Source organism: Eubalaena glacialis, chromosome 1, assembly GCF_028564815.1.
Source record: "Eubalaena glacialis isolate mEubGla1 chromosome 1, mEubGla1.1.hap2.+ XY, whole genome shotgun sequence".
In the NCBI taxonomy this organism is placed as follows: domain Eukaryota; kingdom Metazoa; phylum Chordata; class Mammalia; order Artiodactyla; family Balaenidae; genus Eubalaena; species Eubalaena glacialis.
Window position 1 is genome coordinate 240533338 of NC_083716.1, and position 138205 is coordinate 240671542.

The 138205-nt window shown below is 54.5% G+C and overlaps 6 protein-coding genes across 12 annotated transcripts in view; 4 read left to right on the plus strand and 2 right to left on the minus strand.

Moving 5' to 3' along the window:
• Positions 1 to 225: 225 nt before the first annotated feature.
• BOK (BCL2 family apoptosis regulator BOK) lies at positions 226 to 12066 on the plus strand. Its single transcript, XM_061206534.1, has 5 exons — positions 226 to 503; positions 1044 to 1295; positions 4074 to 4202; positions 10144 to 10307; positions 11290 to 12066. The coding sequence occupies exons 2-5, from the start codon at positions 1073 to 1075 to the stop codon at positions 11413 to 11415; spliced, it is 642 nt and encodes a 213-aa protein (XP_061062517.1). The 5' UTR covers positions 226 to 503; positions 1044 to 1072; the 3' UTR covers positions 11416 to 12066.
• Positions 12067 to 19425: 7359 nt separating this feature from the next.
• On the minus strand, positions 19426 to 59846 carry THAP4 (THAP domain containing 4). 3 transcript variants are annotated; one of them, XM_061189491.1, is made up of 6 exons: positions 59644 to 59846; positions 56367 to 57550; positions 32559 to 32718; positions 31064 to 31173; positions 30174 to 30277; positions 19426 to 19737 (listed from the first exon to the last, which is right to left on the minus strand). In XM_061189491.1, the coding sequence occupies exons 1-6, from the start codon at positions 59718 to 59720 to the stop codon at positions 19618 to 19620; spliced, it is 1755 nt and encodes a 584-aa protein (XP_061045474.1). In that variant the 5' UTR covers positions 59721 to 59846; the 3' UTR covers positions 19426 to 19617. The 3 variants fall into 3 exon arrangements, with proteins under 3 accessions (XP_061045474.1, XP_061045483.1, XP_061045492.1); XM_061189500.1 differs by lacking the exon at positions 59644 to 59846 and adding an exon at positions 59015 to 59069; XM_061189509.1 differs by lacking the exons at positions 56367 to 57550; positions 59644 to 59846 and adding an exon at positions 40354 to 40426.
• A 23-nt stretch (positions 59847 to 59869) lies between these two features.
• On the plus strand, positions 59870 to 80648 carry ATG4B (autophagy related 4B cysteine peptidase). The gene is made up of 14 exons (XM_061191520.1): positions 59870 to 59942; positions 60047 to 60391; positions 69251 to 69352; positions 69504 to 69575; positions 71175 to 71273; positions 71665 to 71766; positions 72272 to 72344; positions 74487 to 74566; positions 76903 to 77096; positions 77609 to 77687; positions 77881 to 78026; positions 79220 to 79276; positions 79546 to 79639; positions 80561 to 80648. Exons 1-14 carry the CDS (start codon positions 59870 to 59872, stop codon positions 80632 to 80634), a joined length of 1590 nt encoding a protein of 529 aa, XP_061047503.1. The 3' UTR covers positions 80635 to 80648.
• A 3378-nt stretch (positions 80649 to 84026) lies between these two features.
• Positions 84027 to 94130, minus strand: DTYMK (deoxythymidylate kinase). 3 transcript variants are annotated; one of them, XM_061206544.1, is made up of 5 exons: positions 93982 to 94130; positions 92718 to 92826; positions 89142 to 89232; positions 87397 to 87594; positions 84027 to 84295 (listed from the first exon to the last, which is right to left on the minus strand). In XM_061206544.1, the coding sequence occupies exons 1-5, from the start codon at positions 94127 to 94129 to the stop codon at positions 84134 to 84136; spliced, it is 708 nt and encodes a 235-aa protein (XP_061062527.1). In that variant the 5' UTR covers position 94130; the 3' UTR covers positions 84027 to 84133. The 3 variants fall into 3 exon arrangements, with proteins under 3 accessions (XP_061062527.1, XP_061062537.1, XP_061062547.1); XM_061206554.1 differs by having other exon boundaries at positions 84027 to 84299; XM_061206564.1 differs by lacking the exon at positions 84027 to 84295 and adding an exon at positions 85459 to 85668.
• A 6932-nt stretch (positions 94131 to 101062) lies between these two features.
• Positions 101063 to 123567, plus strand: ING5 (inhibitor of growth family member 5). The gene is made up of 8 exons (XM_061189521.1): positions 101063 to 101131; positions 103527 to 103598; positions 106123 to 106289; positions 107416 to 107527; positions 107693 to 107786; positions 118506 to 118641; positions 118734 to 118795; positions 120320 to 123567. Exons 1-8 carry the CDS (start codon positions 101095 to 101097, stop codon positions 120360 to 120362), a joined length of 723 nt encoding a protein of 240 aa, XP_061045504.1. The 5' UTR covers positions 101063 to 101094; the 3' UTR covers positions 120363 to 123567.
• Positions 123568 to 126024: 2457 nt separating this feature from the next.
• D2HGDH (D-2-hydroxyglutarate dehydrogenase) overlaps positions 126025 to 138205 on the plus strand; it is a 21765-nt gene continuing 9584 nt past the window's right edge. The window contains exons 1-7 of one of the 3 annotated variants that reach the window (XM_061206577.1): positions 126025 to 126066; positions 127240 to 127607; positions 132515 to 132572; positions 133804 to 133943; positions 134702 to 134895; positions 136049 to 136217; positions 138169 to 138205. The exon at positions 138169 to 138205 is cut by the window's right edge and continues 107 nt beyond it. In XM_061206577.1, the coding sequence (XP_061062560.1) occupies positions 127250 to 127607; positions 132515 to 132572; positions 133804 to 133943; positions 134702 to 134895; positions 136049 to 136217; positions 138169 to 138205 (956 nt within the window). In that variant the 5' untranslated portion in view covers positions 126025 to 126066; positions 127240 to 127249. Of the gene's footprint in view, positions 126067 to 127239; positions 127608 to 132514; positions 132573 to 133402; positions 133442 to 133803; positions 133944 to 134701; positions 134896 to 136048; positions 136218 to 138168 lie in introns of those variants that run through there. The other 2 variants (XM_061206586.1, XM_061206593.1) reach the window with 2 other exon arrangements.

Below are 138205 nucleotides of genomic sequence, written 5' to 3' on the forward strand. Positions count from 1 at the left end.
ATATATAAAGAACCTCTAGGAATCAATACGATAATGAAGCCGGGTGTGAATCCAGGAGGCTGGTGCCAGAGCTAGGTTCTAATCACTGGGACAGTGGGGGACAGCTCCTGCCCCGTGGACCTCCTTGAGCGCATACCGGGAACTCGCTCGGTCCTCCTTAAGCGGGGAGGCGGTGGGGAAGCTCTGGCCGTGGCTCCGCCCCGGGGTTGCCTTTCCCTTAGAAGGCAAAGCGCCAAGCCTCGCCTCTCGCCGGCGGAAAGTTGCGCTGTGCTGCCCGCACTCCCCTCGCCCCCGACGACGCCGCCGGAGCCCCCGGAGGGCCCGAGACCCCGCGCCCTCAGCGCTCCAGCCCGGCTCGGGCGTGGACAGGGCGGGCGCCGGGGCGGGGCGCGCGTCCTCGCCAGTTTGAATGGAAGGATCCAGATCTGCGGAGACGTCGGCCAGCAGATACTGAGGCCAGCACTCCTCCCCAGCCCCCGCGCCCGAGACATGCGGCGGGAGAGGTGAGCAGGGCGGGCCGCGCCATGGGAACGGCGAGGCCGGGGACAAACACCGAGGACGGCGAGGCGCGGAGGTGGGTGGTGGTCCCGGACGCTGGGCCGGGCCGGGGTCCCGGCTGCCGCCGGTTGGGAGCAGGTCGGGCCATGCCCCCCGCCCACGCCTCCGCCGCCCGCGCACTCGTCTTCGAGCGCGGGCACGGCGGCCCCAGAGCCAATCGCCATTTCCCCGAGGTCCTTCCTATCCCCGGCACCCGTGGGGATCTTTGTGATTGAGTTCGGCATCTAAAAGAAGGTGACACCGCGCTTTTAAAGATTTGGGGCACAAAAAGGAACGCTTACCCGTAGCTGGCCGAAGCCCTTCCCCGGAGCCGCGCCGGCCCGGCCTCCCTGTGCGCTTCGGCCCGGCGCACGCACGCGACCTAGGCGCACGCCGCGCCCCTTCCCCGCGCCCCGCTGCCCGCCCTCCTCGCGCGGCCGACCTTCCCCTCCGCCAGCCAGGCCGGGGCGGCGGGGCGGGCCCGTCTGAGCACCCTCTGCCCGCAGGTGCGGCGCCCCCCGCCCGCGTCCCCGCCATGGAGGTGCTGCGGCGCTCCTCGGTCTTCGCCGCCGAGATCATGGACGCCTTTGACCGCTCGCCCACCGACAAGGAGCTGGTGGCCCAGGCCAAGGCGCTCGGCCGGGAGTTCGTGCACGCGCGGCTGCTGCGCGCCGGCCTCGCCTGGAGCGCGCCGGAGCGCGCCGCGCCCGCCCCCGGCGGCCGCCTGGCCGAAGTGTGCACGGTGCTGCTGCGCCTGGGTGAGTGCGGGCCTCGGCGGGCGGGGGGATCTCAGGCTTCCCCTCCAAAGCCGGCCGGCGGGGCGGCCCCGCTGCGCCTCGGGGTACAGCTGTTCCTGCACTGGCCCGCCCGCCGGTGACCGCGCCGGCACCCGCCCCTGCTGGGCCTTGGTCTCCCCTCTGGGGCAGGGAGGCGGCTGGTCCGGGGTGCCCTGAGTAACCCGGCGCACAAGGCGGGCGCACCCAGACCGATGATCCCTCCAGCACCCCTACTCTTCCAGTTCCCCCCTCAGGCTCGCCTGTGCAACGCCAAAGATCTCCCCGCATTTGCCTGCTCAGCCCGGATTTCAGACACTCTGGCAATAAAGAATAGACAGCTCCGGGAAGAATGATGTTTTGGTGGCTAAACTTCCAGAGTGACCCTTGTACTCAGCTGGGCACAAAAATCCTTTGTCGGACCACGTGTCCTGATGTTTGTTTTGGAAAATAGGTCCTTGCAGTTACTGGCTCAAATCCTGCCTTGGGTTGCTCTTTTCTCTTGATTTGGAGGCCTCTTAGGGCTCCCTGTGAAATTTAGTGCCCCAGGAAAGCTGAGCCACCGTGAGGCTGGGTAGCCCAAGATCTCACCTGGACGGCTTGTTGAGTGGACATCTGGAGGTACTTGACTCTGGGGTCACACACAGCCCGGTAACTGTCTCCACCTTCTCCAAGGACCCCAGAGAGGGAGGGACCGGCCCAGCTGACTCAGTCAGTCCACCTCTCCATGGGGACTGAGGTTGCCCAGCCCTGCCCCATCCAGTGTGACAGTTCCACCCCAAGCGTGTGCACACGGGGAGGTGTGGCAGCGCAGATGGAGCCCTGACCAGGTGGCTCTCCAGGCAGAGTGCGGAGAGACTGGCCCAGGAGCCCTGGTCGGAGGGAGCACCCCGTGAAAGGGGATGCCCTTCCCTTCTCAGGCTGGCTCTCGTGTCTGCTTGCCCCTGTTTTGTGTGGACCCTGGGGGCAGGGTTGCGTAGACCTGGCCTGCACAGGAGTGTTGGGGTTCGGGGGGAGACACAGATGCCGAGGGGCCATTGCAAGAGGGCTGCCAGGGGGGCGGTGTCCCGCCTGGGTCTCAGGGGAGGGGAGCAAGTGGGGTTTGGGGGATCAGCCAAAGGCCCAGAGTGCCTGGACTCCCCTGAGGTCAGCGCCCAAGCCATTTCTTCCAGTTGGGCTGTGGGGACAACACTGGGGGAGCGTTCCAGAGGGTCCTGGTGAATATGGTGTCTTGACCTCCCAAGAGCCCCTGGAGTGGCCAGGAGAAGGTCCTGCCTCTGTCCCGGCCTCCTCTGCGACCCTGCCCGCCCCCAGCTCCATCTCCTTGCCTGCGAGCAGGGGCTCGGGGCTGCCTCTACCTTGGGCCCGGGGTCCCTACTGTTTGAACTTTCTGAAAAGCCCTGCTTTGGGCTCTGCTAATCAGACCGGGCCGGTATCTGTCCCTTCAGCACTGTGACCTCAGACCCGGAGAGCCTGGGATGCTTCCGGCCTGGGCTGGAGGAGCAGATCCAGCTAAGTGCCCTGCACTGGCCCTCTCAGGGGCCAGGCCTTCAGGCCCTTCTCCAGCATCCGGCCTCACCACGGCCAGTCCCTGGGGTTCAGTTCCTGCGAGATGGCTAAGGGGACCCTGGAAGGAGATGGCTTGGACCCCCAAAGCATCCGCCCTTGCAGCTGCTCAGCATGACCGCCCCTTCCCCACCCGTCATGGCCTGGAGCTGTCTCCCTGCCCCCAGCGTACCTCCAGCTCCTCCCGAGCACAGACGCCCAGCTCCTGGGGCAGCAGCAAACAGGAAGAGGCCCGGGTCGGGCTGGGGTCAGTCCCCGGTAGACCCCGGGGTCTGTACGTGGGAACAGCCAGGCCAGCCCTGGGAGTTTCCACGCTCCCTTCCCCATCGTCTGCCAGCCTCACCTCAGTCCTGCTCTGGTTCCAGATCTTAATTAATTAGATCGAGTGCATCTGCCCCATGGCTGACTCGGAGCCCTTATCGCCTGGACCTCCAGTCGGAAGCATTTTCCTGTTTGCTTTGGCGGAGAGGCGGCTGGGTTGGGGGACGCCCAGTCCGAGGGCTGTGTGGGATTCCCGGCACATCACTGCCAGGGGCGCTGCGGCGGGCACGTCACTGCCAGGGGCGCTGCAGCGGGCACACGTGCAGACAGCGCCCTTGAGAGGGCCTCCCACTGCCAAGTGCGGCCGCCCCATCCAGATACCCCCGCTTGGCCCCGGGAGCCCAGGTCTGACCCTGTGTGGTGCTGGTGGCCCCGGGTAGTGGCTCCTTTTCTTGGTTCACTGAATGGTGCTGGGGCCTGAGCGAGGACACCCCTCTGAGGCAGCAGCCGTGCTCCCCACCTGTGTGGGGTCGCTGGCACGGTCCACGCCCATGTTGGGCTCTGGTTGTTTGCCTGTCAGACTACTGCCCGCCCGCCCGCCCGCCCGTGCAGCTCGCTGTGGGCTGTGAGTCACTGATCAGGCACGGCTGGGATTCCCGCCCCACTGGCCCAGCCGGCTCTGCCCTGGGGGGAGGCGGGGCGTGGCTGGCTCGGCAGAGGGGACAGGCCCCAGAGGCAGGTCTGGGGGTGCCCACCGCACCTCCCTGGTCTTGTCCCCGGGGGCTCTGGAGGTGGTGTCTCGTGGGTCGGAATGTGACAGGTCGGGGGGTCAGGAATAGGGCTGGGATCAGGGTCCCCAGCTGTGGCCACAGGCTGAGGAGTGGGCTGGCCCCAGGCCCGTGTGACCACCTCTGACCCGCCTGTGTGACCGCGCAGCGGACGAGCTGGAGCTGATCCGGCCCAGCGTCTACCGCAATGTGGCCCGCCAGCTGAACATCTCCCTGCAGTCCGAGACCGTGGTGACCGACGCCTTCCTGGCTGTGGCAGCCCAGATCTTTTCTGCAGGTAGGCCTGTGTGTCCAGGGGGCCCACACTGCTGGCATGGCCCAGGGTCTGTGGGTCAGGGCCGGGGCTGCAGCGCTGGGTGGGCTCTCAGGGGACCCTCCCTGGGTCCAAGGACAGTGGGCCTGCTGGGCAGCTGGCACGGGCCTCTTGTGCGGTCCTGGGGCTGCAGTGACCAGAAGCCCTGGCTGGGCTGCATGTCCCAGGCTGCCAGTTGGTGCTGACTGTTGGCTGGAGTGGGGTGGGGCTGTTCTGCGTGTGGCCTGTACGTGTCCTGTGGGGCTTGGGCTTCTCACAGCGTGGCCCCAGGTCCCAAGCAGCCCAGGTGGGCACCGCCAGGCTCTTTTGCCGTAAGAAGTCACGGTGTCACTGAGCCTGAGTCTGTTGGTCAGAGGCAAGTCGCAGAACAGCCCCCATAGTGGGAGGGGTGCACTAGAGTGGGAGTCCCTGGTGGAGTGGCTCACCGGGACACGTTTGGAGAATGCTGACACACCTGTCCCACCTGGCTGGCCCACAGTCACCTGAGAATCTCCCGAGCCTCCATCTGGGCCCTGGGAGCAGGTGACATCTCCTGCTTCTCCTCCTTGTGCCCTCGCCCTGAGTTCAGCTCGTGCTGCCTCCTGTCTGCACACCTGCCTCCAGGCTCACAGGAAACTATAGGACTCATCCCCCAAAACCCCCTCTCGTTCCCACGCCCCGTCCTGGGAACGCTGCTGGGCTCCCTGTGGTCCACAGACCTTGTCTCCCCACCCGTGACCTCGTGCCCTGTTCTGGTGCCCCTGCTCTGCGTGTCCGCCCCGGTCCTGTGTCCTGGTACGTAGCAGGTGCCAGGCACTGCTGGCCATCCAGGTGACCAAAGCCCCCACCCCAGTGCAGCACCTGCTGCATCAGCCGACCCCACCGAGGTGTCCCCAGCACGGTCTGGCGCTGCCCTGGGCCTGGGGACCCTGTGATGGACGGGATGGCCAGTCCCAGCCCTCAGGGAGGAGGAGCTTGGGGGCCCCAGAGCCAGAGTGTTCCCGGGCTGCATCCCGGTGGAGTGGGGGTGTGAGTGGCCACGTGGCATCGAGGGTGGGAAGGGCTTTGGGGAGGACAGGCCCCTTCTGTGAGGTGGCTTTGGGTCTGTCGCTGACCAGCAGTGTGACCTCGGAGCACCCCTTGCCTTTCCTTAGCCGTCGGAGGGTTGGGACAGCAGCAGGGCTTTGGGGCGGAGGGCGCCGGGAGCCGCAGTCCCCGCCCCATGGGGGACCTCCGTCCACCGGCAGAAGAAAGGAGGCTGGTGGAGGGGCTGGGGCTGCCGCATCCCATCAGAGGGCCCCCAGCCCGCTGACCGCACCCTCTTGGTGTTGCCCTGCACTGTCCCCTCTCGAGGAGGCTCCTCCAACCCCTGGTGGGCAGGCCAGTGTGGCAGGGACACGGGACCACCGGCTGCAGGACCCAGCCTCCAGGGCGGCACTGGGTCGGCACTGACTTCCCAGCGGCGGCCACGGTGGCCAGGACTTCACGGGGGAGTGCCTGGGAGGGAGGGGGCTGGTGAGAGTCGTGGGATGCCCAGGAGCGTCTGGCAGTCCTGACCTGGGTGCCCTCGCGGTGACCTGGGCAGGCCGGGGAAGGAAGCTGACAGCCGCCCTGGGCCCTCCCTGGGCTCCCGTCCGGCCTGACGCTGGTGCATGGGTGGCCACCGGTGTCTGCCTCCGCTGTCGGGTGGGCGGGCGGCTGGCTTACGAGCCGAGGGCTGGCTTTAAAAGGAAGGGTCATCTCTGAGAATGCGGCTCCGGCCAGCTGGTGTTTGGGACTGAGGGGGTGGGGGACGGCTGGGCCCCGGGGAGGTGGCTGGTGTGTGGGCAGGGACAGAGGGCGGGCAGCCGGGACGAAGCACCCACCCCTGCCTGCCCAGCTTGCTCGGTGCGGGACAGGCCGGAGACGTGCCCAGAAGGGCTCTGGGTTCTGGAAGGACGAGGCGGGGTCTGGGGCAGGGGGGGGAGGGGGAGGGGCGGGGAGGAAGGTGTGGCCGTGATGAATGGGCACAGGGCACCGCGGCTTCTTTCACTTGGGGAGTTCAGTTTAAATCCCGTGATTTTTCGCTTGAAACCGGAGCAGGATGTACTTCTCTGCGATCAAGCCTCCCCGCCCCACCCAGCTGGCTCTACCTTTTTCTCGTGGCGGCCTCCACACCGCCACCTGCCCCTCTGGTGCTGTGGGGCGCCCACCCCCTCATGGGCTGTGTGACCTGCAAGTGGCTTCTTAACCTCCGTGGACCTCAGAGCCACCTGAAAGGGGTGCAGAAGCAGGCTCCATGGAGCATAGGGCTGCGGGTCCACCCCTTCTGCTGCCGACTGGCTCTCAGACCATCCCCCTGACCAGCTTGTGGCTGCCCCACGCACCCTCCCGCTTCCCGCCCACCCGAGGTCTCCCTTCACCCCTTGTTCACCCCAGCCTTCCCGGTCCTCAGGCCCTCTTGCCACCAGGCGAGCTCCAGCCATCAGATGCTTGCCGGCCCTGCCCGTCTCTGCCCGCAGCCTCTCCCAAGCAGCTGGATCTTGCACTCGCTGACCCCCCGGGCTGGCCCTTCCTCCCCCTCCTCCTCCCGGCCAGCCCCTCACCTGCTCTGGCTGTGGCCGGTGACGTGGACGGCTCGAGGACTGTAGGGCAGGGTTCCAGGTGGCCTCCCCACGTGGCTGAGCCCCCGCGAAGGCAGAGGCAGGGGGCGCTGTTCCCGGCTGCGTCTTGGCTGAAGGCGCTTCTCAGTTCCCTTCAGTGGAAAAACTGAAAGTTGGCAAGTGTTTTCATTTTTTTCTTCTCATTACGAGAGCAAAATATTTCACCATGGAAAGATCAGAAAATACATGAGATAAAGAACTCTCAGAAATCAGTACTAAAAAGACCACCTCACTCTAAAAAGAGCAAAGGGTCTGAGTAGACATCTCTTCAAGGAAGATGTATGAACAGCCAGTACGTGCATGAGAAGTTGCTCAGCATCATCAGTCACCAGGGAAACGCACATCAAACCACAACAAGATGCCACCTCGCGCCCACTGGGGCACTCAAGGCAAAACGTCAGAGAACCCAGCACGGGTGAGGCTGTGAAGAGTCAGGGCGTGAAGTGGTCCGGCAGCTTCTCCAATGGTAACTCTGACGGGGTCACCCCCTGACCCAGCAGTTCCGCTCCTCGGTTTTGACCCCTGAGAAAGGAAGCCACATGTTCACACAAGGGCTTGCACACGAGTGTTCAGAGCCGTGTACCCCCACAGCCGGAGGGGCCAATAGCCCACGTGTTTGTTTCCTGATGGGTGGTCCATCCACTCGATGGAACATTATTCGGCCGTAAAAAGGAATGAGGTGCCGACACCAGGACAGCACGGAGGAACCCTGAAAACATTTTGCTCGGTGAATGGAGTCAGACACAAAGTGGGACATATTGTGTAACTGCATTCACGTGAAATGTCCAGAACAGGTAATCCATAGAGACAAAGTAGATGAGAGGTTGCCAGGGCTGGGGTGACAGGGGCATGATGCTCCTGGGGACAGTGATTTGGAGTGAAAATGTCTGGAATTCGATAGTGGTGATGGTTGTACAACATTGTCGATATGCTAAAGACACTGGATCTCACACTTTAAAAGGATGAATTTACGCTAATGAGATTATATCTCCATAAAAAAGAACACAAAGAGCTCAAAGAAAATAGGACATACCTGAGCCCCACCTCCCAGAGACCACCCTGCCGGCACCTTCCGGACCAGGGCTTTCCTCTCCAGGTAAAACGTGGCCGTCATGTGGAGCTCACCTCTCCACACAGCACCACAGAACGCGTGTTCACTCTCTTGATCCCCGCCCTGCCACGCTGACCGTTCACCTGCCCCCGGTGGTGTTGGGTACCTGCTGGACGCCTAGCCTGGGGGTGCCAAGGGCACAGCTGTGAGCAGCACAGAGCCCGCCAGGGCTGACACCCACAAGCAGCTGGTAAATGGGGAGCGTGGTGTGACGGCAGCGTCACCAGGACCTGATGCCATCATGGCCTGAGTGGCCCTTAGAGGGGGGACCTTGAGCAGAGCCCTGGGGGTGAGGGAGCCCTGCAGGCAGCGGTGAGGCTGGAATAACGTGCATGAGGCCAGGTGGCAGGACAAGGGGGCCTCGGAGGGGCCAGCAGCCAGCTCAGGTGGGACTTCAGACTTGGATTTACTTCGAAGGAGATGGGAAGGGACAGTAACAGGAGGGTTAGGGGAGTGGCCTGGCCTGATTTACGGGGGTTTTAAATTTTCTTTTCATTGAGGTGAAATTCACATGACATACAATTAACCATTTCATTTATTTATTTTTTTAGTTAGTTAGTTAGTTAGTTATTGGCTACACCACGCGGCATGTGGGATCTTAGTTCCCCGACCAAGGATTGAACCCATGCCCCCTGCAGTGGAAGCACGGAGTCCTAACCACTAGACCGTCAGGGAAGTCCCAATTAACCATTTTATAGTGTACGATTCAGTGGCGTTGAATGCATCCACGATATCGTGCAACCACCACCTCTCCAGGTTCTTTGTCAGTGGGAAGAACACCCATTCCCATTAAGCTGTCACTGCCTGGCCCCCTCCTGCAGCCCCCAGTGACCACTGGTCTGCTTTCTGTCTCCACGGATCTGACAGTCCTGCACATTTCATAGGAATGGACTCATACGATACGTGTGGCCTTTCAAGTCTGCTTCTTTCACTGAGCGTGATGTTTTCAAGGTTCATCAGGTTGTGGCCCTGTCAGTGCTTCCTTCCACTTTGAGGCCAAATATCATTCCGTTGTGTGGCTGGACCACATTGTGCTTTTCCATTCACCGCTTATTTATGTTTTGTCATTTCCACCTTTTGGTGACTGTGAACAGGGATTTATTCGCACTGACTTGTGCTCTTATGACAGACTGTCCCAGTTGTGGTGTGAACATGGGTTGAGGGGCATGCTTCCTCCCTGCCTGTGCTGCTTCCTTCGAGGACTGAGGCGGGGCACCCATGTTTGTGTCCTTTCACAGGTGGTGCCGGGTGCCCTCCAGCTGTCTTCCTCATCACAGTTACCAGGCTGCAGAGTTACATGGATCCTCACATTGCCACTTGGAATTTTTAGTCTGATAGACTATGATTTACATCTCGTTTTAATTTACACTTCTTTGTTTATCAGTGAGGGTGAGCATTTTTCATATGTCTAGTGTACCGTTAATACTTTTTCTTTTGTGAATCAGCTGTTTGTATTCTGTGTTTGTATTTCTTTTGAAAGGTTTCTCTCTTTTTCTCATTGATTTATAAAATCTCTTTCTATATTAAGGAACCTTATACGACTGGCAAGCACTGTTCCCCAGATTGTCATTCGTCTGTTTTTCCTCCCAGGTGGGCTCCATCTCAGTTCGGCCCCCAGTAGCTTGGTGGTCTGGGGAAGGCCGTTCCTCCCGGGGCCTCAGCTTCTTTACATGGAAAACATCCTGCTGTCCTCGCAGGGCTGCGCTGGGGGCAGGTGCAGATGGAAGCTGCTTCCTGTTTATCACATCCAGTGCCAAGTCACTGAGCCCCCTTGACCTGCTCAGCCCCCTCTTTGCCGTTCTGCTCCATCACTTCCTCCAGCAGATACTGGGCTGTGCAGGGCCATCGCCAGGCCCTGGCCCAGGTGTGCAGGTGCAAGGTGTGCAGGTGTGTAACGCAGGCTCGAGACATCCCCGCCTGGGAGCGACCCGTGACGGTGGCAGGACTGACCTGCAGCAGACGGTGGCTAGGACTTGCACAGCAGCCAGCTGACCGAGCTCCCCGTCTGGTGGGAGCTGTGGGTTGAGGCTGCCCCGGGTGTCGACCCCAGTCACCAGCGGAATGGCAGGGGTGTGGCTCAGAAAGGCTCAGCCCCCCCACGTGACCCTGCGGGCTGGCCTCGAGCCAGGTCTTGGTGGCCTGTGGTGACCAGGACCCATCTCTCTCCCTGCAGGAATCACCTGGGGCAAGGTCGTGTCCCTGTACTCAGTGGCTGCGGGGCTGGCCGTGGACTGCGTGCGACAGGCCCAGCCCGCCCTGGTCCACGCCCTCGTGGACTGCCTCGGGGAGTTCGTGCGCAAGACCCTGGCGACCTGGCTGCGGAGACGCGGTGGATGGGTGAGGGAATGTGGCGGTGCCAGGAAGGGGGCGGTGGTCGAATGCTTGAGTGCCGGCAGTGGCAGGGGTGATGGGGCTGGAGGAGGGGCGAGGCCGGGGCTGCCCGGCCCAGGACGGCTCCTGCAGCCCAGCTCCAGTGTGGGCCCTCTGGGTCTGACCACCCCCGACTCCAGAGCTAAAACCTGCCACCCGCCCCCAGGGATGGTGTCAGAGTCTCCATGCCCCCGATCACCTGGTCAGGCCTCAGGGGCTGCGGGGCAGCCCCACTTGTAGGAGAGCTGTTTTCTCCTCTGTAAAATGGGTGGTGGGCAAAGGTGTGCAAAGTACACTGGCCAAGGGGACGGAGCTCAGCCCTCTGCTGGGATTGGAGCCACGGGGGGGTGGTGAGGGGCCACCAGGGCTGTGGTCTCATCTGAAGGCGGCACTGGGCGGGGAGGGCGTCACCTCCTGGATGATTCACGTGGCTCCGGGCCTCCCGCTGTCCCATCCTGCCGTCCTGTCCTGGAGCCCGGCTGAGGCTGGGCACCGGGGCAGCCAGGACGCTGATTGACACCACGGCCAAAGGTCAAGCTGTAGGGATAGTACTTCATTTCTTAGCAGAACTAGAAAGAAATAAGGAAGTAAGGAGTGGCCGTTCACTGGGCTTCTGGAAAGCTCAGTTCCTGCTCCTGTTCTAAGGGATTTGTCCTTCCCTGGCACCCCAGGCTCCATGGCATCTTCGGAAGGACACTGGGATGTCAGCAGGTGGCCGAGCTGGGAGCTGGTCCCATGGTTGGGGGCCCAGCAGGCTCCCCTCCCTCCCCTCTCACCGTCTGAATCCACCTGTTGGGTCGGGTCCCATGCTGGAGCCTTCCATCCAGCTGGACCACAAGCCTTCCCAAACGGCCTCAAGCATTCCCTCAGGAGACTTGGCTGACACCGGGCGGGGCACGGGCTGCACCCTCTCCACTCCACTCTCTAACTGCCCCCTCTTCCCTCCCAGACGGATGTGCTCAAGTGCGTGGTCAGCACCGACCCCGGCCTCCGCTCGCACTGGCTCGTGGCCGCGCTCTGTGGGTTTGGCCGCTTCCTGAAGGCTGCATTCTTCATGCTGCTGCCGGAGAGATGAGCTGCCAGCTTGGGCAGGGGCCGCAGCCCGGCCCCCGTACCCAGGAGGCCCTCGGCCCCCGAAAGCATCACCCTCCGCCCCACCCAAGCCGGGAAGACCCTCGGAGCCCCGTGTCGAAGCTGGAAGCCCTGCCCTGAGCCCCTCCTCCACAGACCCAGGCCCTCTGGACAGGGAAGTGGGGGGCTTCCTGGCCCTGGAGCTGGGCTTCAGGGCCGACAGGGGGCCCTTCCCCATCGTTCCCCCTCTCCCGGAACCCCCGCTGGTCCCCTTCTTTCTAGAGCCAGAAAGTCAGGGTCACGTCCCAGGCCCTGAAGGAAGGGAGCCGGGAGCACCAAGCTCTCATTCGACGCCGGGCCCCGTCCGTGTGGGCTTCCCACGTCAGGACGTGAGCTGGCCGCGGTGCTCCTGGGCAGGGGGCCTGGACTTGGGCCCGGAGGCGACTCCCGAGGCTGGAGGAGCTGTGGAGTGTTACTGGCTCCGCACGTGGGGCCTAAGGCTCGTGCAGTGGCTGCTGAATCCGTTTCTAGAGGGAGGGCGTGTCCCCCGTGCACCGGGGGTGGGTCTCTGCGTGGCAGGGTCCTGTGGACGCGGGAGCCCACGACCGAGAAGGATGGTGTGCTTGTCCGATCCCAATAAAGCTCCGCAGCCGTGGAGGGTGACCCCGTCTGCTCCTTGTGCCCGTCCTCCTGCGGCTGCCAGGGACCCGACAGATGGCAGGCTGGCCCGACGTGACGGAGCACAGGCGCACGTCGACTTGTGCTGCGCTGTGCCACACCGGGCCCGCGTGCATACACGCCTGCACGTGCTGCCACCGTGCGTGCACCAGCAGCTGCTCCCACGCTCCTCGGTCCCCCTCCCCCCCCCCGCCCCCCGCCTCTGGCCTGGCAGCAGGCACACAGTGCTGGACACGGCCTCTCTCAGCCCTGGTTCCCTTTCTGTACGACGCAGGGTGGACCAGACGGCCGCTAGGGTCTTCCCTTCCCCATCCAGCCTCCTGGGGAAGAGCCCAAAGGCGAGGTTGCTGTGCACAAGGGGGGCTGCCCCCCTCCCCCCATCGCCCACCTCCTGGCCCCAGGGCCCCCCACAGGACCCCTCTCCTCAGCTTCCTCCCGGGGGGCAGCCGCCCCTGCAAGCCCATCACCTCTGCAAGCTCTGCCTGCTCTGTCTGCACGGGACCCAGGGGCACTCGCAGTGAGAAGTCTGGCAGATGGCGAGAGGGAAGGAAGGGGGCGGGAGGAGAGGAAGGTCCCTTTGCCACCCTGCTTCCGTCACTAGGATCGATCCCTTGGTACGTTTCCAGCCTGGGAAAGTGATGTTACAGTCGCTGAGTCAGGGAAGCAGCAGATTTACGGTCACTCAGAGAGACCAGGCATCTGCATGGACATTGGGTTAGAGGCTGCAGTAGAGGAGACGCCCCATTTCCAACAACAACAGAAGATGACATTTCTGGGTATAAACGGAGTGAGAAATGCGAAACCCTATGTGAGGCAAACTCTGAAGGTACCTCAGAGACACCCTGGACTTGGAAGGACAGAAGAAATCCCATGTTCCAGAGGAAAACGATCTCATAAGACAGTTCTCTATAAGTAGCTTTGTAAATTTAACGTAATCCTTATGAAAGTACCAGAATGTTTTTCCCCCTCTGGATCTAAACAAGCTAATTATCAAGTTCATATGAGGTGGGGGGGTGGGGGGGAAGGGCAAAAACAGCCAGGAAAACCCTTCAAAGAAGAGAAACGAGGAGGGTCTAGGCCTCTGCCTCTGAGTCTGTTGTTGGACCACCAGGCCCCAGGCCAAATGCAGGCAGGCAGGCGCAGGGTCACGGGACCCCCAGAGACAGACCCGCGTGCCTGGAGAACCAAGTCCATGATGAGGTGGGAAGAGCTGGGCTTGTGAGCAAACGTGACAACCAGTTAACGCTCAGAAAGAGACCAAATCAAACGCGTATGTCACACTAGACACAAGACAAATTCCAAATGGAACCAAGAGCCAAGCATGAAAAATGAAACAAGTTCTAGAAACAATGGGTGAATTTCTTTGTAACTGGGGAGTGAGCAGAATCTTCCTCAACATGATTTAAAATCCAGGAGCAAGAAAAGACAAAATACTTGCTGGGAAAAAAAAAATGTAACATTTAACATTTTCAAAAGTATCTGCAACTTGAGACAGGAAGCAGAGCAGTGCCGTCAGGGGCCGGGGGTAGAGTGGGAGTGGCTTAATGGGTACGGGGTTTCTCCTTGGGGTGACAGAAGTGTCCTGGAAGTAGACAGAGTTGATGGTTGCACGACACCGAGAATGTACTAAATACCACTCAACTGTACCCCTGTGGACACTGTGGAATAGTGAAGTTCATGTTGTAACCGTGCATTTCACCTCCATGAAAGGTGGTCATTGAAAATCAGGAATACTAGGATTAATGTTTATAATTCGAAAGAACTTAAAAGCTTCGAAAGTCGAGAAGAAAAAGACAAAAAAAGAGAAATGCAGGGACTTCCCTGGTGGTCCGGTGGTTAACACTCCACGCTTCTTCCACTGCAGGGGGCACGGGTTCAATCCCTGGTTGGGAAACTAAGATCCCGCGTGCGGTGTGGCGCAACCAAAAAAAAGAAGTGCGTGCAGGATCTCATTTCTCACCGATCAGCTTGGCCCAGATCCAAATCTGACAACAGACTCTTGTTGGTGGAGGCAAGTCCCCTCACACAACACTGCTGGGAAGCAAAATGGCACAGTCCCTTGGGGGAGGGGCAACACTTGGACAAGTCATAGATGCATTTACCCTCGGACTGGCTACTTCTGGAAATCTATCCCAGAGCTACGCTGGCCAAAGTCCAAAATGCCATGTACATAAAGTTATTCATTGTGACATTATTTGATCAGCAAAAGACTGGAAACAACCCAGATGCCCAGCATCAGGGTGTCTGCTGGAAAAACCATGGCAGGGCTGCCTGGTGGGGCACTCAGCAGCTGGGCTATACACCCACATGGAGCAAAATTTATCTTGTTTTACACTTTTTAAAAAAAAATAAATTTATTTATTTATTTATGTTTATTCATTTATTTTTGGCTGCGTTGGGTCTTTGTTGCTGTGTGCGGGCTTTCTCTAGTTGTGAGGAGTGGGGGTTACTCTTTGTTGTGGTGTGCAGGCTTCTCATTGCGGTGGCTTCTCTTGTTGTGGAGCATGGGCTCTAGGCACATGGGCTTCAGTAGTTGTGGCACGTGGGCTCAGTAGTTGTGGCTCGCGGGCTCTAGAGCGCAGGCTCAGTAGTTGTGGCACACGGGCTTAGTTGCTCCACGGCATGTGGGATCTTCCCCGACCAGGGCTCGAACCTGTGTCCCCTGCATTGGCAGGCGGATTCTTAACCACTGCGCCACCAGGGAAGTCCCTTGTTTTACACTTTTGACAATAGGGTCACGTAGGATGTTTTGCATAAGCAAAGCTAACTTAAGAAAACAGTCAATTTTTAAAAATTAAACAAATGAGTTTCTCTATCAAGTTGGTGACATAAGCACCCAGAGGAATCAATTATTCCAACTATATTTTAACTTTACATCTTCAATGAGAAAGCTGTAAAAACAGCAAAAAAGTCAAACTTCAATCAGTAGTCTTATTGTTAATAACAATATTATTATTCTCAAATAATCATACGTATCCTGTAGGAGAAAGCAAATAATGATAAACAGGATTTTCATCTTAAAAGAGGTAAAATCAAAGAATTTATGTAAAAAATTTTATAATCTTAAAATTTGAATTGGAAACCTAAGTGTGGATGCACAATTTTTTTTCTTTCTTAAAAAATGCATGTATCCCATGCTAAAGTAGTTGAGAGTGAAGGGTTGTGATCTCTGCAATGAGATCTCAAATAGTAAAGTGGAAATAAGTGAGAAAATAATTCATAAAGGGATTTTCCAGTTCTGCCCGGGGCCTCTCAGTCCCACCCCCACTGGAGAGAAGAGAGGTTCTGAGGCAGGAAGCGGGCACAGAGGCCATCAGGGGCTTGAGGGGCTCCATCCAGCCAACTATCACATCATGTGGGCCCCTCCCATCTGTCAAAGAAAAGGACTGGACTTGCCTAGCTCACATCGAACATACAAAAAGTACTGGGTTCATAACAGAAGCAGGAGGGGCGGTGGGGGGGTGTGTGGTGTGAGAAGGCTGGTCGGGCGGCCAGCACCGTTGTCCCTGGAACACTTGTTCTAAAACCCGATGATCAAAGGGGAAGAGAGAAGCGTTTCCGCTGGCCTTCTGGTGTGAACTTATTTCAGAGGAACCAAACTGAGCCTAATTGGATGGATGGAAGATCTTCGGAGAATTCCGCCACTGAATGCAGAAGGACAGGCTTAGAAGACGGCCCTTCGGCAGCTCTGATGGGGGAGCTGGTTCAGGCGGGGGTCACCCACGGGCAGGCCGGTTGATAGACGCTGAGAATAAAGAGGGCAGGCTGCACTGTCTGAGCCTGTTAAGTTTAGCATCAGCCACGTGAGACAGGCAGATGCCGCGCAGGAAGACCCGGACAGCCCTTAGGAAGTGTGATCCAACCTCCAGACTACAGCAAACAGAGGGGTTAGAGGAACAATTCAGACACCGCGAGGAACCCAGAGGAACCCAGGATCCAGACTGGGGATGCCTTCCAGCTTCCCAACAATCAGTGGCATGGGGGGCGGGGGGAGGAAGAGGAGGACCAGGTAACCATGTCAGTTATTTGCTTTTCATCTCTCAGCTCTCAGCCCCACCCTTCCTGCTCCGCTCTGGGTGCTGCCCTCCTAGCCCCCTTCCAGCTGTGAGCAGGCAGCAGCCTGGGATGCAGGAGGGAGAGAGTGGGGCTTCCTTGATGCTCCCAGCTCCTCTCAGCATCATTCCAGCAGCAGAGACAGCTCTGGTCCCATCCTCCAGGCTCCCGTGGAGCTATGGTCTGAATGTGTTTTCCCTCAAATTTGTATGTTGAAATCCTAACCCCCAAAGTGATGGTAGGAGAAGGTGGGGCCTTTGGGAGGTGACTAGGTCATAAAGGCTCCACCCTCATGACTGGAACGAGTGCCTGCATAACGCAGACTCCAGAGAGCCTGCTCAGCCTTTCTGCATGTGAGGTCACAGTGGAGACGGCCGTCCATAAGCAAGTAGCCCTTGCCACCTAATCAGCCAGCAACCTGATCTTGGGCTTCCAGCCTCTAGAACCGGGACAAGTAAATTTCGGTTGTTTACAAGCCACCCAGTGGATGGTTATTTTTGTTATAGCAGCCTGAACGACTAAAAGTCAGAAAGTTGTTACCAAGAAGTAACAAGTATCTAAAAATGTGGAAGTGGCTTTGGAAATTAGAGGTTGGAAGAGTTTTAAGATGAATGTTAGAAAAAGCCTCCACTGCTGTGAATGGACTGTTCAGGGCAATTCTGGTGACCCAGGAAGAAAAGAGAGCTGTGGAGAAAGCCTCAGTGTTCTTAGAGAATACCTAAGTAATCCTGAACAGAATGTTGGTAGATATATGGGATGTGTTCATCTAAAACAATAAAACAGCCAGTTTTTACCAACAAAATGGGTTTATTAAGGAGCAGCAAAGATTTGTGTTTCAGGACAGGTAACTGTGGCACAAGTCCACAGGCAAGTCCAGTAGGACAAAGGAGAGGAAACTCTTTTACAGAGGCGAAGGTAAGGTGGGAGGGGCTGTTATAAGCAAAAAAGTCCATTGGAGGAAAATGGGGGTCTAAAGTGTGGTGGCTTTTCATTGGCTGGGCTGTTGCCAGGCAGGGAGAAAATCTTCCTTCCTCCTGATGGTGGTAAAGGGCTTCTGGCCTAAGAGGCCAGGTGGTCTCCTCCTGTTGGGATCTGTGCTGACATCCAGTGGAGCTGGTGAGCGCTCCCCCTTGTGGCCTCCCCACTCCATTATTTTTTGTTTTTTGTTTTTGGCCGTGCTGCATCGCTTGTGGGATCTTAGTTCCTCGACCAGGGATTGAACCCAGGCCCTTGGCAGTGAGACCTCAGAGTCCTAACCACTGGACCACCAGGGAATTCCCTCCCCACTCCAGTTTCGAGAGCTTTCCCTTTACTAATTTTCACAGGTGTAAAGGCCAGTCTGCTGAGATCTCAGATGGAAATGGAGGTCATTGGAAACTGGAGGAAAGGCAATCTTTGTTAAAAAGGGACAAAGAGCTTGGCTGAACTGTGTGTCCTAGTTTTGTGGAAGGTAGAACTTGTGAGCAATGAAATTGGTTATTTGCCTGGAAATTTCCAAGCAAAGTGAAAGTGTTGAAGCATGAGGGGCCTTGTTTCTCTTGAATACTTAAGAGTAAAATGCAAGAAGACTTAAGGACAGAATTGTTAACCAAAAAGGAAGCAGACCTTAAAAATGTGGAAAATCCTCCGTCTATTGATACTGAAAGTAGTAAGAAAGCTTGTTGAGACAGATCAGGACACGTGGGAGGACCTGACACAGAGGTTAGTACTGATCAGTCACGAGCTAGTTACCCACATAATGGGAGACCAGGCAGCCACCTAAACAGAAGCCTAAAGTCCACACGATGGAAAAATGTCTTCAAAGGCATTTCAGAGATTGTGGGGGTGACCCTTCCATCCAAGGCCCAGAGGATAAGGCTCTGCTCCCCACATTCCTGTGCCACAGCAGACGTGGCTGGCCCCCCTGGAGGGCACAGCTGCAAACTTGGCTGGAATCGGTGTTTGGCTTCCACAAGGTACCATCTCTGCCAGCATGCAGAATGCAAAAGCCCTGGAGGCCTTGCTACCTTCCCTCAATTTTGAAGGATGGAGCCACCTGGAGCCTCAGGCTCATGACCCAGGCAGAGACCCACACCCTGCAAGGGGTACAGAGCCCCCGCTAGGGCGACCCCGGGTGGGCAGAACCTGGGGAGAGCCGCAGGCACGTGACTCCAACCCCTGAGAACTGTGGTGACGGCTGCACCCGGCAAAGCTGGGGCCGGGGGGTGGGGCAGGACCGCCCCAGGGGGGCCCGGAGGACAGACACGGAGCCACAGAGGCTCATTCCTCTTAAGCCTTAAGGTTTTGGACTTGCTCAGGACCTGTCACGCCTTCTTCTTTCCTATTTCTCCCTTTTGGAAAGGGAGTGTCCATCCATTCCTCTCCTGTCGTTGACTTTCGGAGGCAAGTAACTTGTCTGGTTTCCCAGGTTCGCAGCTGGAGGGACGAACTGTGCCTGAGTCTCTGCTGACCTGACTCTCTCGGCGAGCCCAGCCTGGCCACCACGTCCGCCCTGCACGCAGGGGGCCGGCCGCCTTCCTCACACTCCGGCCACGCTCCTCTGAGGGCTCAGCCCCAGCCCCGGTCCCTCCTCTGCGCTCCCAGGTACTGACAACCCCGCGGTGGTGCCTTTTGTCCCCAGGGTGTGTGACAAGGGGATGTGTGGCTGCAGACACTGACCCCTGCTCTTGAGCGCGGCCTCCTTTCACCCCGTGTCTACGTTCCTGGTGAGGCTCCTGATACTGTGCTGTGCTCAGGAAAGGAGAAAGGCTCTGTTTTGGTTTTACACACATGCTGAAGTGTTCGAGAGAAGTGACAGTGTGTGTGGAATTCGCTTTAAAATGCTCCAGCCACAGAAAGGGGGGAAGAGCGGACGGAACCACCGGTGTGGGCGCATGCTGGCAGGCGCTGGCACTGGGCGAGGCCCAGGGGTCAGTGTATGTCTGGAAACTTCCATCGTAAACAAACAAATGAAGGTAACATTATATTGCCGAGAATAAATCAAATTTACAGAATGATGATAAATTCACTACTATCCTCTTGCCTTGGGAACACCCTTCGTCCATATGGAAATGGGGTCCTTATACTCTCAGCTCTTTAAAAATAAAGGAAAATTAACTGCAATCCTTTTTGTCCTACCTTTGTCTTCACCTTGTTACTGACTACTGTAGATTTATAAATATTTTCAGATCTTGTCAAAATTGCACGAAGGAAAGGAGAGTCACCCCTTTTTAATTTTTTAGGGAAACGACTCTGAAAACAAATAGTCACCAGCAGATGAAAGAAACGTAGTCTACGCAAGTGATAATATTCAAAATGCTCAGCCATAAAAATAGAGGCCTTTTATTTGGTTTTTCTGTGCCGTTACAGGAACACGTGCCAACACCCTTGAACCCACGGTGACCTGTGGCCACACCCACACCTGCCGCGGCGTCTACTGAGAAGCCGAAGTGTCACCGCGCAGGCCGGCCCCGCCGGGACTCAGCTCTACCTGGGGTCATGGGGTCACCTTCTTGTAGGTGACGTGCAGATGCTGAGTCATGGGCTGCGTAGTGGTTGCCATGGAGACCGTCTGTTCAAGTTTGCCTTCGGAATTCAGCCTGAATTTTCGGGTAATCTGAGCAGAACGAAACAAATACAAAACACCTTAATTTTACCTTCCAAAGATTCAACAACCGCTGAGGTGCCACCACAGGCCACACGCTCCCGCGGCAGCTGCAACGTTTCACCTCAGTGGTCAGGGGCTTGTGAGCCAGGCAGTGTCCCCGCCAGTGGGTGACAGACACTCGGCCGGCAGCCGTGATGGGCGTCCTGACCCCTGGCCCGCGCCCTCTCCCTGCCGCTCAGCTGTTCCCAAAAGACCGGAGGTGAGCACGCGCGTCAGTCTCGCCGTCTGACTAGGGGCCGACTGTCCAGCGCGTCCCTCTCCACACAGCTTGAACTGATGTCAAATGTGTTCTCAAAGGACTCGGTACCAGCACTTTTGGAACCCCCGATTCATCAGGGCCAATTACGGCAGCTGTTTCTAACAGGGAACACAGATCTGCAGCATCCGAGCCCCCGATGAGAAAACGGGTTTGCCTGGAATGTCTGTGAGCAGAGGGTGAAAGCCCGACGACTGTGGAAGCCGCCTCCAGGGGTGGCTACCTGGCGCCAGAACTGGCAGGGGTGGGGGCCCACGAGCGCCAGAACCCGTGCTGGCCAGGCCCCAGCGACCGTCGGGCAGAGAAGAGAGGAAAGCCAGATTCCAGAGCCTGTTTAAAGCAGCCAGGCTGCAAGGCCAAGGCCTCAGGGGGAAGGGCGTGCAGGGGAGAGACCCAGCTCAGAGCAGCCGTCCCCTCTCAGAGGCCACCCAGAGGCTGGGGAGCCGGGTGGGTGCGCCTGACCCACGGGGCTGCGCGGCACGGGCCACCCCCTGGAACCGCTGCCCGGCGTCTAGAAGGAGGGGCCGCGGAAAACCGCCCGGCTGTTGGTCAGGACCCCCTCACGGCCGCACCCCAGGAGGAAGAGTTCCCCAGCAACAGACTGGGAAGTCCAGTTTCAAAGTAGTGCTGTCTCTGTGGACAGGATCTGCCCTTCCTGGACAAACCAGCAGAAGCGCAAGAACTGCCCTTTGGTGAGAGACAACATCAAACAAGGCCTCAAGTCACCCACGGTTTTCACGCGCCATGTCTAGAATTCAAGAAATTCAACAGAAGGGACGGAAACTAGAAGACAATGGAAGGACATCTTCAAAGCAATGAAAATGACTGTCCCCCTGGCATTCTGGCTGCAGTGAAAATACCCTTCAAAAGTGAAGGCAAAATAGACATTTTTAGACAAAAAATCCACAGAGAATTCACCGCCAGCAGGACTCCCCCCTTCTTTACACAAAACACTAGAGGAAGTTCTTCAGGTTTTAAGGAAAAGGGTGGAAGCAGAGATGCAGGAACGAAGGAAGAGCAGGAGGGGTGAACGCATGGAAAACTGTGCGGAACACAGTGAGCTGTCATGTGTACAGCCTCGTGAGGGTCTCGTGTGCATGCGTAGCTACAACACGTGACGGCAGACGCAGAGGCGGGAGGAGGACACAGAGTCAGTGTCCTACGTCCCTGCTACTCGGTGGGCTCCAGGCACCAGCCCCACCTGGGCGGCTGGCTGCTGGAAATGCAGAGTCTCAGGCTCCGCCCCAGACCCGGTGCCTCAGAATTGCCACCCTGAGCCCCAGGGACCACCCCGCGTGGTGGTCTGAGCGGCCCTGTCCTAAGGTCCTTGCCACCGTCCACAGGTGTCAAAGGTCAACGTGCTGTCCTCGCCACGGTAACTGCTGAGGACGGGAGAGGGCTGCAGAGGGCAGGACGGGGGGGCACAGCCCCAGATGAGGAGGACAAACAGAAAGCAGACGGGTGGCGGGCCAACATTCTCACACTGGACTCGCTTCTTCAACTCCACAGCCTTTGTTCTGGAATTTAATTGAAAAACAAAGTCAAGGCTCTTACCCTTGAAACCACTCTGCAGAGGAAGCAGAAGTGCAGCGGAGAGAAACAAAGCCCGTGTTGCCCGCGCCACAGGCCACGCGCTCAGCTTCCGCAGGACAGCGGCCGCCTGGCCTCAGAGCCCGCGGCCCGCGGGGGGCCCGCTCCCCGGACGCCCCACCGCCGACGCGGGACGCGGGCTCTCGCCCTCACGCCGGACGCCCAGCGCCACACGTGCCGGCGGAGCGCAGGCGGGGGCAAAGGAAATGCCTCCCCGGGGACCCGAAGGTGGGCCCCCCGCCCCCCGTGAGCCTTTCCACGTTAAAGGGAAGACACTGCGTATCTCTCCCACGGAGCCCGTCCGACGGGCCGAGGCTGCGGTCACCCCCGAAAAGCAGCACCTGAGGACGACCTGGCTTCTGGTGCGGCCCTGCATCCCCCGTGCCGCCTCCGCGCTGCCGCACTGGCTGCCGGCCACGCCGCGAGGACACAGCCCATTTCACCGCGTGCTGACCCGAGGGCGGCCTCTCCCTCGGCCTTGGGCTCTGCTTCTTTCTGCCGAAGTCTGTGAACATTCGGTAACAGCCACCGGGCAGCAAGACGCAGGGCAGCAAAAGGCGGGAGACAGTCACGGGGGAGACCCCACGGCGGAGACGCTGGTCCCCCACGACCTCCCCAGGTCCCAGCGAGAGGGTGTGTGAGGGCTGCCCGGCCGCCGCAGCACACGCTCGGGGCTGTGTCCAGCGTGGTGCCCTCAGCGACGACACTGCTCCTGCAGCGTGTCCCCGTGCCCGGGAACCACCTGTTAGGTTCCTCTGGGCTTGGCGGCCTCTTGGATGAAATTTCTTGTGCTATTTTCCTCTTCAAATGAAAGTTATTTGGAAGAACTTAAAAGTTGAGGCAGGTCGTAGATGACATCGCTCAGGCTCAGAACCAGACCTCTTGCGGCGCCCACGGCCTCTGCTGGCAGTGATCCTGAGGTCACGCCAAGTCTACCCTCAGGATGAGAATCCACCTGAGCTGCAGACTGACCCTCGTTTAAACAGGTTTAAACAAGGTGGGGCCGGAAGCAACTGTTTGCCTTTAAACCGTCAAAGCAGAGCCTGTCGGGGCCACTGGGTAAGCGGAAGCTGCGGGGGGCCGCATTCTGGAGAGAAGCACAGCTGGGGCCCAACTCCGACGACGGCAAAGGCAGGTTAGGAGGCCAAGGAGCCTCTGAACACAGGGACAGAGGCCATCTTGACAACAACACGAGTTCTTACTTTAGCCAAGTGTGCTCACTTTTCCTCGACTGCACAGACCAAAGAGAAATATTACTGCAGAGAGAAGCTTGATGTGAGAACTTCTTGATGTTTTAATGATTTCTCAAACTGTTTTTTTTTTCTTGTTCCTGTTATGTCTTTTCCAGTAGGGAAAAGGTGGCGAAGGCAAGGCCAGGAGAGAGTAAGATGGATTTGACTTTGTTTTAGGTCCTAAAATAAAAAAACCGAGAAGCCACCCCATACAACACTTGAGGCATCAAGGAGGGGGCTGAGTCACGAAGAAAGGGGCTGAGTTTGATAAACAAGGACATCAGGACACTGTTGGAGAATTACAGACAGTGCAGGCCTCACGTTTCTCTCACTGACTTGCAAGAGGGAGGGGATGTATGTACATGTACAGCTGACTCACTTCACTGTACAGCAGAAACTAACACAACATGGTAAAGCAACTCTACTCCAATTAAAAAAAAAAGAATTAGAACAGATGCAGGCTGCTTGCTGCCAATACCGGCTCCTTTCCCCTCCTTTGCCCCCTGCTTTATTGAGATATAACTGACATGTAACAGAGTATAGGTTTAAGTTGAAACATGATGATTTGATACATGTGTATATGGCGAAATGTTCACCGCAATAAGGTCAGTTAATACATCCATCACCGCACAGTTGTGTCTTTTTCCTCTTAGCAAATTTCACTAATACAACAGAGCACTGTCAACTCTAGTGCCACGCTGTCCATCTTACACCTGGACGTTCACACCCACTGAGCAACACCTGCCCATTTCCCCCACCTGAGCCCCCGTAACCAGCATTCTACTGTTTCTGTGAGTTTTCTTTCTTTTTTTAAAATTTCACATATATTGGGCTGGCCAAAAAGTGCCTTCGGTGTTTAAGTAAAAATAAAAGACACATTTTTCATTTTTACCAAGAACTTTATTGAACGACGTTTTCAACTTTTGTTCCACTACCTTCTGCCATTTTTCAGGCACCTTCATAATCTCATCTTCCCAAAACTTTTTACCTTTTTGAGCAAAGAACTGTTCCAGGTGCCTTTTACAGTCTTCAAGGGAATTGAAATTTTTTCCATTAAGAGAATTTTGTGAAGACCTAAATAAATGGAAATCCGAAGGTACAATTGTCTGGTGAATACGATGGATGAATCAGAACTTCCCAGCCAAGCTGTAACAGTTTTTGCCTGGTCATCAAAGAAACATGCCGTCTTGCATAATCCTGATGGAAGATTATGCGTTTTCTGTTGACTAATTCTGGACACTTTTTGTTGAGTGCTGCTTTCAGTTGGTCTAATTGGCAGTAGTACTTGTTGGAATGAATCGTCTGGTTTTCCAGAAGGAGCTCATAATAGAGGACTCCCTTCCAATCCCACCATATACACAACGTCACCTTCAGACTGGACTTTGGTGTGGTTGGTGGTCGTTTATTTCCCTTGCCCCACGATCTCTTCCCTTCCACATTATTGTACAGTATCCACTTTTCATCACCTGTCACAATTTGTTTTAAAAACAGAACACTTTCATTACATTTAAGTAGAGAATCGCACGTGGAAACACGGTCAAGAAGGTTTTTTTTTGCTTAACTTATGTGGAACCCAAACATCAAAGTGATTAACATAACCAAGCTGGTGCAAATGATTTCCAATGCTTGATTTGGATATTTTGAGTATGTCGGCTATCTCCCACATGGTATAACGTTGATTGTTCTCAATTGATGTCTCAATTTGATGGCTATCAACTTCAACTGGTCTACCCGACCGTGGACCATCGTCCAGCGAGAAATCTCCAGCGTGAAACTTTGCAAACGACTTTTGACACGTTTGATCAGTCACAGCACCTTCTCCATATACGGCACAAATCCTTTTTTTGCATTTCGGTTGCATTTTTACCTTTCTTGAAATAATAAAGCATAATATGCTCAAAATGTTGCTTTTTTCTTCCATCTTCGATATTAAAATGGCTATACAAAAATTCACCAATTTTGATAAGTATTTACTTATTTATTTGGCTGCGCTGGGTCTTTGTTGCTGCGCTCGGGCTTTCCTCTAGGTGCGGCGAGCGGGGGCTACTCTTCGTTGCGGTGTGCGGGCTTCTCATTGCGGTGGCTTCTCTTGCTGCAGAGCACGGGCTCTAGGCACGCAGGCTTCAGTAGTTGTGGCATGCAGGCTCAGTAGTTGTGGCTCGCGGGCTCTAGAGGGCAGGCTCAGTAGTTGTGGTGCACAGGTTTAGTTGCTCCACAGCATGTGGGATCTTCCCAGGTCAGGGCTCGAACCCATGTACTCTGCATTGGCAGGCGGATTCTTAACCACTGTGCCACCAGGGAAGTCCCAATAAGTCTTTTTATAAATGCACGCTGGTATGACAGCTGTCACGCACAATCTAACAAAATTGTTTTGAATGAAGTTAAAGACAACTAAGTGCTAGTAGAGCCCTCTTAAGGAAAAAAATGAATGAACATTTTGGCCAACCCAATACAAAACATTCCAGAAAGAAATTAAAGAAGACATAAATAAATGGAAACACATCCCATGTTCATGGATTGGAAGACTTAATATCATTAAGAAACAAATACTACCCAAAGAGACCTACAGAATTAACAAAATTCAAATCAAAATGCCAATGATGCGTTTTGTAGAAATAGAAAAATCCATCCTAAAATTCATATGGAATCTCAAGGGACTCTCAACAGATTTCAAAACTTACTACAGAATGACAGTGACCAAAACAGTGTGACACTGGCATAAAAACAGACATATAGACCAATGGAACAGTTTTGAGAGCCCAGAAATAAATCCTTGCATATGTTATCAAATGATTTTCAACCAGGTTGCCAAGACCATTCAATGAGGAAAGGACAGCCTTTTCAATAAATGGTGCTGGGAACACTGGATATCCCCTCGCAAAAGAATGAAACCGTACCCTTACCTAACATTAGTACAAAAAACGAATGAACAAAAAAACCCCTCAAAACAAATCACAGCCTTGAAGGTAAGAGCTAAAACTATAAAAACTCTTAGAAGAAAACATAGGGCAAGTGTAATGACATCGGATTTGGCAATGCTTTCCTGGATACCAATTTATAGCCAATGAAGAAAAAGCAGACAAACTGTAATTCATGAAAATTAAAAACTTTTGTGCATCAAAAGATACTATTTACAGAGAAAAAATACAACCCACAAAATAAGAGAAATATTTGCCAATCATATATCTGATAAGGGATTCATAAACAGAATAACAGAGAACTCCTAAAATTCAACAACAGCAAAAACAAAAAACAAACAACCCAATTCAAAAATGGGCAAAGAATTTGAATAGACATTTTTACAAAAACGATATACAAATGGCCAAGAAGCACATGAAAAGTTGCTCAATATCGCTATCATTTAGGGAAATGCAAATCAAAACTACAGTGAGATGAGGATGAGTGATATCAAAAAACCAGAAAACAGCAAATGATGAGAACGCAGATAAATTGGAACCCCTGTGCACTGTTGATGGGAATGTAAAATGGTGCAGGTAAAGTGATTGTGCACTGTTGATGGGAATGTAAAACGGTGCAGGTAAAGTGGCGGGTCCTCAAAAAATTAAAAATAAAATTAACCACGTGATCCAGCAATTCCTCTCCTGGGTATACACCCCAAAGAACTGAAAGCAGGTCTTGAAGAGATATCTGTACACCCATGTTCACAGCAGCATCATTCACAATAGCTAAAAGGTGGAAGCAGCTCAGTTATCCATTGATGGATGAATGGAAAAGCAAATGTGGTCCATCCATACACTGGACTACTACTGAGCCTTACAAAGGAGGGAAACTCTGACCCAGGCTGCAACATGCATGAACCTTGAGGACGTTGTACTCAGTGAAATAAGCCAGATGCAAAAAGAAAAATAACTGTATGATTCCACTGATGTGAGGTACCTAAGAGGTCAAAATCAGAGAGATGGAAAGTAGAGAAGTGGCTGCCAGGGGGTCAGGGGAGGAGAGGACAGGGAGCTACTGTTTAGTGGGCCCGAGTTTCAGTTTTGCAAGGTGAATGTGTTCTGGAGATGATTAACAATGTGAATATATTTAAGTGTACCCTTAAAAATGGTTAAGATAATTAAGTTTTATGTATCTATTTTTCCACAATAAAAAATACTGAAGAAGAAAAAAAAGTTGGGGGTGAAATAAACTCAAAAGAAATATTGCCAGACCTATACTACAAGAAATGCCACTAATGCAGGTTTAGAATGAAGGGAAATGATACCACAGGAAACTCTACAGAAGGAGAAAAGAGCAACACAAAGAGAAACTAAGTGGGTGACTATAAGAGATTACTCCCCTGCTCCCCCCCCACTGTAATTTCTTTGAAAGTCAACCGATTATTTAAAGCAAAAATCCTAGTGTGAAGGTTTATAATGTATGTGGATACTTTTTATATGTAAAAGGTATGATGACAACAGCACAAAATGAGGATAAATGCAATTCTACACAGCTGTAAGATTAACACACATGTGAAGTGAGAAATGTAACAGTATATCACTGATTATAAACAGACTTTGATAAATTTAGCATGCATATTGTTAGCCTTAAGTTAACTATTAAAAAAAAAAGATACAGTTAAGCTAATAGAAGAAATAAAACAGAATGCTAAAAATACTTAGTTAACCCAAGAAAACATACTGAAGGAACAAAAGAGGAACAAAGCCAAGAAAGAAGTAAAGCAGACAAATCAAGATGGTGGATGTACAACCACCCATACAAATACTTATGTTAAACATAAATGAACTAAATACTCCAATTAAAATATGGAATTTTCTGACTAGAGAAAAAAAGCAAGACTCTATAAGAAATGTACTGTAAGTATAAAGACACAATTTGAATGTGAAAAAGGTAGGAAAAAAGATATACTGTATAAATGATAAGCATAAGAAAGCAGGTGCGGTTACATTAGTATCAGACAAAGCAGACTTCCAGGTATAGTATTACAAGCTATAAAGGACATTTCATAAATATAATACATATATCATCTGTATGCATCTAAATTACAGAGCTTCAAAGTTATGAAGCAAAGATGGAACCAAAAAAAGGAACTGAAATATCTTCAGTCATAACTGGAGATTTTAATACCTCTCAGTAATTAGATACAACCAAGAACCCCCCACCCCCAAATCCTCTAGTATATAGAAAATCTGATGACATTATCAATCAGCTTGACCTAACTGGCATTTTCAGTCCACTACAGCCAACAATTGTCAAATACTTATTCATTCTGAGTGCATATGAAATATTCACCAAGTTAGATCATATACGGGGCATAGAATAACTTTCAAACAGACCATGTTCTCTGGGTTTTATAGAACTGAATTAGAAATCATAGCAAGAAAATCCTCCAATAGTTGGAAAATAAGTAACATTCTTCTAAATAATCCTGTTCAAGGAAACAAAATCATTGGAAAAATAAAATATTTTGAGCGCGGATAAAAATAATAAAAATGGGTTAAGGACTTCCCTGGTGGTGCAGTGGTTAAGAATCGCCTGCCAATGCAGGGGACACGGGTTCGATCCCTGGTCCAGGAAGATCCCACATGCCATAGAGCAACTAAGCCCGTGTGCCACAACTACTGAGCCTGCACTCTGGAGTCTGAGAGACACAACTACTGAGCCCTCGCGCCGCAACTACTGAAGCCCATGCGCCTAGAGCCCGTGCTCCGCAACAAGAGAAGCCACCACAATGAGAAGCCCGCGCACCGCAACAAAGAGTAGCCCCCGCTCGCCACAACTAGAGAAAGCCCGCGAGCAGCAACGAAGACCCAACGCAGCCAAAAATAAATAAAATTGTAAAAAAAAAATAAATAAATAAAAATAAAGAAAATAGTGCTGGCACAACTGGATATCTATCTAGGAAAAAATGAAAGCATCTTGACCCCTACTTCACACCATACAAAAATATAAATTCCCAAATAATAAACCTTAAAGTAAAAGGAGACACTGTAAAAATTCTTGAAGAAAATGCAGGTGAAAGTGTGTGTTAGGCAAAAAATGTTAAGACAGGGCACAAAAAGCACAAACTGTAAGAGAAAAAACTGATAACAGAACTTCATCAAAAGTAAAACATTTTGTTAAAGCAATGAAATGGTAAGTTTTAAGTTGAGAGCACAGTCTTATCAACACGACTACCTGATAAAGGACTTGTGTCCAGAATATGTAACAAACTCTTACAGCTCAAAGATAAGGCAAACAAGCTGATGGAGAAAAAGGACAAAGGATTTGAACGCTCAAGTCATGAAACAAAAAATACAACGGCAAATAAGCATGTTGAAAGGGTGAGCCACATCATTAGTCACTGGGAAAAGGTAATTAACACCACACTGCAATGCCACTTGGTAGCCACCAGGATGGCCTAAGTTCAAGGCCCAGCCCGGGAAAGGGTGTGCACTGCTGCAGGGCAGGGGTACAGAGTGGCAACAAGAACCATAAAGCACTTAAGACTTCACCATGGAGTGTCCAAGGCCTCTATGGTTGACACCATAAAGAAACCAACTTTGGTATCTACTGAAATACACCGAACAAGATCCGAAATCCCTGCAGCGCACCCCCATGCTGCCGTGCGCGGCTACCTGCGGGGTCTCTGGCGCCCATCACGTGAAAACAAAAGTAAGAGAGACTAACGGTCTACGCGTAAAAAAGGAAAGCTGTGACAGCACAAGAAAATGGAAGCATAATTTTATCCTTTTGGAGCAGAAGACATCTTCCTGAGCAAGAGCCCAAATTCAGACGGCATTTAGGGAAAGACCCCGAGAGGCAACTAGAGAAAGATGTACAGCCTGTGGGTAGAAGACATCGTCAATCAGGCTAACCTAAGTCACCGGATGGGGGTGTTGTCACAAATACAGCAGACAACAGATTGATATCCACAGAACATAAAAAGTCTCCCAGGAATCAACAAGAAAATGACACCTCGCAGAAAAACAGGCAATGACTCTGAACATCAAGTATCGGAACAAGAAATACAAACAACCAGTGAGCACGAAGAATGCCCCCTCACTCATAAGTTAAATTTAAAACACCAATGAGATACCACCTTTTATTTATCAGATTAAAAAAATCAGAAATCCTGAAAACACACCGCACTGGTCAAGGAGTAGGGAACAAGGTCCCCCCCATGCAATGCTGGTGGGGACATAATTGTTCAACAAACCTGAGGACAGCCAACCGCGCACGAGCAGGGATAGATAATCACATCACGGCCCGTGTGAGCGCGAGAAAGAACCAGGTGACAGGAGACAGCCAGGCCTCCAGGATGGAGTGCACAGGCAGGGGTGCCGCGCAGTCCCACCCGGGCTCACCTGCTCCACGTGGGGCTCCTTGGCGAAGGAGATCCTGGCAATGGAGTGGGACGCGATGCACAGCTCCTGCCCGTTCACCTCGCCCTCCTCCACCTCCACGATGCCTGCAAGGGACACCGTCAGTCCACACAGCCTGCCCGGGACTCCCGGCTGCCCTGCGCTGACCACCCTCCTTTGCAATCAAGGGCTCAACCAATCTGAACGTCACGGCCACCGAGGCAATAACTGCCCAGTCACCTGCGATGACCCCCCAGGTATCAAGAGGGAAAAGACACAACTCCTCCTGCAGCCGGGGCAGGTATCTCTGGGGGTCGCCCTGACCCTGGCCCTCCCACTTCCCCCAGCGATCTGACAGGAGGGACACGAGGCCAGGGGAACGGACGCCCCTCTGGCTGCCCACCGATTTCCAGGCTGCCAACACCCTGGGCAGCTCGGCTGGCCCTGACTGTCCACCTGCTTCCAGGAAGTGAGCGCTCACTTGAGCCAGTGAGCAAGGTTAAGGGTCACGTAGGTGGGTGTTGAGTAATTTCGAATTCATGAACCTGGTTAACTATTTTAGGATGAATTCCCCCTGGGGGCAAAGCAAACTTCCAGACGTAACTTTTGCAGAGCCCCACCTGCATGGGAAGTGGAGCGACAGCGCAGATCTGAGCGCAGAGGGCCGGAGATGAAGCCGGCCTGTCCCCACAGAGCCACGCCCACAGCCCCCCGCCTGCCGCCCCCCCCCCCCAGCTCCCCCTGAGCCGTCCAAAGGCCCGACACTGTCCACCCTGAAAGGCACCCACGGGGCTACGTCTGTGGTCACATAGAAATCGGGGGGGCAGATGCCACCCCACCTGCTGGCAGCACGCAGGGCGCGTGGGTGGAAGGCAGGCCGGCAAGGGGAGTACCTGTGTTCTGGGCGCTGACGAAGGCCACCTTGTTGGTGTCGGGCTCCAGGCGGATGAAGCCACACTCCCTGTGCATGGGCTTGTGGGTGTCCGGGTGGAAGGCGTTGAACCTGGACGGGTAATGCGACAGGTGAAGCCCAGGTACCCGGTGCCCACCAGAGCACATGCCAGACTGTGGCCCGCCCCCTCCTCACTTGGCAAGCGTCCCACCCACTGAACGTGAAGCACTGCGTGGAAACACAGTCACGTGTAAAGGGCGCCGTGCGGAGACACGGGAGACGACAGGTGCGGGCACCCCCGCTCCCCCGTCTCTCCTCCCTCCCCATCCTCCCACCAAGGCCTTTTCAGCCCCAGCACCGCACACACTTCTCGGCCTAAGCCCTCCACCCACACAGTAAAGTCCCACCCAATGCCAGGCCTTCCCTCTTCTGAGCTATTATCTTGCTTAGGAGCCCAGTTAATTCATAGGGTAGGAGAACAGAGCAGGCGATGAGTCAGCGTCTTATCACCCAGCCACCGCTGCAAGTTCACGGTGGTGGTAAGAGCTGCCCCTCGACCCCCCGAGAGCACCGACTCACAACTTCAACACCAACGCTTACAGTCTCACCAGCACGACGTGGGGGAATCTACGGCCACTGCGGATGAACTTCTGACAGGCTGGTGGTGTGGCTACGGCTTACACGCCCTCTTGCGACCACAACCCCTCACTGAGAAATACTTCTACTACATACACGTAGACCACGACGTTGACCAAAATACGTATTTTCTACTCTATTTCATTTTTCTTTAATGTTAGTCACAAAACTGAGTGACCAGCATTAAAAGAAAATTAATTAATGCTAGTCATAAATGTCTCTAATGGGTTACAGCTCATAGTTTAAAAAGACTGCTTTCTATTAGGGGTTATTCTGCATTATCCAGAATTTCCACCTTTTGTTTACGTGCAGGATATTCTTTCCCTTCACCCATTCAGTCAAGAATAATGCAAAAAGGTATGAGACAACGTATCCTCCGCCACCTCCCCACCACCCCACGCCCCGGGGTGCCCCCACCTAGCCGCCCTGCCCTGCGACCCGCTTCCTCAGGAGTGGCAGGGAAGAGCTTTGCTGCACGCTACGAATCTGAGAGCCACGATACACCAGCTTCTCTGAGCCCTCGGCTGGCTCAGGGGTAGGACTAAATGAAAGCCGGGCCCCCTATTTTCAGTAATCTTGGGGTGACTGATTTCCACACAGGAATACCGCAGGAGATGAAGGACTTAATTGAGCACACGCACTCATCTCCACGTTTGGATCACCGAGCCTGAGATTCTGTGGTCACCTTCACATTGTCTAAAACACAAGAAGGTACCATTTCCATCCAGTGCGTGTCTCAGGTGCTGGTGCAGGGCAGGAAGAGGGCACCTTTCTGAAACAGACCACCAGGTGCCCTCGGTACCTTCCCACCTGGCGTTCACCTGTCTCATCTCAGAGAGCAGCGCGGCGGGCGGACTCACGAGAAGTTCAGCATGGGCTGGCCCACGTGCGAGACGTGCACCTCCTCCAGGTAGCGGAAGGGCTGCAGGGTCGGGAAGGTCCCGGCTCCCGGCGGGTCTGACAGCCAGGTGCCCAGCATCCAGGACAGCGGCTCCACCACAGGGTTCATCCTGGGGGGCTCTGAGGACGGAAGGAAGAGGGCGTCAGCGGCTGCTGCCAGCGGTCCCCGGGGAGCTTTGTGCGGATACTCACACTCCGTACTGGGGCAGGCCCCAGTCACTGCAGCTCACCCTGCGGGGCCCTGAACACGCCACCAGCCACCTGTCAAGAGGGGAAGAAAAAGGCCAAGCAATTAGCAAACGTCATCTTGCCAGATGCAGCTTTGGAGCCCTGCAGCACCTCGACACAGAGAAGAGAAGGAGAGGGCCTGGAGGGCAAGGAGAGCCCAGAGGCCCCGGGGCCTCCGAAGAGGGCTGGGAAAGCGGCAACGCCAGGCCCCACGCCGGGTGAGCGTGCCCTGGCACGGCGGCCTGGCGATGGAGGTGAAGGGCAGAAGGAAGATCGCGGGGAGCGGAGGGCTTCGGGGCCAGTAAGACGTGAGAGCACACGGTGCTGGCGAGACGCAACTGTGGACTCAGCTTCCCGGGAGAAGCCGAGGGTCTGCCCCAGCGGCTCCCGGTGGGCCTCCTTCAGACCATCACCCAGAGGGAAAGGACCCTCAGAAGGACCCACCGTCACTGAAGAGCGAGGGACGACAGCAAGGCCTTGAATGGGGAGGAGCCAGGTGGAAAGGCCCCAGCGACAGGACCGCGGGCGAGGGTCAGGTGGCCGCTCCCACTGCCAGGGGCTCCCAGGCAGCAAGCCCAGCCCCACACCCCAGTCCTACCGGCCAGCAGTCAGGGGATGGAGGCTGGCTAAGGACCACGTGCTGCTGGCGGCTTTTCAGAACCGGGCTCACGCGATCCTCACGCCCGCCGTGTACGGTGGACTCGCCCTGAGACCACGGGAAGGCGGGGCTGGAGCCCGCACCCGGCCCACCGGGGGCACAGGGACAGGTGGTCTGAGCCCCAGATGCAGGCAAAGCGCCCCTCCCAGCACGCCTGCTTCCCACACCCTGTCACGCCTCAAACCCAAGTGCTTTCAGGCAAACAGTGCAAGCAAGACTAAGCAAAAGCAGAAGAAGAGAGAGGCCGGTGTCAGCTGAGCCGCCTGGGAGGCTACACTACTTTTTTTTCTTGGCCGCACCATGGGGCTTGCGGGATCTTAGTTTCCCTACCAGGAGTCGAACCCGGGGCCCCAGCAGTGGAAGCGCGGAGTCCTAACCACTGGACCACCAGGGAATTCCCAAGGCCACACTACTGATTTCTGGGTTCTATCAACAAGCTCCAAAATGCCAGAGCAAAGGAACCCGCTCCCCAGTCACACACACCAAGGGGACGGGAGTTCCGGAAGCATCTCGGCCTCTAAAATCACACAACCTTCGACTAGATTGAAAGCAGTCTGGGAGAATGACACCCAGGGGAAAAGGAGCTCGAAGGGCTCTGGTGGTGGAGAAACGACAGACAGCATCTAAGAACCGCTGGGGACCACGGAGGAGGGCCGAGCTCCCGGCCAGGCCTGGGCACGCGGTGCAAACCAGAGGGTGGGGAACAGGGACTCACACCTCTGGCTTCTGAGCCTCACGAGGCAAAAAGCGGGCAGGCTTCGGGGGGTGCGGCGGGGTGAGACTCCCCTTCTTTTCCAACCTGGCTATCTCTTCCGGTACTTCCTTTTCAAACTGCCCGTGGAAAGTTAGAAAGCGAGGATGGCAACACCGGAGCCTTGATTCATCAAACCTTCATAATTAGACAGCAAAAGAAATTTACATCAGGCTTCTAGTTACAATCTTTGATGGAAGCAAAGAATAGAGGTTCCGAATCAACAGTCTGGGCTCCAGCAGACCCTGCTGCTGCTGACTCTCGGGGACGCGTGGCTCATTCATTCATCTGTGCGACGTGCCACACGATCGTCCAGGGAGAGGGGCCCAGCAGCCAGCGGACGGGAGACAGACACTCGTCCCGGAGAGGGGAGCCGGCTGGACACAAGGAGAAGTAGAAGGGGCGGAACCTGCCGGACACTAGGTGATGAGCCAGAAAGGGACCTGGGGGCTGTGGGGACCTTCTGCGATCTTACTAAGCGGGGCAAGTTTGGCCCCTGGTGGGCGGGGAGCAGAGCCCACGCTGGGGACTGGAGCCGCCGGCTGCTCGGGGGGGCGGACAAGCTGCAGACACAAGTTCCCGCAGACACAAGGCGGGCTGGCCTTGCTGGGCAGGAACAGGCAGCCAGCGTGGCTGGGGAGGGCCGGCTGGGAGAGCCTTGTGAGCCCCTGGAAGGGTTCCGGCCTTGACTCTGAGCAGAGCCTGGAGGTCTGAGCAGAAGGGCCGAGGCCTCTGGCTGCAGGAAGCAGCTGGTGGCAGAGGAGGGTGGCCCCCGCGGCCGCAAGGGAGGCGGCAGGAAGGGTAGGAAGCCACGACCGGGCGGCAACCCTGCCCTCGGAGCACCCGAGAGAGACGGAAACACGCCCACTCGAGACCTGAACACGAGGCTCATCTGGGACACCCCAAATGTCCTCCAACGTCGAGGGAATCAACAGATCACGCAGACAGAGAGTGCAACTTGGACACAAAAAGGAGGGAAGCTCTGGGCTTCCCTGGTGGCTCAGTGGTTAAGAATCCACCTGCCAATGCATGGGACACGGATTCGGTCCCTGGTCCGGGAAGATCCCACATGCCGCGGAGCAACTAAGCCCGTGTGCCACAACTACTGAGTCTGCGCTCTAGAGCCCACAAGCCACAACTACTGAGCCCACGAGCCACAACTACTGAGCCCACGTGCCACAACTACTGAGCCCGCGTGCCACAACTACTGAAGCCCGTGCACCTAGAGCCCGTGCTCTGCAAGGAGAGAAGCCACCGCAATGAGAAGCCTGTGTGCTGTAACCAAGAGCAGCCCCTGCTCGCCACAACTAGAGAAAGCCCGCGCGCAGCAAAGAAGACCCAACGCAGACAAAAATAAATAAATAAAATAAATTTTTTTTTAAAAAAGGAGGGAAGGGCTTCCCTGGTGGCGCAGTGGTTGAGAATCTGCCTGCCGATGCAGGGGACATGGGTTCGAGCCCTGGTCTGGGAAGATCCTACATGCCGCGGAGCAACTAGGCCCGTGAGCCACAACTACTGAGCCTGCGCGTCTGGAGCCTGTGCTCCGCAACAAGAGAGGCCGCGACAGTGAGAGGCCCGCGCACTGTGATGAAGAGTGGCCCCCGCTCGCCGCAACTAGAGAAAGCCCTCGCATAGAAACGAAGACCCAACACAGCCAAAAATAAAAATAAAAACAAAAAAATTTAATTAAAAAAAAAAAAAAGAGGGAAGCTCTAGACGAGGACGACCTTGAAAACGTGGATGACCTTGAAAATGCACGCTGAAAGAGGGAAGGCGGACGCTGAAGGCCACTCGGTGCACGATCCGATTTGTAGGAAATGCCAGAAGGGCAGGTCCACAGAGAAAGCAGAGCAGCATTCTGCACAGCAACACGGGTGGCAGGCTCCCCAGGGACGCGGGGAGGGAACGCGGATCTGAGGATCCTGAGGCCACCAGAGCCCTCCCTGCCGTCCAGGTACAGGCTGGGCCATCCAACACTGAGCCTGTGAAAGGTAGCTGGTCCGCTGAGACACGCTCTAAGTGTAAGACACACACTGAATTTCAAAAACTCAGTCCAAAAAAAGGAACTTCACGTAAATCAGCAATTTTCAATTATTGGTGGTTACACGTTGAAATAATAATGTTTTATATAATATTGAGTTAAATAATTTACTAAAGTTAACTTCACTTGTTTCTCTTTACCTTTTTAATACGTTTAGTAGAAAATTCAAAATTAGGTAGGAACTCACGCCACATTCCTGTTGACAGCACTGGAAAGGCCAGTTTTCAACACTCAGGGAATGCTGTCCTGTGAGTTCTCCCTGAGGGTGTTCCTAGAAGACAGACTTCCCCAAAAGGCAATGGGAGACGGTGGCAGAGGAGTTGCAGTAAGTCCTGAACACGTTCCACGGGACAGCAGAGGTGAGCACTGGGCATGGGTGGGGGGTGCCCCAGCCGCACACAGAAACTGCGGGAGGAGTGGGAGCCCGCGGAGCAGGGCAGGCCCGCCGGTCCCTCACGGAGAGTTCGTGGCCCCGAGGCTGCCCAACCAAGAACAGACCATGCGGGAAAGATTTACTTTAAAAACAAAACACAGCAGGCACACTATAAAGCACTAAGAACTAACACCAAACACACCTGAAGTCACATGTTGAAAGAAAAAGCTCTTCAGAATAAATCACAAAGCAAGATCCTCAACACTTGCTGTAAACAAGAGATGCAAAGGCAAGCAGCAGGAAATCAGGCGTCATGACCCTAAAATCAGGTAAAATGAAGTTCAAGCCAAGACCCATTCAAGCAGACAAGGAACAGCTTCTCAGAACGCGAAGGGCGCAGGTCACCGTGGAGATTATCTGTGAATACGCATGCACCAAATGCCGGCAGCAATGTTTATAAAGCAGAAATTACTGAAGACGCTCAGATGTTGATAGAAAGAAACTAAAGGAAATCTCCATTCATGTCTCTCTATGTCCAAGTGAATAATATTCAAATAATGAAATAGAAAGCCTATACAATATAATTAATGAGGTGGTTCTGACATACACTGAACTTTGTAGCTTAAAACTAAAGAATACTCCTTCAATTTCCTCTGAAAGACTCATGAAGACTTACCTTATAAGGGGTCAGAGAAAACCTGTAAGTTTCAAAAACTAAAAAGAGTTCCCACCATACTGTCCGATCACAATGCGAGACTAGAAATTAAAACAGTACAGATATTCCTTAAAAACATGTCACGAAAGAGACGCCAGACACAAAAACGTACACGTTCCACGACTCCACCTGTAAGAACGTCTAGATCGGGCCCGTGGCCCTACGGGAGGGGAGGCAGGAGGCACAAGAGAGCCCGGGGGAGCTGGTTGAGGGGTCTGCACCCGTCAAACCTCATCCAGGGGACACCTAAGCTGTCTCACTCACGTAAATGCTACCTCAGTAGAAACGTTAGGAGCTGAAACTTCCGTGAAATAAACAAGCATCAAAAGAAAGCAGAGACGCCCGCCTTTCCCTGGCCTGCTGGCTGTGCGACAGCAGCATGGGGCGGCCTCGCCTCCTGGGTCTCGGTTCCCCGCAGGGGGACTGCTGCCCCGCAAGGACGGGCTCTCTGTTGCAGGTATTCTGGTATTTTAAGAGAAACCAGAAATATTGACTTTGGGGGTAAAATATTCCGATTTCTAAACACGTGTTCAAATTAAAACAAGAACAGGCTGTGGTGAGTCCCACCCCCTCGTCCCCAGCGGTCCCGGTCCATGAGCTGTCACAGCCTTGGCCTCACGACACAGGGCTTGTGGAGGGCCCGGCGCTCCCCTGGCCCCAGGGTCAGGGCCCGTGCGTGCCCCCCTCGCGGCCTCTCGTCCCTTCTCTCTTCCAGCCCAAGTGAGAGGCTGGTAACACCAGCGACCCCCCTGCAACCTGAACCAATGGCTTCCAGAGTGTCAAGGGACATTGCAGCTGCCCTCAGCTGGGTTTCTAAGTGAGGAAGGAGCTTTCTGCACTGTCTGAGATGCACAGGGAGCTGCTCTGGACACAGGGACGCTGCCCACGTACGGACAGGCCCGCTGCCCTGATGTCAACACGAAACCAGCAGCCTGAACAGTGCAGGAGGAACAGCCCCAGGACCTGCCGGGAGAGGCCTGTAAGGACGCGGTTGTGGCGGTCCACGAGGAGGAGAGCACAGCCGGTCCAGCGGGAGAACGGGGCTGCAGAGCCTGTGAAGTCTACTGCAGGGATGCTCCGCCGCCCCCAGCACCCAGGGGCCCAGGGACTCGCCGCAACACCGGCACCTGGAAGGTGGGGGGAGGCGGAGCAAAGACGGATTAAAGATGGACCTGGGGGGTCTCCACTGCACCGTTTGCTAGGAGGCAAGAGAGGATGTTTTTATAAGAAACTCCAGCAAGACGCAGGAACTGCCTCAGGGACGCGGAGACGAGACAGGAGGAGCACAGGTGGAAAAGGGCTCCACAGAGGGTCCTCTGAAGGGACAAGAGCCCAGCTGCTCTCGAATGGGTGGGACGGGGCATGGGGGCGGCTGGCCGACATACGCAGAGCCCAGCTGGTCCCGGGAGAGTTGGGCTGGTGGGCCTGAGGCGGGCCCGGACCGCGCGGTTTACACCTGCAGGGTCGTGGGAAGAGATGGCAGGGCTGGCCGGCGGCTCACCACCACTGGTCCCGCCTGCCCTCCTCGTTCTGGGGTAGCGGCCCCGGGCCGGGTCTGAGCGAAGGCTACCACCCACCAGGCTCAGGCAGGGGAGGAGCTGGGTGTGCAAACGGCAGCCAGGTGAGGCGAAAGGCAGGGCTGACCAGTCCCGGGGATGGGGACCAGGGAGGTGGCCAAGGGGACTGAGGGTGGAAGTCAGACACCTGGAGGAGAGTCGCCAAAACCAGAACATGGGAAGCGAGGCTTAAGATGCGACGTAGGTTAGGGAGTGAATGAGGACAGAAGGTGGGGGGGGGTAGGGGATAAGTCCAGGCGTGGCTGGCATCCTGGGGGGTTGGCACTGTCAGGGCGGCGGTGTGGGCCACACGAGCCAAGGTGGACACTGCCACCAGCACGGGTCAGAACCACCAAAGAGGCGGACTCAGCCAGGCACAGGCCCCTGGACAGAGGGTGGCAGGGTGTTTCGGGAAGAGCAGGCGGGGTGGGGTGACTGCTGAGGGCCTCGCTCCTCGCCTCCAGGAGACTCAGCCCCACACGCGCTCGTCCGCGGACTCGGCAGGGCCGGATGGTGCACACGAGGCCATGTGGAGCCTTCCCGAGCCGAGGTTCCTTGAGTCCTCGGGAAACAGAACCCTCGCTCAGGTGTCGGTTGTCACTGAGCACGGAGCTCACCTGTGATGGACACTGTCATCACACTGAGAAAGTGGAAGGGGCAGCAGTGTGTTTATAAGGCTGCATAGTAAAAAAGACTAGAAAATTCTAAGATGACTCTTCTTTTAAAAGCCAGAAGAAACACTGTGAGTAGAAATGGAGCGCTTGCTTGGAAAGGAAGGGGCACGCTGTTAAATAAACGTCAGGAGACTCCTGGTGCGGCCCGAGCGCATGGTTACAACCCAGAAGGTCCGACACCTGGCTCTGCTCCGAGAAACGCTTCAAATCCAGTCCTCCTGGCCTGCTGTCAGTTGCTCTTACTCGTAATGAATTTCACCGTGGACAACAGTCAACAGGTGGGCGTGGGCAAGTCCCCGAAGGTTGGCCGCCCCGCCCCGCCCCCACGCCGAGCTGCCACCGCTGGGGAGCCACTGTCAGCTCCTTGTGTGCACTGAAGTGTCGCAGGGCAGAAAGACCAACAGGATACTTCTAAAATCCAAATGTCAAGTGACATGAGCCTATACATATGCCAGAATCCATCCAACTATATCCTTAAGATTTGTGTATTTAACTCTGTTATACTTCGTTAGAGAAACAAAAATAAAATGAATTTAAAAGTCAAACAAATGAGAAGTATAATAAATAGGAAATCTAGCCTACTTGCCACTTTCAACCTCTTTAAGTAAACCAGACAGGCTTTTCTATGCATTTTTTTTTCCTGATTTCATTTTTCTTTTATTAAGATCTCAACCAAAATGCAAAAACAAAAATTTAAATTTTCTCCAAGAAATTTAAATTTTCATTTTTTTTGGCTCAAGACAGTGAAAGCAGGCTTACCCATCCCTAAGTTTTCTACCCTCCGGACACCGTCAAGGTTCTCCAAGGTTGTTTTCTGCCAATACACGGGAAATGTCTGTACCTGGCTGTTAGCAGCTCGGCAGGAAGTGACTGCCAAACCTGAAGGATGCATTCTGGGAACTGTAGTTCCATGATAAAAGGGGATTCCTCAGGAGAAAGTGGAAGACAGACAAGGACAGACCAGAGATGACCGAATCTTAGAGCTGAGAGGGGCTTTGGAGGTCAAGGTGCATTTATGAAAGTCACACAGGCCAGAGGGGCGAACCGTGTGGAGCAGAGCCAGGAGTGGGGCCTGCACCCTCCGCTGCTCCCACTGACGACCAGAGGGGACGGCCCTGTTCAACAGGGAAAGCACGTGGGCCAAGCACGCAGCAAAGGCTCTTTCTGGAACACGCACTCTGGAAACTCCTGCCGTGTCCCCTTCTGTGTCTCCTGGCAAATGTGTCAGCAGACAGGCCCAGGACCCCCAGGGCAGGAAATGAGCACACCCGTCCATTGGGACCTAGGGACCGATGCCTTCCTGGTGCTACCCACGCCCACATTGCTTTGCATTGATGCCAGCGTTCCCGCCAGGGCACAGAGAAAATGACGCCAACTGCACACACATAGGGTGCAGAGCCCAGGTGGCCCAGCCAGCGCTGGCTGTCCCAGGCAGAGAGGGCATACGCGCAGCACACATGGTCTGGCTGGTTCCCACTGGACGGGCACCCCAGGGGAAGCTGTTCTTTTAAAATGATGGCAAGGCCCTCACTTCATCACCCAGGAAATGGAAAGGCACCCATGCACACAGGGGGAAAAAGGAAATGACAGAAAATAGAGTATATTTTCTATAAAATACAAAAGACATAAAAAGAGGCCAAATTATTATTATTTGCGGATAAATGTTATGGTTGGTTATCTAGTTAATTCAAAAGTCTCAACTGAGAAACTATTAGAATTAATAAGTGAATTTGTTAAGGTGGCAGTTACTAAAATGGGCAGCTTTCCCGCAAACTAAACTCAACAGGGGAGGGGCCGCCATCTTCCACTCTGACACGTACAGCTTAGAAGTCATAACTCCTGTCTTTACAAGAAAAACACTGAAAGAACTGAAAATCAATGACTGTCCTTGGACCCATCAGAGAAGTGCGGCCACAGGTGTCTCCCCGAAACCTGCAGAAACGAGCTCACCTGGAGCAGAAGCTGGCGGCAACCCTGGACCAGACGCCGGGCTGCGTGCGCAAGACTGAGAGAGCAAGCATCTGTGGGGCCACAGTCCTGCAGGCCCCGCACTTTCACGGGGTTCATTTCCAGAAACCCACCAAGTTCTCATCACAAAAAGCCAAGAAAAAAATCACCTGGGTCCCTGGCAGGGGTAGGGGAAGGGAACCATGTTGAAATAAGCCCAGAACATTCTCCAAAACAAAGGCCTGTTCTGCAGTGAAAAGACTTCACCAGAGCTTGATCTCACCTGGGGGAAGGGCTCTTCCCCACTTGGCCCGCTGGCCTTCCGGTCTTACCCCAGGGAGGAGAAAGAAGGGGAAGAAACACTTGTGAAGGTCACAGCCCAGGAATACAGGCCACTAAAAGGCTGAAATTTAATCATAAGATTATAAAATGCTTCCCTTCCCCCTCACCACTCCTCAGGGCTCCAGCATAACAACAGGATTACAGGGGAAAATGCCCCAAGGTACGGATTCTATGAAAACAGTCTTCAGAGAAACCCAAAGACAAGAGCGGAGACAAAAAATAAGAACATGGAGGAATCTGAAGACTTGGCACGTACAGCTGCAGCTGCAGGAGAGATGAGACGCGGCCCAATCGCTAGTCAGGTTATAGTGACACTTCAAGCCGAGAGCCCATCTACGTCAGTTTCCACTGTGATACATGACACCATATCCACCTCTCCAAAAAATTACATGGCATGCTAAAAAGCAAGAAAAAAAACCCCCACAGTCTGAAGAGACAGAGCCTGACTCAGATATGGAAGAAATTCTGGAATTATCAGATTAATATGCTAAGGATGCTAATGGAAAAAGTGGACACCATGCAAGAAGAGATGAGTAACATCGGAGGAGAGAGGAAATGCGGACAAATAATCAAAAACACTGATGGACAAGGCTGAGGAAAGAAGGAGTCTGAAGATATGTCCATGGAAACTTCCCCAACTGAAATGCAAAAAGAAAAAAGAATGAGAACAGAATATCAGGGAAATGTGCAACAATAAAAAAGTGATACATATGCATGATAGGAATAGAGAAGAAGAAAGGAGATAAAGAAATATGTGAAGTAAAAAGAGCTGAGAATTTTTCAAAATTAATGACAGACACCAAACCACAGATCCAGGAAGCTCAGACAATACCAAGCACAATAAATACCAAAAAATCTACATCTAGGCGTATCATTTTCAGACTGCAGAGAACGAAAGACAGAGAATCTTGAAAGAGGCCAGAGGGGAAAAAACCTTATCTACAGAGTTAAAACGATAAGAATTACAGTGGACTTCTCATTAGAAGACATGCAAGCAGGAAAAGTGTAGAGTCCTACATCCAGTGAAACTATCCTTCAAAAGTAAAGAGGAAATAAAGACTTTTTCAAACAAAAACTGAGAGAATTCACTGCCAGCAGACATGCCCTGCATGAAATATTAAAAGTTCTTTAGGGAGAAGGAAAATGATATAGGTCAGAAAACTCTCATCTATATAAAGAAAAGAGCATTGGAGAAGGAATAAATGAAGATAAAAATAAAATGCTTCCTTTTCTTATTCTTAATTGACACAATAGACAAAGGTTTGTTCAAATTTTTAGTAGTAACAGGGTGATTATAGCATAAGTATAAGTGAAATGAATGACAGCAATTTCATAAGGGACACTCTGTTAAAGGCACCTCCACTACCCGTGAAGCAGTGTAGTGTTATTTGAAAGTGGACACAGATTAGTTGTAAATGTATATTGCAAACTTTTGGACCATTAAAAAACTTTTTTAAAAGAAGTATAATTGATATGCTAAGAAAGGAGAGAAAATGAAATCAAATAAAATGCTCAATTAAAAACAGAGAAGGCTGAAAAGGAGAGGAAGAAAACAAAAGAAGCAAATGGAAAGCAGTCACAAACATGATAGCCATCAATCCAGCTGAAGCAATGACCAGTTTATATTTGAGTGGCCTAAGACCACCCATCAAAAGATGGAGACCATTAGAGCAGATTGAAAAAAAAAAAGGCCCACTATATGTTGTCTATAAGAGACCCACCTTAAATATAAAGACAGATTAAAAGTAAAGGGATGTAGAAAGACATATCATGCTGACAAGAATCAAACGACAGCTGGAATAGCCAGAAAGCAGACATTAGGACTAGAAAAATTACCAGGGGTAAAGAGCAGCAATACTATATAATAACCAAGGGGCCAAGTCTCCAAGAAGATTAATAATCCTCAATGCTTATATACCTAACAACAGAGCATCAAAATACATGAGACAAAGCCCGACAGAACTGCAAGGAGAAATACACAAACCCACTATCACAGCTGGAGACTTCAACACACTGCAAGGAATGGACAGATCCAGCAGGCAGAAAATCAGCAAGGACACAGATGAACTCATCAATCAACTGAATATAACTGATCTCTATGGACCACTATGGTGGCTAATTTTAGGTGTCAACTTGACTGGGCTAAGAGAATGCCCAACTAGCTGGTAAAACATTTCAGGGTGTGTCTGTGAAGGTGTTTCCAGAAGAGATTAGCACCTGAATTGGTGCACTCAGTAAAGCTGATGGCCCTCCCAATGTGGGTGGGCCTTGAGGGCCTCAACAGAATAAAAAGGCTGAAGAGGGGCAAACTTGCTCTCTCTGTTTTAGCTGGGGCACCATCTCCTGTCCTGGGGCCTTCAGATGGACCAGGACTTCCCTACTCCCTCCCAGGCCTTTGAACAGGGACTGAATTACTCCACAAGCTTTCCTAGTTCTCGAGCTTGCCATACATAATGGTGGGAGCCAATTCCTGTAATAAATTTCTGTGTACACACACACACACACACACACACACACACACACACACACACACTACTGGTTCTATTTCTCTAAATATCCCTGACTAACCACTAGTTCAGTCAACAACAGCAGAACACACATTCTACTCAAGCTCAAAAGAAACATTCACCATGACAGGCCACATTCTGGGCCACAGAACGCATCTTAACACATTTAACAGAACAGAAATCATACAAAATACGTTCTCAGATCACTGGAGTTAAATCAGTAACAGCAAGATACCTGAAACATTCCAAAATACTTGGAGATTAAACAAGACACTTCTAAGAACAAAGTGGGTGAAGAGGGAAACCTCAAGAGAAATAAAAAACACCTAAACTAAGTGGAAATGAAAATATACAACTTATCAAAATTTGTGGGATGCAGAAAAAACAATACTTAGAGGGAAATGTATATTAGAAAAGTAGTATCTGAAATTAATAATCTAAGTTTTCACATTAGGAAAGTAGAGAAAGAAAAGCAATTAAGTTGAAAGCAAGCCGAAGAAAAGGAAAAAAAATTAGAGCAGAAACTAATGAAATTGAAAACAGGAAAAAAAAGAAAATCAACAAAATCCAAGATTGGTTTTTCAAAAAGATCAATAAAATGGATAAAACTCTAGCCTGGTTAACTAAGGAAAAAAAGAAGACACAAATTACCAATATTATAAATAAAAGAGGAACATCACTACTATCCCATGGACATTAAAAGGTTAAAAAGGCATACTATGAACAACTTTATGCCTACAAATTTGATAATTTAAGTGAAATGGATCAATTCCTTGAGAGACACATACTAGCAAAATTTATACCAGGAGAAATAGATAATCTGAATAGGCCTACATCTATTAGAGAAATTGAATCAATAATTAATAACCTTCTAAAACAGAAAGTACCAGGCCTAGATGGGTTTCTAGAATATTGGTGAATTCTACCAAACATTTAAGGAAAAATTTTACCTATTCTTTACAATCTCTTCTGGAAGGCAGAAGCAGAGGGAATACTTCCTAAGTCATTCAATTGAGGCCAGCATCACCCTAATACCAAAACCAGACCGAGACATTACAAGAAAGGAAAACTACAAATATCTCTCATCAACATAGATGCAAAACTCCTTAACACGAGCAAATGGCATCTAACAATGTAAAAAAAAAAAAAAAATTATACACCATGACCATGTGGGTTTATTCCAGTATACAAGGCTGGTTCAGCACTCTAAAATCAGTTAATACACTCCGTCACATCAACAGGCTAAAGAAGAAAACTCAAATGATCATATCAATGGATGCAGAAAAAGTGACAAAATCACTTTTCATGAAAAAACTCTCAATAAACTAGGAATAAAGGGGAACTTCCTCAACTTGATAAAGAACATCTATTTAAAAAACCCTACAGATGGGAATTCCCTGGCAGTCCAGTGGTTAGGACTCTGTGCTTTCACTGCTGAGGGGAGGGTGCAGGTTCAATCCCTGGTCAGGGAACTAAGATCATGCAAGCCACATGGTGTGGCCAAAAAACCCCCCCAAAACCAAAAAAATGCTACAGTTAATGCCATACTCATGGTGAGAAACTCAAAGCTTCCCTACGAAGATCAGAAACAAGGCAAGGATGCCCCCTCCCCACTCAAACAATGAACTGGAAGTCCCAGTTGATGCTATAAGAGAAGAAAAGGAAATAAAAGGTACACAGAGTGAAACATAAAAATAAAACTGTCTTTGTTCTCAGATGACATGACTGTCTATGTAGAAAATCCTAAAGGATCCACAAAAAAACTACTGGAGTTAATCAGCAATTATAGCAAGGTTGCAGGATATAATGCTAATGTACTAAAGTCAATTGTTTTCCTATATACTAGCAATAAACAACTGGAATTTGAAATTAAAAAAACAATAACATTTATACTTGTGCCAAAAAAAGAAGGAAATATTTAAGTACAAATCTAACAGAATATGTAAAGATTTATGAGGAAAACTACAAAACTGATGAAAGAAACAAAAGAAGATCTAAATAAATGGATGGATATTCTATGTTCCTAGATTGGAAGATTCAATATTGTTAAGATGGTCAATTCTGCCCAACTTGATCTATTGATTCAACACAATCCCAATCAAAATCTCATCAATCATTTTGTGGATACTGACAAACTGATTCTAAAGTTCATATGGAGAGGCAGAAGACCCTGAATAGCCAGCACAGTATTGATGGAAAAGAATAAAGTTGGAGAACTCACAGTACCCTATTTCAAGACCTATTATAGAGCTACAGTCATCAATAAAACGTGGTATTGGCGAAAGAACAGATACATCAATCAGTGGAACAAAACAGAGTTCAGAACTAGACCACCACAAACAGAGGCAACTGATTTTTTACAGAGGAGCAAAGGCAATACAACGGAGAAAGAACAGTCTATTCAACAAATGGTGCTGGAACTGGATGACTAGACTGAAAAAAGCATCTAGACACAGACCTTACACCTTTTACAAAAATTAACTCAGGATGGATCACAGGCCTCAATGTAAAACGTTAAAGTGCAAAACTCCTTAAAGAGACATAGGAAAAAATCTACGTGACCTTATTTGGCAATGAGTTTTTAGATACAACACCAAAAGCACAATCCATGTAAGAAAAAAACTGATAAGGACTTTATTAAACTTAAAAATTTCTGTTTTGCAAGATGCTGTTAAGAGAATAAAATAAAAAGAGAATAAAAAGACAAGCTACAGACTGGGAGGCTATATTAGCCACCCACTACCAACCCCTCCGACGCCCCCCACCCTGCCTAAAAGCTGCACTCGTCACCTTCCCTGCCTCCTTCTTTGGACCCTAGTTTTAGAAAAATTCATGTTCCTAACCCATGTTTGGTTTTTTCCTACCATTTCTATCCCATATATTTTCATATATTTAACTTTATTACATAAAGAAGTAAAACAAAAAAGGACTTGTATCCAAAATACACAAAGAACTCTTAAAACAATAATAAAACAACCTAATTTAAAAATAGGAGAACCATCTTTGAAAAGATGGACAAATTCAACAAACCTCTAGCTAGATGCATGAAGAAAAAAAAGAAAGAAGACTCAAATTACTAAAAATAGAAATGAAAGTAGGGATATTACTACTAATTCTACAGAATGAAAAAGGACTATGAAAGGACTATGGACAATTGCATGCCAACAAACCGGATAACCTAGATGAAATGGACAAATTCCTAGAAACACAAAACCTACTAAGACTAAATCACAAACAAATAGAAAAGCTGAATACACCTACAACTAGTAAGGAGATTGAATCAGTAATCAAAAACCTCCTGACAAAGATGAGCCCTGGACCTGATGGCTTCACTGGTGAATTCTACTGAACATTTTAAGAAGAACTAACAACAATCCTTCTCAAATGTTTCCAAAAAAATTGAAGAGGAGGAAACATTTCTAACTCATTGTATTGAGGCCTGAATAACCTTGATACCAATGCCAGACAAAGATACTCCAAGGAAAGAAAACTACACGCCAATATTCCTTCTGAACACTGATGCAAAAATCCTCAACAAAATACTAGCAAACTGAAGTTAGCATCATATTAAAGAATTACATACCGTGACTACGTGGGATTTATTCCTGGATTGCAAGGATAGTTCAACATACAAATATCGATCAGTGTAATCGATCAGCCACACCAACAAAATGAAGGGAAAAGAACACATGATCATCTCGATGCAGAAAAAGCATTTGACAAAATTCAACACTCTTCCATGACAAAAACACTCAACAAAATAGGGATAGAAGAAAACTACCTCAACACTATAAAAGCCATATATGAAAAGCCCATAGCAAACATAATATTCAATGATGAAAGACTGAAGCTTTTCCTCGAAGATCAGGAACAAGGCAAGGCTGCCCACCTCACCTCTTCTATTCAACATAATACTCGAAGTTCTAGCCAGAGCAATTAGGCAAGAAAAAGAAATAAAAGGAATCCAAATTGGAAAGTAAGAAGTAAAATTATCTGAGACAACACGACCTCATATGTAGAAAATCCTAAACACTACACAAAAAAGCTATTAGATTATAGGTCATATAACTCAATATCAAAAAACAAACCACCCAATCCAAAAATAGGCAGAATACCTAAAAAGACATTTCTCCAAAGAAGACATACAAATGGCCAACAGGCACATGAAAAGGTGCTCAACACTGCTAATTATTAGAGAAATGCAAATCAAAACCACGATGAAGTATCACCTCACACCGGTCAGAATGGCCATCAACAAAAAGTCTGCAAATAATAAATGCTGGAGACTGTGGGGAGAAAAGGGAACCCTCCTACACTGTCGGTGGGAATGTATATTGGTGTAGCCACTATGGAAAACAATATGGAGGTTCCTTAAAAAACTAAAAATAGAGCAACCATAGGATCCAGCAATCCCACTCCCTGGCATATATCTGGAAAAGATGAAAACTCTAATTCAAAAGGATACATGCACCCCAATGTTCATAGCAGCCCTATTTACAATAGCCAAGACATGGAAACAACCCAAGTACCCATCAGTAGACAATTGGTTTAAAAAGAAATGTGGTATATATGTACACAATGGAATATTACTTGTCCATAAAAAAGAATGAAATACTGCCATTTGCAGCAACATGGATGGACCTAGAAAATAACATACGTCAGACAGAGAAAGACAAATATTATGTGATATTACTTACTTACATGTGGAATCTAAAAAATAATAGAAATGAATCTATATACAAAATAGAAACAGACTCACAGACATAGAAAGCTAACTTCTGGTTATCGAAGGGGAAAGGGAGGGGAGGAGGGATAAATTAGGACTATGGGATTAACAGATATATGCTACTACATATAAAATAAATAAGCAACAAGGATTTACTGTATAGCACAGGGAACTATATTCAATATCCTGTAACAACCTATAATGGAAAATAATCTGAAAAAAAAAAAGACTGAATCACTTTGCTGTATACATGAAACTAACACAATATTGTAAATCAGCTATACTTCAATTAAAAACAAAACAAAACATCAATAAACCCATGGTGATTCATGGTGAGCCAGCTAAGGTAATTTGGTAATCCTTTAGGGAAAAAAAAAAAAAAGCTGTTGGATCTAATAAATGAATTCATCAAATTAGCAAGATACAAAGTCAACACACAAACATCAGTTGCATTTCTATACACAAACCATGAACATGAACAATCTGAAAAGGAGATTACAGAAACAATCCCATTTATAATAGTATCAAAAAAGAATAAAATACTTTGAAATTAACTTAACCACGGAGGTGAAAGACCTGTATAATGAAAACTACAAAACACTTCAGAAAGCAATTAAAGAAAACATAAATTAATGGACACACATCCCATACTCATGCACTGGAAGGCTTAATATTGTTAAACGTCAATATTAACCAAAGCAATCTACAGATTCAGTGATCTCTCTCTCAAAATCCCAATGTTTTTTGCAGAAATAAAAAAACCCATCCTAAAATTCATATGGAATCTCAAAGGACTGAGAATAGCCAAAACAATCCTGAAAAGGAACAAAACTGGAGAACTCACATTTCCTGATTTCAAAACTTACTACAGTAATTCAAAACAGTGTGATATTGGCATGAAGACGTATATAAACCAGCGGAACAGAACAGAGAAGCCAGAAATAAACCCCCACATATACGGTCAAATGATTTTTGACAAGAGTGCTAAGACCATTCAGTGGAGAAAGGACAGTGTTTTCAACAAACGGTCCTGGGAAAGCTGGACATCCACGTGCCAAAGAACGAAGGTGGGCTCTAACTGGTCAGGTATACGGTTATCTAACACCATATGTAAAAACTAACTCAAAATGGATGAAGGGGGCTTCCCTGGTGGCGCAGTGGTTGAGAATCTGCCTGCCAATGCAGGGGACACGGGTTCGAGCTCTGGTCTGGGAGGATCCCACATGCCGCGGAGCAACTGGGCCCGTGAGCCACAACTACTGAGCCTGCGCGTCTGGAGCCTGTGCTCCGCAACAAGAGAGGCCACGATAGTGAGAGGCCCGCGCACCGCGATGAAGAGTGGCCCGCGCTTTCCACAACTAGAGAAAGCCCTCGCACAGAAACGAAGACCCAACACAGCCAAAAGTAAATAAATTTATTAAAAAAAAAAAAAAAAAAAATGGATGAAGGACCTAAACGTAAGACCTAAAGTAATAAAACTCTTAGAAGAAAACATAGGATGAAAGCTTCACGACACTGGACTTGACAATGATTTCTTGGATATGACAACAAAGGTACAGGTAACAAAAGAAAAAATAGACAAACTGGAGTTTAAGAAAATTGTTATAATTTGTATATCAAAAGGCAATATTCACACGATAAAAAGGCAGCCTACAGAATGGGAGAAAATATTTGCAAATCATATTTCTGATAAGAGATCAATACCTAGACTATATAGAGAACTCCTAAAACTAAACAACAACAAAAAAACCCAAATAACCTGATTGAAAAATGGGCAAAGGACTTGAACAGACATTTCTCCAAAGAAGATATACAAATGGCCAATATACACATGAAAAGATGTTCAATGTGACTAATCATTAGAGAGATGCAAATGAAAACCACAGTGAGATATCACCCCACACCCATGAGGATGGCTATTATCAAAAACACAGAAAACAAGTGCTGGTAAGGATGCAGAGAAACGGGAACTCTTGTGTGCTGTCGGCAGGCATGTAACGTGGTGTATTCATTATGGAAAATAGTATGGAAGTTCCTCAAAAAATTAAACACAGAACTACCATATGAACCAGCAATCCCACTTCTGGGTATACACCCGAAAGAACTGAAAGTCAGGTCTTGAAAAGTTACTTGTACACCCACATTCATAGCAGCATTATTCGCAAGAGCCAGTGGGTGGAAGCAACCCAAATGTCCATTGATGGATGAGTGGATAAACAAAATGTGGTCCATCCATACAATGGAAGAAAATTCTGCAGTATGCCACAACATGGATGTACTTTGTGGGCACTAGGCTAACTGAAACAGCTAATCACAGACGGACAAATACTGTACGATTTCACTTACATGAGTCAAAATCATGGAGACAGAAAGTAGAATGGTGACTGCCAATGGCTAGGCGAGGGGAGAGGAAGAGTTACTGTCTAATTGGTACAGAGTCTCAGATTTACATGAGTTCTGGGGACGGATGGTGGTGACGGCTGCTCAACAACGTGAATGTATTTAATGCCACTGAACTGTACACTGACAAACTGTTAAGAAGATAAATTTTTTGTTATTTGTATTTTAACTCAATATAAGAAAAGGAACAACAACAAAAAAGAAATGAACTATCAAGCCATAAAACGACAGAGGAACCCTAAATATATACTAAGTGAAAGAAGCCAACCTGAAAAGGCTGCATGATCTAGTTCATAGCATCCATACATCCCAATCACACGACATCCTAGAAAAGGCAAAACTACAGAAACAGTCTAAAGATCAGTGGCTGCCAAGGATTCGGAGGAAAGGCATGAACAGTGGACAGAGAGGTTTTTAGGGCAGTGAAAATACTCTATGATATTGTAATGAGGATACATGTGCTTATGTATCTGTCAAAATCCAAGTATAAGGCGTCCTGCGGGCTGACCTGACCAAGCATCTCCAGGGGCGCACAGACCCTGGCCGGGACTCAGACGCGTGCAGTGGTCGCCTTCCTCCCCAGGCCTTCAGTGGGGCAAGGCCGGTGCTCCTGTGTTTGTGTTTGTTTGAAAGATTCCTCTTTTTGTCCCTTCCCCAGCCGTGTTTTTCTTGCCCAGCAATGATTCATCTTCAATGGTTTGAAATCACAAAATTTCTACCCACCGAATCTTTTACTTCATTCTACTGAGTTGGTCTTAAATAAAATCCTCTTGAGATTTGTATCTTTGAAAGATATTCTTTTTTGTTAACAATAGTTTGTCAGTGGATGAAAAAAATCCAAGTATAAGACAGCGAACCTAAATGTAAACTGTGGACTTAGTTAATAACAACGTATGTATATGGGTTCATAACTTGTAATGAATGAACCACACTAACACAAGTGGAAATGCAAGATGTTAGTAGCAGGGGCAACTGTGGGGGAATTTCCTGTACTATCTGCTGAATTTTTCTGTAAATCTCAAACTTTCCTAAAAAAAACCTCTATTAATCAGAAAATAATCAATGGAAGGTTGGGAGTAGGTAGAAATATAGATGAAACAAGAATATCAGAATACTGATAAATGTTGAAGCTAAGGGGTAGGTATAAGGGAGTTATTATACTTTTCTGCTTAATTTGTACATGTTCAAGATTTCCACAATAAAAAGCTTTTAAAACTCCAGATTAGCTCAAGAACTTTCTGTATAATGAATAAAAGAGCGGGAAGAAAACTGAGATATTTTTGGAGCAAGTATTAAATTAAAACTGAGGGCATGGCTGAATCACACTTGATAGTGGACATCCTTGTCATATCAGGGACATTCACAGGTCAGTGAGCAAGGCGGGAATGGCACGGGCAGGGAAGGATGGAGAGGGGATGAACAGGGAAAGATGTTCATCCTCACTGGTTCACAGAAAGGCCAGCAACGCGGCCTGGTGCAGCATGATGCCTGGACTCAGCACGGGCTCAGGGACAGAGCGCCCCATCCTGTGGGAATGCCACTCAGCACCAGCTTTCTGGAGGGCAAACTTCCCAGAGCCCGGAACCTGCAGGCCCACTGGCCGGGCTTCTCTGCTTCAGGGACTCTGTCCAAAAAAATGGGACTGGCTGAAGGTCACGGACTGAATAAACAAGTGTACAGTCCCTTCAACACACCCTATAAAACCACCAGAAGGTTCCTTCACCGATGAACGAAGTCATAAGCACACTGGGAACGGTCAGGGGAGCAGACACCAAGGAGAGCCGCAGGCGGTGCCCGTGGCTCTGAGCGGGGCCCTGGGTGGCCTCTCTCCCTCCCACCCCTCCCACTGCCCCGGCCCAGCTCCTCCTGCAGCCTCTCCCTCCACTCCAGGGAGCCCGGGAGCAGAGGTGCAGCACCCCCCCCCCCGCCCCTCCTCAGGGCCCAGCGCGCTCCTCTCCGTCCTCACGGCTCTCCCTGCCCATCTGGGCCCCAGCAGACACCTGCTCCCTCGTCCCCATCCGACACACAAAACCTCCCTGTGGAGCCGTGCTCCCCTCTGGCTACTGCCCACTGTCCCCACAGCTCAACCTCTTAAAGTGCCTGGTCCCCAGCCACCCTCACCGGCCCCTCCCTTCACCGGCTCTACACCCAGCTCCATTCTCACCACTCCAAGGAGACTGTGGTCACCAGTGACCCCATGTGGCCGAGTCAGCCATCCTTTCTCCATTCTGATCAGAGCTGCTGTAGCCCAGCAAAGCACCCCCCTTTCTACAACACCTTTTTCCCCTGCCTCTGCAGGCACACACATGCAACCTCAAGAGGCTGGGTGCTGGCTCTCTGGCATCAGCACCTATGAAGCACCTCAAACTGGATTCCTCTCAAAATTTCTCTGTCATTTGAGTTCCCCCCAAATCATTAACTATTTCCCCAAAAGAGGGAAAAATTGGTAACAATAAATCATGGTGAATAAAATAACCAATACCACGTGTACGTGCATCTACTGGGGAGATGAGGATATAGAGCTCAGATCAGAGACGACCTGCACTGGGGGAGGGGGCACAGGAGCCGATCAACTCAAGCATTTACAGAAAGACAGGATGAAGGCTGACAGACACCCATCAGAATAGAAAGAGAAACAATGAGAAAGCCTAACAAATTAAAAAATAAAATTAAGAGGCAGGCCCAAGTTTCAATTTATCAATAATCCCACTTGTAAATGGATTAAATTACTTTACACATATATATATATACATATAAAGACTCTCAGATTGAGCTAAAATATAGCTACAAAATAAAGGGATATAAAAAGGTTGAAAATAAGGAGACAAGTAAAACTTTAAATGGGACAAAATAGGCTTTTCTGTTTGGTAACACGCAGGCATACTCAGGTATCTAATAACACAGTCTACAAATACAGTTAAACTGAACATTCAAGAAGCAATGGCACCTCAGGAATCACAGTGACAGACCTACCTCACCTCTTAAAAATCAACAGATCAGTGTATACAATAAGTTAGGAAACAGATCAGTTGACCAATAAAATAAGCTAGATCCAGCCTCAGCCCGACAGAACAATGTAACCAATCGATGGACAGGACACATTCTTCTCAAGCTGTAAGGAAACAGTCACAAACACAGAGCGTACTGAGCCACAATGAAACCTCAGAAGATTCTATAAAGCATGTATCTTTAAGTCACTGAAACTTAACAATAACACAAAAAATTAACTCCCTTCCCCCAATCCATCCACTTGAAAACCACAACACCCTCCTAAACAACTCAAGTTAGAGGGAATCAAGACTGAAATTACAAACTCTTTAGAAACTAAGGGCAAGGAGAGCGACAGGAGGCGGGTCTGTGGCGCAGAGCCAAAGGGACAGAAGGAGGGATCCAGCCTCCACTGCAGGTACCGGGAAACATAAACTGTCTCCGAAGACGTTATGCACTTCCCTCCAGGAGCCAGAACAGCTATAAAACCCAAGAAAGCAAAAAGAACTCAGGAAGAAGGAAGCAGAAACAACAACGGAGACCTGATCAATGCAGGCTGTTTGGAAAGACCTGCAACAGTGACAAACTTTGGGGTGTCTGACCAAGAGGAGCAGAAAAAGGTACCAAGAAGTAATACCAGGTACGAGAAACTACAAAAAACACTTTAAAATAATAGGAGAATGTAGTGTGTAACTCTGACCAGTACATCAGGATGGCTTTGGGTTTTGCTTTTGTTTTTGGTTGTGCTGATGGTTGTTGACCTGGGGGGTCCAGGAAGCCCTGAACAGCCTGTCACACACTGGAGCCTATTCTCACCTGCAGCGTTAATTACAACCTGGAAGACAAACACTGATTCAGACTAAATGCACGATGTGGTAGGAAAATGGTTTCCACCTTTATACACATAACAGGCAAAAGATACTAACCTCAAAACTGATTCTACAAGAAATAAATAGTAGACTAGGAGGAAAAGGAGAAACATAAGCAGTAATGTATAAAATATACATCCAACCTATTTGTATAATAGACACAAAAACATGTAAGTGAAAGCATAAAAAAATATGGACTTCCCTGGTGGTCCAGTGGCTAAGACTCCACGCTCCCAATGCAGGGGGCTTGGGTTCGGTCCCTGGTCAGGGAACTAGATCCCGCAGGCATGCCGCAACTAAAAGTTGGCATGCTGCAACTAAGAAGCCCGCATGCCACAACTAAAGATCCCACGTGCTGCAACTAAGACCCAACGCAGCCAAATAAATAAATATATTTTTTAAAAAGCATTAAAAAAAGTCTAAGATTACACACTAAATTTTAACGGCAACCAGGAATAAAAGTGGGGAGGTGAGTGGGAAAGGAGAATTTTCACCACTTCTTAGCCGATGTATTTCTGCAGTGTTCTTACGAGAGAACATACTCTACTCGAATACGTGTTTAACATTTTTAAAAAGTTATTGTTAACGTTCAAAATGCTTTAACGTCAGGATATTCATCACAACCCAACTGGAAAGAACCTCCTCGTGATTTTAAGAGTCTCCTACGATCTTTCTAATGGCTCACCGCGTCTGTCTAAGCTTACGTTTCAACCCTAACTCGTTAGCAATTTCTGTCTGCGTGAGGTCTGCGACAGGAAGGGACCCCGGTGGGGCAGTGGACCAGCCGTCCAGGCCCCACCACCGTGGTTCTGGGTCTCCCACCCCTCCTTGCTCACTGGCTAAAGCTCCCAGCTACAGCCACCTCCCGAGCACCCTGGAGCCCAGCCGGCGAGGCGAGCTCGCCAGCCTGGCTCCCCTCTCGGGAGGCACCGCACGGCGCAGGCCCCGCGCTCGCGAACCCCAGCCGCGCGGGCGCCAGGCCCGGGTACTGACCGCGGCCGGGGGCCAGCAGGCTGCTCAGGTGGGGGAGGCTCAGCCGCCGCAGCCGGTCCAGCTTCTCCCGCAGCTCGCGCACCTGGCTGTCCGCGCGGCTGACCCTCTGGCGCAGGGCCCTCAGCTCTCCGTTCTTCTTCTCCACCTGCTCCTGCAGGCAGCACACCTGGCTCTTGCTCTGGCGGGACGAGAAGCAGTAGGAGTGCAGCGAGTCGATGAGCTTGCAGGCCCCCGACGCCGACAGGATGACCTCGTTGATGGACATGGGGCTGGCGTCGCTGTGGGCGCTCTGCACAGCCTCGGCCGCCGGCTTCGGGGTCACGTCGGTCGGAGGCGCCGAGGGGCCCTGCACGGGCTTCTGCGGCGTGGCCGTGAGCGATGAGCTCGCCGTGGGGGGCGCGCGTGGCGGGCTCTGCGCCGCCTTGTCGGGCCCCGGGCTGCTCCCACTGCAGCCGGGCTCGGTGTCTCTCTTCGGCCTCTTGCGGTCCACGGGCTCCCGGGGGACGGCCGGCCTCTCGCGGGCGTGCTTGGAGGAGAAACTGTAGGAATGAAGCGAGCCGATGAACTTGCAGGCCCCGGACCCCGGGGGGGTAAAGTCATCCACGGAAATGCCGCTCCTGTCCACCAGGCCCCCGTCCGGGGAGGTGGCGTTCTCGTCGCCGGCATCCACAGCACAAGCGTTGGCTTCTCCCCGGCTGCCGGACGCGGTGGCGGAGGCCGGACCGTCATCTGCGTGTCCTTCCGGAGGCTGTCGGGCCCGCTGCAGACCGGCGGCCTCCCGGGTGGCCCTGGCTGCGGTTCTGCCCTGTGACGTGCCCCGCTTCAGCTTGCGGGACTCGGGCTTGGCCATCAGGCTTTCACTCGAGGACGACGACGACGACCCTGCAGCTGCCTTCCCGTCGGCAATGTCACTTGCATGTGCCCTCAGACCCCCCGAGGCCTTCCTGGCGTCCTTTCTCCGGGGGCGGCCATGGCCTCCGGCCCCCCTTTTCTTCTCAGCCAGGTGGAAGATGGACGGCACGGCCGTGGGCTTGAGCAGGCGGTGTTGATCCTCCAGTCTCTTGGAGAAGCTATCTTTGGTGAAATGTTCACTACAGAGGAAAGAATACTTAGTGGGCGTCCAGTTATCCCTCTGAACAGCCTTCAACCACTGGATCAAACGTTTTGAGTCCTTTAGGGGGAATCTGCAAGACAAATGACAAATTAGAAAAAAATAATTAAATGCCTCCCCCTACTACTATCAACTATAAAAGCAGAACAAGTGTATTTGCAAACACCCAAACCTGTGCTGACTTTACCCATTTAAAAACTTAACAAAGATCTAAGGAATACTTTCTACTTGCAACTTATTACTGAAATAGATGAAAGACGCACTGTCTGCCCTTAAGAAACTTATAGTCCGTAGGGTGGATAAAGAGTGAAGGTGAATACCTCCTCCCAGGCTGTGATAAATGCCCTGCAGGGATACAGAATCCTTGGAGAGACAGCACCAGATGGCATCACGACAGCGGGAAACGCTTCAGGAAGCCCTGGAAATAGTTCCTAGAAGCTCATAGCTGGCCAACCCTCCTGGTGTGCCTGGGATACAGGACTTGGGGTGCTCAAAGGTAGATGGTTGCCTCTCCCCCCCCATTTAGAAGTCAAGCCAAGCGTCAGACAGCAGAGATGGGAGCAAGAGGCCAGGAGAGCGTCCCAGACACCCCCACTTGCCCCAGCTGCGGCTCGAGGAGCCGAGGACGCGAGACCAGCTCGCAGAGCAGGCGAGACTCAACAGCCGCGGCTCTGTGGCTCCCTCTGAAAAGCAACCAGTCCCTGGCAGATACTGAAAAAGACACTTAATGATCATTTTTTTCTCATTCAGGCAAGATGTCTACTTAGAAAACTCTGGCGAAACTACACATACAAGGGTGGGAGTGGGGCGGCCATTCCGGAGGGCTGTTCTGCTGCACCTGAGGTCACCTAACCCACCTGACGCTGCTGGGGATCAGGACCGCGGGGACACCAACTCCTCACGAAGCTCCAAGCAGCAGGACCCTCTAAATTTCCTCACTGCTTTGGGAGTCCATTACCCGAAGCTCCCCACCACCCCCAGTTCCCACGTCCTCGGCCATTATGAATGCCAACAGCAGACTTCTCTGCAATGCTTTGCCTCCGTTTTCAAATACAGTAACAAAACTAAGGGCTCTGAAGGAAACTCAAGTAAGCATGCCGGCTGACCGCTGAAACAACCTGCTGTTACTATCTCGATAGGTTGTAACGACTGAGGACTTAGCGCAAACCACCATGAACTTTCAGTAAGACTACACAACAAATGTCCTCCAGGTTTTCAGAACTTGAACACCATCCCGCAACATCAAACGGAAAACAGAAAAGTATCCGGGAGGTTTTTAAGGTGGAGTTTCTTCTGCTCACGGTTCTGGTACCTCCAGCGTGGAAGTCGTAGAAAAGGACTCGCTGTAAAGGGCTGAATTCCAGAGCCTTCACGAAGCAGGCCAGGCCAGAGAGAAGGCCAGCTCCTGCCCTGCCTCGGGCCGGTTTCCGTGGGCGCCCACGGAACGGAGCCCTCCACGGCTCGCAGCTAAGCCCCGGCGAGGAGCGGGCTGGGCCGGCCCCACGCTGGATGCTGCCAGGGACCTCCCGGGACTCACCTCCGCGCGGCAGGGCTACCTTCCCCGAGGCCGACCGCGAGACCCCTTCTAGGACACAGCGTCTGGAGCGCGTGTTAATCCATGAGGCACATTTGCTCGGCCACATCTCTGATCGCAGAGATCAAGACGGGCTCCCCAGCGACGAAAAAAGCAGAAAAGTCACAGCAAACGCAAGACGATAACCGACCGAAGGAAGCGCGTTTCCAGAACACACCGTTTCTGGAGACTGGCGGCGCCAACCCGAACCCATGGGGCGCAGGGTGGCCACGGGGTGGTGGAGGGGCTGCCGAGGCCGCGGCGTGGGCGCCGGGCGGCCTCCGAGTGGGCATGGGGCGCGCACCGGCGGCCGAGGGTCGCGGGGGTCGGGTGGCCACGGATGGAAGCCGCCGGCCGCGGTGGCCCGAGGCGCCCGGCCCAGAGACGCCGGCCGGGCCAAGGTCACACAGCGCCGCGCTGACTCACTCGCGGGACCGGCCCGGGGCCCGCGCCCTGAGCGACCCCGCGTCCGACCGGGCCGCGCGGCCTCAGTCTCCCCGCAGGGCCGGGCCGGGCCGAGCCGGGCCGGGCGGGGGCGTGGCCCGCGGGCCGCGCGGGCGGCGGGCCGGCGGCGGCGGGCGGGGCCCGGTTACCTGTGGAAGGAGACGGCGCGCTTTTCCCCCTTGCCCTGCCGGTTGGAGCAGTTCGCGGCCGCGCAGCAGATCACCATCTCGGGCCTCGGGCCGCCGCGCCGCCGCCAGGCTCCGGCCCTCGTCTCGCCGCGCCGAGCCCCGGGCGGGACCGCCCCGAGGGGAGGGCGCGCGGCGACACGGCTGCGGGACGTGGGAGCCAGCCCCGCGGCTCCCGCCGTACGGCAAGATGGCGGCGCCCGGCCGCCCGCCGCCCGGCCGCCAGGCCCGGCCCTCGGCGCGCCCTGGATACCCGGCACCTGGCGGGGCGCAGCCCACGGCTCGCGGCGTCTGGGATGGGCGGGGGCGCCCCGGGCCGGCAGCGCCCTGCGGAGACATGGCGGGCGGGGGGCATCCGTACGGCAAGATGGCCGCGCCGGCGGGCCTGAGCGCACGACGGGCTCACGCTCCCGCCCCGGTGCCCTGCTGCCCGCTCGCGCCTGCTTCCGCTGCCCCGGCGGCTCGCTGGTGGGATCCCCGGAAGCACGACGCAGGCCGCCGTGGAGCCGAGCGCGCGGGCCCGAGCCTCCGCGCTGGGTCCGCCGTACGCCAAGATGGCGGCGGCGCACTTCCGTCGCGTACTTCCGGCCCCGCCCGCGCCCGCGCCCGTTCGGTCCGGATTGGCCACGCCGGCGGCCCGTCGTGTCGCTCTGCGGAACCGTCGGAGCGACGCCGCGCTCAGTCGGCGGCTCTGGAGGGAAGATGGACGCAGGTGAGGGCCGGCGGGGCGCGGGGGGACCGGGGCGGCGCTCGCCGGGCCGCTTGGCGCCGGGGCCTGGGCCGGGGCTTCGCCGGCGCGCCCTGGGCGCGGGGCGGAGCGGGGCCCTGGGGCGGAGCGGGGCGCGGGCGGCGTCCGCGGGAGGCCGGCGCGGGTCTGACAACCCAGTTTGCGTGTCTCGCGCTTTTCTGGGCCGCCCGCAGCGCCCCGGCCGCCGGTCCCCCGGGCCCGCGGCCGACTCGGACGATCGAGGCAGCGCGGCGTCCGGGACGGCGGGTCGGGGCGCCAAGCGGTGCTGGGGGCCGGGCGGAGCCGGTCCATGACACTGCGGTGGGGAAGCTTTTGTCCCTTCGTTACGAGTTACGAAGGGGAGACTTTAACTGTTATAAAGTTACGGGGGTGGGCTGGAGGCGAGCAACATGCTCCGCCACTCAAAACATACGCATTTTTTTTTTTTTTTTCAAATTCAGTGACCAGTAGATGATCTAAGCGTTTTCCGTGACTGAAAAGACAGACTGAATCCATCTCATCATGTCTTAACCGTCTAACACGAAGTGTGCGGGGTCTGGGGTGGGAGGGTGTGTGCGTATACGTACGTATGTGTATATCTGTGGATGTGCTGTTTTGCTCTGTTTCATCATGTTTCTGCTCCAGGGGGGAGAATTGTTTAATTTTTGCTGGCACGCTATTTTGGATTTTGTCCAGTATCCTTGAAAGCATTCTTACACCTTGAAAAGCCTTCTTTTTCATCCCACAGCAGTTTTAGTTCTTTTATAACTTGTAGGGAGTGATTTGTGTTCAAGTATCCCGCCATCTGTAAAAACTTTCTTCTGGTTTAATTCCACCTACCATTCTGGATGGTATTGTTTTTGCTTCATTTTTTTTTTCCTGGCAGCTGCAATGTAAATTTAGTGAACTCTCAGTTTGGAAACTGTAATATAGACCTGTATGGCCAATATTTCAGTGACTTGTGGCATCTTGTCACTGAAGTGTGTTAGGTAGTAGGACAGAATGTTACCCATGACTCCCGAAAGATGATGTTAACCAGATGTATTGTGAAGTTGTTCAAAACAGAAAAAGTACTAGGCCCGGGGTCGGGGAAGGAATAGAATTATTTAGTTATCTACTTTCTTTTAGGTTATGACTGCTTGGGTGCCTAAGAGCATTCACTTGGGAGACTCGGTTAGGGTGGAAGGCACAGTTTTGTGATGGTTGTTTTACGTTAAACGTGAAAACCATCATGTTAAAGTTGAGTAGCCGCATGGTGATACCCTCATGGGACACTGATCACTGCTTCAAAGCAGAAAAGGTGTTTGCGTTTGAAGGTCTCTCTTGATGCTAGTAAAAACGTATATGACATTTGTAGGGTGTTGTGGAGAGTTTTCTTTCTGAGGTGGTGCTGTACCACCTTTTAGGATGATTAACGGTCCAGCCTCCCCTGACCCCTGGAGTCCTTACAGGTTCTGCCTTCCTTCCCAGATGTTATGCAGTTCTTGGTTGTTTTTATAGTCATCCATTCAATAACTATACTTATTACTGAGTGTGGGTTTGTGTCTGGCATTGTTCTAGACCCTGGAGCTAGAGAAGTGAACAAAATAGATAAAAACCGTGTGCTGGCTGACATGCTAGACATGACACCCACGGTGTGGCTCGTGGGAGGGTGATGTGGGTCAAGCAGGAGGGGTTTGCAGTTGCCAGGATGGCCCGGAAAGGTCTCACCACAGAGGTAACTTTTGACCAGGACTCGGAAGCAGTGCAGGCGGAGGGCAGGTGTCCTGCTCCGGGAGCAGCCAGTGGCCAGTGAGGCCAGGGTACAGTGGGTGGGGGTAAGAGAGCTGAAGGCGGAGCGGTGATGCGGCCCAGGTGAGCCCTTGTTGGCTCGTGGTGCGGGCGTCTGAGCTGGCTGGGGGTGCTTCGGAGACTTTTGAGAGGAGGAGTAACGCGACTTGCTCGGGCTGCCCTCCTGCAGACGGGCGACGGCGAGGCCAGGAGACCAGTTACGAGGCTGTTGCAGTACACCGTGCGCGAGCCCTTGGAGGCCTCGGTCAGCGTGGGGAGAGGGCGTTGACCTCTGGCTGCCTCTGCAGGTTGAGACAGTGGAGCTGTACCAGTGGGACGAGGTGAGGGCGGGGTGGAGAGGGAGGAGTTGGAGATGGTGTGAGGTTTATGGCTTGAACTGAGAAACTCAGGTGGGGAGACTTGGGGAGATCCCGCTTGGTGGGGAGCTGTTAGCAGTTTGGTCTTGTACATGGTGACCATGAGGTACCTGCTAGATGTCCATGTTGTGACATCCAGAGAGCCTTGGGTCTGCAGGCCTGGAGCTGAGGGATGAGGGTGGGGCTGGAGGTAGAAGTTTGCGGGGGCCACTCTGGACGAGGTCACTGAGGGTCTGAGTGCGGGAGGAGAGAGACAGAGCTGGGGATGGGGCCCTGGGGCTGCTGCGTAGAGGTCTGAAGGCGGCAGGCAGGCCCCAAGCACTGTCCGTTCAAACACGCTCCAGGGGCTTCCCTGGTGGTGCAGTGGTTGGGAATCCGCCAGCCAATGCAGGGGACACGGGTTCGAGCCCTGGTCCGGGAGGATCCCACATGCTGCGGAGCAGCTAAGCCCGTGCGCCACAACTACTGAGCCTGCGCTCTAGAGCCCACGAGCCACAACTACTGAAGCCCGCACTCCTAGAGCCCGTGCTCCGCAACAAGAGAAGCGACTGCAATGAGAAGCCCGCGCACCGCGATGATGAGCAGCCCCCGCTCGCTGCAACTATAAGAAAGCCCGTGTGCAGCAACGAAGACCCAATGCAGCCAAAAAGAAACGCTCCAGTTGGCACTTAAATCAACATGCTGTCCGTTCCTTGAGGACAGAGCCGGTGTCTTGTGCTTCATCTCTGGTGTTTTACATTGTGTCTGGTATGTGGCTGGCAATCGAAGAAGCAGAACTTGAATTGGTGTTAACGCGCACATCCCTGTCCTGTAGATGTTCCTGGGCTGCAGAGTCTGTGTGTAACGGAAATCCAGTGTGTTGGTGTAAAGTGTGGCTGATGAGGGCAGCTCACTGCAGGGCAGCGGGGCTCACTGTGGACGCTCTGTCCAGCGTGGTCACTGAAGCGGCGTGTGCAGTATTCTCATGCCGCTGAAGTTCCAGCTTTTCTTCCCTTCCATCCTCCTTCCTCCCTTCCTTCCTTTTTTCATTCGGAACTGAACCACCAGCGTTTTCATATAAACTATTTGGGATTTGAAAAAACTAACTATTTGCAAACCTGTTATCTTAAACATAAGCATTTTCTGAAGGAAAGGAAGATCCCTTCTTTTAATTTTATTCATAAAGCATATATAATATATGTATTTACGGAGTATAATCTCTCAGAAACATAAGCATTTTGGGGAAATGTCTTTGAAATGTGGTACATTACACAGAGCTCTAAAAGAAAAGTAATGGTGCATAATTTTTGTGGTTCTTCCTGGTTGAGTTATGTAATTGGGACTAAGTCTTCTGCTTACATTTATTGAGCACAGTTTGCTATTTTCTACCATATTAATAATATTAAATTGAAACATTTTAAAAATGGAATTGCCATTCTGTTAAAAGGCTTTCCACTTCCTCTTCTGGGTGTGATCAGGGACACCCTAGGGAGGAAGAGGTGGAAAATCAGGCGTCTGGGACCCAGGTGACCAGGTGGGAAAAGTGTTTCTAAAAGGCTTCTTTCTCAAAGTGGATGGTGCCTGTCTTGCTTCTTCTGTGTGTCATCTTATTTCAAATTAAAATCATGGGACTTCCCTGGTGGCGCAGTGGTTAAGAATCCGCCTGCCAGGGCTTCCCTGGTGGCGCAGTGGTTGAGAATCTGCCTGCCAATGCAGGGGACACGGGTTCGAGCCCTGGTCTGGGAGGATCCCACATGCCGCGGAGCAACTAGGCCCGTGAGCCACAACTACTGAGCCTGCGCGTCTGGAGCCTGTGCTCCGCAGCGGGAGAGGCCGCGATAGTGGGAGGCCCGCGCACCGCGATGAAGAGTGACCCGCGCACCGCGATGAAGAGTGACCCCCGCTTGCCGCAACTAGAGAAAGCCCTCGCACGAAACGAAGACCCAACACAGCCAAAAATAAATAAATAAATAAATCCTTCCCTCAAAAAAAAAAAAAAAAAAAATGACTCCCTTACATATAAAAAAAAAAGAATCCGCCTGCCAGTGCCGGGGACATGGGTTCAAGCCCTGGTCCGGGAAGATCCCACATGCCGCGGAGCAACTAAGCCCGTGCGCCACAACTACTGAGCCTGTGCACCACAACTACTGAGCCCGCGCGCCTAGAGCCCGTCCTCTGCAACAAGAGAAGCCACTGCAATGAGAAGCCCGCGTACTGCAACGAAAAGTAGCCCCAGCTCGCCGCAACTAGAGAAAGCCCGTGCGCAGCGACAAAGACCCACCGCAGCCCAAAATTAATTAATTAATAACAAAAAATAATTGAGTTAAAAAAAAGATAAAAAAAATTGAAATCATTACCTGGGCATCTGGAGACTGGCATTCTTTGGGAAGTTGGGCTCCTTTTAACTCAGGAGGTGTGTGAACTTCAAATGAAATGATGTCGAATGTGAAGGTGCTGAGGTTATCACAGGGCTGGGGTGTGAGACGAGGGAGCCCTCTGGGTGGAGTGCGGAGGCTGCTGGCCTCAATCCCCAGTGGAGCTGGTCAGTCTGAGAACAGAGTCGATGAAGGAACCTTCGAGGGTGGGCTCCTCGTGTTGGTCGGTCTCCGTGAAGCTTAGTGATTGTGAACTTTAGTTTTAAAATGGAAAAGTATCAGTTTTTCTGTTGAAGTCTTTTGTGGATTGGTGTTCTGTAATGTTTTCTGTTCTGCACAAACATGAATACATATTTGTGGCTAAATTAATACCGGTGATAAAATGAAAGTGTTGTTTGGTTCAGGGAAGGGGGAATTTAATTTCATCTTGTAAGTAATGAGGTCTGAGATCACACGAGGAAGAGGCACAGGAGGTGCTCAGAGCCATGGTTGGGGGTTGCCCACGGTGCTGGAGCCCGTCCTGTGTTCTCACCCCACTGGGCAGAGCTGGCAGCTTCTCCCCATTTCGTGGGTGAGGAAACTGAGGCTTAGAGATTTGAGTTGGGTGTCATACAGCTAGCGTGTGGGTTCTTTGTCTCCAAAATCAAATCTTAATACAAATTAGAAAGTTGAACACTGGAGGTGAATGGAATTCAGAAAAGTCTTTCCTTTCTCCGTTACAGAGGCTGAGCCGAAGGTCAGGGAGCTGGGGGTCCGGTCCAGGTGCCCCGGCCCGTGGCCTCGCGGCTGGGTGTCGGGAGGGAGGGTTGGTCCCGTCCTCTGCGCAGGCCCGTGGGGACTTTCTGACAGCGGCCCAGGAATGAGAAGCCCTCCGCTCGCTGCTCTTCTGGTTGAAGCCGCCGCAGGTCCGTGGACTCTGTGCTGGTTTCCGGGGTGGAAGCCTGAGGACAGTGAAGCAGCCCGGGAAGTGGCCGGCGGCCCTGCCCTTGCGAGCGGGCTCCGTTACTGGGTCCAGGTCTGGTAAAGTCACTCAGGCGGTGGACGTCGTCCCCGGTGTTGCACCTCCCTGTGGTCGCGGGCTGTGGAGACGAGGTCTCCTACCCGCTTCAGTGATGCCCCGCGTGCGCTGCCCATCGCCACCCAGTGAGGATCGGAGCTCCTCGCATGTGTTGACGTGTTTCTTCCTCCCGTGAGCCTCGAGGAAAGCAGCACCGCTCCTGCTTTGCCAGCGAGGAAACGGGCACGGAGGGTTCCCAAGGAGGGAGCGTCGGACTTCTGGCCCCGCACGCGGTCAAGTTCAGGGCCCGCTGTTTGGATGCTCCGCCCGGTGCCCCGTGTGGCACATAGAGCGGGAGCGGGGCCTGCGGGGTGTCTGCGGCTGGTTCAAGAGGCAGGTGTGACCCGCACCCAACAGGGGGCAGGACTCGGGTGGTCCTGCCGTCAGGAGGCGCAGGGAGGTGTGGGCCCAGGGAACTCGGGGACCACCTGCACTGTCACCTCCCGGCTGCACCTGAGCTGCCGGGCCCTGCGGCTGCCCCCTGCCCGTTTTTTCCCTTCAGGTGCCTCACGCAGTGAAGACGCTAAGGCTGAGACTGCACAGCCCGTTATTTTGTTAGTTACAGCAGGAAGTTCAGTGATGTGTTCTAACTTAACGGGTAGGATACCTGTTACTACCTTCCCTCGGAAGTTGGCTTTGTTGCCTATAAAGTTGGTTCGTTACCTTGAGAAATGTTCCTGTTTTGCATGTGGTGTCTTTGGGTATGAAAAAACTCCTCCACTGCAAGGCGGCCGGCCGTCGTCACCTGGCTTTCAGAACGAGCCTTGTTTCCTTCTCTTCCTTATCTGCTTGTCTCCCTCGTGGTGGTAGTTTCCTCACTGTGGGAAGCTAGGTTTCTCAGGAGTGTCTCAATGGTCCTTTGATGCGTGCCGTGTCCCTCTGTCGCCCAGAGCCTCCAGTGTTTAGAAGGCATGTCTGCCTTCAGTTCAAGGCTGCAGTCTCGGTGGGGTCTCGGTCCAGCAGGGGGAGAGTTGCAGTCCCACAGTGCTGTCCGTTGAAATCAGGTCTTGCTTGTGTGCTTTTTCCTTGGAGTAACCTTTGTGGGTTTTGAGTGTACGTATCGTTTAAGCCTCGAGGTCAGAGAAGGCCGTGCTTTCTGAAGATGTGGGGTGGCTTTCGAGGGGCAGCAGAGACACGTGATGTTTTTAGCTCCTTGAAAAGGTAGAACTTTAATTCATCTCAGCTCGGTTTTTATAATCACCTGCAGAAACAAGTAATCTTATGTAAAAAAGGGGAGAGAGAAACTTGGACATTAAATTGTTTACTCCTGATCCCAAAGCGGCCTGGCTGACAGCGTCTGGGGAAGCGTGGAGAAGCAGACACATCAGAGCAGGGCCCCTGCCTTGCACCCGCCCTCTGGGCGGCAGAGCTCGCTCTGGAAGCACGGGACTCCTCTGACTCCGGTGAAAAGAAAAAAGGCAGAGCTGGGTCTGGGTTCCCAACGTTCGAGAATTCTATTTTTTTTTTTTGCAAGGGGGAAGATCCCTTTTTAAAAATAATTAATTAATTAATTAATTATTTTTGGCTGCGTTGGGTCTTAGTTGCGGTACGGGGAATCTTTCGTTGCGGCGCGCGGGCTCAGTAGTTGCGGTGCGCAGGCTTAGTTGCCCCGCGGCATATGACATCTTAGTACCCCGACCAGGGATCGAACCCGCGTCCCCTGTATTGGAAGGCATATTCTTAACCACTGGACCACCAGGGAAGTCCCAGTTTGAGCATTTTTGAAGCGGTGAACACAGGGCCTTCTGTTGATGCGGATTTGTTCATTTAGTGAGCGCTGCTTTCCCAACCCCGTGACTGTGAATTTGCTGTGCATCCAGTTAATCCTTTTGGATGTAGTAAAATTGCTTGTCTTCGTCCTTGATGTTAGTGACACCAGCTGACCTTGGAGCCTTTTGTCTGCCAGCCTCCTCGTGAGCCCCTCATGGGAAGGGTTTCAGGGACACTTCAGCGCTGCGCTGCAGGGGCATCCTGTTATATGTTCCGTTTTATGGGTGAGGGGCTTTCCACACTGAGAGGCTAAGTGCCTGCTCGGGAACCTCCAGCCTGTGAAGGCCGGAGCTGGGAGGTTGTGGGATGTGGGCTGGCAGGGATGTGCGTGCAACAGGACACTGTGAGGCCCTGAGACATCTGGGTGGGGCGTTGTGACCACCGCGTGGAAAAGGATGAAGAAGAAACCACAGGTGTGGCGTGGCTTCATTTATGGATCTACACATACAGGCTTCTGGAAGGAGAGTCAGTGCTGGGCACAAAGCTGAGGGTGATTTTTTACATTTTGTAGTCTTCAGGGTTTTTTTTATAAATAGCATATGTCATTTTTACCAAAAGGTAGGGCTGTTGAAAAATAAACTCAGGTGTGGGGGAAACGCATTTAATATCTTTGATTTTCCAAAGAGTTGAGTGAAGTTGCAGGTGAAGGGTAAGAGAGCACTGTGGAGCTGGCGAGGCAGCAGCTGGGGAGATGGGGTACCCGGGACACACCGTGTGCCCCTTACCTCGTGGGCAGTGGCTGAGCTCTGTCGCCTCCGGGGCCGTGTGCAGAGGGAGGGTGTCCTCCGCCGGAGCTCCGGGGCGGGAAGGACGCGGCCTCTCGGGCTTCTTTGTGGAAGCCCCACAGAAGGGGGTGCTCACAGAGGGGGCGCTCAGGTCTTGGAGGCACAGCAGGTGGACGCTGCTGCGCGCACGGCACCTCCTTAGGAAGTCGGGGTGCGCCCCCCAGGTTCCAGGCCTCGCGGCACCCTGGGCCTTGGAGGGCTTTGCACTAGTTTCGGGAGGTCAGTGTCCCTCCCAGGAGTAGCGCTCTGCCCCTCTGCCGCTCACTGCGTTACGGCTCCTAACCCGGAAGTCGGGATGGCCTGGGAGCCCTGGGGCGGCCGGGAGAGCTTGCTCGACCTTCTGTGCCATCAGGGGCCGCCCTCACGTACAGAGGTAAAGGTTTGGGCTCTTGTGTTTTTGTCTTTTTAGAGTTAAATCTAAAACAGCTAAGGGCTTAAACCAGGTGCCTTTTTTTCCCCTCCTTTCTGTGCCCTGGGCCTGGCCCCCAGCTGGTCTCTCACCCTTGGGTCTGCCAGACAATGACTCTGTCTTGAATTTGAGAGGCTCAGGAAGTGGGTGCAGGGCCGCTGCCGGGTTGCGAGTGTTTGATTTCTCAGTGTAGTGGTGTGGCTGGTGCACTGAGATGCACAATTCCACGTGGGCTCTTTGTACGGAGATGCTATAAATGATCTCTGATGTTGTTTTATGAAATCATAGAACTGTCATCAGAGTGTGTCTTTGGTTTCCGTAGCTACTCTGACCTACGACACTCTCCGATTTGCTGAGTTTGAAGATTTCCCCGAAACCTCGGAGCCTCTTTGGATCCTGGGTAGGAAGTACAGCATCTTCACAGGTACCAGCCCTGCCGGAGCCTGCTGTGCTCTGCGTGCTCAGTCTGCAGAAGGAGCTGTTTGGTGACGCTAGTTGTCTGCTGTCGCTCTGTAACATGTGCCCTAGAAACTTACGGCTGTGTGTGCATGTTTCTTCTCTCGAACGCTCTCTAGAAAAGGACGAGATCTTGGCCGACGTGGCGTCGAGACTTTGGTTTACATACAGGAAGAACTTCCCGGCCATCGGTGAGTACTGTCTGCTACAACGTGGGGTGAAGTGCATGTGGTTCAAGAGGAAAACTTAGGTTTCTAGCTTTGACGTCAGTGTGTCAAGTACTTGTCACTTGGTGTCATCCTGAGGCAACCCTAGTTAAATAAACCGGCTGAGGTCTTGCGCCTGGTGGTGGTAGAGCTGGATTCCAAACCCAGGGCCCCTGATTTTGCTGAGGCAGTGATGTTTCTGACTGTAGGCCACACTCTATTACTGGGGCCTAAAATCTGGATAATGGGTCACGACTGGCATTTGAAACGTAGAGCAGAACGGGGCGGGAGGCGGTGTGGCACGTCACGGTGGCGCTGCAGCCTGCTGCCGGCGGGGCTCGTATGCCTGTGCATCTGGTGTTGCCTGGGTCGTAGCTGTACAGCATGCTTCTTGCTGTTGGTCCAGGATGTTGGGACGCCCTTGCTCCGTACCTGCTGCCTTTTCTAGTATCTCTCACACCTAGTTGTGGTGGGAGCTGAAGGTGGATGTGACGTGTTTCACATAATACGAAAGCACGTTCCATTGAAGTGATTCTCCTCGCGGTACCCCTGGAGGTAGACAGATGGGGCCCGGGTCCGCGCCTGGCCTCTGCCAGTCGGAGAGCCCCAGGCCGGAGGTTCGGGACCAGGAGACGGCCCTGCCTTGGTGGCCTGTCTCGGTTGGTCCCACTCCTAGATGTGCTTCCATCCGTCCCCCAGAGCTCGACGTCCGGGAACGCTGGAAGGTAGGGGATGTGGCCACTGTCACCAGGGTTAGTGTCTAGTGACAGGGCTTGTCAGACATGCTCGGGGAATGTTGGTTCATCCAGCAAGTTGTCCTTTCACCCCTACTTGGCCCTGGACGCAGGGGCGGGGTCTCCTGGCCTGTGAGGCGCACTGTGCTGTCAGGAGGACAGACCCCTGACCTACAGCGTCCTGAACCCACAGGGGTCTGAACCCACAGGGGCAGGACGGGCTGGAGGGCAGCCCTGTGTTTGGAAAAGCCATCGGGTGGAGCGCGGTGGCTCTCCCGGCCGTGTGGCCTGTGTCGGCCTTGGCCGCGTGGAGCCCACCGTGTGGGGCGTGGGTGGGTGGGCGGGGCTGAGTCCACGTGGGCTGGGACTGTTTCTGCGCACCCGGCTCTGCCTACCCCGATCCCGCTGCTGCCCCGGGAGGCGGGCCTTGTCCCCTGCGCCTGTGTGCGGGAGGGGCTGCTGGAGGGGCGGGCAAAGGATGCAGCCCCCCCACGGCGGCCCGCGTGGTCTCAGCCCTGTTTCCTGTCGTCTTAGGGCCTGTCCCACGCACACCTGGTACCGCGGTGCCCAGCGTCAGACTCTCCCTGTGCCCTGGCCGGTGGACGGCGTTTTCTCCGTTTCTCACGAGGCTGAGCATCTTTCCATGTTTCCAGACATTCTTTTCTCTCTGTGACTTGTTCACGTCTTGGCCCATTTTGAGGGGGTTGTTAGGACGTTTCACTTCCCAGCAAACGCAGCCTTGGCGTGAGCAGGTTCAAATGGCGTGTGTCGCCGGACACGGAGGTGACCCGTGCATGGGCTCTTGGCCTCGGTCTGACGGTGAGTGCCTCTCTCTCTCTGTCCATGGCAGGGGGCACCGGCCCCACCTCGGACACGGGCTGGGGCTGTATGCTGCGGTGTGGACAGATGATCTTTGCCCAAGCCCTGGTGTGCCGGCACCTGGGCCGAGGTGAGTCAGCGCTGGGGCGGCCACGTCCTCAGGAAGCGAGGAGGATGGTGGGGCGAGGTCAGCGGAAGTGGATCACCACGAGACGCTTTAGGATTTGGGGTTTTCTTCAGCGATGACCCAGTGGTTCTCGTTGATTGAAGAAAGTGGCTTTAAAGAAATGCTGATAAACGTTTGTCTTGTAGAAATTATTTTTAAACTACTGAACCATTCTCTCCTTTCTGTATGGATTTGTCTTGATGTGTTGGCATCTGTGTATTTGAAATCCCAGAGAACTTGGTTCTTAAATTTAGAAAGGTTCACAAGAGGTTTGGGTACCACGAGCGCCTTAGAAAAATGAAGGCTTCTTGCCTGTATTTTGGTGAAACTGAACTTGCGCACGTGTCTCCCGTAGACTGGAGGTGGACGCGGCGGGCGAGGCAGCCGGACAGCTACTTCAGCGTCCTGCGCGCGTTCCTGGACAGGAAAGACAGCTGCTACTCCATCCACCAGATAGGTGGGGGGTCGCGGCGTGCCGGGCCCGTGCCTTGGGGCGCTGCGGTGTCGGGTCCCCGAGAGCTCTGCCGTGCCGCGAGGCGCAGGCCAGCGGGGTGGGGACGGCCCCGGGCCCGTGGTGAAGTGCTGCTCGGCGCCCCGTCTCTGGACACCAACTTGGTGGCCTTGGAGGCTGGGAGTCCGGGCGCTCCTCTGTCTTAATCCAGCTTCTGAGCGTCGTGTTTCCACCTGTAGACGGAGGTGCGGGTAGAGCCCTGAACTCGCTCACCTGAGCCCTGTCCCCAGGGCTGCTGCTCGGTGGAGGTCTGTGGGGAGGGAGCACCTTGAGGAGGAGCCTCTCCCTTGGGGAGGAAGCGTCCTGTGCCCGTCAGGAGCTCGTGCCCAAGGCAGGCTTCCTGTGACGCGCTGCTCACGCCGCACGTGCTGGGATTGGCCTCTGCGAGGCGCGGGGAGGGGTGTGGGGGCGGCGGGGCGCGCGTGCCGCTGACTGGCTCTGTCTCCCGCAGCACAAATGGGAGTCGGCGAGGGCAAGTCCATCGGCCAGTGGTACGGGCCCAACACCGTCGCCCAGGTCCTCAAGTACGTGCTGAGCGCGCCCGCCCTCCCTCCAGGGCAGCACGGGTACCTGGGCGCCCAGCCTCGCCTGAGTCTGTGCTGCTGAAGGAAATAGGGGTCTCGTCCTCGTTTCAGGACCCTCAGGAGGGTCCTCAGAGGTGACCGTGCCGGTGGTCTTGTGAACTGGAATTTCCCTTCCTAGTGAGGCTGAATGCCTTCATCCGGATGCAGCCACTGGATCGGGCCTTTGCTCCTTGTGTGCCGCGTTCCCTCCTGTGCCGTGGTGTCTGGTGGCCTGGGAAGTGGGAAGTGGTCGTGGGGCGACAGCATTCAGGCGGGCAGCCCGTGGCCGCCATGGGCCTCCGCCTCTGTTCCCGCCCATCCCCCTCCCTTGAGACCGCTGTCCTGGGCTGTGGCTCCCCGTGCAGCCGCCTCGCGCCTCTGCTGCCTGCCCCCGCCCCGCAGGAGTCCCCGTGGGCGCCTCCCTGGGCCCCTGGGCCCAGCCTGCTCCTGCTCGCCTGCTGCTGGGGTCCAGGACACTGGCTCCGCTTCCTGTGCAGCTTCCAGCTGACCCCCAAGCCCACTGTCTCTGTGTCTCCTTGCCCAGCCCCTGGGATTTCCAGCCCCCACTGCCCTTTAGCGTCCTGGCCCAGCCCCGCTGCCCTGAAGCAGCCCGGTCGAGGTCACGGTCAGTGCCGTCATCACGTCCCAAAGCTGAGTTTCAGCCCCGCTCACTCAGCCGTCTGCAGGCAGCCCCTGGTGGGGGCGCTTTTTTTTGCCGCGCTCCTTGGAAACGTGGGCTGCTCAGCCGTCCTCCTCTGTCCATCTGGTCGACTGCACTGCCGAGCCCTGCGGGCTTGTCTCGTGCCTTTGGTCGCGGCTTTTCAGCTCCTGTTTGTGCACGCGCAGCTCCTGATTTGTCCCAACTCCAGACTCACATCCAGACGCTTATTCGGCAGTGCCCCTCGGATGCCCAAGGGGCACGTTGACCTAATAGCCCAGACCCAGAGCTGGCCCCGCCCTCTCCTCCAGCGCAGCCCACTGCTCCTACAGGACGCACCACCACCCTTCCAGGGGCTCAGGCCAAAAGCTGGGGTCACGCCAGACCCCTCTTCCCTTCAGCACACCCCACCCGCATGTGCCCGAGCTCTGAGCAGTGCTCCCTGCCCCCCGCCCAGGCCCCCCGCTCTCGCCGCCGCCTCTCTCTGCCATCCTGGCGCCTCCCTCCAAACTGCAGCAGAATCACCCTCAAGAAACAGACGGTGGCCATCTGTTCCTCCTCTCTCAGCTGTCCTGGGGTTTCCCGCTGCGCCCGGGAGGGCGGCAGGCACAGGCCAGCGTGCCGGCCCTGTCCTCCCCCCGCAGTGCTGTGCCCGTCGCCTGGAGCCCCCCCCCAAGGCCTGCCGCGTTGCTCTCTGGGCCTCCGCGCCGAGGCCGCTCCCACCTAGGCCTCCCTGCGCTTGCGTCAGAGGAGCGCCCTCCTCTCTGCCCCGGCTCTGTGCTTTCCCCAGGCACTTAGATCCCCTGGAGCGCCAGCCTCTCCTGGGACCTGGTCTCCTGTGTGTCCATGTCTCTCAGCACGGGGGGCCCACCTGGCCCTCGGTGAGCCGGGGAGGGAGGTAGCCGGTGGAGCCCTGCAGGTGGCGTCCGCTCTGGCCTTCCCACCAGGAGACCAGGGGCCTCCGCCCTCCACCCGTGTCCCCAGGTGCGCTGGGTGCTCTCTCACCTGGGGGGGCCCTCTACAGCCCCCGAGGTGAGCTCAGAGGCCCTCCCGTCGTGCTTTCGGTCACGGTCTGCTCCTCTTTCAGAACCGTAATTCCTCGGCCACAGTGGCCCACCCAGCACGGGGACTCCCTACTGGGCTCTCTGTCACCCGCAGGTTCTCTGTGAGAACTCAAGCCGGCCGTTGGCTCAGGGGGCCTGGGGGATAAGACGGGGCTGGGCCTGCCTCGGGCAGCGTCCGAGACCTGGGCTCGCATTCTGGTTCCTGCCCGTGTCCAGCCTGATCGGGAAGTGACACCCCGGCAGGCTCCTGCGCAGGACCTTCCCTGCACGGTGGCGGCTGGGTGTGGCAAGCGTGGGGCCTGGGCGAGAAGAAGCGGCCGGCAGAGGCCACAGGTCTTCGAGCTGTGAAGGCTCCTCAGTGTGTTCTGCCCTCTCTGGTAGGAAGCTCGCCGTCTTCGACACGTGGAGCGCCCTGGCCGTTCACGTAGCGATGGACAACACGGTGGTGATGGAGGACATCAGTAAGTGAGCCAGAGCGCGGTGTCGCGGCGGACGGGACCAGGGCAGCTCGCTTCCCTGCCTGGCCCGCGGGCCCTCGAGGGCGGTGCCGGCCAGGCTGAGCGGAAGGCCACTTGGTGCCCCACCCTGCTTCTGCGTCTTCCTTACAAATAATTGACGCCTGTGTGCTGGGTTCAGCTGCAAGGCCCTGTGTGTGCCCTGATGTGCCACGAAGAAGGGCGATTCAAACTGGCCCTGGCCATCTCGTCTTCCGGCCACGCCAGGCGCTACTGGAAGTGTTTAGAATTCTGAGGGGCACCTGGGTTCATGAGGTCTCCTGATGGAAAAGCAGAGAATTTAGACACGTTGACAATGCTAATGGGGCTAGAAAACTACAAGTGGGGGCCTGGTGCAGCCGGAAACCCACCCCTTACTAACAGGGCGTTTGTATGGGACAGGCCACGGGAGGACACAGTGAGCCCCTAGCTCAGCAACGACAGCCCTGCTTCTCTGCTCTTGTTCCAGAGACACCAGAGGGGCCGCGCTAGTGGTGACCATCTAGTCAGCAAGGAAAATGTTCTCATCACAAAAGAGCCTCAGAATCAGCGAAGCAAAACTTATAGTAAATTAAGAGAGACTGTATGGCAGATCGAATATATAAAAATAAAGTTACAAGGATCTGAATAATACAGTAAGAGAGCTTAGTAGAACATGTGTCAAACCCTAGATTCTGGTGGCAGAGCATACCTTTTCAAAAATGTCCATGGGACATTTATATAAACTAATGCAGAATAGATAGAAAAAAGGACAAACTCTTATTACCTAGAAATGTCGAACTTCTGTCTTAGCTTTTGGGTCAAAAAGAGTCAAGTTTACAGACTACATATCAGAATCTGATGTGTACTGAACTCAGGAGAAAACACGTACCTTTAATACTGGTGACCAGATCATAAAAAGTGAAGATGAATGGGCATCCTGCAGTTCAGCTCAGTTCTGGCCCTGTCTGCACACCTGGAGATGGCATCAGACCCACAAGACTGCCCCCTCACCCCCAACTTAAGACCCCAGTGGCAAGTCCAGGTGGTCACCTGTGCTTCCGACAGACTGGCTATGGATTGGAGGTTCCCACGACCCTCTCCTTGGCTCCGTTACTTTGCTGGAGCGGCTGGGAGAACTCAGGAGCACGTCACTCACTAGGCCACAGATGTGTTTAAGGCCACACCTCAGGAGCAGCCCGATTGAGGAGATTATGTGCCTGGGCCTCCTGGAGTTTATGGAGGCTTCATGACACAGGCCCGTTTAGGTTTGGATCGGGCGTGTTGACCAAGAGCGTGCCTGGTGGTGGTGTCCGCGGCAGAGCGACACGGGAAACGGCTTGCTCCCTGTCAGCGCTGCCTCGGTCACCTGCTTAGGACGCGCTCCTGGCGCCTAGCGGCTCGCAAGTGGTCTGGAGGGGATACGTTACGCGCACTGAGGGTTTACTACGTCGGGTCTGAAACAGTGGTCTCTCTAGGGCGTGTATCCCTTCCACGTTTATCTGTGGGCACTCTTCTTGGGAAGAGCCCTCTTTTCTCCCCTCTTCCCTCTCCTTATTTACATTTGGAAGACCTATTTTTAGAGTCAGCAGCTTCATGGATTCTATTTTTAATTCAAGGTGTTATCCCTTATGGTCATTACTTCTTGTTCCAAATTTGGCTGGCTGTTTGACAGAGTCCTGTCGTTTTTGTTGTTCAGCGTTCTCTTTCTGGCATTAACTAGACTCAGGCTCACCTGGTACATTCCATGCCCCACCCTGGAATCAGCCATTTTCCCCCTGGTTCCTTTTAGTGGGGAAAGGTGTTTAGGAACCACGGACGGGGTGCCTGGTGTGCTTGGGGTACTGGAGTGGCTCTCTCCTACCACTAAACCCCGTAGTTAATCCGATTATTGAAGGATTACCCAGTGTGTTTAGACAGAAGAAAAAGGAAGGAGAAAAGTTATCGCTCGATGCTCTCCTTGCTTAGGGGGGACCAGAGGGGCCCTGGGTCAGTGCTGCGTCCACTAGGCTGGTGGCTCCGTGGTGTTTGTTTTATTATTGCTTCTAAGGTGCACGTAAATGTTTTCTTGCATTACTTTGTGTGTATGCTTTATTTCACAATAAAAAATTTAAGTTAAACGCATAGAAAATGTGCAAATTTATTTTTTTCCCTCTGGGTGGCAGGGTTAGTGTTATACTTTATTTTCCAAGTTTGAGGTGTACTTTAAGTACTTGACTTTTTTATACTCGTTTCCTGTTAACAGTGTAAACTCTGTACCTGTTTCTCTTGGTGAACGTCTGCCTCCGTCGTTCAGCCCATGAGAGCACGTCTCCCTTTTTCAGGAAGGTTGTGCAGGAGCAGCCTTCCTTGTGCCGGGGCCGCAGCGTTTCCTGCAGATTCCGACCGATACTGTAACGGGTTCCCGGCTGGGGCCGAGGTCAGCAGCAGGCCGTCGCCATGGAGACCCCTGGTGCTGCTCATCCCGCTGCGCCTGGGGCTCACGGACATCAACGCGGCCTACGCGGAGACACTGAAGGTGGGTCTGTGCTGGCCCGTGCCCTCCCGCCTGTCATCCCTGCCCACCGGGGGAGCTGAGACCCCGCTTCCTACTGAAAGCCCCAGTTGTTACCGTCTTGCCCGGTCCAGCCCTCTGACCGCCCTGTGGGCTCCCGGCCCCCACCCCTCCCGCTGGCCCCCGTGCCCCCACCAGCTCGCTCTTCCCTGCTGCCACCTCCTGGGGCCCTTGCTCGTCTTGCTGACGTGGTGCTGCTGGCCTCCCGTCTCCATCTCTGCCCCCCGCCCCCGCGGGGTGCCGGCCCCTCCCCACGCCTGTCCGCCCGGCGTGCAGGCTGGGCCGACCCTGTCCGCCTCCCCAGCCTCCCCTTGTCCCTTCCGGCTGCCCGGGGCTTTCCTGAGGACCTGCAGCCTCGGTGTCCAGAACCCGCACCCTGTGGGTCTGGTCTTCCGTCTGCGGTTGCCCACGCCTGGCGCTGCAGGGGGAGCGGGGAGCCCCTCGCTCAGCGGCCCGGCCTGTCTTCCGCCCCGCAGCACTGCTTCATGATGCCCCAGTCCCTGGGCGTGATTGGAGGGAAGCCCAACAGTGCCCGCTACTTCATCGGCTACGTGGGTGAGTGGGGTCTGCAGTGACGTCGGAGGAAGGGGCGTGGTCTCTTGGGCAGCCCCCGCCCCCACTTGACAGGCAGCGTGCCCCCACCTGGCCGGTGCGACGTGTGCCCTTTTCCCGTCCAGCCGCGTGGCGCTGGTGGCTGTGGTGAGGCAGCTCTGCCCGCCTCCCGCTGACCTGCCTGCTGCCCGCCCAGGTGAGGAACTCATCTACCTGGACCCTCACACCACGCAGCCAGCCCTGCAGGCCGCTGAGCACTGCCCGATCCCGGACGAGAGCTTCCACTGCCAGCACCCGCCCAGCAGGATGAGCATCGCGGAGCTCGACCCGTCCATCGCCGTGGTGCGTCCCCCGCTTGGTCCCGCTGTCGCCAGCTGCGCGCACTTGTGCCCGGGTGTCCTGGGCATTTGTGCCCAGTCCTGCTGCTGCTTTAGGATGAGAAGGAAAGCATCCCCGTTTCTGTAATCTCAGCGTTTTGGAATAAGTATTATGATCACGTGGCTTAGAACTCTAAAGAGCACAAAGGGCTGGCAGCCTCAGGTGTGGCCCAGGCAGGCGTGTGTGCGCAAGTGAGTGTCCCGCGTCGCTGCCACGGCCCCGCTCTCCTCGCTGCCCTGCACCCCCCCTGCGGGGCTTCTCGGTTTGCCTTTACTTTTTAGAGTAGCTGCATCTGCAAGGTGGTCCCTAAGAATGAACCTCCTCGCTCTCTCTCTTTTGATTACGAGGCTGGAATTGTTGGTTGTTCTCAAAATATGTTTGAAGGAGGCCAAAAACACCTAGGAATCATAACACCCCTAGGGGAGTGATTAACTGAGTTGTGGACACGACGAGGCACTCGGTCCTGAGAAGGGACGACCCCAGACGCACTGCCCATGGGTCTCGGTCGCGCCCTGAGGTCGGTGGCAGCGGGCTGGCGCATGGGGGCTCTGCTGTCACAGGAGCCCCCCCCGTGAGCTCGTGAACATCAGGTCAGGTGGGAGCACGCATCCCAGCTCTCGGGGCCGCGGAGGACGGCTGCTCCGGGGAAACAGGCCTCCGTCTTCCGGCCGCAACCCGCGTGTCCTCGCACCAGGGCCCTGAGCAGAGCCCCGAGTGCCTCTCTGCGGTTCCCTGGTTTCTTTTTCTCCACGTGGCGGGTTGAGCGTTCCCAGTAGCTCATCCCAACCCTGGAGCCCTGCAGACGGTAGCTCCAGGGGGACGGGGTCCGCACGCCTGGTGTCCCCTCGGGAGGGGTCCGCTGATCCCGTTGTGCCGCGTGCGTGCTGTGGGCCACTGAGGCCTGCGGCCCAGCCCCAGGGGCGCGGGAGGAGCGAGCTCCCTGCTTTGCCCTGACTTGTCGTCGTGACCGGCTTGCTGCCCGGTCAGTCCAGGCAGAGGGCAAGGGTGGAGCCGTGGACGCAGCCCGCGGAGGGGCGTAGGGGCTGGAGAGGCGAAGGGGGCCGGGTGCGCGGTGGCCACCACGTCCAGGACGCACACGGGGGCTGGCGGGTTGGACGTGTGTGCCGCTCTCCGCTTACCGCTGGCTTTGGTTTCAGGGGTTTTTCTGTGGGACCGAGGACGACTTTAACGACTGGTGCCAGCAAGTGAAAAAGGTTGGTCGGGCCCCGCCCCTGTGCGGGTCTGGGGGTCCTTCCTCCCCTGCTCCGCTGGCGCTCGGCTGCACAGCGTCTTGCGCGCCTTGCCTGGTCCTTGGACGCCAGGTGCGTCCTTGCTGGGATCAGAGCGCGGGGCCGGACTCTGCTGGAGGCTCACTGGGACTTCCGGTCCCGAGTCTGGGTGGTGAGGGGCGGCAGGCTTCCTGCCTGCGCACGGCGCCTCCCTCCGCCCACGGGGCCCCTGACGCGCTGTGCCCTGCTGACAGCTGTCCCTCCTTGGAGGCGCCCTGCCGATGTTTGAGCTGGTGGAGCGGCAGCCTTCCCACCTGGCCTGTCCTGACGTCCTGAACTTGTCCTTAGGTGAGTCCGGACGCCCCAGGGCCCCGTCTCAGGTGGGGACGGGGGCATCCCCTGTCTTGAGGCTGGGGGTGCTGCCTGCGTGATGCTTCTGCCCTGCCCTCCGCCTCCCCAGGTCCCGTACCAGTCACCTTTGACCTTTCACGTTGCACGGCCCCTCGGCGGCCCCTTGTGAGTGGGACCAGGGACGCTGCTGGTGCCGCCCCCCCTCCTCCCACCTGCGTGGGCAGCACGCCTGCAAGCCCGCCCGGCCCCTCCCGCGCTCCTCCCGTGGCCCCTGGTCCTGAGAGCCGGAACAGGCCAGGCTTCCTGTGCTGATGTGGCATAGGTGGCTCCGTCCCCACTGCCCGGTGGCTCTGGGCTTGGGGGCGCCTCGCCCAGAGTGCATCGAGCACGTGGCACGTGGGGAAAGGGGACCCACCGGGGGGCCCTGAGCACGTAGAGACCACCCTGGGGAGGACCACAGCCCGTGGCCTCACGGGAACCACGGGGGTCGGGGTGCCAGCGCCAGACTCAGGACAGATGCCCCACCAGATCCGACTGGTGCAGGGGGCGGGCACCCCTCCTGGGATGGGACCCTTGCCCTCCTGGCCCCCGTTGCTTCCCTCTGGGCTGTGGTGAGGGGCATGTCTGCCCCCAGCCGCACATGCCCTCACCCACCCAGGCCCTCGTGCCCGTGCTCACAGGGCAGGAACTCCTCTCCCACCCGCTCAGACCCACCGCCCGGGAGGAGGGCGCCTCAGCCGGGCAGTCCTGGCATCCTCCGACCTCCCTCCGCGCCCTGGCCACCCTGGACGGTCAGGCGCTGGGCAGGACCTGCTCCTTCGTGGGGCGGGTGTGCTCACACGGGCCCTTGTCCCTCGGCCCACACCCCAGACTGACCCACGCCTGGCACCTGGTGAGGTTTTGTCGTGTTCCTTCTAGATTCTTCTGACGTAGAGCGACTGGAAAGATTCTTCGACTCAGAAGATGAAGACTTTGAAATCTTGTCCCTTTGAGGATCCTGCAGCTAGGGGACGGTCTCACTGGCCCCGCAGGGGCGCTCGGCCGCCGCATCTCATCCCGCCCGCCGTCCGCCCGCCTGCCGCCCACACAGAGGCCCGCGCCACTGGAGACCCAAGCGCCAGGCACCCACGAGGGGCTCTCCCGCCACGCTGCCAGCCCTGCCCGGCCCCGCTTCCTCCTGGGCTCCAGGCCCGGGTTCGCTTTGGAATTAAAGTCCTGTTTGAAGTTTCGTGACGGACCTGGCTTCTGTTGGGCGTGTCCTGAGCCAGGCTCCGAAGACACGGCCTCCAGGGCCATCGCGGCGGGAGAAGGGGCCGAGGAACCACGGCCCGGGTCTCCTCGCGTTGGGAGGAGAGGAGCAAGGGGTGGGGGCGGTGAGGCCCAAAGACGTCGCCGTGCAGGTGGCGCCGGGACAGACGCGCCGCCAGAGCCGCAGGTGAGGCCGCGGGGCCCCGCGCTGCTGCTTGCCTGTCGCTCCAGCTTTCCCGCGGCCTTCCTCCGCCTCCCGGTCAGCGAGGCTTCGGATGGTTTGGGGCCGGAGGGTGAAACCTCAGCTTCGTGCTTCTGCCCCTCGCGCCGCTGGAGACCTTCCGGATGGACGCCAGCACCCGCCTCCTTAAACCTGTGTTCTGGGCCCCGGGCACCGCCCCGCGCAGTGGCTTTCGTCCCACCAGGGAGCGCAGACGGGGGTTTGGGAGCCCAGGAGGTGGCAGCCTTCTTCCCGGGGGCCTTCCTTGCGGAGCCCCGTCCCCCCACCGGCCCAGCGAGCGAGCAGAGGGCATCCCAGCCCCCCCCACCCCCCGGTGTTGCCGACGTGGGTTCTTCCCTCCGTCTCCCATTCTGTCTCCCTCTCATCCCCCGTCATCCCCCAGGTCGAGTTGGGTGGGAAGGTTTCCATTACTTCTGCTGTGCCACTGCTGGCGGGGCCGGGGGTCTCGCTGCAGCTCCTGCTGGCGGCACGGACGGCGGAGGTGGGGCCCCCCTGAGCAGCGGGGGCTCTGTCTCGTGTGCGTCGGGAAAGGCTTACTGAGGAGCGTTCACTCTTAGCTGTATAGTGCGCGATTCTTAACGGCGAATAAAAACAGTTTCAATAGAAAACAAGGTTCGTCTGTGTCTTGATTTTCTCGGAGCTGTAGTTGGACATGGTAAGAGGGAGAACAAGTGTTTTCTGAGCTCACGAGGGGTCTGAGGAAGGACTTGGTGGATGGACACGCTGAGCTCGTTCGTTCCCAGACCTGAGCGAGCGGCGCCCTCCTGTTCGGACCTGGTTCTGCCACGCTGACTCTCAGCTCTCTCTGGCTCCTGTGGTTTGCGGGGGAGCTTGGTTTTGGGAAGACACTCTCCTTCTTTCATAGACGGGGAGGGAGTAGCTGCGGTGCCGGGTGGCGTGTTGGCTCCCTGGGTAGCGTCCCTGTAGGTGCCCCGTGCCTCAGCCGGTCACCCCCGAGCGGGTCACCAAGGATGTGAACAAGGGCCTCTCGCCCTGCCGGGAAGTCCTGGTGGGACGCTCGGAGCGACCCCGGCCCACTCGGCTCCCTGCTTCCGCCTGCCCGCCCACCCTCCAGTCTGGGTGCAAGGGGACCAAGGCCAGACAGGACAGCAGGAAGCGCCATGGCTCAGAACCTGAGTCCCGGCCTCTAGAAATGGCTGCGTTGGCTTCTTGAGCTGTGACGCCCTCCACACGCAGGGGCCCGAGACAACACTTACCTCCCAGGGCCCTGGCGGGCAGAGGTCAGCAGGGCTGTCCCCCTGGGGCCCCAGGGAACTGGCTACCTGTCCTTTCCGGCTCCTAGAAGCCCCCGCGTCCCCTGGATCAACACGCACCCCCCGCAGAGCTGGCATCGTCTCCTCTGACCGGGCCCCTCCCGCCTCCCGGGCGATCCAGGGTGGCCTCCCACCTCCTGGTCCCTTTGGCCAGGTGGGCGCCCTACTCACAGGTTCCGGGGGTCAGGACGAGGATGTCTCTGGGGGCTGTCATTCTGCCGGCCACGGGGCCCAACAGGCTTCTTTAGGGGAGGCCAGAGGGTCAGGGCGCCTCAGGACACGCGGCCCCCTTGGCGGTGCCGGCTGCCGCAGCCCTGGCAAGATGTTTTAAAACCCGTGCTGGGCTTACTGAAGAAAGTTTAAGTGGCCCGTTAATTTTGCGGCCTCCGGGGCCATTTCTGTCTTCACACCATCCAGCTGCCCGTGGGCCCCACTCAGCTCCGGCCTCTCCTCCCCTGGGCTCCGGCCTGCCCCCGCCCGCACAGCTGAGTCCTGAGAGGGTCTGCGCTGGGCCTCCGTGGCCCCGCTCCTGGCCTGGGCCAGAGAACTCTCGTCTGGTGCCCAGCTCCCACTCGGGGACCCGCCTGGCACGCTCCGGGCGTCCCACCCAGGTCCACAGCCGACGCAGCCTCCCTGATGGCCCGGTACTCTCAAGACCCCCGCCCCACGTTTCGTCTTCTTCACCTAGGACGTGGCCTTGGTCATGTGAAAGATCAAAAGGCAGGTGGATGGGAGGGTTGCCAGGCCACGCCCGCGGGTGACCCTGGGACTCCGGAACAAAAGTGGTCTGACTCTGCAAGCGGTTCCCAACTGTTTCTGTCACTGGGTCACGGGCCCCGAGTTCTGACCTCGAGCGTGTGCTGCACGTCGGGGTGGACACAGCCAGGCCCTTCAGATGGACAGGCGCCCGAGGCCAGCCTGGTGCCATCAGCAGGACCCGCTGTGAACTGACCGCACAGCCGTCCGAGTGCACAGCTCCAGCCACCCCCAGCGCTTGTGTCCTCTGTCCTCCCTTGAGGGCTGGGCTGCCCCCACCTGCCAAGCACCTGTGGCTGGGCAGCCTCATCTATTCAACCTAGACGAGAAGGGACCCTGCCCGGTGCGGGGAGCGGGCGCCACCGCTGAGCTGGGACCCGCTTGGCCACATGCGGTTTTCCCCAAGCCCTGGTCAGACTGTCTTGTGACACTTTAAACTGTCACATCCTCTTGTTCTGCTCGGAATCCGGTCTCCTGGCACGCACTGAAGGGCGCTGAGACCTGTGGTGCCCTGCAGACGGGGGCTCTGCCCACCGTCCACTGCAGGGCCACTGCATCCTGGAGTAACCTCACAGGATGGAGGGACTACACACCTGCATTTCAGACCTTAACAGAGGGAACAGCAAAGCGAGCACTGGGCGTGCTCCGAGGAGACAGGGGCGCTGCCGCTCGGACATGGCCTGGTCAGGCCTTGTGAGGTCGGCACGTTAGGCTGGCGTTCAGAGCCCAGGCACGGCTGATGCATGCCGGGCCCGGGGCTGCCCACAGCCGTTTTCCTTTCACCTTTACGGGTGTCTGAAGACGTCCACGAGGAGATCAGCGACCCCGACGGAACTGCCTGGACACAGTCACTGTGAAACTTCAGTAAGCAGAACACAATAACTAATTTATTAGTATCTTCGGGGCACAGGTGAGGGCAGGAGAAGGCTGCCCCGCAGGCCGCTCCACGAGGAGCCCTGCTTCGCCCCCCGGTCACTGTGCACACGTGGCTCCTGCCTTGCGGATGGCAGACGGGGGTCCTGTCCCTCTATGTCCACAGCTGCCCCAGCGGCCTGTGTGCAGCGGCCCGGATGGCACCCTCAGACAGCACGCAGATTTCCCGGTGGACGTCCTCGATGCTCCTGGAGGCGTCGACTGTCTGGGCCGGGGCGGGGATAGGGGGGAGAGACAGGTTAATGTTCTCAGCGGGCGGGGCAGGTTCCGGAGGGCACGGCTTCCGCTCCTCCAGGGTCCTTGACCCCCGGCCTCCCCTGGGGACAGTGAGCTGGATGGGTCCTTGGGACCGAGCCGCCCGGCCCCCCGGCTGCAGCCCCGGCCAGACGCTCACCCCCAGGGGACCCCGGTGCCACCAGCAGAGGCAGCGAGGGCAGCGCCCACTCCCGCCCCTCCACGGCCGCGCCCGGACCTGCCTGGACCCCAAGTTCTGCCGGGAGCCCAACTCGGGTCCGACTCCTCTCCCTGGTACGATGGGCTTCGTCCCGACAGCTGGCTGCCCCACCTCGCCAACCCGTGGACCTTCGGTCACCGGGGAGCCAGCCCATGAGAGGAGCGACTCTCCACCGGAAGGAGGGACACGTACTGGGCCACATGAGGGTGGGTGTGCCTGGGAGCCCCCTCCTCAGCCAAGGCTCGGCCCTGGGCGCCAAGAGCCTCTAGGCAGCCTCTGGGGCAGCAAACTCTGGAAAAGCTCCAGGGTGTAGACACGCTCAGACAGCTGTAACCGCTGCACGAAGTCTATCAGGAGCGACACCGCCTCCCCATGGGCCCCCCTGCCCCGCCTGAAGGTCACCTTGCCGTCCAAAGCCCCAGCGGCAGAGCTCTGGCACAGAACCATCCCAGGCAGCTCACGGTGAGTGGCACCTCCCGTGTGAACCTGTACGTGGACACCCCTCGTCCTCTGGGGGCCCAGATAACCGTCTCTATCTCTTCCTCCATAAAATGGAACCAGGAACAACTCGGGACGCTGGGCCGGGAAGGCACAGGGTGAGCCCAGAGATCGATCGTAATGGGCCGGGACCGGGAAAGGCCCGGAAGTGAAGGGAACTGATCAGAAGGCCCTGGGGCTGGGGTGGGGGTCACCCAGGGGCCAGACCTGGGGCCATCTGTGCCTCCAATTGCGAGGAAAACGGGTTGCTGGTGAGTAAGCCGTACAAACATGAGTCCGTGCAAGTGTAAACATATAAACGAACTGCAAGTCTATGAGCAGCGAGGTTTTTTTTTTTTTTTTTTTTTTAAAGCTTTCCTTTGCTTCTTCTTTTTTTTTTTTTTTAATTAATTAATTTATTTATTTTTGGCTGAGTTGGATCTTCATTTCTGTGCGAGGGCTTTCTCTAGTTGTGGCAAGCGGGGGCCACTCTTCATCGCGGTGCGCGGACCTCTCACTATCGCCGCCTCTCTTGTTGCGGAGCACAGGCTCCAGACGCGCAGGCTCAGTAATTGTGGCTCACGGGCCCATTTGCTCCACGGCATGTGGGATCTTCCCAGACCAGGGCTCGAACCTGTGTCCCCTGCATTGGCAGGCAGATTCTCAACCACTGCGCCACCAGGGAAGCCCCCAGCAGCGAGGTTTTTAACGTGGCTTCAAAGCACCACCTCGCAGAGGGACGCGGAGCGACTTCACCGTGAACCGCTTAACCCAGAGGTCAAGGGGAGCGTCGCTGGAGCGCGACACACCGAAGGCGCGCAGCCCGTGATGGGGCAGCGACAGCCCACCAAGGACACACGACCTGATCCAATCACAAAGTCATTCTGAGGTTCGGCTACAAAGCGACTGTTGCGACCTTCAAAAATGTCAAGGTTGAGAAAGTCACAGGCTGGAGGCCAGAGAGTGTGCCTGTGAACTACGTCCTTTTGTTACAAGGGTCACTAGCGGGACCAGGGGGGTCAGGCACTAGGAGCGGATCCATGTGACTGGCCCCATTGTGGCAGGGAGGGGGTGTCAGCTACTAATTTATTCTCAAATGGTCCTGGGGAAGAATTCCTTGTATCGTACTTACAACTTTTCTGTAAGTTTGTGACTGTTTTAAAAATCTGAAAAAAAAAAAAATCTGAAAAATACTAAGAAAAATAAGTTTTCAGATAAACAAAAGCTGAGAATGCTATGCCAGGAGACCTGCCCTACAGGAAACATTAAAGGAAGTTCTTAGAGCTGTGGGAAACGAGACAAGACGAAAACTCAGTGCAGGAAGAAGAGGAGAGCGCCGGCTGGCCTTCCCCTTTCACGTTCCTGATGCTGTTAAGTCTTGTTGTGTTCCTAGCAGGTGCTGAAATGTAGTATAAATCAAGAGGAACTTACACCATGTAGAACTAGTTTAAAAAAAACAGAGAGGGACTTCCCTGGCGGTCCAGTGCTCTCAATGCAGGGGGCAGGGGTTCGATCCCTGGTCGGGGAACTAATCCCACACACAGGCCGCATGGCACAGCCAAAAAAAAAAAAAAAAAAAAAAACACCAGAGAAACAGAGGAAAACTCTGGAATTCAGTAGCTGGTAGAACCAGCCAGCAGAGAGATGATGGGGATTTGAGGCACCGCACTGCAGCCTCCGTCTGGGAAAGACACGCCCTTCCTTCCACCCCCCTGAGCACACAGGAGACAAACGGAAAGGTCAAGGGCGTACTTCGGACCTGCACACAGAGGAGCCCCGGCCCTGGCCACAGACCAGCACCACCCAGAGCAGGACAGCGGGGAGGCACAGCTGGAGGGCGAGGGAGAAGCACGAGGTGCCAGAGCCAAGAATCCAAACCCCGGAACCTGCCCAAGTGGTGAGGACACCGCCAGCAGTAAGAGAGCAGCGACCGTGCCAGGCGGGCGCGTGCAGGGAGGATGGGCCAGGGCGCCGGGTCACGTGCCCTGAGGTGGGCGGGCGCCAGCCTGCGGGGACGGAGAGCAGGGAGGTGGCAGCTGTGGCGGGTGCGGGCCGCCTGGCGCCTGGAGTCAACGTGGAGGGGCTGGAAGGCCCCACGCTCCAGCCGGTTACACGGGAGCGAAAGTGCCGCTGCCTGACCCCCGCGGACTCGGCGTTCTGGATGCTGGCTTTGCACAGCTGACGTCCAGCAGGGGACGGGAGCCCGCTGGATGGCCGGCTCGGCACAGGGTCCCCCGCGCGGGACGGCTGCTCTGGAGCCGCTGCCCGTGCAGCCCTGCCCTGGGCCAGCATCAGGGCACCGACCCACGTCCTGCACCAACCCCAGGACCAGAAAGCGCCGCCCCCAGGAGGGCCCGGGCACCGCGCCCACCTTCCAGGGCAGACTGGAGTCTCCCAGGAGCTGCTGGAAGCGCTGCAGGGCCCGCTGCTGGAAAGGGCTGCTCTCATAGCGTTCACGGCCGAACTCGGCCCTCGCGGCGGCCTCTGGCAGCTGCAGCTGCAGGAACACGACCAGGTCCGGCTTGGGGAGGCCCACGTCCGGCTGCTTGCACCAGTCCAGCGAGAAATTCTGGCGACGAAGAACCCAACCGTTACGGAGCCAGCTTAACGCGGTCTCATTCCTGGTTTCAAAATTCATCAAAAAGGGGGAGAGGCGAGCTGACGTTTGAGGGGAAAGTTCTTACACGGCAGCAGCTCTGTCCTTAGGTCTCCAGTGTTTTGCTTTCTCTCCCGTCACCTTCCTGTGTTTTGACGTGTGAATACGTACACAGTGGACAGAACACCCCGGGGCCCAGGACGCGTCACTCAGTGCCCGGGACCGAGGGCATCGTGCGTGCGCCCCACACCCTCTGGCCGAGCAGCGGCAGCAGACGGGCCAGGGCGTCACCCCCTTCCACAGAGAGGGGAGGACCCCAATCCTGGAGACACTTGCCAGCACCCCGTGTGCCGTCTCCCGCACGCCCCATCTCATTCATCCTCGCGACTCTAAAAATAGTGTCCCCACTCCTAGAGGAAGAGAGAGCCACTCAGCTCTGAAGATGTGGGGTTAGAACCCAGCTGTGGGCTCAGAGCCTTGTGCTGCCAGGACACCCTGCCTGGAGAAGGGAGCCCGTCGGGCCTGCCCGAGCCTGCGTGCTTTTCACAGACAGAGCCGTGTGGCCGGTACCTCGGGGGACTGCCCTAAAGGAGGACCCAGCTAGCTCGTGCGGGAAGACTGGCAGGGTGAGAAGGCTGTCATTTTGCAGCCCTTCGTGAATTAACCACGATCAAAGACTGTTACCACAAAAAGTAGATAACCAGGCACACTGTGCCTCTTCATAGGCGACTTGGGAAAATAAAAAATTCAAAAATTTTAGCGGAAGGAAGAAAAGAGATGCAGGAACCTATGTATCGAGAGATTCAAGAGACGTTTCGAGAATGGACCTTAACTGGCTGGATTCTGATTCAATCGAGCTGTGAAAGCACAAGACGGCTCACACGGCTCCTGAGGGCGCTGGGAACTCTGCACTGACCGAGTGGTGACATTCCGGAATGGGGTGAGACGAGGTTTCTGAAACGCAGTTTTGGGGATGTGCACCGACATGTTTATGAAGGGACTGATGATGTGTCTGGGCGTCACACAGACCAGAAGGTTCTGAGGCAGGTGACGGTGCTGGGTGGCTTATTTTCTCTGCTGGTATACGTTTGAAAATTTTTAAATAAAAAGCAGGAAAAAAGGGCAGTGTAGTCACTGCCATTATGCCTGTGAAACAGCAGCTCCCTGGAACAGGGGGTCAGGAACACAGCACGAAAGCAACCCAGACACTCTCACCGTCTTTTCCGAAAACAAGACGCTGGATGAAACAGGTCTGCCGATGGACCATCTGTGTAAATGTATCATGTGAAATGTGTCGGCCAAATGAAAAACGCAGTTGTATCTGTGAAAACAACCTGTAGCTACAAAAAAGGTTTCTCTTCTCGTCAGTAAAGACCAAATTAACCTGGCGAACACGGGGATCTCAAAGCGCCAGAGGCAGTGACATGAAGAGACTCGTGCTGCGGCTGCTCTGTGCCCACGGGGACCACACTGAGCCCACACCAGGCACAAGCCGCGCGCTGGGGCCGAGCTGCACTTACCTCCTTGGCGCTGGTGAAGGCGACCCCAGAAAAGGCGTACCTGTCCACGACCAGGGTGACGCCCTGGCTCAGCTTCTCCTTAATTAGCGGCCTACAAAAAAGAGAATGCCTGTGAGCCATGGTCCTGGCTTCGTAGGCCCTGAAGTCTCATGCTCAAATCACCCTGACGACACAATTCAATTCAGAAGCCAACATGATGAAGGAATCATGCACGGGCAGCCATCTGTAGCCTGACTTTCATCCCCCAAGGCTCTGAATCTTCACTCCCAGCAAAGCCCAGCACGAAAAGACAACTCCACTAAAGGGGACAAATACAACTGGCATTGGCAGCTGTCCAGAGGCAGCTCGGCTGTCCGGGAGCGGAGGGGCAGGGCCCTGCGGGGAGAGGAGGGGCCGGGCCAACGGGAGGGAAGGCTGGACGTGGCCCGGAGGTGATGAAGGATGCTCGTGTGTCCACCTGGGAGCCAGGACACCCTCCAGCAGGAGGCAGCAGGTCCCCACCACCCTCCGGCCCCGAGACCTTAGCAAGATGGGTGCAGACAGAGGCTCGGCATCGGCCAGAAGCGCTGCTTGTACTTGGGGAACAAAAGGCGTCTGCTACTGTCACGGTGAGAAGCTCACAGAACAGCACGGCGGGGGCGCCTCCAACAGTGAGACGCGATTCCCACCACAGCATCATTCCTAAGTGCAAGTTATCAACACTTAAAACTACCTCATCTTGTGAACAGAACACTGGTAGAATGTGGCACGAGCACAGAAGATGCAACTGTACAGAGAACGAGAAAGATGTCCCATAAACGCCCTCCTGACACGTTGCTAACAAAGCAAAGCGCGTTGCGCACACAGGCGGCTGCCTTTGTATCAGACAGAAGGTGAGTCAAGACAACAGGTATCTGCTGACTTTGTTTAGAAGTGAATGGGCCTGCTTACCGACAGGGGAGGGCAGGGCTTAGATTGAAAGGGGACAGGCAGGGCAGTGACCTTTCTGTATGATTCTGACCCTTAGAACCATTTCATGTTTTACGTATTCAAAAACTGAAATCAACAAGAATGGGAAAAAAAAAGAAAAAAACCCCTAAAATTGTATACAAAGTCAAATGAACCTACCCATATCCCAAATGAACACAGTGGAAGGGCAAAGGAGTGCCTGAGATGTTTGGACACAGCACCGTGTGCCCTCGTTCTAACGACAGAGCTGCAACCACCTGTGAGCCCCAGGCAGGCTTTACATAGGTGGGGGCGGTGATCCTAAAACCAGCCCGTGGAGGGCAGGACAGGGCACAGGAGCCCGGGTGCTGGACGAGATGGCAGGGGTCAGACGGATGCGGGGGACGTGAACACGTGCAGACGTCGGTCTCTGAAGTCCACCCTCCACAAAGCGGAGAGAACAGCTGGCCCCGGCTAAAGCAGGAGAAGGCACGGAAAGCCGGAACACCTTGTCATGCCAAGAACACGTCCAAGGGACGAAGGAGCCAGCCTGAAGGGATTCCCACAGGCCAAGGCTGGGACAATCCAAACAGCAGAACGACGACCACTAGTGCTTATGACCCAGAGTCCATACTGACGATGGACGGACAGATGGACGGACGGGGAAGGCAGGAAAGCTCTTCCTTACACAGAATGCCAGCTGATCAGTGTGGAGGGAATGACAGAATCAGAAAATCACAATAACGGACTCCAGCAGGATGACTAACCAACACAAACTAGGAGGTGAGTTTCATAGAAAGGGGATATTTATGGGTTTATGAGTTCCCCTTTTGACTATTTACAACAGGAAAGAGAGTCACTTAGTGGAAGAGCCTGGCCAGCAGCCCCCTCACTCATCAGGGGAAACCCAAGTGGCCTCGCATCCCGCCACGATGCCCTCAAGAGGACCCAATGGCACTTCTGCGGTATTCCTACCAAAAATGCAAACCCAAATCTACTCCTGAGGAAACATCAGGTAAACCCAGCATTTCATAAAATAGCCCTTGATTTTTAAAGAGTGAGCAAATGGTAAAGCAAATGTGGCAAAATGTTATTAACAGGTGAAGCTTGGGGAAGGGCACCGGGAATTCTCGGTGCTACTCCCGCAGCTTTCCTGACTGATTGAAACTATTTCAGAATAAAAAGTTTAAAAATAGGTAGAGAAGAACATTGCTAAATTGCTATGGAAAGTAAGAGATATTGCTCATTTCCAGGAATTTAATTCCTGGATGGCCCTAGAGGATCAGTAGGTTTTGACAAACAGCCGGGGAGGGAAGCGGAGGCTGTTACCGGAATCGGTGCCAGGGAAACCGCACAGCAGCTGGGAAGGGAGATGACTTCCACGACCAGCAACTGACCTAGTAAAGACGCAGCACAGCAAAAGGGCAGAAAACCAGGGGCTGAGGAAGTAACCAGAGTTCCCTCAGAAAGTGCTCCAAGCACCAGGGTGGACTCAAAACAGCCCAGGTTAACTGAACACCCATTCCCAGGCCCGCCCTGCACACCAGACCTGAGGGGTACCAGGGGCCACAGCGCTGCCCGGCATCCGACCTGTCAGCCAAGGACTTTCAAGTGTCAGCAAACCTGATCTGATGGCAGTGGCTGGAATAATCAGAAGGGGGAGCTGTGGCAGAACAAATGGCCCAGAGACTTGCAGGCCTGTGTCCTGGAAGCAGACAGCAGTTAGGGAATGGAGTCAGAACCGTTTTTCATTTTCAGTTGCTCTGACATTACTTTTCTACAAATCCACAAAAAGCGAAAATCACAACATTTACGTCAATAAACTCCAGATGTGTTAGATTGTAAATCTGCCCTCATTTTCATCTAATACACGGAGGGGGAGGCCTTTCCAGACAAGACTACCAGCTAAGCCAAAGCCAGAGGAGAGTAGTGCCAGCTTGCTTGTGAGAGGGAACAAGGCACAACCACCTGAACGTCCGTCCACTGGCATCACCTAATCCAAGGTGCAGCAGCCTTTCCGGAGAGCAGGCCGCCGGGACGGGAGAGGAGAGGAAGAGGGGAGATCGCGAGGCGGACTCAGGAAGCCAGCCGTGAGGGAATCCGTACGGTAGGATCCCATTCGTTCACGTTAAAACAAAACACCTCCGATGACATACGTTACCTACATACGTGTGTAAATGGAAACAGAAGCACCTGAGAGTGTACCCCACAGGCACTTCGTCAACAGTTGTGCTGGGTGAAGAGGGAATCCACCAAGATGATGTAAATCAAAAAGAGGGCGTGAGAGGGCACACCCCAACACAAACTCAACTTCACTTAATGATGTGTCAACACTGGTTCATCAAAGACATAAATAAGAGCAGCTCTGGGCGAGGAGGAAGGGACAGGGGTATGGGGGGACTCTTTTCTGTGTACCTAAAACTACCTAAAGTCTATTAATTACAAAAAGCCGGGGCCGGGGGAGGGGGGGGGCGGGGAGAAGAAAAAAAAGCATTAACTAGTGCTCTTTGGGATCCGTGAATAAAAGAACCTTGTAAAGGTACAGCCTCCAGCATGACTCTCAACCACTCAGAAGCAAGAGCCGCATTCAGAGTCTCAGGGGGAGGCACAGAAGCAGGGAGGGGGCAGCAGAAGAACAAGGCTGTTTACACGTGTTCCCAGCGGTTCGCGGAGAAAAGCAGGTGCACCGAGTGGTCCTCCACCTCGCTTTTCTTTTCCAAGTAGGAGCTCAGAAGCTTGCCAATTTCAGTTGATCTTTCTGAAAAAGAGAGCAACACACAAAAGTGACGTCAGGCTCTCCATCTACATTAACAGTTTGTGCCAGATTTCCAGGCCCTGACCCAAGTCTAACTTTGAGTTTTATTTTACAACTTTAGACAGGTTCAGACCTTTTCCTGAGAAAGGGCAGCAGTGTGCAGACACACTGGGATGAAAAACGCTTCAGGAAGAAGGAACTCAGGTAGGAAGCAGCAACTGCAAAGGCACTGCCAACCCACGCGGACCGGTACCAGGAGCCACCTCGATACCAAAAGAAGGGTATTCAACTCCCAAAGTCGGCCCTCCATATCTGAGGTTCTGCATTCTTGCATTCCACCAACCCAGAACTGCGTAGTACTGTAGGTGTTTATTGAAAAAAATATGCATATAAGTGGACCACTGCAGTTCAAACCCATGTTGTTCAAGGATCAACTGTGTAAGATTTGTGGACTGGCTGGCTTAAAAATTAAAATGATAAATATTCAAAAAAAGCACTTTCGGACTTCCCGGTGGTTGAGACTCGCAGGGGGCATGGGTTCAACCCCTGGTCAGTGAAGTTCCACATGCCACACAGTGTGGCCAAAAAAAAAAAACAAAAGCAAGAAAATTTTAAAAAGCATCCCCCCCATCCCCCTACCCCTGGTTTGTAAACCTTGAACTTCTCTTGATTAAGTATTGACAATATTTTTACAGCATTTTCAAGATCAATGTTCTACATTAAAAAATTAAAAATATGACCCAAAACCCTTCACAGGGTAAACCACCATGCAAGGGCGGGGGGCGGGAAACCCAAGACAAAACGGAGACTTGGATCACAAGCAGCACCAGGAAACCTTCAGGGGTCACAGACACACTCATTCTCTTGGTTGTGAAGACGCTTTCCTGGGTGTACATGCGTCAAGACTCACTAAACACGCGACTTTATGCACATCAGCCGCGGGGCAGCTGCGCAAAAACAGAACCACAGACTAGTCCCACTGAGGCTCGGGGACCATAGGGGGGCCCAGTCCCCGCGCTCCGACCCGCGGACAAACGAGGGCGAGTCCAGCGCAGGAGGCCTTCGCTTCTCGTGCTCAGGAGCCGGCGAGGCCTCCGTAGCCCCCGGATCCCCTCCCCGGCCCCCGACATCCCGGAACCCCGCGCCCGCCGCGCCCACCCGGGAAGCGCAGCAGCTCGGCGCAGTGGCCCGCGGCGCACAGCGCCTCTACCAGCTTGCGGCTCTGCGTGCTCTTCCCCGCGCGGTCCACACCCTCCAGCACGATGAGAGCGCCGCGCCTGCCCGCCATCGCCACCACCCCCAGCATAGCCGGGCCACCCGGACCTCTCATTGGCTGCAATGGGCCGGCGCCCACGGCGCGCGCCGGGATTGGCTCAGATGGGCCGGATTGGCTGGGACTAGTCCGGCGGAAGCGGCGCGACTGGCCCGACGGGGCCTCGGTGGCACCGCCTCTTGCGGGTCGCTGTCATGGGCGCGGGCGCTCGTCCCTGCTCCTAAAGTTCGGGGCTGCGGCCTCGGGGCCCGCCCGCCGCCGACTCCCCGACGGCGGGGACCTTGAGGGCGGGCGCCCCGGCACCGGGAAGCGCTCAGTCAGGTTGGCCGCTGTCGTCTTAGGGGCGGTTCCAGGTGAGACCGCGTCCGCCGCCTTCTCGTCGAGGGGTCCCGCCCTCTGGGCCTCGTGGCCCCGGAGGCCTGTCCCCAAGTACCGTCACGGTGGGGTCAGACCTCAACCTAGGGGGTTGGGGCGGACACCAGCGTTCGGCCCGTGCCAAGCTGGGAGCCGCGTTTCCCAGAACTGCCTCTGGAACGTTCGAGTTTGCCGAGGAGAAATCCGGAGGCAGCCGGCAGCGTGGCCGTGAACTTCAGGGCTGCTCTCCAGGGAGCCTTCGTGAAGCACCTGCTTCCCTGCTGCAGACGAGAGACGGGCGAGGGCTCTCCAGGGCTGGGGACGGCAGCGGACCCCCGCGAGCTCCAGACCGTCCACCTCGGTGCCTGGGCTGAGGTCGTGGCAACAGTTTCCCTGACTTTCCTCCCCCATCTCATTCGGTGCAAGCCCCTGATTTCCCGTGACCCCAGACATCTATGGTCGCTTGACGTTTTCCTGATGGACCGTTGCTTGATTTGGTGGTGGGTTCCGGAAGGGTGGTAGATTCTATCATTCCCAATTATTGGCTTTCTTCCTTGATGTTGAGCTTGGCCCTGTGACTTCCAAGGCATCTGTAAAGTAACCAGGGCTGACTTTCAGGAAGAAACTTTAAAAGCTGTTGTGCGGGTCACCCCTCCCCTTCCTGCCGCCAGTGTGAGAACAGCATGTGCACGATTAGGGCTGCTTTTTCACCCTGGACCTTGGAATGAACAAACAGCCACAGCCAAGCTACAGCCACTGCAGCTGACAGGTGGCACCAGCAAGAAATAAACAGTTGTGATGCCGGGTCCACCGAGACTTTGGGGTCCTTTGTTACTGTGGTACAACCTAGTGAAAGGTCGTTGATACAAACACTAGTACTTAACATTGCCTTTGAATAATCAGTCTTGTTCTGAAACTTTCATCTCCTTGCCTTCAAAAGGATGACGGGATTAGGGATTACAGTACAGAAGAGAACCCTCCTGGGGTTGGGCAAGTCCCAGGACAGCCTTGTACCACATCTGTAGGATGAACTTACCAGGCAGACAGGCAGGAACACGTGCAATACATCAGCTTGTGACCGCACAGCCTTCCTGGTCACCCATGGAAATGCGGGGAGCCTGGCTGCTGGGTCCTTGTATGCGGGGGATGCCCTTTTGATGGCAGAAATTGCTAAACTGGCGCAAGTACAGTGAAATTTCTTATTAAGATACAGGAAGCAATTTTGCTTCCACCTCTTCCAACATGCCTTTGACTGCAGGTACCAGAATGCCAGCCTAACTGGCTTAAATCACCAGGATATCTAATCATCTCACAACACAAGGTCCAGAGTTAGGCAGCCAAGAACTGTTTCTGCTACTCAGTGATGTCAGGTGTTGGGTCAACAACTTACCAGTTCTCTTAGCTTGTCCCTCGTGGTCACAGGGTGACTGCAGCACCTCCATGCATGCAGTCGTGACCTCACATCCCTGACGCAGGTACAGGAGAGTCCTTGCATCTGTACATCCGTCTCTGCTTGCTATGCTGAGAACCGTCTCCGCACAGTCTGCCCTGAGCAGTGCGAGTCTCCACTGCCACGGAGGCCTGGTAGCGGGCACAAGGGCATCTGCTTCATGGAGGAAATGCCAGCTAGGGCGCTGGGCCTGAGTGTGCTTGGGGCCGGTGAAGGGCCAGAAGCTGGCCGGAATTGCTGAAGCTGGCTGATGGGCATGTGGAGTTTGTTAGGTCCTCTCTGCTTTTGTGAGTTTGAGGCTTGCCATTAAAAAAGAGGCCCCATAGCTCTCTTACTGTCCTACTGCAACTTCCATCACAGGAATTGGTCAGACTTTGCTACTATCCATCAAAGACTTTCTCCCTGTCTTAGCCGGGTTGCAAGAGCAAAATGCCACAGGCTGAGTGGCTTAAACAGCAGAACATCTTCCTCACGGTTTTGGAGGCTGGAGGGCCAAGTTCAAGGTGCCAGGAGGGTTGATGTTCTCCCTCTGGGTTGCAGGTGGCCACCTTCTCACTGTGTCCTCACATGGCCTTCACACTGTACAGCTGTGGACAGAGAGAGAGAGGCCTGGTTTCCCTTCCTCTTAATGATCTCTCAAATACAGTCACATTGCTGGTTTAGGGATTCAGCCTATGACTTTTGGGGGGATATTCAGTCCATAGCACTCATCTACTTCCAGGAGAATAAGATTGTGCTGGGCACATCACTGCCCTGTTAGATGCCATCGCTCAGCCCTCCCTGCAGGTGGATGGGGCCAGGTGGCCAAGTTACTGCCAATGAGATGTGAGCAGCAGTGGTGTGTGCTCCTTCAGACAGCGGCCGGAGCACTTGCCCCTCCCCCAGCCCCCCCACCTTCTTGCCGTCCAGCCTTGACCATGAAGACAATGGCGAGGCCCCTTGGGGGCAGACGCCACGCTGGAAGGAATCCGGGTCCCTCAGTAACCCCACAGAGCATGGCTGCCTGGCCCCTGGACTGTTACATAAGAAATAAAATTCCTTCTGTGCTAGTGGATTTTGGTTGGGTTTCTTTGTTAGAGTAGCTTAGCCTTCCCCCAAAGCACTGGCTCTTGACTGGGGGACATTTTGACTGTCACAGCTTGGGGGGGGGGTCTAAGAGCATCTAGTGGGGGAGGGCAGGGATGTTGCTGGCCATCCTACAAGCACAGGAGAGGCGCCCCCCCCCCCCAGCAAAGACTTACTGGTCCCAAACTGTCAATAGTCCCAAGGTTGAAATTGGTTATCAAAGATTTATCTAAAGTATTGCAACATACTGAAAGAAAAAGCATGGATGAAAAATACTCTCTGCCGCATCAGTAAACAAAGGATGTTGCAGCCATCAAGCCGGCAGCTACTGCAGACACCCTTGACGGTGCACCCTGAGGGGATCCAGGAGGGAGAAAAGCAGGATCCTGGCCCTAGATAGTTAAGGTGCACATCAGAGGAATGATTTCAGTGAGCCCAGACTCTTGAATTTTCCCATACATAGAAAAGTGTTAAATCCATTAACTTGAGGTGTCTGGTTTCCTTTAATTAACAGTACTCTTTTGATGTTCCGACTGCGCGGTTTTTGTTGCAAAAACTCTCATGTATCCTGGCTCCTCTCTTACCTCCTCAGAGCAGTCTCTCAGAAAGGCTGACAAATAAAGCTGAATTCTCAACTTTTAGGTTGTGCGTTTTTTTTCAGTCGACAATAGTTAGGGAATCATCTCTCATTTTTGCAGTTTCTAAAACGGTCTTTGTAAGAGAATTCATCACTATCTGGGAGGAGTTATTTTCATTATATGATACAGGAAGACCACTACCCTTCATAATAAAGAATTTTTTTTTAGATGAAAGGCATGAAGACCAATTTCCCCATCGATAACAGTAAAGGACATAAAATGATAGAAGAACTACAAACAGCCAACAAATGTGTGAAAATCTGTTTAGCCTCACTTGAAATCAAAGAAACACAAAACACTGAGGTTTTTGTTGTTGTTTTTTTCCCCCTATCATGTTAAGCAAAGATAATAAAAGCCTGGTGAAATCTAGGGTTAACAAAAGTAGAAACATACTCAATGGAGTGTCAGTATAACCTTCCCCTCGGGCAATGCATTTAGAAATATCAGCACTTAGAACACACCCTTTGAGCCAGCAATACAATTTCTAAGAATCTATCTTGAAAAACTAATAAGACGGGACTTTCCTGGTGGTGCAGTGGTTAAGACTGCACACTCCCAATGCAGGGGGCCCGGGTTCAATCCCTGGTCAGGAAACTAGATCCCACACGCTGCAACAAAGAACCTGCATGCCGCAACTAAGAACCGGCGCAGCCAAATAAATAAATAAATATTAAAAAAAAAAAAAGAACTAATAAGACAATGTGGTAGATTAAGATGGCCACAACTGCGCTACTCCTCCCATTGAGAGGTGGGGGTCCTCTTTCCCTTCCCCTCGAGTCTGGGTTGGCCGCAGACTCAACCAATAGAATGTGGTGAGGTGATGTCCTGGGATGACCAAGGTGAGGTCACAAGAGTCTGGCAGCTTCCACCAGGGCCTCCTGGAAATCTCCAGAAGCCCTGAGCAGCCACATAAGAAGCACAACTGGGCTGGAGAGGCAATGTGTAGGTGCTTTGGTCCCTGGTGCCAGTTGAATGCAGCCTTCCAGCCACACCAGCGATCTCTACCGTAACAGAAGAATCATCTAACTGAGCCTTGCTGGAATGCCTGACCTACAAAAATTGTGAGCTCTAATCAAATGCTTCTTTTAAACCACGAAGTTTTCAGGTATTTTATTATGCAGCAGTAGATAACTGGAACAGATACATACAGGTGTATGAACAAATGTTCCAAAGAGCACTATTTATGGTAATGAAAGACTGGGAACAATCAAAATATTGTTCATCTATTAGGAGTCTGTTAAAGTATGGTACACTAACACTCTGAAATACATCTAATAAACAGAATGACATAAAATTGAGTAAAACATGGCAGTTAAAAATGTAAATGGTAGAAAAGTGGATAGTGTGACACCAATTAAGAAAACCAACAGCTCAATTTAAAAACTGGGCAAAAGATCTGAACAGACACCTCACCAAAGAGATGTACAGGCAGAAAATATGCATGTGAAAAGGTGCCCAACATCATTTGTCATTAGGGAATTGGAAATAAAATGAGATACCTCTACACATCTATTAGCATGGCCAAAATCCAAAACACTGACAACACGAAATGCTGGCAAGGATGTGGAGCAACAGGAACTCTCATTCATTGCTGGTGGAAATGCAAAATAGTACAGCTCATTCTGGAAGACAGTTTGGTGGGTTCTTTTTTTTTTTTTAATTAATTAATTTTTATTTTTGGCTGCATTGGGTCTTTGTTGCTATGCTCGGGCTTTTCTCTAGTTGTGGCGAGCGGGGGCTACTCTTCGTTGTGGTGCACGGGCTTCTCATTGCGGTGGCTTCTCTTGTTGCGGATCATGGGCTCTAGACGAGCAGGCTTCAGTAGTTGTGGCTCGCGAGCCCTAGAGCGCAGGCTCAGTAGTGGCACAGGGGCTTAGTTGCTCCGCAGCATGTGGGATCTTCTTGGACCAGGGCTTGAACCTGTGTCCCCTGCATTGGCAGGCGTATTCTTAACCACTGCGCCACCAGGGAAGTCCCAGTTTGGCGGTTTCTTACAAAACTAAACATAATCTTACAGTGTGACCCAGCAATTACAGTTCTTGGTATTTACCCAAAGGAGTTTAAAAAAAATGTCCACATGAAAACCAAAACATGAATGATAATAGCAGCTTTATTCATAATTGACAAAACTTGGATGCAACCAACATGTCTTCAGTAGGTTAATGGAGGGACTTCCCTGGTGGTCCAGTGGTTAAGACTCTGTGCTTCCACTGCAGGGGGCGCGGGCTCAGTCCCTGGTTGGGGAACTAAGATCCTGTGTGCTGCGCGGCATGGCCAAAAATAGGTAACTAAATAATAGGTGAATGGATAAATTGTGGAACATATAGACAATGAAATATTCTTTAGCATTAAGAAGAAATGAGCCATCCAGCCACGAAAAGGAATGGAGGAAACTTAAAATGCCTATTACTAAGTGAAAGAAGTCAATCTGAAAGGGCTATATACTGTATGATTTCAACTATATGACATTCTGGAAAATGCAGAACTAGAGACAGTGAAAAGATCAGTATTTGCTAGGGGTTCGGGGGCAGGGAGAGGGATGAATAGGAGAAGCAGACGATTTTTAGGGCAGTGCAAATATTCTGTATGATACTGTAATGGTGGATACTTAACATAATTGTACAACACAATAATTCGTAATGCAAACCATGGACTTTAGTGAATAATAATGTATCAGTATTGCTTCATCAATTTTAATAAATGTACCCCACCCATGGAAAATGTTTATAATAAATGAAACCGTGTGTATGTGTGGAGGGGGTGTATAAGAACTCTATATTTCCTTCTCGATTTTTCTGAAAACCAAAAACTGCTCTAAAGATAAAGTCTATTAATAAAAACACTTATCTACTTAAAACAATAAAAAGGTGGGTAGAGTGCAATTATGTACGCGAGCGCGCGCGTGTGCATTTTCACATCAAACATTAAATGGGGCCAGAAAGGTTGCACCGAAACTGCTATCATTTAGACTGAAAGGTGAGCAAGATAATCACAGTCCTGTAACTTCGGGAGGTTGGGAAACTGTAAATTCCTGTACAGTTTGAATTTCTACAATGAAGATAAAATTGCCAAATGACAATGAACGTGTTTCCACTCTTAAATATCTGCCTGGGGTTTAGTGAAGAGTTCACGGATGAGGGTGTACCTTTAAACGTGCATTTTCAGTGATGAACGACTGCCCCCGGCCGACCCCCGGAATCGCAAGGGTCTGGGCCCGCGGGGCCCCGGAGGCCGCTCCTCCTAGGGGTCGCGACGCGCTCGAGCTCCCCGCTGCCCGACACCTCCTCCGCCCGCCCGCCGGGACCGCCCAGCTCCCGCGCGACACCTCGCGCGGCCCCGACCGGAAGCCGTGGGGCGGGTTCAAACGGCACCCCGCCCCGGTAGGCGACCAATCAGCGCGCGGGGCTCATTAATAGTGACCACGCCGGCCCCGCCTCCGCCTCTCGCGGGGCCACCGCCCGCGCAGACCCAGAGCGCGGCCGCGGACGAAGATGGCGACCGCCATGTACTTGGAGCACTACCTGGACAGTAAGCGCCCCTCGCGCCCCCTAGGCCCACCGCCCTGGCCGGGCCGCCTCCGCCGCGCCACCCCCCCGCGCACTAGGCTCCGCGCGCGGACCCCGGGGCACGTGGGGGCGGCGGGACGGCCCGGAGGCGGCGGGAGCGGCTGAGGCACGCGCGGGGCGGGAGGGCCCACGAGGGAGGGGCGCGGGAGGTGCGGCGCGGGGTCCCGCCGTCACGGCCGCGCCAATTCCAGGTGCGTCACGGCGGGGCGGGGCCGGCGGGTGCTGGGCGGGGCCAGCGCAGCTCGGCTCCACCCTCCCAGGCTCAGCCCCGCCCACTTTCGCCATAGGCCCCACTCTCTCCTACCTAGGACCCGTTTTCCTTGGCTGGGCCCCGCCTCTCATTCACTAGGCCCCGCCAACTTCGTCGTCGGGCCCGCCCTCTCCGCCCAGGCCCCGCCCTCTCCGCCCCGGCCCCGCCCTCTCTGTCTAGGCCCCGCCCTTCCGAGTCCCGTCCCGTCCCGCCCATTCCCGGACCCGCCCCCACCGTGGTGACCCACTAAGGTGGTCGAGTCCCAGTCCCCTGGGACTCTGGGCCGGGTTTGGGGGGCCCAGGGCCTGAGGGTTCTGGGTTCTGTGCCTGCTTGTGCTGTGACCTGGGAGTCGCTTCCAAGCCTCAGTTCGTGCATCTGCAAGGCATGATGGCGCGGAGGGTCTCTGAGGGCACCTGTTTTTGCGCAGGGGGTTGGAGGCGCTACTTAGACGTGTGGGTAGGGTGTTCAAGGCAGTGGTCATCACAGTGGGCCAACGTCCCGAGGCGTCACACAGGTTGCACCCTCTGGAGGACTCCTGAGCAGGTGGTTATTCGCCGCATTTCACAGCCGGGGTGATGCTGCGTCAGAGGCTAAGTAGCTTGTCAAGGTCACTCACTGGAGAGTGGCGATCCCACGTTTGAGCCCTGCGGTCCGACTCCAGTCTGGCCCTGGCGGGGACATGGCCTGGGGACGCGGGCTGGTGGGGATTTTGCCTGGTAGCTCTGGAGCCCTGTGCTGCACTGGGGATTTTCAGTCATCCGGGCCTGGGCGCCCAGACCCCCACCCGAGGTTGCTGAGAGTAGGGAGTGAACCCCGGCTCCGGGGAAGGCAGTGGGGATCCAGCCCTCCCCAAGGGGGTCTCCCAGGCATGGCCCAACCTGAGCACAGCGTCCTGGGCCGGAGAGCACCGTGGAGGGAGGGGCTTCCCCACCATCGTCACTGGAGAGGCCTACACCCAGGTGCCTGTTCGGGGTGCTGCGGCTTACCCTCCTCTGACCGGTGCCTGCCCAGGGGGCCCCAGGAGGAGGGTCTGAGGAGCACAACTCCTGTCCTGTGCGGGACACCCACGTGAAGGCTTGCGGACGGAGGTCCCTGCTCACTCCCTGAGCACCTGCTGTGTGCCAAGAAAGCAGACATGATCCCTGTTTTCCTGGAACTGGCTCTCAGATGGGAGAGACAGAGTTTTTAAAAGTTCACAGAAGTTTAAAGGTCATGGAGGAGCCCAGCAGGTCTTGAGAGTGCAGGGGTGGCACTGTCTTGAGAGCCCTGGTAGGACAGCAGGGGAGCCCACGGGGAGGGCGTGGTGGGCCTGGAGGCCGTGGGTGGGTCTGTGCTGCTCTCCTCGTGAGCTGGGAAACACTGGGGCTTAAGCAGCAGCTTTGTACAATTAGACAGAGCTCTTAGAGTGGTCATCTGTGGAGGGGGCCCGTCCTGGCTGCGGGCAGGTGGGGAGCTTGGCCTGGACCAGGAGCCTGGCCATGCGGACAGGAGAGCAGTGTGGGGCAGGGTCCTTACCTGTGCTGTCCCGCACGGTCTGTTTGATTTTAAATAAACTCAAGTAAAATGAGAAGTTCAGTCCCTCAGTTGTACTGGCCCCATTTCAGGTGCTCAGTAGCCCCGTGTGGCCAGTGCCTGCTGTGTCGGGAAGCTCTGTCTTGGCATAAAGTTCTACCGCACAGCCCTGGTGGGCACCAGCCAATGCCCTGAGTTCAGAGTAGAGTGGGGGGAGAGCAAGGAGGACCCCGGGGTTTGGGCTTGTTCTCTGTGGTGGGGCGTCTGCAGGGGAGGAGTGGCCTGGGGTCTGCGGTGGGAGAGTCGCACAGGCATCTTCCTTCCTCTGCCCTCTGTTCGCCTCTAACTTCTCGAGTTTCTGACAGGTTCTGAAGCGCATCAGCCTATTACCAGTGTGAAATAGGGGAGGGCTGGATTCCCCACTGTCTTCAATGTTTGGCTCGCGTCCCTGAAAAAAGATACCTTGATTCTTCTTCTCTCCAAACCCTAACAGAAACAGAAGCCAGAGTGGGCTTATTGTTTGTAGCCTTGAAGTATGAAGCTTGGAAGGTGGGTTTTTGTCCTGCTGTTGAGAAGCATGTGTCTGTGTTTCAGGTATCGAGAACCTTCCCTGTGAGCTTCAGAGGAACTTCCAGCTGATGCGAGAGCTGGACCAGAGGACAGAAGGTGGGTTCAGACCTTTCAGAACAGCCAGGGTGTGGGGAGCAGCTCCCCAAGGCCAGGAGCGGAGCACCGGGATGCTGGGGGTGGCGCACTGGTCTTCCAGGCACCTGGGGCAGTGGGGCTGCTGTCCAGCCCTGGGCCGCAGGTGTTGGGTAGTGTGTCAGAGAGAGTGATGAGTCTTTTTTTTTTTTTTTTTTTTTTTAATTTATTTTTGGCTGCGTTGGGTCTTCGTTGCTGGGCGCAGGCTTTTCTCTAGTTGCAGCAAGCGGGGGCTACTCTTCGTTGCGGTGCGCGGGCTTCTTATTGCGGTGGCTTCTCTTGTTGTGGAGCACGGGCTCTAGGCACACAGGCTTCAGTAGTTGTGGCTTGTGGGCTCAGTAGTTGTGGCTCACGGGCTCTAGAGCGCAGGCTCAGTAGTTGTGGCACATGGGCTTAGTTGCTCCGTGGCATGTGGGATCTTCCTGGACCAGGGCTCGAACCCCTGTGCCCTGCACTGGCAGGTGGATTCTTAACCACTGCACCACCAGGGAAGCCCCTAGTGCTGAGTCTTTAAAGTCAAACTTAGTTCCTTGTGTCCCTACACGTCTCCATGTCACATCTTTATAATCGTCATCCCCTCCCGCAGTCAAAGTATTTGTTACCTTTTCTTTCCTTTAAAAGATTTTCTATTTTCAAACTATGTGTACATAGTTTAAACAGTTAGTCCTTTTAGATCTTTTGGTATTTAACTCCCTATTTCCAAACAGTTCATTTTTGCTGCTGTTTCTTACTTTATTTCCTTTTGGTTTTAGACTTTATCTATTCAGTTATTACAAAAAGTGAAGATTTACATCTCTAGTTGTGCCCTGCTCGGTTCATGCGCACACAGCTCCCTCCCCCCGTCTCCTGGGTGTAATGGACTAGAATTTGAATTGTGGTGATGCTGTGCTGTCCAGTGATGCTGTTTCTTTCCTGGGCTGCTGTGTGGGTAGTTTACCATACGCTATGCTCACATGCCCTGTTTGGAGTAACTGTCTTTTTGTTGGAGTTCTTAATGCTTTGCTTGTTGGTTTTGTTTTCCTCGTTTTCAGTGTGCCTGCTGCACCAGGTTACCTGCCAGTTCTGTGTGTGCTCTCCATGGAGACCTCTCTCCTGGAGCCTCTGTCCTGCGGTCCCGTCCGGGCCGACTGTTTCCGGGCCTGCCACGCACGCCTTGCCCTAGGTATTCCTAGGCTCTCCCTTTGCTCCTCTTCGGCATGGAGCCCTGTTTCCTAGGTTGTAAACATACTACTTCTTGATTTGCCTGTTTGTTTCAGAGGAGCCTTTTCTCTGGGAGCTTCCAGAAAGAAATTTACAGCAGGGTAAATTTCTTATACCATTGCATGTCTGAAAATGCAGCAGTGAATGGTTTGGCTGGGTATAGAATTCCAGATTGACAGGCATTTCCCCCAGAATGTGGCAGGCGTTGCTGCATTGTCTCCCAGCTTCTGTGTTGCTGTTGAGAGTCTGATGTCATTTGGATTTCTCATCCTTTGAATATGTGATCTTTTTTTCCCTTTCCCATCTAGAAGCTTTTAGGCTTTCCTCTTTATCCCTGAGGTTTTACATTTCATGGTGATGTGCTTGGGTATGGGCACTTTTTCACTCATTGTGCTAGGCACATGTTTTGCAAGATTGGAAGAGCTGTGGTTTTTCACTAAGGAACAGCTTCCTGACTAGTGAATACAGAGATTTCTTTTATGGTGAGATAAAGCATTTATATTCAGAAATAAGCATAAACATTTGTAGATTGCTTAGCAAATAGCACCCGGAGAACCTCTCCCCAGATGGAGAAATGGAGCCTCTAGTGCCTGGGGGCCTGTGTGATCCTCATGAGCAGGCCCCCTTCCCCAAGGGGTACACCCTGAGTTTTCACTTGCAAGAATGGTTTTCTCACCTCTCTAAACCAAAGAGTTAAGAGTTGCGTCTGTCTTTGCCTTTAACATCAATGGAGTCATACAGTGTGTTTTCCTTTGTGTCTTGCTTTTCTTGCTCAGTGTCACCTTTTGTGGGATTAACCGATGTTGTTATGTTTTTTTTGTTGCTAGGTAGCGTTCTGTTGTGTGAATGGATCACAGCTTATTTATCTGTTTTATTGTAGATTGGACGTTTGGGTTGCTTTCTATTATCTGCAGTTATGAATGTTTTCCCATGTGTACCCTGGCCTCTAAACCTTTAGGGTATGTACCTGAGAGTAGCCTGCCGGGTCATAGGTAAGGTGAGCACATCATTATTCAAACAATAATAAATGGACTCTTCAGACTTGAGAGTCCAAGAGGGCACGATGAACCCTTGCTGGGGCAGCGTCACACGTTGGGACTGTCATTGGCGCACTGCCCTGGTCGGGGTGTCTGCTTGTCTCCCTGATCCAAAGTGTTTGGGAAGGCTGTGCCCACCACTGGCGGCCAGTTTGGGCCAGCCACTTCTTTGCTGGCCCTTGTCATTGTCAGGCTTTATTGGTTGCCAGTCTGGTGAGCGTGTCCTGGCTTTTCGCCCGTTACTCTATCAGACAAGAAAGCCGAGATCGACATCCTGGCCGCGGAGTATATCTCCACGGTGAAGACTCTGTCTGCGGATCAGCGCGTGGAGCACCTGCAGAAGATCCAGAGTGCCTACAGCAAGTGCAGGGAGTACAGCGACGACAAGGTGCAGCTGGCCATGCAAACCTACGAGATGGTGAGGGGGAGGGGAGGCGGGGGAGGGGAGGCGGGGGCGGGGCCTCCCCACCCACACGCTCCTCCCTTTCACGCAACAAGGGGGTGGCTGCTCAGAAACGGGGCGTCGAGGTGGAGGCCGGGCTGCGGTAGAGCGATGCTGCTAGAGAAAGTGCACATTGGAGGAGTCCTCGTCCTGGGACCATTACTGCAGTCTTGTGTCCTGTGCCCGTTTTGCTTGTTCGTTTATATATACTTTTAATGCTTGTTTTTGTCAGCTTTAGGTAAAGTCCTAGAATTGCTTTTGTCCAGTTTCCTCTCAAGTCCGCTTCTCTTGGGATTTGCAAGGTGGCACAAAGCCGTTCTGCGACGCACATGAGGTCGTGTAGTGAGGCTCCCGTCCTTGCCTCCCCCAATAAAACAAACAGTGATTTCTTAAACCCTGAAATCAGTCGTGTTTGAGAAAGAATCCTCTAGGAGGAGAGCTTTATGCCTATGTGTGGGACTTTGATGCTCCAAAGTGCTAAATCCTTTGAGTAATCAGCCTGTCTTCTAAGGAGTTAGGTGTGATCAACGTCCTTAAGGCAGTCCGTTTTCTCTCTGACGTGTAATGAAGCTTAGGACTGTGGTTCATTTCCAGTCGGGGGCCGTGATGGACGGTGTTGGACGGCCGTCACCAGCCAGCTGGTGCTGTGTCTCGTCACGTCCTTGTCGCTACAGGAGCATCCCCTCTGTCACGGGCAGTTGTCCTGTGCAGTCCTTCCTTCCAGCTCCGTCCTGAACTCCGTCTTCAACAGTCATTTTCTGTTGACGAACCTATAGCTCTTCACATTTTACGTCAGGATCTAGTATCCAAGGTCCTCAGCCCTTTACTTCATTGCATCTTACGGCTCTGTTTCTCATTGTTGCCTGCCTTCAAGTTTTTTTCCCTGAGTAGGATTTATTCTGTTGATGGGGAACAGAATGTGGGGAAAAAAGACCCTTGCATCAAGTTGGAAATAGCAGGCCTTGTTCTAGCAGAGTGTTGTTACTTCTAGACTCAATTTAAGGGCCAGACACGGCTTTCTGCTTGACGTCAGGAGCATTTGTGACCCTGAGGCGTTTTGCTCTGAGTTTCGAACGGAATGTGTGAGCATCCTTCTGTGTAGGTGGATAAGCACATCCGGAGGCTTGATGCGGACCTGGCTCGCTTCGAGGCGGACCTGAAGGACAAGATGGAGGGCAGCGACTTCGAAAGCTCTGGAGGACGGGGGCTAAAAAGCAAGTCTGTTAATTTGTCTTCATTTTGTTATTGTTAACTATGGAGTTTTGAAGAATTTTGTCTGATAAGTGTGTTAGGAACATTATGGTAAATATCACAGTTGGGTAAATCTTGTCCTGCTTCAGTGAAATCTGTGAACAAAGTTGTGGTCTTTGTTGTTTCAGAAGGTCGAGGTCAGAAAGAAAAGAGGGGCTCCCGGGGTCGTGGCAGGAGGACCTCAGAAGAAGACACCCCAAAGAAGAAGAAGCATAAAGGAGGGTGAGAGGTGCTTTTTTTCTCTTTTTCCCTGAAGAACACCATTGGTATTTGCTCAGGATGGAAGCACCGGTGACCACTAAGGCTGAGGAAGTGCTTACCTGGGCGAGGTGCGCTGTAGCTCCTCCTGCTTCGCCCGCGCCGGGCGCGCTGTAGCTCCTCCTGCTTCGCCCGCGCCGGGCGCGCTGTAGCTCCTCCTGCTTCGCCCGCGCCGGGCGCGCTGTAGCTCCTCCTGCTTCGCCCGCGCCGGGCGCGCTGTAGCTCCTCCTGCTTCGCCCGCGCCGGGCGCGCTGTAGCTCCTCCTGCTTCGCCCGCGCCGGGCGCGCTGTAGCTCCTCCTGCTTCGCCCGCGCCGGGCGCGCTGTAGCTCCTCCTGCTTCGCCCGCGCCGGGCGCGCTGTACCTCCTCCTGCTTCGCCCGCGCCGGGCGCGCTGTACCTCCTCCTGCTTCGCCCGCGCCGGGCGCGCTGTAGCTCCTCCTGCTTCGCCCGCGCCGGGCGCGCTGTACCTCCTCCTGCTTCGCCCGCGCCGGGCGCGCTGTACCTCCTCCTGCTTCGCCCGCGCCGGGTGCGCTGTACCTCCTCCTGCTTTGCCCGTGCCAGGTGTGCTGTAGCTCTTCCTGCTTTGCCCGTGTCGGGTCAGTTGGTCCTCACAGCAACCTGAGGGAGCAGTGTTGCAGTCGTGGAGACCGAGGCTTCGGAGCTGTTGGGTTTGCACCAGGCGGTCTGACTCCAGAACCCATTCTCTTAGCCACTGCGTGCCCTGCCTCTTAAGGGACACGGTGATGTTTGGTGCGGTTCAAGCTAAGCCACTTCCTAGTAGTTGAATACACATCTGTTGATCATTTTATATATAAATACATGTTTTAGATGTATTCATTTTTAAATTGTGTGACTGCATTTATTAAATATCCATGTCATTTAACTTGAACTTCAGAATATTTCATTTAAAGCACTCTCTCACTTGCTACCCCCTACCCCCCAAGATAGCTTCATAGAATATGAATGTGATTGCTTCATCCTCCAAGATAGTGTAACATTGCTTCATAGAAGATGCTAAAATGCCAAGTGGCTTCTGTGGAGATGATTCTGACAGTTATGGGGAGAGCTCAGAAGAGTTAGTTTTTGACAAAAGAGAAGTTTTGGTTCTTAAACCTGGTGTTTAAACTTTTATCTTTAAAAAAAAAAAAAAAAACCCAAATAGTGTCTTTGTATTGTAAAGTAAGGCACAGATGCAGAAGACCACACAACAAAACGTGTAGTTTAACGAATTACTGTAAGAGGCACATCCTTGTAATCATTGCCTGGTCGGTGACTAATACTCCCTGGGGGGCCCTTCCCTGTGCCCTGTCAGAATCACCACTTCCTCAGCCCCAGACACACACGACCCAGACAGACAGGGTGTTCACTTCCATTCTTTCTTTGTAGTTTTGTCCCCGACACGTGCACTCCTGGACCCTATAGTTTAGTCTTGTTGCTTTTTTTTTTAACGTTTTAGATTAACTTCATTAAGGAATAATTTACATAACAATAAAATGTTCTCATTTTAAGTATACAGTTTGATGCTGTATTCAACTTCTTTAAAGTTATAGAACTAGTCAACCTTTCTATTTCTTCTTGAGTCAGTTTTGGTAATCTACATCTTTCAAGGAATTTGTTGTTTCATATAAGTTGTCACATTTATTGACATCAGGTTATTCATAATATTACTTTATTATTCTTCTGATGTTGTAGGTTCTGTACTGATGCTCACTCTTTCAGACCTGAAATTGATGATTTATGTCTTCTCTCATTTTGCTTTGATCTTTTCAGAAAACTAGCTTTTGGTTTCATTGATTTTAATTTTTTTCTCTACTGTTTGTTTTCTATTTCACTTATTTCTGCTAATATCTTTATTCTTTCTGTCTTTCTACTTAGCTTGGATTTACTTTTCTTTTTCTAGCTTTTTAAGGTGGAAGTAGCTTAGATCATTGATTTTCATACTTCCCTCTTTTCTAATATAAATATTTAAAGCTATAAACTTTCTTCTAATTACTGTTTTAGCTGCATCACACAAATTTTGATATGTTTTTATTTTTATTCCATTCAAAATATTTAAAATTTTCTTTTGTGATTTTTCTTTGACCCATAGCTTATGTAGAAGTATGCTTCTCAGCTTCCAAATAATTTGAGATTTTCCAGCTAACTTTCTAATTTCAATTTCTAATTTAATTTTGCTGTGATCAGAGAACTTCTGTAATTGAAATCATCTGAAAGTGATTAAGTTTTGGGTTATGGTTTATGGTCTGTTTTTCTGAATGTTCCATATATATTAGAAAGCAATGTGTATCTTACTGTTGTTGGGTAGATGTCAATTATATAACTTGGTTGACAGCACTGTTCAAGTTTTATGTATCCTGACAGATACTCTGTTTACTTGCATAAATTACTGAGAGAAGAGTGTTGAGATCACCAGCTCTAGACGTGGATTTGTCTGTTTCTCCTCCTGCTGTGTGGGTTTCTGCTGCACGTAGTTCGAAGCTCTGTTATTTGGAGGTACATACACATTTAGGTTTTTTAAAAATAATTGACTCCTTTATCATTATTTATTTTGTTGTCCTTCATAATATTCTTTGTTTTGAAGTCTGTTTTGTCTAATATTACTATAGCCATTCCAGGTGTCTTGCAGTGAGTTTTTACATGGTGTGTTTTTTCCCTTTTTCATTCTTTTACTTTCACCACATTTGTGTTTTTGTATTTAGAGTGAGTTTCTTGAAAGTAGCAAATAATTGAGTGTTGCTTTTTTATCTAGTCTGAAAATTTCTCCCTTTTCATTGCACTATTTAGACCAGATTTAATGTAATTAGTGATATGGTTGGCTTTAAATTTACTATCTTGCTATTAGTTGTCTCCTTGTCCCATCTGTTCTTTTCCTGTCTTCTTTTGGATTAATCATGTATTTTTTCAGTATTCCATTTTTTTTAAGTGGGTGTCAATGGCATCCAAAGAAGTCTTAGTTTTCATTTTATTTATTTTTTATTTTTTTGTTTTTTGTTTGTTTGTTTTTTGGCTGCGCAGCATGGCTTGCGGGATCTTAGTTCCCTGATCTAACCAGGTCCCCGGCAGTGAAAGTGCTGTGTCCTAACCATTGGACCACCAAGGAATTTCCTCAGTATTCCATTTTAAGGACTATTCCAGTGTGTACACCCTGTTTCATTAACTTATCACAAAGAAGTTCAAATAATACTATACTGTTTCATGTTTAATGTAAGAGCCTACATGGGTATTCTTTTGTTTTCTGCCTCTTGTCCTTTGTGCTATTATCAAAAATTTTACTTCGACATATGACATAAGTCTCTGAATATATTGTTGTTATTGCTTTAGGTCTAAATCATTGCTTATCTTAAACACATTTTAAAATATGAGAAAAAGTTTTATAGTTAGTCCATATATTTACCATTTCCAATGCCCTTCACTATATGTAGATGCAGATTTCCATCTGGTGTCATTTCTCTTCTGCCTGAAGAACTTTCTTTAACATTTTTTACAGTGCAGGTTTGCTGACGGTGATGAATTTTCTGGTTTTGTTTCTCTGAAAATATCTTTATTTCACTTCCATCTTTGAAGGATATTCTTGTTGGATATAAAGTTTTAGGTTGACTACTTTTTTTCTTTCATCACTAAATATGTCCTGTTGTTTTCCATCTTGCATTGATACTGATGAGAAATTAGTGGTAATTCTTATCTTTGTTCTTCTGTATATAAGTGGCTTTATTTATTTTTGCTGCTTCTAAGGTTTCCATTTAGCAACTTGATTTTTTAAAAAATTTATTTGTTTTATTTATTTATTTTTGGTTGTGTTGGGTCTTCATTGCTGCACGTGGGCTTTTTCTAGTTGTGGCGAGCGGGGGCTGCTCTTCGTTGCGGTGCGCAGCTTCTTACTGTGGTGGCTTCTCTTGTTGTGGAGCACGGGCTCTAGGCTCACGGGCTTCAGTAGTTGCAGCACGCAGGCTCAGTAGTTGCGGCTCACAGGCTCCAGAGTGCAGGCTCAGTAGTTGTGGCGCACGGGCTTAGTTGCTCCACGCGGCATGTGGGATCTTCCCGGACCAGGGCTCAAACCTGTGTCCCCTGCATTGGCAGGCGGATTCTCAACCACTGCTCCACCAGGGAAGTTCACAGCAACTTGATTTTTAACAACTTAATTATGATGTGTCCTCGTGTGGGTTTTTTGTGTGTTTTCTGTTTGGAGCTCATTGAGCTTCTGGAAACTGTTAGTTTATAGTTCGCATCAAATTTGTAATTTTTCAGCCAGTTTTTCAGATTTTTTTTTCTGCTCTCTTTTGTCCTTTTTATGGGACTCCAATCATATATGTGTGTTAGCTTGATATTTTCCTACAGATCACTGAGGCTCTGCTTATTATTTTGTCAGAAATTTTCTTTCTACGCTTACATTTGGATAGTTTCTATTACTTTATCTTCAAGTCTTTTCTTCCTTGTTGTCTAATTTAATCTTAATCTCCTTTAGTGTATCTTTCATTTAAGAAATTTTCTTCTCAGGAAGTTCTGTTTGTTTCTTTTTTTATATACCTGCCCTGTCTATTATTACACATATATTTTCCTTTATGTCTTCGAATATATCATTTTACAACAGCTTTTTAAAAAACTTTCTCTTCTGATTCTGTGTCATTTCCAGGTCTATTTCATTTTTTTTTTTTTAAAGCCGCTTTATTAAGATACGATTGATATACAAAGAACAGTATGTAATGCATACATTTTGATGAGTTTGGCAGGTCTGTTTCTGTTGACTGCTTTTTCTCTGGTTGTAAATCACATTTTCCTCCTCCTTCACATGTCTAGTAATTTTTTAAAAAATTAATTTATTTTTGGCTGCATTGGGTCTTCGTTGCTGCACACGGGCTTTCTCTTGTTGCGGCGAGCAGGAGCTACTCTTCGTTGCGGCGCACGGGCTTCTCATTGCGGTGGCTTCTCGTTGCAGAGCATGGGCTCTAGGCGCACAAGCTTCAGTAGTTGTGGTGCGCGGGCTCAGTAGTTGTGGCGCATGGGCTTAGTTGCTCTGTGGCGTGTGGGATCTTCCCGGACCAGGGCTTGAAGCTGTGTCCCCTGCATTGGCAGGCGGATTCTCAACCACTGCGCCACCAGGGAAGTCCCCCGTCTAGTAATTTTTGACTCGATGTTAAGACTGTGTCAGTGTCATGTGGTTGAATATCAGGATTTTGTTGTCTTCGTTTAATGGGTGTTGAATTTAAAAAAATCATTTAGGGGCTTCCCTGGTGGCGCAGTGGTTGAGAATCTGCCTACCAATGCAGGGGACACAGGTTCGAGCCCTGGTCTGGGAAGATCCCACATGCCGCGGAGCAACTGGGCCCGTGAGCCACAATTACTGAGCCTGCGCGTCTGGAGCCTGTGCTCCGCAACAAGAGAGGCCGCGATAGTGAGAGGCCCACGCGCCGCGATGAAGAGTGGCCCCCGCTTTCCACAACTAGAGAAAGCCCTTGCACAGAAATGAAGACCCAACACAGCCATAAATAAATAAATTAATTAGTTAAAAAAAAATTAATTTAAATTTTTGTCACCAGTTTAGTCACCTGTGGAGCAGCTTGATCCTTTGTAGGCACATTTTTTTAAAAATTCTTTTTATTTATTTTTGGCTGTGTTGGGTCTTCGCTGCGCGCAGGCTCTCTCTAGTTGCGGCGAGCGGGGGCTACCCCTCGTTGCGGTGCACAGGCCTCTCACTGTGGTGGCTTCTCTTGTTGCGGAGCACGGGCTCTAGGCACGTGGGCTTCAGTAGTTGTGGCGCACAGGCTTAGTTGCTCCGCGGCATGTGGGATCCTCCCGGACCAGGGCTCAAACCCGTGTCCCCTGCATTGGCAGGTGGACTCTCAACCACTGAGCCACCAGAGAAGCCCTGTAGGCACATTTTTAACGTTGGTTAAAGAAAACCTTTTTCTTAATATGCCAGATAGTAAATATTTTAGGCTTGTAGGCCATATTGTCTCTGTTGTGACCACTCAACTCTGCTGTTTAATATTGAAAGCATCCACAGAAAATATGTAGATGAATGATGTGACTGTGTTTCATTAACACTTTATTTGTAGAAAAGGCAGCCAACTGCAGGCTGTATTTTGCCAACCCCTAGGTTAGAGTAGCCTTTACTCTAGGGTTGGTTAAACCCTCCTGCTAAGGTATGACCCTTCTGGGTTCTCCTCTGAATGTATTTGGTGTTTGACGAGGTCTTTCCATTCTGGCTGGTTGGAACTTGAATGTCGCCCAGGCTGCGTGTGAGCTCTGGGAATTGTTCAGCTCACGGGTCCCTGGTATTCTCTGCCTGGCCTTGTGGATTGTCACTCTGTGCACAGGCAGCTTAATTTTTAGCTAAAAACTCAAATGGATCTGTTTGCAGATTTCCGCAGTGCACTCTCTCTAGCTCCCTCCTTCCCAGCACCCTGCCCCCAAGTTCCAGCAGCCTCACCCTGCCTGAGCTTTGGTTTTTCCCTCCTTCTAGACATGCAGGCTTTGCTCCTCTCTAAGGACTGGCGTGTGGAAAGTGCCTCCATGCAGAAAGCTGAGAAGGTCATAGGTCTCACCTGGCTTGTTTACCTTCTCAGGATCGCTATCCTGTGCTGCCTTCTGTGTAGTGTCTGGAAACTTCTACTTCAGGTATCTTGTCCAGTTTTCTTCTTGTTCATAGTAGGAGGGCAGCTCAGTACCTGTTATTTCGTCAGGGTCTTTTTTTAGGTAAAGTTTCTTTAATGCGTAAGTTTTTCTCCATCCCTTTCTTTTCTTCATAATTTTCCTTCTTGAAGGACCTGCGCTGTGTGGCTTGTAGCATTCTCCAGAGTCTGGATGTTGCTGATGAGATGTGAACCCTTGTGAGAGCCTCTTTGTTGAGCATTTAGACAGTGCATCTCCTTCTTGTTTGCTCTGCAGGGTGATCCTGGGGAATGCATCGACCTGTGTGTGTTCTTACTGAAGCCGGTTTTGTAGATCTGGCAGGACATTTAATGCTGGGCCATGAGACCTGTGTCAGAGGTGATTGAAAGCATCTGCCTTATGGGGGATGTTTGTTGACTGTGTGGGAACAGTTAGGCTGTGTCCGTTGTAGATGGATGAGACCATAAACGTTACAGGTGACCCTTGAACAATGTGGGGCTTGGGGCACCAGCCCTCCGTGCAGTTGGAAGTCCGTGTATCACCTTACAGTCAGCCCTCTGAGCCTGAGGTGCCACATCCGAGGGTTCATCCAACCACGGGCCACGTAGCACTGTACCATGTACCCACTGAAGAAAACCTGTGTGTTAGTGTGTTCACGCACTTCAAACCCGCCTTGGTCAAGGGTCAACTGTAAGTCCGCGTACTGTAGTCTTCATTCTGGAACACCCATTTGATTCCTTTTTTACGGATTTTAGTTCCTTTTTGAAAAGTCTCCATATTTGCATCTCTCTTATTTACATTTTCTTCGTAATGTGTGTTTAAAGCCCTTCTCTGCTAATTTTAACATGTGGGTCGTCTCTGCATCTGCTTCTGTCTGCCCGCTTTCCTCTGGTTACCACTCCTGCTTTTTCACGTCACGTACTTGTCTCGTCGTCTGGCCTTGGAGGCACGTGGAGAGGGAAGTTCCTGCGCTCCCCCAGAATGGCTTGCCCTTCTTTGGTCCAGGCAGATGGAGCAGGCTTGGGGCGGGGTGGCGAAGGTGGCAGGGGGCCTCCTGGCTCCTGACGGAGAAGCCAGAGCGTCTGTTTTGCTGCCCCAATGGCTGTCTGTGGGAGGTGCTTGGCTTTCCTTCCTGCGGAGGTCTGGAGGAGGAGGCTGGCTGCTCAGAGACCAGGGATGTCACTCTGCAGCCTCTGCATGGCCCCAGGGTCAGGAAATGGACTGTAGGGTCACGGCCGTGTGTGCAGGGTCCTGCAGTGTCGGTGTGGTCCCCGGTGGGCGTCCGGGCCTCGGCCAAGCATGGGAGGTGGATGGCCTGCTCCCTCGGCTGCTGCCCCTTCCTCAGCCCTCAGGCATCTGGCCTGTGTCACTCCACAGCTGTCCAGGGTCTTTAAAGTATGACCTTAGCAGTCTGTCGGGTTTGTCTTTCACCTCGTGGTGGCAGCAGTGTTCCGCGCCTTCCTGCTCCTTCCTGCTTAGGGCCCAGAGGCATGCCGCCCTCCTCTGGGGACGAGCAGGTGTTCTCCTGTGTCCCTTCCTCTCCATGAGTCCCCTTGGAGGGACAAGACGCTGGCTCCCTGGTGCAGTGGGAGCCTCCCCGACGGGCACGTGCCTGGCCGCGGCGCAGACCTCGGGGGTGACCCGGGTGTCTGACCCTGTCTCTGCGGGCGCGCTGGAGCCGGCCGGGCCTGTAGCTTTCCCCTCACTGCGGGGGCTGGCGTGTGTGTCTCTGGCTGCTGTTCGTAGCGCTGGCCGCAGCAGCGGTAGGTGAGAAGGGCTGGTCAGGGGCGGCGACGTTGGCAGAGCCCTCGGTAAGTCGGGCTGGACCCGGCGCTTCCGCGTGAACTGTTTCCTCTCCACGGCCACCCTGGGCGGTGGTGCCGTGACCGCCCCGGTTTACAGACAGAGGGGGCCGGGGGTGCTGAGGCCTGCCCTGAAGTCCCGCTCTGCCATGTGACCGGGGGCGCCCTGTCCCCAGGGGCCATTGGGGCAGGACGGGGCTGGGCGGTGTCTGGAGAGGACAGGACACCCGCGGGCTGGGTGCGGGCCAGTGTCCTCCGTCTGCCGGCGCTGTGGCTTCACGGCCTGCCTTGGGGTGATGCTGCAGTTCCAGGGTCAGTGGCAGGTCCTGTCACCCTGCGGGGCCAGACAGGGGGGCCACCCGAATGGCGAGCGCCAGACCTCGGGTGCGTCCTTGCTGTCTGTACGGCCCGTGAGCCAGGCAGGATCTGCGTGCGGATGTGGGCGCCGTTCCTTCTGAGGATGAGTAGCCGTGCCTGTCGGGGGGCGTGTCCTGACGCGCCTGGGACGCGCGTGGGGGGGGCGAAGCGTGTGGGGCTCCCTGGGGTGGCTGGTGAAGGGTGCCCACCACATCCCGGGGTCTGGAGCGAGGGGCAGCACTGCTGCCTGGGGCGTCACCCTGGCCTGCCCCAGGAATGGGCTCGGCCAGAAGAAGGGCCCTTGTGGGCTCGGCCCCCGTGACCTCCCGGCCGCTCCCTCCGCCCTCCGACCCCGGAGCTCCCTCCAGGTCAGACTGGAGGGGCGGTGGTGCGGGGTCCCGGGCCTGCTCGCTGGCTGGGGGTGTCCTCGCCGGGGGGTCCCCACAAGCCCTGCAGCCTCTCCTACTGCCACGCACCCGGCCAGTGCCCTTGAACCCGGGGTGACGGGCGCAGGTGGCGCGGCAGCTGGAACTGTGCAGCGCGGTCGAGCCTCAAGCAGAACGCATGGAGCAGGCGAGGCGAGGTCTGTGCCGGCGGCGGGGAGCACCGCAGGAGGGGCGCGAGTCCGCTGGTGGGTGGCTGCCGCGAGGGTTTGCACTGATTCCCCGGGGGGCACCTGGGAGGGAGGCCCCTGGCGGCAGGACAGGACCCCGTGGACGGTGACACAGCACCCCAGCCCGAAGGCCTGCTCGCGGCTGTGCCTGAAGCAGTTTGAAAGCACAGGGGCCAGGACGCGTTTCTGTGACGTCCCCAGAGACGGAGAGCAGGGCCCACACAGAGGGAGGGCCCCGGGTGGCAGCTGCGCGGGCACCGAGCGTACTTGTGTCAGGGACGGTGTGCGGCCGGGGCACCTCGCTGGGCCGGGAGGCAGGTCGCAAAGGCGCAGCGTGTTTCTAGACTCTGGTGCACGGGGAGCACGTGAGCAGTGAATCCCTTTCGGGACCAGATTTTCTTCGTTTCACCCCGGTCAGTATATTCAGATCGCCCGGCGGCCGCCGTGTCTTAGCTTTCCCTTTGCCGTGTTCCTCGTGTGACTTGCTGTGTTTGGTTAGCAAGTACGCATTTGAATCTGCGCCTGTACTTTTTATTTTGGGGGTGGGGGAGGGAGGGTTTTCTTTCTGTACTGTTGGGAACGTACTGTTTGTCTACACCAGCCTGAGCTCGCGGCTTTTGTTTTAAATAACGAAGCACATGAGAGTCGATTCCACGAGCCCTTCCCTGTGTGCAGCTGCAGAGCTGCAGGCAGCGGATCGGAGGGCGGTGTGGACGGTGCAGGGGTCTGGCTGGGCTGTGGGTGGAGCCCAGAGGGCAGCTGGGGGGTGCCGGGCGACAGGCTGCTTCCCTGGCGTGGACAGGTGAGGGCGGCCCTGCTGACAGTGGGCAGCTGGGTAGGTGGTGGTGGGCTCCTGGGGGTCAGAGCCAGGGCCGGGCGAGGGGAGCAGGGGCTCCCATGGCTTTGGCGGCGAGGCGGTGGCCCTTCCTGTGGGGGAGGTGCAGGGCGAGCTGGCGGGGTCAGGGCCACTCAGACACCTGGGCTGCCTGGATGGGCTCAGGTGGGTTCTCGGACGTTGCCAGGTGTCCCCTGGTGGTGGTGACGTGTGCCTGCCCCGGCCGGGGAGAGGCCACGGGAGGCTGGGGGCGCTGACCCAGGCTGGGGGCGGAGCTTGGGGAGAGGCCCTGTCGGGCGGGGCGGGGGCCGGCCATGGTTCCGGTCCCCCGGGCGACTGGTCTGGACGCTGAGTGGTGAGCGCCTGCCCCCGACACCCTCCCACACCTTCGTGCACGGCCTTGTCTGGCGCCATCCGGGGCAGCTTGTCCCCCTACCCCCCCGCTCACCGCTGTCGTTTCCCCGCAGGTCCGAGTTCACTGATACCATCCTGTCGGTGCATCCCTCTGACGTGCTGGACATGCCCGTGGACCCGAACGAGCCCACCTACTGCCTGTGCCACCAGGTGTCCTATGGGGAGATGATCGGCTGTGACAACCCGGACGTGAGTGGGGCCTCGCTGGGGCCTGGGGTGGCGCCCTCGGGGCGGGTGGCACCCAGAGCGCGGGGCTGACCACCTCCTCCCTCGCCTTGCAGTGCCCCATCGAGTGGTTTCACTTCGCCTGTGTGGACCTGACCACGAAGCCCAAAGGAAAATGGTCAGTATGGGCGCCGGCTTTCCTGGAGAACTGGGTGAGCGGCTGGTCCTGGTCCCCGGGGCCGAGCTGCGGGGGACACCCACCCACCTCACGCGGGGTCGTGGCTCTTATTATGTTTGCATAATGTAGGGACCCGTGAGCAACATGGGTTTGAACCACTTAGATGTGGATATTTTTCAATGGTAAATACTGCCGTGCTCCGTGATCCCCCGTGGGTTGGATCTGCGGGTGTGGAGGAACTGCGGGTGTGGACGGCCGACTGTAAGTTATATGTGATTTTCAACTGTGGAAAGAGTCGGCGCTCCAACCCCTGCCTTGATCAAGGGTGACCTGCACTTCTTGTTCCCCCAAACGACGGCCATTCTGACTCTTGAGCGAGGCAGAGATGATCGCAGATGCAAACAGGGAATGGGGAGTCCTCCCCGGGAGCTCTGACGAAAGATGAAGAACGTTAGCCAGGCCTTGGCCAGGCGCAGGCCAGGCACCCTCAGCGCCGCGGGCTTTCTGTTCCACCGAGAAGACGTGCCGTGGGTCGTGGCGCCATCTGTTCCGTCCTGTGTTCAGTGGGCAGCGGCAGCTTTAGTGTGCGTAGAAGTCTGGTTTTGCTGACCTGCGCTGAAGCGAAGTCCCGGGAACAGGAGGCGGGGAGGACGATTTGAGTTTGACTTGGACGTGGTGGGTTCGAGTTGTTTGTGGGACCTCTGGGTGCAAGAGTCTAGTAGGCACTGGAAAATCATTTCCTTCTGGGAGGAGAGGGTCTGCCCACCACTTGCTGGGAACAGGGCGGGATGCGCAGAGCCAGCCGGGGAGCCAGCGCGCAGCCCCAGCCCGCCGCTGTCTAACTCCCGGCTCCCCTGGGCTCCCCTGGGAGATGGCAGAGAGCAGGCTGCTTCCCGCCTAGGTCTGAGACCTGAGCCCGTGTCTGGGAGTCTGCACGCCGTGCGCGCTGGTGCAGCGGTGCCCTCCACCCCGGGGCCCGGCAGGGCCGGGCTCACTCGCTGGCCTGGACCAGGTGCTGGTGGCCGGGGCCGGGGCAGCTGCATCACACGGGATCAGCTGCCTCCCTTCTGTTACGGGGCTGCCAGGGCCCAGGAGGGACCAAGAGCAGCCCCCTGTGTCTCTGGCTCTGGAACCTGCTTGCCCAGGGTCACCAGGGCCCGCTCAGCTCCGCGGGGCGGGCGGGGGTCTGCTCCTGCCTGGTTAAGGGGCCCCGCTCGACTGCTTGCCTCCCGTTCAGTCCCAGTGGCGCTGTCGTCGCGCAGCGAGGACCCATGAGCTTGGTCGAGAGGAATGCTCGTGTGTAAACACCATTCTGCTCGCCGACCCGTATCTTATCCACCGACTTCAGAACAGACGTGCTGGATGGAATGGCCCGCGTGGGGGGTTTTCCCCGATGGGAAGGCTGCACTCTCTGCGTTTGTGGGTCTCTGTCCTGGTGCCGTTTCAGCAGCGTCCATCCATCCTGGAAACGGGGTCTGGCCGCCCACGTGCAAAGGGCCCCTCACTGTGCCTTTCTCATCACAGGTTCTGTCCACGCTGTGTTCAGGAAAGGAGGAAGAAGAAGTAAGGAAGAGGCGGACGCCCGGACCAGAAGAGCACGTTAATACATCCCTTCATTCACGTCGCAATATTTTATCTTCATTTTAAAACGACCTTGTTTCCAATGATATTTAATAACTCAATGGCCAGTTGTAATTCTGGATATTTCCTAAAACAAACAAGAAGCCACCTGAGCCCTGTTGTCCAGAGGAGTGACCCTAGGGGACTTACCACAGTGACTCCATTCTCATGACTTTTCGTACGGACCCGTGGCCCCAAGCATGGCGGTCACAGCGAGTGGCCCCAGGACTTCGAGGGGTGTGCGTGCCTGGTACGCTGCCATTGCTTTGCAGCTGGAGGTGTGAGCCCTGGTCATCTGTCTGTGGTTTCCTGGGGCTGCTCCCCGAGAGCCCGGCACCACTACAGGCACCTCTGACCCTCACTGAGAGCGGTGCATGTGGAGCCTGGTGACGAGCCTGGGAAGGGCCGGCTCTCCTCGGGGCGGGCAGGGGTCTCAGCCTCGCTGTGCACTGCCTTTTCATCTGGACTCCCGCTTCCCTCTGTGAGGGGTTTACTTTCTGGAGTAAACGGCTCTCCATTAGCGAACGATAAGAGATGGCCCAGCAGACGGGCTGATGTTCTGTTTCCCTGGGAATTCCTGGCGTTTTTACTGTGAAGATGAATTATCGTGGTAGCATGAAGATAGTGGTCTGTGTGAATATGAAGTGAGTCCAGGCCGCTAGAGGCTGATTTGAAACCTGTTCATTTGCACAGCAGATGAGCAGCTTAGATCAGGAGACAATTATGTGATGTGATTTGTGAATTTCTTGTGCCATAATAGCAGTTCTGGATGAATCTAGGAAACTAGAGTGTCCTTTCTTTTTAAACAGCATTCACCAAACCGACTTTGAACCGTCTTTTTGGTAATAGTTGGGGGAGATTGCATACCTTTGGTGTGTTGATTCCGTGTGTGGTGATGGTCCATAAAGCGTGACTTCTGCAGGTGTCCTCGGACTTGAGAGCCTCCGGCGTGCATTTACGGAAGGGGAAACCTGCTTCTGTCTTCAGGCCAGAAGTCCATGAGACAGACTTGGGGCTGAGATTCCCAATTTCGAAGAACCTTGTTTTCTTTATAAGGAAGGCCATCTGGAATGATACACCCGCTTCCTCCTGAGGCCTTGTTACTATAGATGCTCCTCCTATTTTCTAATATTCACCAAGGAGAGGAAAGAAAGCAGAAGGGAACCTGTGAGGCTGTGTCCTAGACGGGGCCACTCCCCGCAGAGTTAGTTAATATTCAGCAGATGAAAGTGGGGTGTGGCTGGGGTCTGCGTCTGAGCTTCCCAGTGGGGCTTCGCCTGTGCCCCGTGTCCGACTCTGGCCTTTCTGGAGGGAGCTGACGGAGTGGCACTTGATCCCAGATGACCGCGGGCAGTTGGGTTCAGCACGTGTGGCCTGTCCAGTCTCGGGCTGGGGGTGGGGTAGGGGGTCGGCCGCTGCTGTAGCTTGTCCCTGGAGGATCCCGGAGCCACACGGCTTTCTAGAACCGATGCCCTTCTGCTGCCGCAGAGAAGGGGGGCTGTGTCCGGACGAGAGCTGTCAGCACCCTCAGTCTCAGCATTGGCTGGAAACCCAGGGGCGTTGGTATTTCATAACTTAGGATTTTGTTAACACAGGTGTTTAAGGATTGTGGGGAATAAATGTGGAAAAAATTTTTTTCTTCACTCTTTTACCAGTTTTTGTGGAGAAGATAGGTAAGTACAATAAGCTTGTGGTGATTCTTTAGAAGCTAATTTAATATTTGCACTTCATCTGTGAACACTTCACACCCGCTGTTACTGCGGGAAAGCGATGGTGTTTGTGGATGCGGGTTGCTGGCTGATTCAGTTGGGATTGTCACCTGGTTTCCTGAGGCCGCGGTCGTTTCCCAGGAAGGATGACCGACTTCTCTGTCTTAAACTTTTGTTTAAAGTCCGATGGTACCATCCTGCTCGTCACTGTGTAACATCCCACGTGTGGACCTTTTTTTTTGTTGTTAAAGTTTCTGTGCTTATACGTTTCTAGTGTTTACTTTTTGCTGGTTACAATAATATCACCAAAATAATATGCACGTAGCTTAGGAGAAAACGGAAAACACGAGCAGAGTAGAAAGAGTCCCCGGAGCATCGTTTGGCCTCCCCGAACGCTAGTGCTGCCTGTGACAGAAGACACTTGGTGGCCACGTGGTCGGGAACGTCCTGGCCCGAGGGGTCGGCTGGAGCCCACGCCGCTCGCGCCGTCGTCTGAGGCCCGCCGCCTTCATCGGGATGCTCGCCGGGCTCCGGGGCTGATGCTGGAGGCTGCTCTGGAGCCCCGCCCGACCCTCGCCGAGGTGGAGGCTGCCCTGGGCCATCACAGCATTTCTGCGCGAGCGAGAGTGCCGGCGCTGTGTGGCTGTGGGGCTGGCTTGTGGGGGAAGAGGTTTCTCGTGCAGAGGAGCAGCACAGTCGTTCCCTTGTTTCTAGTGCTGTCTTATCTGTCGGCAGTTGGAGAAACATCCTCTCGTTTTCCTGCAGGAGAACACATGCTGCACCAGTAAAAGCAGGTGTTAAACTGAGCCCCCCGCCTCTGTGGCCAAGCTCGTGGGGCTTGTGGCTGGGACGCAGACACCGAGGCCTGTGTGACTGTCCCCACTGCAGGCTGGGCCCCCGAGCAGGTGGCCGTGAACCTGGTGCTGGCAGGGCCACGTGAGCCGGGTGGCTTCCCATCTGCCCAGGGCAGCAGATGCCGGACGCAGCCCCAGGCAGCAGTGACGGGGGTGGGTGTGAGGGGGTTGCAGGGGTGTGTGGGGACAGTGGCCGGCTGTGTGTCAGTCCTGCCTCCTGACCCGTCACTGGCAGCCCTTGGCGAGGACTGCTTCGAGCAATAACGCTGTCTGAAGAGCAGCTTCCCCATGTGGCCACAGCCAGGGCCTGCCCCGGGGCGGGGCTGGGACACTTGTCACGGCATGGAAGGTTTCAGGCTTTCCTCAAGTTCTAGTGAACAGTGGTTGGTCTTCATTACCTGTGTTGAGAGGAATTTTAAAATGGGACATCTAAGAAAAATGTTCTCGTTCAGGAGAGAGTTCTGTGAAGTTCCTTCCTAGTGTGTATTTGTGGTGTTCATCATACCACATCTCATCCAAAACGATGCAGCTTTAACATGAATGTTACATTGTATTTTCAAGGAATTATTATTGATGTTCTCTTTGTAAAGGAAAGATAATATTGTAAATCTTTTTATTAAATAATGTAAAGATGTATATCTGTATTTTTGGATCATGTTATAGATTATGGATATATTGTTTAATGAATAAAGTATTTTTTGGAACAAACGTTTGAGAATGCATCCTTTTGGGAAACAATAAAACTTAACATCGTGTCCGGAGATGAGAAGTACATCCTGTGTGGCCTTTTGAAGGGGACGTGCAGTGGACCAGAGTGGGTGTGTCACTGCCACGGGCCTGGGCAGGATCCCCGGCCGCACCTTGGTCGGTGGACAGCCTTGGGCCTCAGCTGTGTCGTGGCATCACAAGTTGGTCCCCAAGCTCACAAGAAAGATAAGTGGCCGCTTTCTAGAGGCTTAAGGTGCTTCCTTTGGAACAGAAGTTTCACCCTCTAGGCCTGCTTGGGCGCCAAGGCCCTGTGGGAACTAAACAGCTCTTAGGACGTTCCCTTGACGAGTGTTAACAGTCAGGGTCCAGAAACCCAACCTGGTCACAGTGGGTTGGGAGAGCAGAGCTGGGCCATTTTCCAGATGAAGCACAGACTCGGGTCCTTGGCTGGAGGGGAGCCTTCGGCTCTGGAGGAAGGCCTGTGACCTGCCTCTCCCTGCACCATCTTGCCCCACGCACACCAGGGCTGCCTGCCTGGGAAAAGGAGGCACCAGCTCTTTGTTTTGGGGGTGGGGTGCTAGTCTGCACTGTTGCTGATTCCCAGAGGTCCAGGATGCCACTGGTCTAGTCAAAGTGAGGGCCCACGGCAATCAGGTGGTTAGGTAACATTTGTCTGGATGGGTCCACAGGCCCCTCTGTGGTTATCTTCCCAGTGCCTGAGTGTGTCATTGAAATAGGCAGACGTAATGGCTGGCAGGATGGCCACGTTGACCTGTGGAGCGAGGGTCGTCACGGTAGGAAGGGCCAAGTGGAAGGCCTAGAGTGTCCTCTCCCTGCCAGGGCATAATCGAAAAGCAGGATGTCTCCTTGACGGGAAGGTCAGGGGTGATGTTCCTAGCACACCCCATTAACTTACCTGTGAAGAGGTGGGCGGGCTTAAGGAGTATGGTTTACTGAAGATGTGGGTGAGACCCCCGCTGCAGCTGCTGTTCCTGATAAGGCATGGTTACCAGAGCAGAACGTATACTCTTGGCAGGTGACAGGCAGTTGTTGATCTGGCCAGTGCCAATCTGCAGGGACCACCAGAATCTTTGTTCTGTTGATACCTGGCCGAGCTGGCAGCACACCGTCCCGGCCCTGCCTTGGGCCATGTACATACGCTCGCTCTCCGCAGTCCCCGGGCCAGGGATCGTCATCCTAGCATCCCACGGAACATCCCTCCTGTCTGCCTCACCAAGAACTCTGCAACTGATGAGCCAGACACATACTGGAGACGCCTTGGTAGGACACGTGGGGGCCAGAGGGTGGGAAGAGAACTCTACTCTGGGTACTAGGGACTGTGCTAGTCAGCAAAGTAGAAACCCCTGTTAGTTATTGTAACAATTTAATTGAGGGTATTCCAGGGCTGAAAAAGCAAAAAGGGAGCACTGAGGTAACAGTAATTAGAGGAAGCAGCTGCCATCCCTAAGTCGGCGAGGGGGGGGCGGGCGGGGTAGGGGGAGGAAGTTGGAGTCTGGATTTGGCTGCTTGGAGGAGGGGCGCTGATTAGGATTCAGAGCTCGGAGGAGGGCCGGCCGCAGCACGGCCACCTAGAGCAGGTGTTACTTGGGTGGCCCCGGGCCTCAGGAGCCCCAGGAAGGGGTGCCCCATGGAGCTGGGGCACCCCTGAGGGAACGTGATGCGGCTGGGAACTGGCACCGTGCTGCTGGGGTGAGGAACATCCATCAGGCCGGAAGCTTCCCCCCTCCCTTTGTCCCCCTTGGGTGGGTGCACTGGAGCTGCAGACGGCAGCCCAGCACCGGGCAGGTGCAGACCTGGAGGGGCCAGAGGAGGCGGCAGGCTGGAGAGGCTGCTTCCCTCCTGGTGTGGTTCAGGCCTTCCTGCAGCCGGGTCACCAACCCAGCCCAGCTCCTCTGAGGCCCCCTCACTAAAGAATGCTTGGGCAGGCAGCTTCTGGAGCTCCGCGGGTTCGGCCTGCCTGCAGTGCGTACCTGACCTGCAGAGATGTCTGCTCTTCTGCCAGAGTGGGGGCCAGGGTGTCCCTGGGGCAGAGGAGGGGGGTGAGCCAGAGTCCCCTGGGGACCGCCCGTAGGATGGAGGAGTGAGCAGTTACGCTCTCACCCGGGGCCAGTCCTCGTGGAAGGGGTGGGAGGGTGCGCTGGGACCCCCGCTAGCCGGTGCCAACGCGGGTCAAGGCCAGCTGTCCCCCCGTGGAAAATGCATCAAGCCGCGCACCAGGGCGCAGGAGTCTGGAGGCATCAGGGGCGGGGCCCGGGGACGGGGGCGGGGCCCGGGGCCGGGGCCTCCGGCGCAGGCGCAGTCCCGCCCGTCCCGCCCACTGTTGCTGTGGCGGCGCGAGGCCTGCGGCGGGGACGCGGACGTGAGTGCGTGCGCGCGGCCGCCCGGGGTCCGGGCTGAGGGGCTGCGGGGCTGCGGGGCTGCGGGGCTGCGGGGCTGCGGGGCGCGGGTCCGGGGCGGCGGGCGCGCGCAATCGCGGCGGGGCGGGCGCCCGCGGGGTCCTTGGGCCCGACCGCCCGGGCTGGTCCCGTCATGTGATCGCGCAGGCCGCGCGCTCCGGGCCCTCCGGAAGACTCTGCGCCCCCGGGTGCGCCGGGGCCACCGCGATTAGCCGTTGCTTCCCAGCCGGGGCGGCCCCTCCTGGCCCCTGGTGGTCACCTGTGGGCTGGCCCGACGGCCGTGGCCCCAAGCTCCTGGTCCCAGTCGGGGGTCCCAGCAAGTTCCTTTCCTGAGCTCGCCCACCTGTACCGCGTACCCCCTAACGGTGCGGGTCACCGTCCGTGGTTCATTTAATCCTCACCCCCACCGGTGAGGCACATGCTGCATCAAGGCACAGAGAGGCTCGTTCGTTTTCTCAGGGTCACACAGCGGGTGTGAACCCACGCGAGAACGCTGCCCCCGGTGCCGACTCAGGTTTTCTGAGCACCAGGTGAGGTGGAAGTATCCAGAAAACGGGTACTCCACCCCTCCCCCCTCCCCGGGGGGCTGCAGGGCTGTGTGGTGTTTGTGCGAATCCCGGCTCTCCCACCGTGGGCAGCCAGAGGAACTTCCTCCCGCCCCCACTTTCTTTGATTCCGTGGTTTTTAAACTTGTAACATATCCACGAAACATAAGATTTATCATATTAACCATTTTTAAGTGTACGATTCAGTGGTATCTGTCCCTTTCCTTTTAGCACCTTAACTCCTGGTTTGTTCTGAAGGAAGGGGGGTAAAAGGGAGATATGGTTGTTGCAGATGTTAAAAGCTGACACCCAGGGGTGGCCTCAGCCAAGGGCGTACATCTCAGTGACTTGTCAGGAGGTGACTCCACACTGGGTCAGGGTGAAGGCCTCGTGTCCCTTGTCCCCCCCCGCCACCAGCCCACATCTCCTGGGTGGTCCAATCTCACTCCGCCACCGCCACCGTGGAAACTGTTGTCTGTTTCTGGACCTTTCCTGGGCCTGGGCCCTGCCGAGGTCTCTCCCCAGCAGGTGCTTCCCTTTCCGTTGCTCCGTAGTATTCCAGAGTTCCAGGTCCAGTCACTTGCTTTTCAGGGCAGGATCGATGATGTCCCGTCTGGCGCCCAGGTGGCCTGCGTGGCTCTTCTGGTGGCGGGCGGCCTGCGCTCAGGGAGTCTCCGCACAGCAGAGGACATGGGCAGGGGCGTCCAGGATCCCTGGGCCGGGCGGCCCTTGGGGGGCCACGGGCACCAGCCCCCTCGTTCGAAGAGGCAGCTCCTCGGCATCCTCCTGTGCTCCCGAGGTGATGCTGACCCGGGAGCGCTACTCCGTGCAGCGGCTGCCCTTCTCCGTGGTGTCTGAGGACGACCTGGCTGCCCTGGAGCGCATCGTCCCTGGCAGGGTCATCACAGACCCAGAGGAGCTGGAGGCTCCCAATGTGGACTGGCTGAGGACAGTCCGAGGTGAGTAAGGGTCTGTTCATGCTTCTTGCTTGGCGGGGCGGGTGGGCCTGAGAAACAGCATGAGATGAGGTGAGGCCGGTGAGGAGCATTGGGTGGAGGAGCTCTGGGTGGCGTCACCTAACGCTTTTCTTATGCCCGACATCTACACATTAAAAGATGAAACAGCGCCTCCCCCGCCCCCCCGCAGCTGCTCCGAGGTGGGGGTGTGTGTTAACTACTGCTCACTTCCTCTCAGCGCCTGCATTAGTCTCCCGGGGCCACTGTGTAACAAAGAACCACAAACCAGGCTCAAAACGACGCATTTATCCTCTCCATTCTCAAGGCCAGAGTCTGAGATCCAGGCGTGGGCAGGGCTCCCTCCAGGGGAGGGCCCTTCCTGCCTCTTCCAGCTCCCGGGGGATCCAGGTGACCTCGGCTCGTGACAGCATCACTCCAGTCTCTGCCTCTGTCCTCACATGGCCTCTCCCCTGTGTCCTCTCTCCGTTCTCCTGTGAGGATGCCTGTCCTTGGATTGAGGTCCCACCCTTATCAGGATGATCTCATCTCAAAGATCCTTAACTTAATTACACCTGTAAAGACGCTTTATCCAAATAAGGTCACATTTGCGGGTTCTGAGGGGTGGGAGGTGGACGCATCTTTTGGGAGGCCTGTTCTCCCCAGTGCAGCTCCCTCTCCTCCACTGTGCCAGCGGTTCTCCTCCTGGACCCAGCACACCCTCTTGATAACAGAGATTTCCTAATACCCTGTGTTCTCTTCTGAAATGATTTCAGAGATAACGTGACCTACTTCTTTAGTTACAGAAACCAACATGATGTTCTTGCTACAATATTAAGGAGAGCTAGGAGACAAGCAATTTACAACATGGTGACATATTTAAACCTGTAATTCCAGGACACGCTGGGCGGCCAGGTCCTCAGGCTGGGCCTGGATCCAGCGCACTCGGGACTGGAATAGAGTAGTGGAGGGTGTGCTGTGCTGTTGACTCGGACACCCTGAGGGCTGTGCTGCCGGCGGGAAAACCTTCGAGTGAGGTTCCAAACCACAGTGCAGAGGCTTGAGCGAGTGGAACTGGGGCGGAGGCGCAGATAACGGGGCGGCCCTGCCCCTGTGGGAGGCCTGAGACATTGAACAGCCTTCGGCTCTACTTCTCTGCTGGGGCGCTCTCGAGTGGAAGGGCGTCCAGCCCCGCCCTGCCCACAGGGGCAGCGCTGCCCCGTTGAGAGGCCCCGCCCAGCAGGCCGTGATCCTGGAGGCCTGAGAGGGTGATGCCCACCCTGGCTCAGCCAGGCCGGTCGCGGTCCCGCCTTGGTGCTGCTGTCTGGGTGGACGGACCTCAGTGCCCAGCCCCACGCAGGGCGCCCCACCTGCTCGTCCCCGAGGCCCGCGTGCTCCTGCTCCGGGGTGCCCCGAGCGGGCGGGGGCTGCAGTCTCCTGGGGGCCCTTCTCCCTGTCAGCCGCCCTCCTGGGGGCCGGGCAGTGGGCAGTCTGCCCTGCGTGCCCGCGTGGAGGACCCCCTCCGGGCTTCCTGTCTCCCTGGGTTCGGGAGGGCCGCACGGGGCCTGCTCAGCTCTGAGTCCGAGGGCTCAGGGCCCAGCGGCTGCTCAGTGGGTGTCTGTTGGGGGACTTGGTGAATTTTTGTCGAAATACTCCTTTATGTGGCTTTCTTTTGGAGAGAAAGCCTGTCTAAATTTTTGATCATTTTAATCTCAGAGTTACGTAGAAAATGTAAGCTAGCAAAAGCTGATTAGGGTCTTTTAATTTTTCTTAAAAAGTGAGATTTTATTTGAAAAGGAAACTTATTGAGTATTTCTTCCTTCAAAACTTAGACCACTCGCTCGTGGGTGAACCCCACAAACTTTGCGCCTGCACCGAGTGAAGGGCTGGGGCCCTGGCCGTGCAGATGGACACGAGGCTGGCCTGGGGGAGGCAGCGGGAGCAGGGAGTGGGCTGCGCTCCACGTGGCCGTGAGTGCCCTGGAGGCCCCCGCAGCACAGGCCCCTTTCTCCGACCGGGGCAAGCCTCTGGAAGGGCGTTCCTAGAGCAGGAACAGCCAGCCAAAGCCTCAGAGCAGGGCTGCGCTGGGCTCCTTGGAGGAGCCGTGAGACCCGAGACCCCATGAGCGGCCGGAGCGGATGGAGGGGGGGAGGTCGGGGAGGGACGGGTCAGCGAGGCCTCGAGGGCCCCGTGCGTCCTGACCTTTCCTGCGAGCTGATGGGGAGTGCGGCCGGAGGGCCACAGCGGAGGGGGCCTGCGCTGTGACCGGCCGCGGTGGGTGTGCGAGAGGCCGGGCGCCTGGGCGGGGTGGGGCTGGCCGCTGAGTAACGAACGGTTGGCTCCGGGTGTGTCTGGAAGGGAGGTTGGCTGACGGCTGGATGAGGGTGTGAGGGAAAGACGGCAGGCACACAGGGATGTTTGGCCTGAACAGTAGCAAACACTGGACCCATCTGCTGAGTTGATGAGGAAGGTGACCGGAAGGGTGAATCTGTACGGGGAGAACCAGGAGTTTGGGTTTGGACGCGTTCACATGGCCACTCGAGGGGGCCTGTCGGGCCGTGGAGCAAGCTAGTCTGAGGTCTAGGGCGGGGCAACACCGGGCGTTCCGAGGAGGCTGATGACCGCTGTGGTCAGTGGAGGGGCGAGGGGCCAGCCAAAGGGGTGGAGCACCAGGGGTCGGGGGAAGAAAGGCAGGGAGGCGGGGTTGTGGGGTCAGATGCGGCCGCAGGGACAGGCTGAGATGGGTCACGTGGGCGTCCTTGGGGACACGTGGGAGGTTCTCCGTGGCGTGAAAGGGATGCATGCTCCCCTGGAGCCGGTCCTGGGGTGTGAGGGACCAAGAGGGACAGAGAAATGGGTGGGGCTTGCAGGGCTTGGGGGGTCAAGAGAAGGGACTTTCCGTCTTTAGTTCTAGGGTGAGAGCGCCGTCTCGGCAGGTTTGTGGTGTCATCGGGGATGACCAGGTGGAGAGGGAAATGTGGATGACACAGGGACAGGAGGGACGTCCTCGAGGAAGCGTCGGGTGGGGGGGGCCACAGTCCCGTGGGCGGTGCAGATGCTGGGGCGGGGGGCAGCTTGTTCTGCGGGCCACTGGACGCCAGGAGGCCAGGTCTGAGTCCTGCTGTTGACAGTCTCCATGGCCCGGCCAGCAGGCTCCTGCGGAGGGTGGGCAGGAGGTCCTGGGCCTCAGCTCTGCCCCCTCGTGTGCAAGCAGCCCCGACGTACGACGTACGCAGGGGGCAGCAGCCGGGCATGCTGTGCTGACCCTGAGGTCGGTGGGCACTGACATCCCCGGGACTCGGCTGGGAGACCGAGAACCGGGGGTACCGCCAGGTTCGTGTGCGTGAGGAGGGTGCCTGGACGAGGCTCCTGGGGAGGAGGGCGCCTCTGGCACCCCAAGCCCGGAGGCGTCCTGAGGGAGGGAGAGGGGTCAGTGCCCTAGTGCTGCAGGGGAAGCAGAGGCAAGAGGCAGGAGTCTCGGCAGCCGCAGGAGCAGCTGCACCAGGGCTCTGGGCGCTCAGGAGGCAAGGAGAGCGGATGGCCTCCTGGGGGTGAGGCACCTGGAAACGCTGGGATGCTGCTGGCAGGTGGTGGGCGGGGTGCTGAGCGAGCTGGGATCCAGGGCGGTCCACCTGCAGGGACAGCCCCCAGAGCACTGTGAGGGTGTTGAGAGGGAGGAAGGCCGCAGTGGGGTGGTGTTCTGAGCCTGTGCAGCCGGCCTTTCCGCCTGTCCCCTCGCTGGCCTGCGCGTCCCGGCCTGTCCGGCCTGGACGCTCCTTCCCTCCGGTCCTGGGCGGTTCCCCCGAGTTGCCTCTGATGATTCTCTGCTCCGTGCTCCGTTCTCTTTGTAGGCTCCCCTTATTAACACGTTGGACCATTTTCTTATCCTTTCCCCCATGAGAAAGTAAACTTCCCAGGGGCGGGAGAACTCGTCTGTTTTTATTCTTTGTGCCCATCACAGGGCACATAGGGTGGGCACTCAGGTGTTGCTGAGAAACAGTGTGTGAGTGAAACCGACAGGAGCCTCGGGGGTGACCAGGGTCCCTGGACTGTGCTGTCCTGAAGGTCTGGATGCCCAACAGCCAGCTGCCTGGGCAGACATGGTTCATTTGATGCAAAGCAAGTGAGAAATGGCTTTCAGAATAAAAAAGGGTAAGGTAGAAACTACAGCCCGATCTCAGAGCTCCATGAAGTCACAGACCAGCAGGAACACCTGCCAGACGCCCCCCTGTCCTCCTGCAGCCTCTTAGCTACTTAAAGTACTGATACTTCCCACAAAATTGAAAGGGTGGAAAGAGACTTGATTGTCTTGGAGGCAGTGGTCAGGAATGCCGACAGACGAGGCCACGGCTGGACAGCAAATACATCGTGACAGCAAAGAATTGTAACCAATGAACAACCTAAGAACCCATGAGCCCGCACTACTGTGATTAAATAGCCAAGGACACAAATACGTGAGAGGGAAGGGGAGGCCCCTTCTTACAGCAGAAGGTTGACTCGAATGCGGGCGGATGGATGGATTTAGAAACATCACCTCTGGTACCTGTCCTGAGAACAGATTCAGGTAAGGATGGTCAACAGACGCTAAAGTTCACGGGCGACTGTTTGCGGGGCGACAGGGTATTGACGTAACCTCAAGTGTCTCTGCACGAGACACGTATTAATTACAAGGGAAACCCAGTAACTTTCAGTGGGGAAGCCGGGCAGATGCCCCTGCCCCAGGGCCCAGCCACCCTGCTTCCCAGGGCCCAGCTCAGGACCACAGACCACCACCCACTGGCCCTCCACCTCCTCCAGCTAGAGACGGGCCGCTTCTGCCATCGGGTTTTGGCCCTTGAGGTTTGTGGGCCAGCTCCGCCAGGAGGTGGGATGCGCCCCCGCTGCGGGGTGACCGCGCGGCTTCTGTCTTGCAGGCTCCAGCAAGGTGCTGCTGAGGCCCCGGACGTCCCAGGAGGTGGCGCACATCCTCAGGTACACGCCCTGCCCGCTCTCTCTCCTGTGTCGCTCACCAGTGGTTTCCTCACAGGCACAGGACGCAGAACAGGCAGACCCCGTGAAGTGGGCGGTGACCGGGGCCGGGGAGGTGGCGGGGGCAGTGCCAGCCTGAGCAGGGCTGAGCCCGGAATCTTGGACCCTTGGGGTACCAGGTGGGCCTCGGGTGGGGAGCGGCTGCAGACTCGAAGCGCAGAGCAGGGAAGGAGACAGACCTTTTCTTGAGAAATGTGTTCTTTGATGTTTTATATCAATACACTCTCGTGTTGATTATAGAAAAATTGGAAAACGTACAAAACCATAAAGAAAAAAAATGCAAAAGCAACCAGTAATTTCCCCTCCAAAGAAAACCACCGATGACCTTTTGGTGTGTTAGCTCAGCATCTTTCTTGCGCGGGTGAGGGTTTTTAAATGTTACCACATTGTATCTACAGTGTCAGAGTCTTTTTTCCCTTCCATTTGGCAATATCCGTGCCCATCTCTTGTTGCTAATTATTCTCCCACGCCACTTTCATTGCATGGAAGGTGTGCGCCCTGTGAGTGCTTTGTCCCCACGGTGGCACGTTGACATGTGTCCAGTGCGTCAGAATAGCTGGCAGGTGGGCGGGCGCCCCAGCCTTCTCTGTCAGAGCCACGGCTGGAGGCTGACCGCGCGGCAGGAGGCTTTTTTGACGCACGTGGGCAGCCTGCCTCTCGGGGCAGGTGCCCTGCTGCCCAAATCCTGACCCATCGGGGCCCTTGTCGCTTCAGGTCTTGGCGCAGTGGGAGCCTGGTTGGGGACGAGGTGCTGCTGATGAGGCTGACGTTTGTCTGGAGGGCGGTGGGCGAGGAAGGGGCATGCGGCCAAGGTTAAAGGGGAGAGGAGACGTGGGGCGTGGAGGTGGGAGGGGGCCCGGAGTGCCTGGGGGCTGCGGCTCTTTAGGTGAACAGGGAGGGCGGCAGCTGTTGCTCGGACTGTCTGTACTTGGAGCAGTGGCGTCTCAGGGCAGCTGGGGCCTCAGCCATGATCTGGGAAGACGCCGGCCGCCAGCTCCCCGGGGGGTCGTGTGATGGACGTTTGTCCCCTCAGACTCCCATTGTGCGTGGGGACCGAGGAGCACCCCCTCGAGGCTGCGGCAGGAGGGCCTTGGGGTCTCACAGCCCCGACAGTGTCCCCCTGGGCTGCTGGTGTGGGAAAGGGGCCCTGACGCTGGTCCTGTGCGTGTCCCAGGTACTGTCACGAGAGGAACCTGGCCGTGAGCCCACAGGGGGGCAACACGGGCATGGTGGGGGGCAGTACCCCCGTCTTTGATGAGATCATCGTGTCCACCGCCCTCATGAACCAGATCGTCAGCTTCCACAACGTGTCCGGTAAGGCCAGCTGCCCGTCAGGACCTTCCCTCTCAGCCGCGGGGCTGGGCCATGGGGGACCCGGGCCGGGGAGGGCCCAGAGGCCACCACCACTCCACCCGAGCCGGGCCCCCAGGGGCGTCTGCAGGGGGCCTGTTATTCAGTTGGTTACTGGGGTGACTCACCCCTTGGGCTTGAGCTGTCCCCGCGGCCCCTTCAGATTGACATGTCCTGACCTTGCCGGTCCTTCCCAGGGCGTGCAAGGCGTCTACGGGGCTCCCTGCTCATGAAGCTCGGGGCCCGGCAACGGCGAGTCGGTGCCTCTCGGGCAGGACATCTGGGTGGATCGTGCTGTCTGGCAGGGGTACCTGGACACCGGGCGGTGTCGAGCAGCACCCTGGCCTCCACCCACTCGATGCCAGCAGCACCTCCAACCCAGATCGCCTCCAGAATTGTCACGTGTACCCGGGGGCAGAATCACCCCCACAGTTGAGAGCCGCAGCCTTGTAGCAGCCCTCCGTTTACGGCTCCCTTGCATAAGCGTGTATGTGTGTGTGGGGGTGTGGTGTATGTGAAGTTTTTTTCCTCCATTTTGCCTCACTGTTTTTTTTCTTTTCTCACGAAGACATCTTCTGGGGAGGGATGGGGGACACGCCCCTTTTCCTCCTCGCCCGGGTTCCGGGCGGACACCCCTTCTGGGGGTTTTCGCCTGCAGGGCCCCCCGCGTGGTCCGGCTGGTCCTGAGCTGAGTTCCCGCGGGCGCTCTGGTTGCTTGACAGGGGTCCTGGTCTGCCAGGCGGGCTGCGTCCTGGAGGAGCTGAGCCGGTATGTGGAGGAGCGGGGCTTTGTCATGCCGCTGGACCTCGGGGCGAAGGGCAGCTGCCACATCGGGGGGAACGTGGCGACCAATGCAGGCGGCCTGCGGTTTCTGCGATACGGCTCGCTGCGAGGGACGGTCCTGGGGCTGGAAGTGGTGAGCCGGGGACGCTGTCGCGGCTCGGCGCTGGCCCTGCTGCCAGGGGCGCTGGCCCTGCTTCCAGTGACATTGGCCAGGCTCGCTCTGGCCGCCAGGTCGGTCCCAGGGTGGCTGACCTTCCCAGTGGTCAGCATGCAAGGTCTCTGGGTGAGACCCCCTGCCAGGTCCACCCTTGCTCCCTGCAGACACCTGGGGTGGTGCAGGTCCAGCATGGGGGCTGCCCTTTTGGGCCCCGGGTGGCGCAGGTGCATGAGGCCACCTCGGGGATGGGGCCTCGTCCCAGCCTGGAGATCCAGGTTCCCACTGTACCAGCCCCGGTCTCCTCTCGGTCCCAGCAGGGCCTTGGGGGTTACACGTAGCACCCCACTTTCTGGCTTCCCACGAGGTGATGGCGTGTCCGCTGCCCTGCTGTCCCTGTGAGGAGCTGCCGTGGGAAGCTCGAGCAGGTTCCCGGACCAGCAGCATTCCGCCCGCCAGCTTCCTGGTGGCTCGTGCTCAGAGGAGCCCCGTGGCGCCACCGTCACCACCCCTAGGGCTGTTGAGTCTGTGAAGCACACCTCGGGGCTTTCTAAAGCAAGGGCCCTTTGTTTACCCAAGGAGGGAACGACTTCCATCTGCTAAATCACGAGGTTCCCGTAGCTTTATCCTCTGGACGCAGGTTGTTTTTTATTGTAACTCACTTTCTCATTTTCACAAGATGTTTCACTAAGCTTCTGACTAAATGAACCAAGCAAGACTCAGGACGGGCTTACAGAGCATGACCGAGGGGCCTGTGGATGAGGAGTGCAGGGGTGGGGGGCCTGATGCACTGCCGTTCTCTGCCCTACTCCACCCCGGTGCGCCCTCCTGCACCCCAGGTGTGCCCGCTTTGGGCCAGCTTCCCGTGAGCACTGGGCCCTGAGCTTCCTGATCGTGGTGGTGGTGGGGCATCGTCACTGCATCCAGGGAAGAGAAGCCCCTCTTTCAGCCTGTTGGGGTGACTTCAGGCCTGGTGCCACCCTAGGGACCCCTGTGTTCCTGGACCAAAGTGGGGCGGGGGACTGATGACTGGCTCAGCTTTCTCAGGGTGCCCTGGGCTGGGTCGGCCTCCCCAGGGCGTCTGCTGGGGCCGTGGGCTGATGCAAGAGTGCCCGTCTCTGCTCCCTCCCAGGTGCTGGCCGACGGCACCATCCTTAACTGCCTCACATCCCTGCGGAAGGACAACACGGGCTATGACCTGAAGCAGCTCTTCATCGGGTCGGAGGGCACCCTGGGGGTCATCACTGCCGTGTCCATCTTGTGTCCACCCAAGCCCAGCGCTGTGAACGTGGCTTTCCTCGGTAGGTGCCCTCCGTCTGTCTCTCGAGCGGGTTCTCAGGCTGCGCTGCCGTGTGCGGTCCCTCCTGTTTCTCCGGGCTTCTCGCTGTTTCCAAAGGTTCTGGGACCTGGCCTTGTTGGTGTCCGCAGTGGGGTTTGGGCAGAGCACACTCTATTCCGTAACAAAACCGGGGCTTTGCACATTTCATCCACCCAGCGTTTGTTATTTAGGCAGCTTATGCAGTAAGATTCACAGGGAAATGATGTGGTTTGGCGCAAGATCAAGGGCACGAGTCTGTTCATCACGGGGTTGGGGGGGGCAGTAAGTAGTACCCTCTGTAAGCCAGCTGCTCGCCTCCCCTGTCTTGGACCACCTGTCTCTGCGAACGCGTTGGGACATTTCCCTCGCCGGCCGTTCACGTTCTCTGCTTCCCTTCACAGCAGGCTTGAAAAACGGGCTCATGTCTGCTTTGTTCCGATCCCTCCATCACCTGTTTGCATCTCCTTTCCCGCCGTTGTTCAGCTGCGTTAGGTTAACCGCGGCCTCCGCTCCTCTGCTGGTCCAGAGGCCCGTCTCTGGGAGGTCCCCGCACCTTGCCTGGCGGCGGGATCCAGGGCCCGCGGTGGCTCCCACCACGCACGGGTTCTTGTCTTGAGTCCGTCAGTCTCTGATCTCTGGTGGTCCTTACTGTTACTTTCCACACGTGCCATTTTCTTCGTCCCCTGCGTCAGGCCTTCCTCCAGAGGCCACGTGCCTCGTGAACATGTCCTCCGTCACTTCCTGTCGTGGATGCCTGCTGCTGTGAGTTCTCGCTTTGAGTCTGTCCAAAACCATCTCCATTTCACCGCATTCTTGGAAGACACTCTCGCGAGCACAGGCTGGCATCTGTGCCCTTTCGTCCTGTGAGGGCGTCACTCCGCGTGGCTCCGTGGCTGTTGGTGGCGTCAGCCAGCCGTCCTCTGTGCCGCTGCTCTGAGGGACTCTCTCTCTTTTTCTTTGGCCGATTTAAAGATTTTCTCTTTACCTTTGGCGTTTTATGGGTCTCGGTGTGTTGCATGTGAGAGTACGTTTCTTTTTCTCTCTGGGTTTCCTGAACTTCTTAAACCCATGGCTTGGTTCTCCCACTTCCAGAAGTTTCCTGCCACCCCCCCTCATCAGCGGTTGCCCCCGTTTTGCTCCCCTCTCAGGATTGCGATTAGATGCACGATAGAGCCTATCAGTCTGTCCACCCTCCCTGTGTCTTACCTGCACCCGAGTTTCCATCCTGTCTCACTCTGTGATGCGTTCTGGAAGGTTTCTTCTGATCTGTTTCCAGTTCACTAACGCTCCCTGCGGCTGGGGTTCATATATCGCCAAACCCGCCATGTCCAGCCCTGCGTCCAGCTGGGGGGCCTGCACGTGTTCCTTGGGCCTCAGCCCCTGAGCTTCACTCGCTGGATCTTGTCTCCGGACCCTCCTCCCTGACCTCCACACGACCTCTCAGTGCCTTCCCATCCCTGCCCTGAAAGGCCAAGTGTGCCCACCCCTCCCCCGCTGCTGACATATCCACGTCCCCTCTCTGCCTTGGGCCGCTTGGTGGTCAGCTCCAGGCACCGGGACACCACGGAGAGCTCGAGGGTCAGTAAATGTGCCTTGAACGACTTGCTGGGCCCTGGGTGTCGTCAGGGACACACAGCTAAGCCGTTTTCCGGGGCGGCCCGTTGCTGGCCCTGTGTTTGTGGACTTTCCAAGTGGCTTTCCCGAGCGTCGGGGCTCTCAGGCAGGCTTTTCTCTTCCTCTTCGATGCCTATGACCTATGACGTGGTGGCTGACCCAGGTGGCTTGTCCCGCTCCGCAAGGCTGCCCAGCTCAGCGGCACTGTTGCCAGGAGACAGGTTGGTTTTGCTGCTTGAAAGGGGGCTCAGGTGGGCCCGTAGGTGAGGCCCTGCCTCCGCATGACCAGCTCGCCTGTCCTTTCTCCATGTCTGTTGCAGGCTGTCCTGGCTTTGCTGAGGTTTTGCAGACCTTCTG

Bases quoted from the DNA above. Each gene is read 5' to 3' on its own strand.
- BOK (XM_061206534.1), top strand. From the start codon at position 1,073: ATGGAGGTGCTGCGGCGCTCCTCGGTCTTCGCCGCCGAGATCATGGAC. The intron at 1,296-4,073 runs GTGAGTGCGGGC...GTGACCGCGCAG, and splicing joins CACGGTGCTGCTGCGCCTGG to CGGACGAGCTGGAGCTGATC. The intron at 10,308-11,289 runs GTGAGGGAATGT...CTTCCCTCCCAG, and splicing joins TGCGGAGACGCGGTGGATGG to ACGGATGTGCTCAAGTGCGT.
- THAP4 (XM_061189491.1), bottom strand. From the start codon at position 59,720: ATGGTGATCTGCTGCGCGGCCGCGAACTGCTCCAACCGGCAGGGCAAG. The intron at 57,551-59,643 runs GTAACCGGGCCC...TTTGTCTTGCAG, and splicing joins CGCGCCGTCTCCTTCCACAG to ATTCCCCCTAAAGGACTCAA. The intron at 19,738-30,173 runs GTGAGCCCGGGT...CGTTCTGCTCAG, and splicing joins AGGAGCCCCACGTGGAGCAG to ATTACCCGAAAATTCAGGCT.
- ATG4B (XM_061191520.1), top strand. From the start codon at position 59,870: ATGGCGGCGCCCGGCCGCCCGCCGCCCGGCCGCCAGGCCCGGCCCTCG. The intron at 60,392-69,250 runs GTGAGGGCCGGC...TGGTTTCCGTAG, and splicing joins TGGAGGGAAGATGGACGCAG to CTACTCTGACCTACGACACT. The intron at 69,576-71,174 runs GTGAGTACTGTC...TGTCCATGGCAG, and splicing joins GAAGAACTTCCCGGCCATCG to GGGGCACCGGCCCCACCTCG.
- DTYMK (XM_061206544.1), bottom strand. From the start codon at position 94,129: ATGCTGGGGGTGGTGGCGATGGCGGGCAGGCGCGGCGCTCTCATCGTG. The intron at 92,827-93,981 runs GTGGGCGCGGCG...TCTCTTTTTCAG, and splicing joins CGAGCTGCTGCGCTTCCCGG to AAAGATCAACTGAAATTGGC. The intron at 87,595-89,141 runs GTAAGTGCAGCT...CTTCGTCGCCAG, and splicing joins CCTTCACCAGCGCCAAGGAG to AATTTCTCGCTGGACTGGTG.
- ING5 (XM_061189521.1), top strand. From the start codon at position 101,095: ATGGCGACCGCCATGTACTTGGAGCACTACCTGGACA. The intron at 101,132-103,526 runs GTAAGCGCCCCT...TCTGTGTTTCAG, and splicing joins CTTGGAGCACTACCTGGACA to GTATCGAGAACCTTCCCTGT. The intron at 107,528-107,692 runs GCAAGTCTGTTA...TTGTTGTTTCAG, and splicing joins TGGAGGACGGGGGCTAAAAA to AAGGTCGAGGTCAGAAAGAA.